General features: G+C 37.8%; 3 protein-coding genes, 2 non-coding genes and 2 pseudogenes across 8 annotated transcripts; 5 read left to right on the forward strand and 2 right to left on the reverse strand.

Moving 5' to 3' along the window:
- The first annotated feature begins 11,667 nt into the window (after nt 1-11,667).
- LOC117402389 (pleckstrin homology domain-containing family G member 1-like) lies at nt 11,668-64,442 on the forward strand. 2 transcript variants are annotated; one of them, XM_034003476.3, is made up of 18 exons: nt 11,668-11,827; nt 27,924-28,459; nt 40,801-40,901; nt 45,423-45,492; nt 51,122-51,168; nt 52,838-52,988; nt 53,306-53,437; nt 54,236-54,418; nt 54,657-54,752; nt 55,364-55,450; nt 56,269-56,302; nt 56,821-56,916; nt 57,085-57,123; nt 57,265-57,287; nt 57,653-57,859; nt 58,001-58,117; nt 58,567-60,187; nt 60,607-64,442. In XM_034003476.3, the coding sequence occupies exons 2-18, from the start codon at nt 28,058-28,060 to the stop codon at nt 61,692-61,694; spliced, it is 4,494 nt and encodes a 1,497-aa protein (XP_033859367.3). In that variant the 5' UTR covers nt 11,668-11,827; nt 27,924-28,057; the 3' UTR covers nt 61,695-64,442. The 2 variants fall into 2 exon arrangements, with proteins under 2 accessions (XP_033859367.3, XP_033859366.3); XM_034003475.3 differs by lacking the exon at nt 11,668-11,827 and adding an exon at nt 16,467-16,792.
- An 11,360-nt stretch (nt 64,443-75,802) lies between these two features.
- On the forward strand, nt 75,803-84,790 carry LOC117402322 (T-complex protein 1 subunit alpha). Its single transcript, XM_034003352.3, has 12 exons — nt 75,803-75,955; nt 77,478-77,563; nt 79,934-80,062; nt 80,340-80,437; nt 80,589-80,699; nt 81,372-81,553; nt 82,051-82,177; nt 82,677-82,852; nt 83,122-83,245; nt 83,567-83,759; nt 84,134-84,297; nt 84,415-84,790. Exons 1-12 carry the CDS (start codon nt 75,883-75,885, stop codon nt 84,626-84,628), a joined length of 1,677 nt encoding a protein of 558 aa, XP_033859243.3. The 5' UTR covers nt 75,803-75,882; the 3' UTR covers nt 84,629-84,790.
- On the forward strand, nt 77,045-77,183 carry LOC117403463 (small nucleolar RNA SNORA29). The gene has a single exon (XR_004544579.2). It is a non-coding gene; the product is annotated as a small nucleolar RNA SNORA29 (small nucleolar RNA).
- LOC117403462 (small nucleolar RNA SNORA29) lies at nt 80,743-80,881 on the forward strand. The gene has a single exon (XR_004544578.3). It is a non-coding gene; the product is annotated as a small nucleolar RNA SNORA29 (small nucleolar RNA).
- Nucleotides 84,791-85,577: 787 nt separating the features above from the next.
- On the reverse strand, nt 85,578-90,840 carry LOC117403168 (acetyl-CoA acetyltransferase, cytosolic-like; annotated as a pseudogene).
- Nucleotides 90,841-102,125: 11,285 nt separating this feature from the next.
- Nucleotides 102,126-113,633, reverse strand: LOC117402848 (pre-mRNA-splicing regulator WTAP-like). Of its 3 annotated transcripts, none has more exons than XM_034004428.3 (8): nt 113,447-113,633; nt 111,770-111,807; nt 111,621-111,676; nt 111,468-111,526; nt 109,006-109,139; nt 106,348-106,526; nt 103,636-103,790; nt 102,126-103,384 (listed from the first exon to the last, which is right to left on the reverse strand). In XM_034004428.3, the coding sequence occupies exons 2-8, from the start codon at nt 111,797-111,799 to the stop codon at nt 102,804-102,806; spliced, it is 1,194 nt and encodes a 397-aa protein (XP_033860319.2). In that variant the 5' UTR covers nt 111,800-111,807; nt 113,447-113,633; the 3' UTR covers nt 102,126-102,803. The 3 variants fall into 3 exon arrangements, with proteins under 3 accessions (XP_033860319.2, XP_033860318.2, XP_033860320.2); XM_034004427.3 differs by lacking the exon at nt 113,447-113,633 and adding an exon at nt 113,300-113,432; XM_034004429.3 differs by lacking the exon at nt 113,447-113,633 and adding an exon at nt 113,253-113,410.
- On the forward strand, nt 112,370-119,820 carry LOC117402850 (superoxide dismutase [Mn], mitochondrial-like; annotated as a pseudogene).
- Nucleotides 119,821-144,179: the final 24,359 nt, after the last annotated feature.

Genomic DNA, 144,179 nt, shown 5'->3' on the forward strand with positions numbered 1-144,179 from the left:
AAATTAAATAAACAAATATTTGAAAATAAATTTGTGTATATACAGGTATATCATATACATACAAAACTGTACAACTAAAACAATGTAAATAAGTATATATATTTTTTATAGACAGACATACTATAATCGAAATTACATGAGTAAATAAACATTTGTACAGAATGGGCCTCAGTCAAATGTGTGTATATAAATTTATATACAAAACTGTACAACTGAAACAATGTAAATAAGCATCACTCATTTTTGCAGCTATGCAATTCTTTCTTTGTCAGGGTAATTAGTAGATATATTTAGGAAAAAAGTCAGGAAAGTACAGCTCCTTATCTTAAACACACGCACAGCAATTTAAATTTAAATTCCAAAAACTGTCAAAATGACCTCCTTGGTCGTTCTAGTGTTAAGGAGTTGTGCCAGCAATATGGGTGTAGGAAGAATAGGACAACCTCTTGCCATCACCAAGGAAATGGAGCGTGTGAATGATTGAATTGGACTGTACATAGTTTATTGGGGGCCTTAGAGGAAGAACAACAGGGGAGGTGGGCAGCGTACTTCCAGGCTTAGTACATGCCTATAACAATAAGATGCATACATCTACAGGGTACGCCGCCTTTTATCTAATGTTTGGTCAGCATCTCATCTCCCAGTAGAGATGGTACTGGGGACGCCTGTCAATTACATGGGAAGTAATACAACAGTGGGTACAAGAACGTCATAAACACTTGGCTTGGGCCAATGAAGAAGCTGGGGCACGAGCAGGTGAGTGTAGAAAGAAAGAGAATGCCAGGTCTGATAAGACCGCTAAGGATGCGCCCCTATTGGCCTGTTGGTGTGGGACTTCAAGCGTAGAGCAAAAGGCAAGACAGCAAGAATAGCCGTGACCGAGGTAAGCCACCAAAAGGTGGGGGAGAGTGTTGCAGGGCTGGCCTGGTCCGTAACGCAGGCCTTCAGCCACAGACGGTTTTAGGGGATTGTTTTAATTTTTTTTGTATTGTTCCCTCCATTTTTTCTACTTTTTAGTGCACTGCTGTTCCAAACATTGTTTAAATAAAAATTTTAAACATGGTGTCTGTCCCCTTGTATGTTGCGGGTCCCGTTGCTGACAGTCCCCAGCCAAAATTATAGACAGTACTGAACCCCTAAGCTTGTTAAACCTAGGGTGACACAGCACAACTACAGCTGGGGTTTAATTGGTTCTGGCCCCCGTTACAATTTAATTGGTTTTGTGCCATGCATAGAATTGTTATGGTGTAATAATAATTTTGCATAGTGGGTTAACATCCAATGTAGGTCAAAGTGAGCCATTTGAATTACCTGTAGTCTTGTATTTGTGTCAGCTTTTGTTGCCAAACTGCATACTTGGAACCTTTGAATCAGATTACAAAATACTGGCAAATCTTAAGGTCGCTATCAGGTGCATGTGTAAATTTGTCATTTTTCTACTGAGCTAAAACAATGAATACCTGCATGTGGATAAAAAGGTAGATTGCATAATTGATTAATACTCCAGAACATGTGACATACCCAGTAAATGTTTTCACTTTAGGTCCTTACCCACATGATATTTTAAAAATGACTGCAGGTAAAGTGTTTTTTGTATTGAATGAATTACAGTATATCTGACATTTTCTGTACGAGAGCTTCAGTAATAACAGTGTTTGAGATTTTGACTATGTGTTCATTAAAAGGTGGGAGAAACATAACAAAAGATAAGCAATACAAATAAGAAGTTGCAATGCAACTACTTATTTGTATTGCTTGAATGCCTCAGTATTCTTTTTGTTTTATTTATTTTTTTAATTTAGAGTGACCAATTATTATTTGTATTTATTTTTTCCCCCAATTTGGAATGTCCAATTATGTTTTTTCTCCTCACCGCAGTGAGTCCCCGCACAGCACAGACGTTCTGAAGGCATGTGAACGTCCTCTGATCTCACAAGCCTAAAGCCAGAATGGCTTTTACGCCAAGCAATCCAGAGCAGAGGTGGGCAGGCTACTGATCCCAGAGAACAGAGCTCAGCCCTGCTTTTTATCCACTCTGAATGTGCTTGGTGTCTGGCCAGTAGGGTTCATTGTTGTGCGATGAGGAGAATGAGTCCCTGCCGGTTTCCCATCCCCACCCCGGGAGTGTCAGAGTCAATGTGACGCCCCCTTCGGAGTCCCCCAGCAAAGTTCGGCCTCTTTGCACAGCCAGGACACACCTGTCCAAGCTGTGTGACTCATCCTGCGCTTCCAGCGGCATTGCTTAACTGGATGAGCCACTCGGGGACCACTAGGCTTCAGTATTCGAACCAGATACTTCATCCATAACTATAAAACACTCCACAGTGGTACATTTAAAAATAATGAAAAACTGTGTAAGTTCAATGAAAACCTCCCTTAATGTCTTCAATGTTGAAATTAGTTTTGGTTTGCATCCATCGATAAAAACTAAAATTTATTCAAGTGGGAGATCACAGGAATAGCAGCTAATGCATTGAAATGTATATGAATTCACGGCCATTCAAGATTAACTAAGCAAAAGGCACAGGATTTTGCACATGTTGGACATTAAAATATGAGATACTATATGGCACCAATTTTTCTTTCTAATGCCCACTGCAGTGCATACTAATATGCTAATATGAAGTGAAATGGAGGGAAAAGCACATTTTAAAATCCAAGCTCAAAATGTTCCCCATGAAGAACAGTATTGATGCACCGACCCCGAGCCCCCCCCCCCCCCCCCCCCCGCAAAAAGCATCCTCTGTAATTATTCATGTCTAACCTGTAATTGTCATTCAGTGTCCAACAGTTCTAATGTTTATCATCAATAGAGGGCAGCTAGAAATGCATTGTAACATTGGGTATAGTTTTACAAACACAAGTTTTATATATAACTGCATGTTTAGTCTGACCTTTTTCTAAAAGTATTTTGTCTTTATATATTTGTAAATTATAATTTGGTTTTTTGCTACCATATTTGAGGGTGAAGTTTGAATTTATTTTTTTATGAATTTGGTATGCAGTTCAACAACTACTCATCTCCACTGTGAGTTTTCCTTAAGAAAATAATTTTAACTACAGAAAACTGTGAGTAGTTTCCAAATAAAGCCAGAGGGGGTGTTAAATAAGGCATGAATGATGGTAACTTTTTTTTTTTTCTTTTTTTCTGAAAGGTCAATGTGGTCTTTAACATCTGTGAAGTCAATTGATCTATCCAAATGACCAAACTCCCTTAAAGCACTCGGGCAGTGTAGGGTTAACAGTGCATCTTGCCTGGGCTCCCAAGCGTCCTGCTGAGGTGCTGCTGTTCGGTGGAACATGTCCATGTTGTTCCCAGGCTAGATTTGAACCGTGAGACCTTTTGTGAGTGTGTGTACCTGCTGAACCACTAGCCTGACCCCCTGGGTTATTGGATCTGTTGCACATAATCGGATTCAAGTTCATTTGCATTGTGTCGGGAATGTTTTCATGGCAAATCAAATGTGGAACCATTTAAAATGTATATATTTTTTATAAATTGAACACTATTATTTAAGAAGTATTTTTTAGTTTAATTTGTTTTTACAATAGAGTACATTTTTATAAGAAGTTGTGCTTTGTTTTATTTGTGTATTCAGCTACTCCAGTGTAAATATCATTTGTATTTTTTCATGTAGGGAATGATCATTTTATGGTTTGGAAAGCTTCATGCACATAACAGCTGCTTGGTTATGTAACATTTTCCTACTTATCTTTGAACAAGCCTGCTTTTGATTAAAACATCTTTGAAAGTGCCAGCTTATGGACTTCCAGGCCGTACATTCTCCAGGATGTGTTTTAACCCTTTCAAATACAGATTGTATGTGTTTAAAAATATTTTACATGGCTTTAGTGTAACTACAAACAGATTTGTTTAGAGTAATACCAAAGGTATTTTCTTTTAAAAACAAATCTGCTATACATCAGACTGGCGCTAATATCTTAACTAGCACATTTAAAGTACCACCTAACACGACAAACAAAAACTGATAAAGGTAATTGATGTTTTTGTCTTGATTTTTTTGTTTTACCTCATTGTTTTAAATCCAGTTTTTGTCATTTAATCTCGTAATCGAAACAACTAATGTGATTTTGTGATGTTTTTGAGTTCATATTTAATATGAGGCCCCATAAACTTGTCAAACTTAGTTTAAGAATGAAAACGCTTGTGTTAATGTAATTTGGTACTTTTATATACCATATTCTTTCGAATTTAAGACACAGCCCAAATTTCCCACCCTCAATTTCAGGAAAAAAATAAAAACATCACATAAATAGGCAGTTTGCGGCTGTCTGATATCACACAGAGCATTACAGTTATGCGCTGCTTCTCATTTCCAGTCGTGATTACTCACACCTGTTTTTCTCCCAATTTGTGAACTGTGGTATTGCTTGGCATGTCGAAAAATATGGAGGTCTGATCAGCATTTCCGATCTGTCCTAGCTGGTACTGTTTGTTAGAAATGCTGAAATTGTAAAATCTTCTCTTTTAATTCCTAAGGAAGTTAACGACACTTCTTTGAAAATGGCTGCCTGTATGTCATGGATAATTCGAGATCTGGCATTAACATTGCTGCTTGTGTATTGGGGCAGTGACGTCTTTGTTCGTGTTTTATTGGCAGTTAGTCACGTTGCTGTTTTTGTACTCGGGTAATCATCTTTTGTTGGCGATTTTAATACACGCATCACTATACTGTACTCGAATTTAAGACGCAGGATATTTTTGAGAAGCAAAAAATTGTTAAAAAAGTGTGTCTTAAATTCAAAGGAATATGGTATAAAAAAAATAAAGCAAACAAAACAAAAATCAAACATCTTGCCTCTCTGTTACTAGAGACAGGGTGAAGCCTGTCCAAACATGGAGATGAGTTTTATCTCCATTTGAACTTGTGAACTACAGTACAAGTAACTTTTGTCACCTGCTGTACAATATGTGCACATACCTTTTTATTTTTGTTTTTGCAGGACTCTCCCCTAAAGCAGTGGGATTAAAGCTTTAGCGCTGCCGTGTCAAGAGTGTGGCATGTTCATCTGTGTTAAAGCAGATCCGTCTGTTAGCAAAACCAGTTTACTCTTTGCCACTCACTTCAACTTCTCAAATACAGGTGCAATAATAAAGGCATTCAAATATGTTTTCTTATTACTTATTAGTGTGAGTAACCTTGGTCCCCCTTTAACTGTTTTGACACTTTTTAGTTCTTTGCTTGTTTTTCCATTTTTTTTAATTCTTTAACACAGAAAGTGATCTGGTACCAAGAAGCAGCTATAAAGTATTTTGCGTTTAAAGGAAATTGGTTTTAAAGGCTTAGTTGGCACACCTTTTACTGTATTAAAATCTATTAGCCCTATTTTATTTTGCTTTATCACAGGGTTATGAAGTGCCCCAAAATTGTGCCCTATAAATTATCTTACAGCAAATCTATATTTGTGGCCATTAAATAAGATTTTAGCAACATGAACTGCAGTCCCACTAAACCCCATGACACACTCTTGTTTCGGAGATTAGAATAAAGCAGCCAATTAACTGTATTTGCTCAATAGTCTTTAGCCTGATTGCTAAACTGATGATTTTTTTACAAATATACATGCAGTTGTGCACAAGTGTTCCAGCCATTGATTTGCAAATTGCAATGCCTTCACAAACTACAGTATACTGTGTTTATGAAAAGTAGTAGTGTTTCACTGGCAGGCTTTGCATAGCAAAAAAGTACCCAGAAGCAATTTAGGTCTGATTTACTCTGAGTAAATGTTCCCATGTTAAAATAGACTTAATTACTGCTGTTGCCACTGCTACTACAAATATCCCTTATCTTCAAACCTTCGTCTGATTTATCCCTGTTTACACAGAGTGCAGGAATTTCCCTTTAACTGTCTGATTGTAACCTTTTAATATTGCAAACCAGCCTGATGCTGTCACTGCTTAAAGAAACAGTGAGAATGCAATGCCTATGTCTATGTCTGTATAAAGATCTGCAGACCTCAGGGTGCAGTCATTCAGTATGAATAAAAATGACATATTCCCTTTAATACATTTGGGACTCCTACAGCAGACAACTGGAAACCAACTATAACTGTAAACTACTATATACATATGTTCAAACCTGACGAGTACACATCAGTGTTATAGAGATGCATCTATCTAGAGCTATGACCAAAAGTTTTGCATCGTCTAGAATTTTAGTATTGAGACGTAAGAAAATGAAAAACTATATGAACATAATTTAGATATTTTGTTTACATCATGTAATCAAATAAACTACAAAATAATATTGCAAGTGTCTATAAGAAGCCATAATAGTAGTACAGTATTTCATGTTAGATTTCAAAATGTCAATTTTTTAAAATAATTGTCAGTTTTTCGTTAAGTATATGGAAAACTAGAAAGCGGTATGTACCAGTAATTTAATATGGTAACATAACATTATTCAGCAGGTTTCATTCAACTTTTGAAGCAAAATGTGTTAATTCTATAGGGTGATGCAAAACGTTTGGTCATAGCTGTATATCTAAAAGGTTTTATCTGGTGGTAAATAGCTTTCATTTTGATAGAAAAGCCACATATCCACAGCAGTCACAACAACATTTCAAGACAAAACTGCAAAGCCTGTCTACAAGACTTTAACATTTTTTGACACAGAGCAAAATACATGTTCTGTAAAGTTCCAGTTATTCATATAAACCTTTTTGATTCTGTGGAGTAGATCTAATCTTTACCACCCAATATGTAATAGGTAAACTACAATACAGATCCTCAATACAAATGCCTGCTGATTTGTGACTTAAGTTCTGGTGCAAGGAAATTGTGGTTTGCCAAATTATTGGGTGGTGTTAGTGAAGTTGAAGTTGGCTTACATTAGGCACAGAATAATGTCTTATATCTAAAAATTAGGAACTCAGAAGTAGTCAAGGCAATCCAATATCTCTGATGAAAACAGAGTGCGTGGTGTTATATCCAGTCAACTAATTCTGAAATGGCAAACCTTATCACTAAGGGATAAACTGTTTTGATTTTTCACCTTGCATTGTGTTTTGCTTGTGGTGTTTACTTACATTTTTTAAACAAGGTGAATACTGTTGGTGCTCAAGTGCTCTATTGGAAAACCTTAACAGAGGAAGTATTTCTATCAGTTGAAAACACCTGAATGTCTGGGTTCTGTGTCTTAGTGCTCAGACAGGTACAGGAAGAGGCTGCAATGGAGCTAATAATGGCGAGGTCCCAAGGCTTGGGAGAGAACAAGCTGCTAAAATACAGGGCTTTCCTTTCATTTTCACGGAAGATCATATTTCCAGCTGTGTCCAAGTCTGTTGGCCAAATAACCTACGCAAGGTTACAGGCAGCCACTGGTTATTTTACTAACAGCAAGTGCACTGCTTATTGTATATCGGTTATCTTTTTTTGTTTTAGCACAGGTTAACACAGACTTAGGGTTCAAGTCAAAATACATTATTATCTGAGGTCTGCTGTGAGAGTGAAACACATTCTGTGTAGGACAAACCCATTTCAATATTTTCTCCACAGCAATAATTGTTTTCATTTTGATATCTGCAGACATCTATAGCGTCATGGTAGGTCATAGTGTTATCAGTAACGTATGCCAATATTATTGCTGAAACATATTTTTAGCTAATATTGACACATTTACCAATATGCTTGAAGAGTATGGCAGGGTCAGAAAAAAATTGTAATATTATTCTGAAATGTATATTTGTAGAAGTATATGTCCTATATTTTGTATATAGTCTGGGAAGTTAGTAGTTAAGTTGATAGTGTCCCAGATTCCATATTTAGACAAGTATTTTTTTAGAGGAAGACATAAGGACAGAATTTCCTAGAGAAAGGAGTCCAAGGTTAGATATATTTTATGTACATTTCACTGAAACACCATCCTATGTTTTGTAGCGTTTGATGCCTTACTTTTATACCAACATTGTTTAGGTGACCTCCTGTTTGGCTATGTAGTAGGGTGCATTATGAAGACGGCGCCTTCCCCCCCAACCCCCCCGGACTGAATACTGTGTTTGGCACAAAATGGCCTTGGGAAGACACAGCAGATAAGAGCTTTATTACTGCATAATAAACAGGAACCTCTATTTTATTTGGAATAAAAGTCCCAATGCTGAATGTTATTGTGTAGCCTCCCATAAGATTAGAGGACCCAAGACGAACAAATAGACTTTCTAATTTTAAATTCCAGGAAAACTAATTTCCAAAACATACTGAAAGATAAAGCTGTCTATTAAGATAAAAAAAAATCTAATCATCAGACTGGTATAAATTGTAAACAAAACGCCCACCAACATTGTTTGTATCACATTCTTAGTTTAACTGTGCATATCCCAGCTAACGGGGATATAGTGAAGATGATTTGTACTTAAGCTGCACATGCAGTTTTAGATTTTGAGCTCTTACTATTGTAAAGAAGCGTGGCATGATTATTCTTAAGCAGAAGTCCTGTAGGGTGTCACAGTGGTCTTATCATTCTTGGACTCGGAATAGTTAAGATAATGAAGGCTATTAAACTATGCATGGTCATCTGTTATGAGCTATTCGATGCTAAAACCCAATTGTCTGAGCTATGGCTATATCTTGGGGAAACGCTTGTACTAACAAATTTAATCTGGCATTTTATATCAGGTTAAATGCCCTGTTTGTGTTTTGTCATTAAATAAATTGTGGTATCAAAGCACATTGAGCACACAGCCCCTAGCATTGCAGGGATGGAAATAAGACTCCTATTACATAGCAGTTCAAGCCATTCCTCAGGTGTGTCTTATTAAACCAGGAATGGACAGTGTATAGGTAATAAGCTCAGGTGTGTCTTATTAAACCAGGAATGGATCAATCTGCTATGCAACTGGAGTCTTACTTCCATCCCTGCATGGCCACAGATTTGAGGGCTGTCACTCAAGCACTGTGATATTTTATCTACAGGAAGATAGGCTTTTGCTTACTGACAAATTTGTTTTCTTATTTTTTGGGTTCTGTACATACCTCTTTCCTTATTTGCCCACTGCAGATGCATATATCCAGCCACAGGGCTATACAGTAGTGGAGTTGACAATCCATCTGTCATTCCTCTCATTGTGATATAACCAATTTCCTTTAAGATAATGGATTCAGGTTGGCCTTAATTTACCACAAAGGTCCTGTATTTACTGGTCTGTGTCAAGAGAAAAACATGTGGGAAACTTTGACAGTGCAATTGGGGTGTTAAGTTACTTGGGAATTTTGTTTGCAAAACTTTTGATTTGTTCTTCTCCTGGCTAGGAAATTGCTGTAATTATTTTGTTTTCTGGTCAAATATATGGCCTCTGGTTGCAATAACCTCCTCTACCAGATTTCCCCAGCAGTGATATATTTCCATTGGTGTGTGAAAAATTCCAAGATTCCCAGTATAAACCCAGTATGTCATTTAGTTAGTCAGTACTTGCCTTCAGTTCAAATTTCTCATAAACCCAAGGTAAAATGGTTGCCCACAAAACCTTCTAACTGGCCTGGTCAAGGCAGTGCTTAGGTTATCAGTTAGTGATAACACTATAGCCCTGATTCGTCATAACACATTTGAAAATTACTTGTATAAAAGGAAACGGTGATCCAAAGCCACCATGGATGCACCTCCATAAAACATTCAAGTTAAATAACTTGTTTCCTTTTTGCACTGGTTCAAATACATAAGTGAAAACATGAGTAATACAGTTTTTGTTATTTTTTGTTGATATACTGTAACTATCACCATATATATGCTCTACGTAGAACTTGACAGCTTGGTAACTTGGAAAGGTTCTTCTTTGTTTTATAAGAAATAATTAAAAGTTTTGATTGTTTTTATGTTGCGTTCTTACTGTATAGATGTTATTGTGCTCTCAGCCTAGGTACAAACCATAAAGTATAATTGTCAGGTGTTGAACTAGTGTCTATGTTAGACAAAATGTATTCATTGAGGAACAAGTCGTGGATTTTGGAAGCCAGGAGAAACTAAGCATAACTTTTTAGTCGCCCATATTTAAAAAACAGGTAACCTGTGTGAAAAAATATGAATGGTGTACTTTGAATAGTAGTGTTGGCATATTCCTTTGTGTCCCTAACACCGAACCCCTCATCTGTGGTCTTTGATTGCAGTGATAAAGTTGAAGGCCTGACAATCTAACTTTCAGTTGGCATTACAACAGTGGATGATTTTTACACATTTTTGTTTCTTAATCCACCAAAAAAAAAGCTTTTTGATGGTTCTATTCCATTATTATCAGAGGGGTGAGGCTTTAAAAGTATGATGCTGTTTTTAATTTTTTTTTCTTTTTGTTTATAGGAGTGACGTTGCTACTGTTGACACAGCTCGTAATACATTTTCTACTAAGAATTACAAAGATAAGAAACTGTTCAGCTAACTTAGTTGGTTTCACATTCCTTTGATGGTTGTGTTGACATTTACTTAATTTAAATGGGTCACTTGCAATAAATCTACAATTCCAGAAGGAGTCACTCAGGAATTACATAATGGCTTAAAATAGGGGCTTTCATGTTGGCCTTTTACATTTGATTCCATCTTAAAAACAATGGCTAAATAGAGAGAGTCTGATTTGTTAGGTGTATGAGAGTACACTTTATATTTACTGACTAATATTATACATTTGTTATGTCATGTGAATATATGCACATTTACTCTTTATGAGAACTAAATTAGCTACAGTAACCCTCCTCATGAATGAAAAGCTACTGATGCAAAGGTTTGGCCTGTTTTTGTTTTATCGTCTTTCTTTTCTATTACAATTACTAGATTATATTGAAAGAAATGATAGCTGTTTCTTTAAAAGTCCACTTACACCAGAAGAGACTTTTGGGGTCTTAAACTAGCGTTTGTATATAACAGTAAATCTAATAAATAATAACAACCCTTCATATCAATTATCACAATTACCTTGATTAACACAGACAAATAATAATTTACTGTATGAACTTGGAGATATGTGACATAGCTGGACTAGTTACGTGGATATACTGTTGGGCATAGGTAATGTACATCTGGGATCCCCATGTAAATTCAGTTCCTGCCTGTATTTCAAACTGGGGTGTATAGGATGTACACTTTGTATAAAATAAAATTTAAGGGAAGAATAAAGTAATCTGCAAAATGTAGTTTGCACTTTGTTTTTGTAGCTGAAATATGATGTCAAGTCATTTACAGTTACTTATTGTCAATTTAAAAATCAAGGACGTCTTTCATTCTTTCTGGAAAAAATAAAGATTTGCCCTTTTGTTTTTATTTCAAAGTCTTGCTGTGCTGACGATGAAGAGCACTGGTGCTTGGCAACTCAAATCAAGTGCCATTTAAAAAGATGTGAGATGTTGCAGAGAGTGGAAGCGCTTGTGAAAGAGAAAATCGTTTTCCTCCGATATACTTTTGCTGTCTGCACTGCAGTGCTGGCAAAAACCCAGCTCCGTTATCAGCAGAAACTGCAGTATGAGTCTCCATTCAAAACTGAGTTGATAGTCCTTGGCTGATCGTTTGCTTTCTCACGAAAACTCAGCGCCGGTAATTAGTTATATGATGTGCTTAGTAGGTGCTGCCTTGCTCGCTCACTGCTTCTCCAATCCGATCCCATTCGTATGTGGACTTTGACAGGGGGAGCATCTTGCTAGTTGTCGTCCTCTTGAGTGCCTGAGAAAATCTGAGACCAATTAACGCGTTAGTGTGGGGAAACGGTGAATGGACTTTTGCAGCACGACGGAGTATCTGCCAGAGAGGGATATCCTTTTTAAAGCAGCGTCTTGAATTAACACCCTCAACAAATGAAGGCTCATTTTACTGGAGTGCAAATTGCCTACACGGTAAGTGTCATTTATTTGTTAACATCTCTACCTTCCCATCTAGTTTGTAGATGACGAAGAGTGTTCTAATTACTTGGTAGATAGATAGTGTTAAAGAAGAATGTGCTATCCACAAACATTTAATGTATTTAGTGTGTGAGTGTGTGTGTGTAGTGTGTTTTGAACCATGTGTATATGAACTTGCATTACAAATAAAATGATTATTCTCCTGATGGCATAGTTTTAACCCTCACATTTAGGTTGCTCAATTAAAGAGAAAATATGTAGCCCTTGGTTGTATGCTTCTGGCAGTCTAAATTTCTCTTTCAAGCAAATCACCCTGCCGGCGTCAATTACCTTGTTACCTTGTTACACGTTATAGATTCTTAATGTGCTATGATAAAACAAAAGTTAACTACAGTATATGAATTGCTAGTCTGTGCATGCAGTTTGAGATGGTGTGCGTTCCACAGTTCTTGCCAAATAAATTACGATAATAATAATAATAATAATAATAATAATAATAATAATAATAATAATAATAATAATAATAATAATAATTTAACAAAAATACTGTTTTACAATTGCTATACTTATAATTTGCGGTGAAATAGATTTATCTCATGGTTTGACACGTTTCTGCTACTGGCTATTTGCTTTGTGTTTCGGTAAGCTTTAAATAAGCTGGGTAGTTCTAGCACCCTTAGAAACGCCTGTTGAAATTCAAGTGGTTTATTTCTATAGTAACTGAAGCAGGTTTTTATTTTTCCGGTATTATTGTAGAGCTGGCAGAATTCAGAATTGTGGGATGAACCTTGTTTGCAATGGGATGTTTTTTATACTGTAAATCCCTGTTGGTTTCAAAAGTCATAAACAAGGCAAAACTTTCCTTGTGAACAATTAGTCACCGGCCATTAAGTAATAGCAGCTATGACTGAAGTTGTATCAGCTGTCTTTAAACTTGTGACAACCCATTTCTCAACACTGACGTTGCTGTTTTTTCAAGCTTCAGTGTTGTCAATGGGCCTTTAGTATACAAGCTTGAAATACACTCTAGGAATTTGTCAGTTTACACATTGTTTTATTTAATTAATTGCTGGTTATAGTCTTGCTGGAGTTTTGAGAAAGATCAACGCTCTTCCTGTCCATAAAACAAAAAGCTAAATGTGCAGTTTTTCTCTGTATCATGTGGCCGCCAAGTGGTTAGAAGAGGAATAACATGCATCTGCAAAAGCTGCATTTAGGAATCCGTTGTAAAACAAACAAAAAAAGGTATCTTTTATAAAGTTAGAACATCAGTAAGGAGACAGCATGTTCCTGTGTTGTTGTCTTGTTACTGAACCTGTTTCAAGTCATTTCTGATGACTTTATGATCTTCGTTTAACACATGTCTGCCACGTTAGGTTTTCAAGTTCATTTTTTTCCTTGCCTATTTATCTAGGGCATCTTTCTAACAGCAAATGAGTAACCAGAGTAGCTGCATTATGAGTTTCCCCATTGCTGAACAGTCTCTGCTGAGGGCAGGAACCAACATGAGGAATATATGAAGCTGTGGGTTTCCATTTGCCCAGGAAGCAGCTGCCTTTACCATAGCTGTTTAACCTGACAGCTGTCAAATGAAATCCAAAGCAGCGTTCACTATAAACAGGGGACCGTGGGATGACTGAGTGTACAGGAATGGACATACCTAGAGGGAGAATAAAGGCCTTTTGGAATATACTAAGAATACATTCAGTGAGTGGGTCATTTGCCTTCTATCTGTATTTGATGAGTGATTTAAGATGTATTACCTTGTAAGGTTAGTCTGCAGTATTACACAATTGGTACCGCTCCGTTTTATATGGGGGAGATGCCAGAAAGGTCAAAGTGGGGTTAATGCATATTGGAAGCAAAAACTATTTCTTTTTTTGGGTGTGCTTCATTATTGTACTATAAGTGTTTCCTTGCAGTTCCTGTCATTGAGAACTACATAAATGATTAACCTTAAAATGAACCAGTTTATTACTTTCCTTATTTTGTGTTGATTGGAATATATACTGATGCACAAAAGAAACACAGCACTCAGTTCTGATGGATTTAATCAAATATTTTAAACATAGATATCAAACAAAATCACAGAAAATGTGAACAAAAATACAGATCAAACAATCATAAGTTTTCAGTATGAAACATGACAAATGAAAACATTACAAAGTTAGTATTGGGTATATCCTCCCTGAGCATTTACACAGTCCTGGCAGCACTGATGCATAGACCTGATCAGCCTCTGGATAGACTGCTGTGGGATGTTCCGCTTACTCCTGTGCAGCTGCAGCCAGCTTGAACAATGCAACAGTCAGCATAACGCTCACCACGACGTCTCCACACACATTGTCTTCCGTCAGGTCTGTCAAGGGCAAAACGGCATTCATCGGTGAATAAAACACTCCACCACTCTCTCCGCCACCACCTCAGATGTTCTCTGGGCCACAGAAGACGGTGATTTCGTCTCTCAGCTGTCAACATGTTACCCCTGAACGGCCTCTGAGCTTGCAAATCATTTTCATGCAGACGGAGAGCTACAGTCTTTCTGCTGACGCATGGGATATTTCTTCCTGGCATTTCTCATGCTGTAGCCACTGCTGTCTGAAAACGATTATGCAGATGGATCAGTCGGATGTGACGGTCCTGGGCCGGTGTGATGACCCTCTGCCTTCCAGGATGTGGCCTGTCCCTCACAGAGCCGGTTTCCTGGTTTCTCTGGACTAGTCTGCTGATTGTTGAAGCAGAGCATCTCATTCTCCGGACAACTTCTCTAACAGACAAGCCGCCTTCAATCATGCTGATAGCAACAAGGCGATCTTCATTCCTCAATCTGGGCATGGACGTATCTTTCGCTGTTCTTGCGTTTAATTAAAATCATGTCTTTTCGAATGGCTATTTATACAGATTCTTAATCAACTAATTTTGCCAATTTGAACTCAACTCAAATACCAAACACTGAGCACCTGGCATTTTTATGAAATCACATGACTTGAGCTCAGTATTTTGTTATCCCAAGGAATAATACTACTCAAACAATCAACAAACCTATCTGCTCGCTATTTAAAATGTAAATAACATTATGTATGTGCCAAATTAGCTATTGATGTAAAACTTAGACACAGAACACTAATGTAAAGCAAACTGACTTCAATCATTCAAACTATACAGCTAATAATTAAAACTGTAATGGATACTTGATTGGCCCAATAAAAGAGGTAATCAATCTTAAAGTGGGACTTACCTGTATAAGTTGGTCATTTAAATGCAGATTAAAAGAAGTCATTCCCCAAGGGGGGTCCTATTGATTGCCCCCACGTGTGCTCCATCTGGGAATGCTGAAGATATCGGGCTGACTTCAGAGGTGATTGGTCTTCACACCACTGCAGTTTTTTTAAGCCAGCATTGTAGAATAATAAGAGGGTTCTGAGGTGAGGACATACGCTGGAGCTGGAATACTTTTTTTCCCGCTGTGCCTCTTTTCAAATGGTTTCAACGGAATGTCTGTGTTTTTAAACTCACTTGAGGAGAAAAATGGCATTGTGTGTGCTGGCCACAAATCTGTTTGCTCTTCCTCCTCGCTACAAGAAGAAATAGTACCTTATGCTGGCACTTTCAGTCTTTTTTTTTTCTCCAGTTTCTGGGCTCAGCTGTGGGGCTTCTGCAATGCTATCATCTTCCTGTTGCCACAGCAACCACAGCACTATGGCCCTGGTCATCTTGGCAACCCCTCCTTTGTTTAAGGCCCATTGTGTACTGTCCAGACGCAGTACTCAGAGCTTTGTTGTTATTATGCAGTGGCATATGGAGCTGGATGATTAAAAATGCACAGGGAAAGGGGCTTAAAGGACATGTGTTTTTTAAACTAACCTCATTTATTAAATCTTGGCCTAAATCAGTTTTTTTAAATGGGAAATAAAAGAATAACTTAATAAAACAGTACATTTTAAAGATATCAGTAAGATATTTGAAATCTTAAAAAAATATGGACAGTTACATCCAAATTTATTTTTAGTTTGCCATGTTAAGTAGCTTGAAAAAATCTTTGTTTACTGAAAATAAATTCTTAATCCTGACCTTTTGCAATTGTTGTTTTGCTTTTGTTTGTATTTTAAAATGTACATATAGTGGGTAGGCTGTTTGCCATATTGGAACCTTGTGTGTAATATTTATTATAGGCAGATATATATATTTAAAAAGAAAGGCTAGCTCAGACTGGAATTCAATTAAAACATTTTCTCAAAACAGAGCCTAAAAAGTAAAATTTTAAATGTAATTTTTGTTTTAAATATGAATCTTTTTCTAATAAAGTGATGGCAGCTGGGGTTTCCCCGAGAGATTTGGGTCTCAAAAGTGAGCATACTGACTAATGGCTGTGAGAACAGGGTCCTACTCACTGAAGTGGTACCAAGACAGTGGCCTCCTAGGGCTGTGCCGGGCCGCAGAGCTCAGTAGTGAATGTGTGGCATTGTCTTTTAATGAAACGTCTTTGGTAGCGATAAGTATGTCTGGACTGACTGAGAGAAACTTATTTTAAAATTGTAGCTTCTTATTAACTAGACCGGGAAAGAGGGTGGGGCAAAAGGAAAGTGAAGGGGGCTGGGGGAGGAGGTTTGGTTATTCAGCTCCAGAATGTGAAACAGGTTAGATGTGCTTTATCAATCCCCTGTAGTAGTGGCTGGTGGTACAACTCCGGGGAAGCTTTTTCTGCTTCATGCCCTTCCTACTGTAGTGCACAAGGGGAAAAGAAAGTGAGTGCAGGCTTTACCAGCTCATCGGCAGTGTGTGTGTGTGGTGGACACTGAACAGCTAGGTCTGTGAAAAGGAAATACTGGAGAGAATGTAAGGAAGTACAAGTGGCAGAAGGCAGAGGCAGTCTGAATTAGATTTGCACTTGGGACCTTTCAGTGGTTGGATGTATAGACGTTCTGGGCTGCTGCTTTATTTAAGGGACCATGCCAACTGGTAAGCAAATGCATTATTATTATTTATTTTAATTATTTATGAAGCTGCAACTTTTTTTTTTTTTTTTACTTTGTACAGTTTAGATAAATGTTGTACTCTGCAGTATTCTACTTGTCTCTATTATAATAATACAGCCTTTTATAGCTTTCATTTCTGGTGTTCATTTTATTTTATTTTTTAAAGTTGGTAAAGTCTTAGTGGTTGATTTATCTTTTTTAATAATTTGTAGTTTTCTAATAAACTGTTGGTGCCTGTGAAAGTAGCACCCTATCAGTTTTCACTGTTTATTCATTGTCGAATACTTTCCTTGCCTTGGTACTGCCTGAGCAATTTTTTTAGGGGCTGAGTGTTACCAATACCAGCCAGTTTCACAAATTAGTACCCCCAGAGGGCCATAATTACAGTTTAGGGCTGCTAGCATTTTGTTTTTTTTTGGGGTTGTTACAACTGCTGTAGGCTCAGATGTGAACTATCTGACATGGCTAAAAAATAACACCTTTTTGATTGTATTCAGAACATTTTTTTACTTTAGCTGCTTTAAACTCCTGTTTAGATGAGCAGGCAATGCGACTGAAACTCATAAACATTAAAATAACTATTTAGGGAATAGCTTTGATTTCTGTGCACTGCTTTGGGAAGTATAATCTAATCACTGTGGAAAGAAGCTACCCAGCAGGAAGGAGGTTGTATCCATTAGGACCTGTTTTAACAAACAAAAACATGTTCTTTGTTGACCAAGATCCTTCTTACCTTCTCATGAACTGAACATGAAACATTATGCCTGCCTGCTTGAACACCCCCCCCCCCCCCCCCCCCAACACACACACTGTATATATAGCTGTAGATATCTACTGCAGTATACATAATTCCATTAGCATTTTAGACTAATGACTTTGTACAGCTGAAGACCATATTTATTTAAATTTTTTACCCAAAATGTCCGAAGAGCTAACACTGTTTTCATAATGGAGCCAACAGGCAATATTTCTAATAAAGAATATTTTTTTTTTACTGATTACCACTCTGTATGCGGACAATATTTGTTTAAATATGTTTTAAAAAACACACTATTTTCAAAGTCAGTTGTAACAAGATAGCAAGACAAATCACTTTTTTTTCTTTTTTCTTTTTGCTTGCCAAACTAAATCTGTGGTGTAGGTAATGCAGCCAAATTGTGTTCAGTCAGTGCATTGAAAGCGGTACAGAGATTGTCCAGGGGAATCCTGTTTCATCAAGGCCTCTGAAAAAGGCATTGGTGCACCATCTGAAAGAAAAGCAGAATTCTTGCTTGGCAGTGATTTTAAAAACTGATTTTAAAGCCGTTTGTTATGGTGGCTACTTTCTGTAACAATCTAAGCTGCAAGCAGAGTTCAAAGAAATGCTTTTTTTATGGTAACATCTGTTATGCAGCTAGAATTTATTGCCTTTCCAGTGAGTTTAAGTTGAATGTTTGGCAGGGTATCAGAACTAACAGCCAATGGGCAAGATTATATAATGCAATGATCATTTTACCCTGTAAAAACAGAATCAAAAATCTTGCCAGTTCCAACTTTTTTATTTTACATGGTGCAAAAGAAATACAGTAAAGGGAAACCTGTTAAATACAAATACAAGAGAAACATCCAAACACACTATTGACAAAATGATGTCCAAGGAAACCTCTGTGGGGTATTTTGTAATGTGGAGCTCTCAGGAGTCATAAGTGTAGATCCAGTGCTTTCAAAAGTGATGATTTATATTATTATTTATTTCTTAGCAGACACCCTTATCCAGGTCGACTTACAATTGTTACAAGATATCACATTAAACATTATTTCACATTATACAGATATCACTTTTTATTTATTTTTTTACATACAATTACCCATTTATACAGTTGGGTTTTTACTGGAGCAATCTAGGTAAAGTACCTTGCTCAAGGGTACAGCAGCAGTGTCCCCCACCTGGGATTGAACCAACGACCCTCCGGTCAACAGTCCAGAGCCCTAACCACAACTCCACACTGCTTTATAGGTGCTATGCAGGTGATATCAAATACTATTACTATTCATCAAAATGATTGATGCGAGCTATAGTCATTTAGTTGTCTTTCCTTTTAAAAGGGTATGGGTTCAAACATTTCCTTTTTCCTTGACCGTCATAGTGACTTAGTACCTAATACACCGTAGCATGTTCCTTGAGGTCATAAGAGGTTGTCCTGTTTATAGTCCCTGCAGCGAGGCTCAAGTCTTGGCACATCAGAATATTCAGCAAAGGCATACACATGAGTCTGACATGCTCAGGTTTTGTAAATCAAGACTTTAAACCTACATAGTTTCTTATTTTAATCCCAGTACAGTGCCATGAGATGTCAGTTCTGATTGTCTTTATTGTGATTCATGGGGATTTACATCTAACCATTGAGGAGGCACAGAATAAAAATGTGAATACTGTTTTATGCTTGGAGGAGACAATTCTAACAATGTTGCCCTTAACTTCTTTTAGCATGCATGTATTTGTGGTTATCAAATCAAATCAAATTGTATTTATAAAGCGACATTCATGGCAAGCCATCCATCCCAAGGTGCTTTTAACAAAAAGAAAAGAACATTCGGAAGTACATTTAGTACAATAAAAACAATATAAACAATAAAAACAGCAAGAGAAAACAACATTTTAAAATTAAAGCAAATAAAAGCAACAGATGAGGAACTTAAACTAAATAAATAGGAATACAACTATATAGACTATACAACTATATAAAAGTCGTATTATAAAAGTATGTTTTAATTTATTTTTAAAAATTGCCAATGTAGGTGTGTCTCTCACTGTGCATGGTAGAGTATTCCAGGTGCCCCATGACTGAATGCTCTACCACCTGTCCTTTGCTTTAAAATCCTTGGGACAGATAGCAGCCCTGCATCTTGGGATCGGAGTGGCTGGCCAGGGGCATACGGGACTAAAAGATCTTTCAAATAGGCCAGAGCCAAACCGTTTAGGGCCTTATAGGCAATAAGAAAGACCTTAAAGTCATTCCTGGACAGCACCGGGAGCCAGTGGAGGGCTGTTAACACTGGGGTAATGTGCTCACTTTTTTAGTTTTGGTTAGCACCCTGGCTGCAAGCATTGTGTACAAGCTGCAATTGTGACAGAACACAGTTTGGAATTCCAGAGAACAGGACATTGCAGTAATCAATCCAATAAGATATGAAGGCATGCATCAGTCTCTCACCATAGTGCTGTGAAAGAAAGCGCCTCACCTTGGCAATATTTCTGAAAGATACTTGAAAGAAAGAAAGATACTTTAATTATATTCCGAATATGTGCCTCAAAGGAGAGATCAGGGTCAAAAATGACTCAGTTTTCTGAGAGTATGGGAAACTATCCCCTGTGAAGGCGAACAGATTTTTTATCTTTTGATCCCAAAATCATTATCTCTGTTTTATCTGAATTTAACATAAGGAAATTATTAGCTATCTATACCTTGATGTCAGCAAGACAGCGTATCACATTTTTTATAGAAGAGACACCACCTGGTTTTAGAGACAGATATAGCTGGGTGTCATCAGCATAGCAGTGAAAGTTGAACCCATGTCTATGGACAATGTCACCCAAGGGCTGCATATATAATGAAAATAAAATTGGCCCAAGAACAGAACCCTGAGGATCGCCACAAGTAACCTCAGATAGTAAGGAGATGTCATCCCCAATTTTAACATATTGTTGCCTATTTTAGAGATATGATTTAAACCAGGACAATACAGTGCCTGACAATCTCAAAAGATGCTTGAGGCGGTCGATCAGGGTGGCGTGGTCAATGGTGTCAAAAGCTGCTCTTAGATCTAAGAGAACAAGGACTGTAGGCGAACCCGTGTCCGTGGACATAAGGACATCATTCACCACTCTTACTAGAAACCCAACTGGAATTTCTCACATATGTCATGGGCTGCCAAAAAGGAATTTAATTGGTTACCTACCACTTTCTCTAAGACTTTAGATAGAAAGGGGAGATTTGAAATAGGTCTAAAATTGTTCAGTGTTTGTGGATCAAGGGTAGATTTTTTAAGCAGTGGTTATACTACAGCAACCTTGAAAGACAGTGCCAGATGAGAGCTATTAATTATATTTAAGACAGTGTTATTTATTTTAGAAAAAATATCTTTGAGCAATTTAGTAGGTATGGGGTCCAAATCACATGTGGTGGTTTTAGTCTTACCAATTAGGTCAATAAGATCTGGTTGATTAATTAAATTAAAATGAAAGAAGCAAAGGTGTGGTCTGATAAAGCAGGATGCAGGCAAATCACTGTGTCTTTATTGCTGAGCGGCCTGTTTAAGTTGTCAGTAGTATTAGAAATTTGATTTCTTATATCATTAGTTTTTTTGTTGAAATGGTTAATAAAATCATCGCTGCTAGCTGAAGGTAGTGCACCCAGAGAGAGTTATTTCTGTTGATTAGTTAGTTTGGCTATAGAATAGAATAGAAAACGGGAATTTTCTTTGTTTGTTTCTATTAGGTTTTAGTAATAAGCTGATCTTGCTGAAGACAAGGCTGCCTTGTATTTCAGAATATTATCTTTCCAAGCGAGAAGAAAGACTTGCAGTTTGGTATCTTTCCATTTACGTTCTAGTTTTCTGCATTTACGTTTAAGTGCACATGTAATTTCATTGAACCATGGAGAAAATCTTGTAACAGTAATTATTTTGTTTTTAATAGGGACTATAGTATCAAAAATAGTGCTCAAAGTGGTATTATAGTAATCCACCAGCATATCCACTGATTCTGCCTGGATGGGCGCTTGAGTAGGCAGTGCTTCCTGAAATCTGTAATTTGTGAGTTATGAGGGCGAACTTTAACAAAGCTAGGTAGTGATAATTTAAAAAGGATGGCTGAGTAAGGGCGAAAAAATGGTTTTCCATCCACTGCAAATTCTAGCGAGTCAAAGGGAATTCCCTGTGACGTTTCCTGATGTCATAGCCTAATTTGCATCTGTCGCTACGTTTTCAGGTTATTCGCAAGAAATATATTCGCTAGGTGATTTTCCATACATTTTTTTTACTCGCTAGTCTAGCGAGTATATTTCTTTAAATGTTCTGGGATCAATAAGCTACTAACAACCAAACGAGCAAGACGTTCTTATGTTCTTATGTTCTTATGTGTGAAAAGCTTAATTGGTTTCAAACCTGAGTTCTTTCAAGCAGAATGCATTTGTGTTTGTGTGAATGACAAACTGTCTGGACTCTCTTCAGTATGATTTACTGAAGTAATAACAATACATTCACTATTGATGTTTGGATGGCGCATAACCTTTGCACCATCAAAACCAACTACAGCCTCAAATCAAAGGCACAACTACTAGTTGTGCCTTTAATTTAATCAATGAATGTCTTTTAGGAAAAGCTGTGTGCAATTATCTTTATGGGAACACTGAGGCTTTTGATGTTGCCCCTCACCTGCACAGTAACGTTCATTCATGTGTTTATACTTAGCAAACTCTGTGTGTGTGTGTGTGTGTGTGTGTGTGTGTGTGTGTGTGTGTGTGTGTGTGTGTGTAGTAGTAGTAGTTACCGCATTGCAGGGAGTTATTAATACTGTTACATAGAACTGTGTCACCCCCATTTTCTCCAGTGAAACTTGAGCTGGGTTATTGAATTGCTTTTATTAAAAGCCATCCCTACTTAATGCCTCACAGTCTGTATATTCTGCCGTGTTAACACTTTAGATTACTGCCTTAAGTTGTCTGTCACACTTTGAGATTCCTCAGAGTGCTTGTTGAGGCTAATTTATAAATATACAGTAATAAACCTACAGTGTCATACTAACATAATAAACAAACACCTTTTATTTCAGGGACTGGAATTTAGTGTTTTACTATCATTTAGCCAAATCCTTAGTTAATGTCTCCATTTGACTATCACACCCTAATGAGCATTTGCCACTGCATTTTTTTATGACTTCTAGAAAATGCACTATACTTACACTATTATTAAAGCAATAGTGACCTTTTAAAGATTTCTTTTTTCAGAGGTTCACATTTAAAAGCTCTGCAAATGCAAAAGTGAATAAAGAAAAAAGGGTTGTGCAGCTCTTGTTGATTGAATAGCCTTAAGAGTGGGGATGGCTGGAATGTAAGGAACACAAGAAGCTTGTCAACTGCTTTGTTTCCTAATAGCAGAACAGAATAGACGTATCCAAGTGTATGTTCAATAGAGCTGCTGAAGCAGGAGTTGGCACTTCAGAAGACATGCTGCCTCTTTTTAATTCTGTGTAGTAAAGTCTTCTAATGCAATAATATATTCTGCTGTATTTGTTTAGATGAAGACCTACCTAGAAGACCTACCAAAACATGAAACAACAGCCCTTTTTTGTATATCTAAGTTTTTCACAGTAATAGATTGTATTTTTTTCTCTTTTAAAGCACATTAAGGAAGGGAGTTCTGAAAAATTTAAACAAAAGATAAATAGCAAGAACTAAAGCTATTTTTTATTATTTATAAGATGATATCTGTACAGTATTGCACATTGTGTTCGAGAGCCTGACGGGTACTATTTAATTAACTTTCTTACAGCTGATTTAAAATTAAAAAAAACACAAAAATAAAATCACTGAGTGCTTACAGATTACAAGATGACCTGACTAACCTATTTTAAGCTCTTAGTGCTAACACTCTAAATGTTAATCTTAAGAGGTTGACCTAAATTTCTGTAAACAGGTTTTGCAAAATCCTGAAAACCTTAAAGTGTAATTTCTGTACGATATTTGGGATTTTTGTTTTTTCCTCCATAGTGTGGTATTCGAAAGTGCTTCAGTTTAGCCGAGAGAAGCATGGGGAATGCTGTGAAAGTGTGGATTGCATTTGTTTGATGTCCTGCGGCCTTGTGCGAAAAAGAATAACGGTTGCAGGGTGTTGCTCAGTGAAGTGTATACGTTAAATTTACCCACAGAGGAGGCTGCTATTGTCCCTGGTTGAATTGAATGATGTCATGTTTTAGTTTGAGAGTCTCTCAGCAGCAGTGCTCAAGATGGGGGTCCTCTCTCTCTCTCTCTCTCTCTCTCTCTCTCTCTCTCTCTCTCTCTCTCTCTCTCTCTCTCTCTCTCTCTCTCTCTCTCTCTCTCTCTCTCTCTCTCTCTCTCCCCACAGGGAAAGGGAATGAGAGGACTGGAACAGTGAGAAAGTTGCAAATCAGGTTTCTTGACCATTGTGTTTAAGGGTTTTAATAGATAAAAGCTGACTCATGCAGTATTCTTGTGAAAAGAGCAGTGTTGACTGCTGGTGCATCTAAGATTTAAATACAAGCTGTTGCTGGACCTCTCTGTCCCTGAAATACCACTTTTAAATCCTTGAATGGATTTGTACACTTTTGGTCTAACAGGTAGGATTTAGGTTGTAAAATAAGTTTACTTTTATTTAAACCACTGAAATACAACATGACATGGCTTTTGTGCATTTCTAGGCTTGACCCGGGCTACAGCACTACTGCTGTCTTTAGTTTTTGGAAATAACCATAAACTAGTAAGTTTTGGACTGACTATTTTTATAAGATCTTGACAGTAAGTGTGGACTGCCAGGGGCAATCTTTGGAATGATGACAGGTTTAATCAGATTGCAAAGCAAGTCTTGGCCTATTCTTAAAGTAAAATGTCAGTGACAGTGTACCAGAAATGCTGCTAATTCATTGCTTGTATTGCTCACTTACCAAACTGTACAGACTGAAAAGCAATTTAATTTAAGCTTTTATTGACAAGTGTTTTCTTTCAGGCAACAAGAGTGTTTTGTTGTTTTTTTTTTAATTTTGTATTTTTTATTTTATTTTACTGTACCATGTCCCCATAAGTTGGTTTCCGGTGTAGACAAGGCTTTATTTATTAAATAAATTGTGTGTTGCCTAAAAATGTCAACTGGCAATATAGGGTTCATAGCATTTCTTGAGAAACCAGACCAATTTGAAAGTAAATTCCCACCATAGCAGATATCTTGTTTCTCTGTTCCTTGAGAAAACTACACAATTTCTGCATGTGAAGTAAGTTGTCTGTTTCATGTTGTTTTGTAAATGTGCAATGACTGGTGTAATGTGTCGCAAAAAAAAAAACAACTGTTGGTTAGCCCTTATGGAAAAACCATATATTTTTAATATATGGTAGAAAAGTATGATCCTTATTTTTTTCATATATAGAAATTGGCCCCTTTTATATATATTTAAAATATTTGGGATATATTTTAAACATATATTTAGTCTGTAATATATTTATTTTATATGTTGAAAATATATGGTGCATCATATATTTTCATTAGTCTGTAATCCATATGAAATAAATATATGGATACAGACTAAAATATCTATCTATCTATCTATCTATCTATCTATCTATCTATCTATCTATCTATATATATATATATATATATATATATATATATATATATATATATATATATATATATATATATATGAAAAATATAAGGATCATACTTTTCTACCATATATTAAAAATATGTTTGTTCCATAAGGGTTATATACTGTTAGACATGGCTGCTTAGGTTCTCCAAAATTGAAGGTTATGTGGATCAGATTGATTTGATCTTCCCATCTAAACTGGATATAAAACCCTCTTTTGTGTAGTATCTATTCTCTGTGTTTTATAGGTTGATCATTCTCTTGATGTAGAAATAAGCTATGTGTCCTGCCAGCTGCATTATAGCTCCTCTATTACCAGAACATGCTGAAGTAAGCATTAGTGAAGGGGTGTGCTGACAGATCTGTAATTGCATTGTGCTCAAGTTTAATTGGGCATATAAATATATTGCTCTTGCAGTAAACGCAGGCTTCTGCATACAGGATAGAGGCTTTATTTTTCAATAAGAGAGTATGCTATTATGAAGCTTCTCTTACAGTGCCCTCTAATAAGAGTTTGCTCTGAACAACAGGCCCTTTCACATTGAAGTCTGTTCTTTTAATAAAGTCGCACCCAAGCTGATTCCCAAGAAGGGCAGCTAACAGGATTATATTTGTCGGGAAACTTGTGTCTTAATGTTAGGCTTTTATTTTTTTATTTATTTTTTTTACTTGGCATTGGTGTCTAAGTGAACCTTTCAGAGATAACCTGATGTTTCGTGAAAATTGGTTTTATTTGATAATTGTTGAATACATTTATGTTTTGTAAGTTCTCAACCTTTTGATCAAGTTGTATGAATTGCAGGGGCATCAACCTTTCTTCGGTGTTGCATTCAGGACATCAATGTGAATGTGTTACCTTCTCTTGCTTTGTGTTCAGAAGTGTTCATTAGAATTCAGTGACATTCTGGAAGGTGGAGGCCTTATTTGCAGATGATTGGCATATTGTTCAGAACAGCTGACAAGAGAAAGACGGTAAAGTTGAGAGGTTTTTTTTATTGAAAATGTATAACTTTGTTTTGGTTGTACTGTAGTCACTGAGGATGAAATTAGGCGTGCATTGTGTAGATCGTTCAGTGGTTGATAGTTGTTTATTCTCTGACATTCTGTAGAACTAGAAATAGAAAAACTGTAAACCAGCGACCTTGTATGCTGAGAGAGCCAAGGAATGCTGTAGATTCAAACTGTAACTCAGCAGAGTGTAATCTTACAGAAGATTGGCATGATGGCTTGTTCTGAGCTATATGCTAATCATCTGCAAAATGGCTACGGTATTATAAAAAGCAGGTGTTTACCAATTTCTGCATGGCTAGTTTTACAGTCTTTTAGTTGTGGAAATTGTTTTTTTCTTTGCTGTTTGCGATGTACATAGATGTCAGTAAAAGGCAGTGGACTGAATATACAAATTCAGCTAAAGTGTATATATTCTGAAACTTATTTATACATTTTAAGTAAGTTCTTCATTTGTGAAAAGTGTGTGTGTGTGTGTGTGTGTGTGTGTGTGTATATATATATGTTTTGGTCCGATACATAACTTTATTTTTCCCTTATGTTTTCTTACAAGTAACTTCAAATACTGAAGAAGTTCAAAAAAATAAACCAACTTGAAATACGTTTATATGCTCAATGCAAACAACACTACTTGGCAACACACAATATGAAAAGTAAAATAATGTATACAACAGCCAGCATAAACTAAGTTATTGTAAGTTATTTTTATATATTTTATTACAAGTTACAAGTAACCCAGAATACTGTACAAGTTTAGAAAAATAAAACAACTTTACCCCAAATTAAACCTACGAAAAACACCCATGGGGCCCTCACTTGTGAATCAAGACCCCCATAACATACTATAGGCAGTCACCAACACAGTTACTATCCCAGACATACACATTGGTGTGTGTCTATGTAGAACCACCCTGGGAGCAGGTGGGTCCCTAAACCTTTTTACCCCAATGGGTGTGATAGCACGTAACAGTATATTCAAACTGGAAAGGTTACATGGTCAAGTCAACAGTTAAAATAAACCTTGCATTGAACTTGAAGTGTGATTCATACGCTGTAGCTAACAGAGGGATTGTGTTTAATAGGGTGGTGGGTAAATGGCTTAAAATCTGCGTAAGACCCCAGCAGTCACAAAACCTTTTTTTAACAGCCTGTTTCCTTGTGGGTGTCGATAAGCATGTGATAATCCCTTTTCTTATTGTGTCCAAACAAAAAGAAAAGCAAAACAATACATCTTACAATTAACATTTTATATTGTTTTACCTTGTTGATCCTGGAGTGTCCTTTTGGCTTTGGAGTTTTATAACTGCTGTTAACATTGCTAATTAGCCATGAAAGCTGCAAAAGAAACGTGGTGTTTTTTAATTCCTGTTGAAAGTCCTAAAGTAAAATTAGCTGAGCTAGTTTAACTGTTTAGCTAGTTAATCCAAATAGGTCAGGTGTGACACAGGACATACAGTATAACTAGAGGGTGAACTTGAAATTCCAAACCGAAATATGTTTTTGACACAATGTGGTGGCTGTGCTGGGTCTCCCAATTTAAAAATTCTTACCTTTATGTTATACTGTGTGTATATTGTTTATTATGTTACTCCTCTGGTGTATATTTTATTTTCTCAGGCAGATGTTAAGCCTCCTTTCTACTTATTCAAGTCCTTTATTCTGGCTTAGATTTTAAAAAACACCAACAACCATCCAAGTTAATAAATCCTTCCTTTTAAATATTATGCCTTTTATTTGTATTTTTTTGCAGACGATTACCATCTCCCTCCAGATGCCCTGCCCCCCTTACCAGAGATCCTGGATGGTCGGACAGCACTGAGCACTGTCCCTTTGGGGCGTATCCATTCAGATACGCGAGCTTTCCGATACTGCAGCGTTCGAAGCATGGACTCCTCAGACAGCGACCGGCCTGTGAGCTACAGCTCCACCTCCTCCTCGGCCTCCTCCCGTAATAGCCATTGCTCCCTGGGCAGCCGCACTACCCTGGTCTCCAACAGCCACCTGGGCCTGGTCCCTGCACTGCAGGACCGGGATGTGGGAGCAATCCGACTGGAGCTGGTCCCTGCCAGGCAGTTGGACTGTAGAGAGAGGCAGGGGAGCCAGGTTGAAGGGACTGAGCTGGAGGAGAAGCAGCGAACCGATGGCAAGGGATCCGGAAAACACAATGCAACATCGATGCCGGCCGTCAAGCCAGACAGTCCCAAGCTTCTTTACGTGGACAGGGTTGTCCAAGAAATCCTTGACACAGAAAGGACCTATGTACAAGACTTGCAGAGCATTGTGCAGGTAAGCATAAAGGCCTTCTCTGTCTATATTTTAGTTTAAAATGTATAATGTAACTATCTTTGTGAACCTTTTTATTGCCTTTCTTTTAAAAAAAACATCGTAATTTGCTTCAATGGTCGATTTTAAATTGGATCTGGATAGAACTCAACATTTTCTATTATTTTTGTCTGGAGATCATGTATACAGGAAAAAGGTTTGGATGACACCACAAACAACAACACATGCAGAAGTACTGTATGTCAGTTTTTAAATGCTGCCCCCCTTTTTTAGCATACATTTTGTCGCTAAAAACATTTTTAACAAATAAATCTGTGAAAAAATACATGTAACTTGTATTTTTTTTTTTTGTTTGTTTGTATAAACTTGGCGATTCAACATTTATCTGACAGATAAATCTGAAAAACATTGTATGCACACCAGGAACGAAGCGAACGACACGAATACAGGCAGCAAGAGTACAAAAAAAATGTAGCTAGTCATGAAAAGAAAAGACTGTCTCCGACTTAATGCTTTTTGAATAAGAAATTCTTGGGGACCGGTACCGTACTGTGAAAAAAACAGATTCTTCAAAGGACTTTTATCCCATCACAAGTGTTTGTTGCTTTTTTGGTTGTCTCGCTGTACATAAAATCTCTACTTTGCCTCCAACGACCAAACAAGATCAGCTTCCCTACCATCATTTATTTGTACAGCTGTAACACCCCTGATGTGTTGGTTGGTTTTTATTACATTTTGTAAAGCCTCATTCCCAACAGTGATATGGTTCTGGGAGTCAAGGTGCTTAATGATTCTCAAATGAGTAGATCATATATGGTTAAAAGGGCCAAGCCATTTGAAACACCTAGCTCTCTCTCTCATATGAGAACTAAACCTATTGACCCATAGCAGTGAAGTGCAAAGTTGTGAAGTAGTTTTAAGAAGCTGGGTAGGTGGTCTGTGAAGTGAGCATCATTACACAGCAAGACACAAAAAAAAACAAAAGAACTTAACGCATGGATGTGTTATAACACATTGCTGTAACTATAGAGCTACAGAGGAAATTAACAGCCCTAATCTATTAATAGTCAGTCGTTCCTCTTTTTGTGGGTGCCTTTCCCACAAACTAATACTAAAAGATTTATTAAGGTAAACTTATGCAAGAAACCTAACTGTACCAAAATATAATTCTCTCAGATTTCAGAATGTCTGCACCTTTTGCTTCGGGAGGGGGGAGTGGGAGGGGAGGGGGGAGTGGGGGGGTGGGGGGGTGGGGGGGGTATTTTTTGCAGGCTATACCGTGTTCTCATTGGAAGTGTTTTATTATTAGATGCATTATTGTGTATGTCCTTTGTTTATAAGTCTAGAGAAATGGCATGCAGAATATGTGTTAATGTATGACCAAGACTCATCTACACAATGATGTTATAAATAAGAGTGCTAATCCAACACTACTGTCTACCAAACAACCTTGATAATTAGTGCTGTCTCTGCTTTACTTGGATATTAAGTGTTATGCCTCTTCCCTACCAAATATTTGAAGATAAAGTCCAGGGATCTTTTGTCTGTTCTGTAAGCCTTTGACAGTAACCAGCAGTCTCTACTTGTCAATGTCAGAACTGTTCGTATAACCAGATATTACAATGTACCGGTTTACCACAGGGGATGCTCGTGGATAGGCTCACCTTGCAACGTGGTTAAGATATCCTTATTTGTCGAAGTCCTGCTGGCTGCTGTTTCAGCATACTGATCCTACTGCATAATAAGAGTCAACCTTGGTTGCTTATTTAATCACGGCCATAAGCCTGTTTTAAATCTTACCACTTTCAACTGCAAAGTACAGTAAGCAAGCTGCACTAATGTAAAAGCATCTAACTGGTACAGGACAAAATTTAGGGAGTTCTGTTTAACAAGCCTGCATCAGAGGAGAAGGATTCCCCTGGGTTATTGATCCACCTCAGGCATTTCCTGGGTATTAATTTTGGGTGTGATTTGCTAATTGTGCATTAAATTATTTAAACTTGCAAGAACAAGGGACTGACACATGCTATATAAAAAGGTGTTAATAAATAAAGAACTGGAATGTGGAACTAATAGCTAGTGCACGTTACCCAACAGATGTTGGTATAAAACAGAATTTTCCCATAAGCAGTTTAAACAGAAGATTGGAAAATAATGTCCATAACTAAATTAACTGTAAAAGAAAAAAAGAAGAAAAAAAAACATGATTTTTAAACTTGAGCCATACCACGCAAGTATTTATAGGCACACAGTAGATACTGGAAGTTTCATTTTGTGACATTTTCAATTCAAGTAATGTTCTTTCCTTAGATTTAGGTACTAACATGGTGCCTAAAACAGAAACAAGATGAAGCGGTGTGGTGGAGTGTCCCGCCCCTATGTATATGTGCACTGTTTTATTATTATTTGTATTATTGTTTACGGTTCAGATAAAAGCCACCGCCATTATCTGTTATTGTTTTTGTATTTTAAAAACCTTGTGAGGATGACTGATCAGCTACTGATTATTTAACTAGCTGACAGTCACGCATCCTTACTAAACTCGTGCAGACTGTGGCCGAGGGGTTAACTAGCTATTAAATTATCTTATTACCCCTCGGCCACAGTATATAAAAGCCTGCAGCTGTCCATGCTGAAGGAAGAGAGCGTCAGAGGCGAGACCTGTTTTGCAAAGTAAGAGAGAAAAACAATTGCTATATACAATCTACCTGTTAACGTTATTGTTTGTTCGTTTGTTTGTTTGGCCCTTGTGCCCTTTTGTTTGATGTTCTGTTTAAATCTTTTGTTTTATTATTTAATAAAATAGCTGAGCGCCGTAGCGCTCAGTTTCACCACCGCCATTTTGGTTTCGGTTTCTGGTCCGTGACGTCACCACCCACATGCCACTCAACAGCTCGGTCACAAGCCCTAATATGGAATAATGTCTGTGATGTTGTGCCAGTAGATGTTGGTCTACATTCCTGGCAATTACATGATTGCAAAGCCAGTTGAAAAGAGGGTTGCCAATAATGATACTCTAAGGCATATAACCTGAAGAAGGGGGTGTCCAAAGTTGGCCCTTCCATTCCTGGTCTTTGCTCCAACCCTGTTCTAAATTGTTTAATTGAACCAATTACATCTCCATCCAGACCCTGAAGTAGCTTGCGGTATAATTTTGCCTGTTAAACCGGGAGAGGAATAACGTTCCAGGACCATGATTGGACACCCCTGTCATAGAGCTTGTCCAGAAGGATAGCCAGATTGTACTCTCTGCTTAGTTAATGGCAGTTTTCAATAGAATATGTAATCCTTTTTAGGTCTGGTACATCACAATCAGCCCTCCAGTAAAATGGGAACCTCTACAAAAGTAGGCTTTTTTTTGTTTGTTTGCTCTGTCCGAACATGCCCGTGCCTTACCAAGGTTAGAAACGGTTAACATATAAATAAACCCCTTTATTTACACACGCACTTGTTTGGAGATGATTTAGATTAGGGAAATGAGAGTTCTTCGAAGGACAGGGCTTTCTGAGTTCCCTTGCTGGTGGGATGAAGTAGGGGGTTCCTTTGTAGGTTGTATATGCCCCTTTTAATATGCTTCCTGTTTCAGTTAACAACTGTTTTGACTTTTTCTGCTGACAGACAGACCACTGCAAGTGTGTTTTGAGTTTTAAACCTGTAAGCCAGTAACCTTACAGTTAGGGATTTACTTTACTTAACTGAGATGCGTTGGCTCCTGTTTGAAATTAACTGGCTCGTCTTTTATGTGGGTCTCTGTTAATGTTGAAAAAGGTTTCAGCATACATGACTATAGGACTAGGTCTAGTTTTGTTACAAAGGGTATGGCTTTTAAGAAAACACTGCCAAGCACTTGTAATAATAAATATAACTGGATGTATCTAGTCCTTGTATTTTAATGGATGTTGGGGATTTAAATTTATAAGTTTAATTTATATGTTGGTGTTTTTGTGATTTTTTTTCCCCATATACACATTAATATTGTTTACATGATACAAGTTATATCCCATTGAGAACACTTTCGTTTATTAAAATATGTATATGTTAGTGGATTAGAAAAAATATTGCTTCAGAATACTTTTATTGTCAGTACATTTCACTAAACCTCACTACAATGTACTAGTTTTTTCCCTTTTGTTGTGTTATGTGGAGCATTCACAGACACAAAACAAATTTACTTTGAACAAGATTAACTAAAAAACATAAATGGCCAAGTATTTGTGTGTGTGTGTGTGTGCATTTTTTCTGTTTGTTTCTGATACTTCTCAGGTTAAGGTAGAGGTTAAGTAAATCCGGTCAAGTTTACATTAGCAGGCTTGACATGAAACATAAACCCTGGACAACTGGAACCAGTTTCATAGATTGGACAGAGGCCCTGCTAATCTTGGATAACTTTTTGAAGTTTTGAAAAATAACAGATCAGTGTGAGATCTCCAGGAAACCCCACAAAGCCAGTTCCTGCCATGTGAATACCATTTAGCTCTCAAGCAGGTTACTGATAACTGGAATTTCTTAGAGGCAATGACTGAATAATCAGCTTGCTGTATTTTGTCTGAGCCCTGAAGATATTTTATAAAATTTCATTTAAATAAACATGCAATTATCAGTTAAGTGGGTGGGAAATTATTATTTGTTTTACTATTATATATCCTCATTTTGAATAAGTTTAAATGTATTACATTTAGGTTATTGTATGAAATTATATTGAAAATCTGATTTAGTTGGCAACAACAAACCAAAATAATAAAAAAAAAAAAGATGCACTAAGACCCCTATCCGGTTATTACGGGAACTATCAGCTGGATGAGCCCATTGAAAAAATTGCTCACCAGTTATATAATAATAATAAAGTTGACCAACCTCCATAAACTGTCTTACATTTTTACAAGAGTGGATGAAGGCAGTCGCCAAAACCTTTGTCTACTGGGCTTGGTTTTTAATGTCTCTAGAAATAAGCTATCGTGAGCAAACAACCTCATAAAACCTAATTACTTGTGTCAAACATGAATATATGTGCATCTCTGAATACATTTCTGGTTTGGTCTTGTCAACATTTATCTTAGGCTTGGCAACTCAATTTTGTGGCATAACATATATTATATGAACTGGAACCATTAAATACTTTTTTGTCTCATGTAAGATTGCTGAACATTGAATCATAATGACAATGTAGAAGAACATTTTACATGGAGATTTATTTTATGTGCTAAACAATAGTTATTCACTGTCACTGTACCTGGCTCACCCATACTTTCTGCCTTTTGAGCATCAAAAAAAACTGTAGCAGTCCTTGTTTTAAGTGTCACACCCATATATTACACATTGCTTACAATTCTTTGTGCATTGTGAGGTCATTTTGAAACCAGAATATGAGTGACAGCAAGAAGGGGGATTATTATTATTATTATTATTATTATTATTATTATTATTATTATTATTATTATTAAAGATGGCAACATTACATTGTCCTATTGAAATCTTTAAGTATTCTACGACCACATAACATTGAATTATTGCTTTAATGTAAGAGAGAATACTTTTGTGCAGAGATGAAATGTAGCTTTCAGATGGGATCTCAGAAACCTAACTTTATGGGACCTGACATTTGTCTTGCTCTAAATCTCATTCATTTTGGGCTGAAATCTTGGTTGTAATTTTGGATTGGGCCTAAATAATAAAACAGAAGTTAGCACAGTATTTTTCAGATTCAAATAAATTAACAAAATACCGGGAAGAAATTTTTCCAAATTATGGTTTAGTTGAGAAAACTGCAAAATCCTACAAAGGTAACTGGATATGTTTTAGATATAAATATGTAGCATACAAACTAGCAAATACTTTAACCCACTTTTTTTTTTTTTTAGCAACCTTAGCGAAATCTAGAGAAACAAGAGTGTTGTCACTGCTTCCCCCCCCCCCCCCCCCAAAACATTTAAATTATGTAATGTAAAAGGGTCCAGATACACTTTTCACAGCTGTAAAGATTATTTTGTTTTATTTCATCCACTGTTCCCTATGGCTGTCCTGCGTTGTAGTCGTAACCATGGGAACTTCAGTTAGGACTTGAGTTTGGTTTATTGACCAGTAAAGTATTACACACTACTAACAATAAGTGTGTTTTGTTGGGATGTTCCTTCTGTTTTCCTAATCACTAGCTAATAACTACAGTTGTTGTGATGACAGTGTGTCCCAGGCAAGTCTGACAGAGGGTGAATGTTGCAGCTTAATTAGCAATTACCTGATTGCAATGATGTGTTATATAAATGCAGTCAAGCAACATTAATGTAATGTACAGTGGTAGACACACCAGGCACAGTGGAGGCAAAGTTGTGTCTTTACCAACGTAAGAGAAAACCATTGTGAAAGCACGACTGTGTTGCTTGGTTTTCCACACTGTATGAATAACAAACTGACTTTAATAGCCTCAGAGTGCCTTTTAATGACAAGTTTATGGTACTGTTGAAAGTGTAAAACTGTTTTGACCAGAAGCAGCCAAAATATGTGGACTGCTTACGTGTGTGGTAGGCATATTCAATGAGCTGAATGTGCTAGGACTGTCCTGCTTTTGAAATGTCTCTCTTGAAGTGTGAGGTTAGGGTATTTTCCCCACAACAGGAAAACAGGGGGCTAGGAAGTGATGTGGTTAATGTTTTAGCCTTTCACCTCTGGAGTGCTGGGTTCAGATCCGGCTCATGTTCCCAACTTTGCCCCCGTTGGGCGGTATTTCAAATCCTAATAGATCTGCATAATTGGTAGTCTCTCGGAAGACATTGTATATTCATGAGGACTTTAGTTATTATTTAACATGATGTTTAAATTAATTTATTACAGCAATCTAACTAAAATGCTCATTTATAATACAAGTTATTTCTGCCATTTTAGCTCTGATGTGTGTACTCCTTATGAAAATGTTGAACTGTACTTTAACATCTAATCACTAAAGGCTCCAATAATTGGAGCCATATGACCAGAAGGTCACCTCTGTCACTTAGCAGATAAACCCTGCACCCATGATTGTGTAGCAAGTTTTACAATATAAAGAGAGAATATAATAGTCTGACTATGCCACAGTGGGAACACCACTCAATGAGTACAGGGGCAATTACCCACCTGAACAGGTTGTTTTATTTGGCACTGGAATGGGTTTATTAGCAACACTCATGCAAGAGAAACAGGACAACTGAATGGGCCGATTTCAATAATTTATGACAGACCGTTAACAACTCTAAATATACAAAGCACTATCATAAAATTGTTGAATAAAATCATAGTATAAGTAGTATAAAAACGGAAACTGTGCGTATTAAAATAATACAATAATTGACAATAAAACAACAAATACATACAGCAATAAACCATAGAGGGTACACAGATCAATAAGTGTTTTTAAAAAATCAAAGGCCCGAATAATAGTAAAATTCTACAGAGGGTGAATGTTGCAGCTTAATTAGCAATTACCTGATTGCAATGATGTGTTATATAAATGCAGTCAAGCAACATTAATGTAATGTACAGTGGTAGACACACCAGGCACAGTGGAGGCAAAGTTGTGTCTTTACCAACGTAAGAGAAAACCATTGTGAAAGCACGACTGTGTTGCTTGGTTTTCCACACTGTATGAATAACAAACTGACTTTAATAGCCTCAGAGTGCCTTTTAATGACAAGTTTATGGTACTTTGTCTCGTTAAAACTGTATCATACAATCTTTCTACCATACATAGAACTAAACCAAAGCGGCGAGGTTGAAGATAGTCCACATTCCAGATTCAAGCCGCTTCAGCGAGAGCAGAAGATTTACACAGGACTGGAACGCGAGTGCAGCTTTGTAGTTCTGGCAGTGATTCAGTGCCGTACCTTTAAAATAAAACAGAGAGCAGCAGCATCACTATCTATGTAGCACTGCAGTACAATTAAAGCAACCATAGCAAACGCTTAAATACATTACTAACTTAAAAATAAAACAGCACTGCTAGCTGCATCTACGAGTCCGACTTTTAAACCCGCCCCAAGATCGATTAACAGGTGAATCTCATTAATTAATAGATCTGCTTGTTAGTGAAGGGGGAGGAATGGCTGTGACAAACAGTGCAACAGCTTTAATTTACCAAATGTGAATTATATAGCTCAACAAGAAGTGCACAAAGCAAATGTTAATAAATAATACATATGGCATTTAAATAATAAAATAAAAGTAAAATATACAAGTGCTCAAAAGAAAACGTGATTAATTAAACAACGAGCCATCAACTATTACTAATACGGTGCAGTGTTACAATTGCTTAGCTGCAAAAAAAAAAAAAAAAAACAAGACATGGCTCTGGTTTAGTTTCATCTGGTTGAATTTGAGAAATACTTGAATTTAACAACAACAACAAAAAACGGAAACATGAGCTACATGTTTAACTATTTAAAAAGCTCTTTTTAAATTACTGTTTGCTTGGTCTGGAAACCTTTTTAAAAGAACATGTAGTTTTACTTCTTAATGGACCTCTTGTTGAAAATGTAGAGACCGTAATGGTGTTCAAAGAAAATAAAAAATAAAATAGTCAATAGGTTTCGAAGGTTGAGCTACGTGGATTTGGCTGTGCATAAATTTACAACTCATTCATGTAAAATTGCATATGTTTCCAATCATGCTGTTGTGATGCATACTGAAACTCTAATGTGGTAAATAAAACTACTTTTTTTACTTGACATCATGAGTTGCGCCTACAGTTCTGCAGACTCATAGTCTGATATTGGCCTGTACATCAATGTTGAAGATACTTCACATTTTGAAGGTTATAGTGCTTAATCAAGTGTCTATGACTCACTTTGTACCATTATACATTTAGTTTGTGTTGGGAAGCACCCTTTAGATTCAGAAGCTTTGCTTAAATACATTTTAAAACACATGTATATCCAACAGACATGAACTGGTGTTCCTGGCATTAAAGCCATCCTGTGAGTTCTGGGAATTCCAGGCCTGAATGGCAACATTGGGATTTCTGTGAAAAGAAAGTGTGGTTGTGCTTTTGGTGTCATGGCTTTTGTAGTGAGGGAAGGAGAAGTACATAATATGCTTTCGAGAATACTTTGGTTGGCATCAGGACTCTTTATTCAAACAAATTAGACTACCCTTTTTCCTTGGATAATTCACCACTATTTAGAAAAAAAAAAAAAAAAATCCCAGTCACAATCAAACCCTTCTTAACAACTCTCTTAAAAACAGAGCTTCAGCTTTTTAAAAGCTTAATTTGTGTGTTTTGTTTTTTTTTAAAACAACTAACTTCCTCTGCAGAGAAAAAAATCTTTTGAAAGCAGTGTTCTGTTCAGGCTCCAACTACACAGTTTTGCTGAGGTAGAATTTCCATACAAGGATGTCCCTGTTCTTATCTCTGCAGAGTTCTGTTACATATTGAAAAAGAAATGCAGTGCACAGATGTATCAAGGCAGGAGTCTATGTTAAACAAATCTCTTAACGGGTAGTCAAAATACATTGATAATCGCACCAACTACTGAGGATTGTTTCTTGTAGCCTGGCTGCTGACATGTTCACGTGTTGTATCTCGAGTGAGTAAAACAAGCATGATTTGTTACTTTGCTACCATCAGCACTCTGGGCCCTGATGGTATCAGCCATTCACTTAGCTTGTCTGTCAACAAGAGCATAGCTTCACCGCTTCCCAATTTGTGACAAGCCCTGTCAGTTATAAGAGCTTATCTGATTCTGGGCAAAGCACTAAAACACGGGCGTTCTACAGAGCCAACTCATAAACTGCTGAAAATGTCTAAAATGAACCAGCAGGGATTTTAGAAAATGAAATCTCAGGGTTTCTTTCTAATAAACAGGTAGGACTGTTTAAGTAAATGGAAGTAATACCAATAACAATAATATGAAAAAGCTCAGTTCCTTTATTGACAAAATAGATTTTTCTTAGATGACATATGAAAATCTTGGTTTGTTTTATTTAAGGTATTTTCAAAATATATTTTCCAAATACAATTGTATTTTCTATTGAAAATACAGTGTTTCCAAAGTAGTTTGTATTTTCTATTGAATATACATTTACCTAAATATTTTGCTCAAGTCTGGATACATGGCATGACTACATTTCTATCTACTCCATCTCAGTCTGTGCTGAGAATTAAAACCATTTGTAAGTAAATACACCCTATGAAAGACTGAAGTTTTACATGCAGAATATCTAGGTCTTTTTCATTTATATAATGGTCATGTTTGATGTACAGGTATGCACAAAAGCCATGATTTTCATGTTTTGCTTAATTTAGGGTGAATTAAAGGTAGTGATAACAATGGTAGTGGTAGGGCAGAGCATTGGTTCAGAACTGATTGTGTGTGTTTGTGTGATCTTGGTCTACAGTGATAACGGTGTGATAGCTGTGTGTTGGGTTAGTTGCAAGGATGTTGCACCCGGGTTGGGGTGTCATGTTAAAGAAATATTGATGCTGTGCAGAACATTGATTGCTGAAGTACAAGGTTAACAGGTTCTTTACAGTTTGAGATGCCAAGCATCAGTTAGGCCATAAAACAAAGACCTACATGGGGATTTTAAAACAACTCTGACCAATTATCAGGAAGGGGTAAGATAATTGACTTTGGTTTCCTGGGCAAAGACAACTAACAACAGATTTCAACCCCTGGGGGCTGGTATTTTACAGTGATTGCATAATGAAACAGTAGCAGCAAATTATAGTTCAAACTTATGTGAGATGTAGGAAGTTGTTTAAAGGAGGATGATTAGGATTAATGATTATGTTCTGAATGAACAGTTGTTTTCTGGTTTATTTCATTAGTTTTATTGGCTCATTTTTTACTCTTGGAAGTCAGATTTTGTATGTCCCTTGCTTCTAAGTTGTTAGGGTTGCTGCCAGTTTAATTTTACCTGTCTAAGCAAAAGGTTTGAAAACCTGTGAGGGAGCTAAGTGACACTTTAAATGGCCCATTTATTTTTTATGAAATAGCTGTATAATTAGTAATTATTTTAATGATTATTATTATTATTATTATTTATTTCTTAGCAGACGCCCTTATCCAGGGCGACTTACAATTGTTACAAGATATCACATTATTTTTTTTACATACAATTACCCATTTTACAGTTGGGTTTTTACTGGAGCAATCTAGGTAAAGTACCTTGCTCAAGGGTACAACAGCAGTGTCCCCCACTGGGGATTGAACCCACAACCCTCCGGTCAAGAGTCCAGAGCCCTAACCACTACTCCACACTGCATAATGTTTCCGCCAAATAACTAAGTATAGTTTCTGTACTTGTATTGAATTGTATTATTCCCTTTGAAAAATAAAACAAATTTGTGGACACCATATATACAGTATACCATCATATATGAGAATGCTTTCTGGGCTACTGGGCATATCTACAGTCCTATGGTTCTTTTGCTAAGTGAGTTTGCTATGATTTTGCCATTTTAATGAATTTTTTTTTTAAAGAAATGTCAGTTTTGTAAAAGTAGTGTTTTATTATGAGCAGTGAATTCCTCTGAATGGAATGGTTTCACTGTTAATGTTAAACAGCTTTGTTTGTTCTCTACCTAAAGCCTGTGAAATATCAGCTGAAAGACATGTCTGTCACACTGAGAAAGAGCAGACTTTACATTTTGTTCTTGCAAACGGTGTGTTAAGGTGATCAAAGGTTCACACACTAATGACTGTTAATATAGGTGCTGACAGCTGGAGAAGAAAATGCTGTGCCACCTCTTCATGCTTTTCACCATCAGCAAAACTACCTATTATAATAGTTTTCTGTAATGACATTTCTGTTTGTTATTGACAGTAGAACCTGTGTGTGCGTGAATTATTTTCTTGGTGTGTGTGGTAAGGTAGGGGGGAGGATGTGTGCAGAGTAGAGGCTTTGCACATGGGTGCACGTGTGTGTGGGTGTCTGGTGATGGAAACTGTGTTTAATTATTTAATTGACTGATTTGAGGTATGGTTGGAAAAGAGAACAAAGGATGAATGGATGGGCGTTGTGTAGGAGAGTGTGGAGCTCAGAAGGAGTGTAACAGAGTGAGAAAGGTACCGTGATAGCTAGGCATGGATGCTGTTTTGTTTATTTTGAAGAGTTCTGTGCGTAGGGTTTTGTTCACACTGTTATTTTGTTCCTGCGTTTTGTTTTGTGTTTATTAAAAGTGCGTGGAAAGCGCTGAACTGCAGTTCCTGTGTTTGTACTATTTTCCTCCATTGTCTGCCTTGGCCACAAGCCACACTACCACATTTGTTAAAACTGATATTCTTCTTGCTTAATCACAGATTAATTATTCCTTTACTTTTTAATGGAACGCCAAGATTGTTATTGTTTCTTACCATTACCTATCCCTTTGTCTCCAGGATTACCTTGACTGCATCACTGACCAATCCAGGCTTCCCCTTGGGACAGAGGAGAGGTCAGAACTCTTTGGCAACATTCGTGATATCTACCATTTCAACAGGTAAGGGGGCAGAGCTTTTCACAACTGCAAAATCACAACACAGCTTGATTTAGCACTTGCATGGCAGTCCTATGAGAGGAATGCAGTGGGAAGAGGCTAACAAAGCTTGACAGTGACAGCGGGATACAAAGCATGTGATCCCCCTGCAGGTCTTTCTGTACGTTTAAGCTACTGCTACAGGATCCAATGTCCAATGTGCTTTTGATGTGTGCAATAATTGTTTGTGTTTTATTGTGGCGTTTTGAATGTTCTCTTTGTTGTTTATGCACTTTTTTTCCAAAAACTCCTTAAGGAATGAGGTGATTATTTTTTAAGGGGTTTCCCTTGTGGAATAAACTTGACTGCCGCAGGTTAAATAACTTACTATATAATACTACGTGTAAGGAAAGACAGATATAAATAAGGATCTGGTTTTACTAGAAAGCCTTTTCATTTTGCATCAAAAGATGGAAGCCAGTAAGAAATGTTTTTCCACTGGTCATGTTGCAGTTGTTGCTGCAAACTATTGTGATATTATAGACCTATTTTAAACTGCCTTTTAGGTCATGAGAAATAATCATTATGAATCAAATAATTTTTATAAGCTTATACAGTGCAGACAGAAGCTGTGAGGCAAATCACATATTATCTTCTACCAACAGTTTACACACTTGGTACTCTGCAAGTACCTCTGATTTTTAGACAGCCAAATAAGGGGTCATTAGGCACCATCTGCAGTGATGTTAGCCCTTATCCACCAGGGTTTAGCTTTAGACCACTAGACATGTAGCCATTTGCCAAATGACAGAACCCTTGCCTCATGCAGTCCCCCACATGGGTAGTTGGTGAGTAGTTATGAGACCTTGAAGTCTTTTTTATTTGTTTTCATACTTTCTGTCATTGTTAAAGTCAAGACTTAAGTACAAAAAGTAATTAAAACAATGTATGTATAAACAGCTGCAATAAAATCAGAAAGCATATGTGTACAACCATTTTGCATCATTTTGCTTCTGTATTATACTTTTTTTATTTTTATTATTATTATAAGGATTTAGTTTTGTGTTTGAGGTGCACAACATTGTATTACACTGTGTGACAGTAAAAAAATCTTGAGTCTGTTTTTTTTTAGTTTTACAGACACTATGGGCAGGATTTTCAAAAGGTCGTAAATGATAACTCCAGTGTTAATCAAGAAATCTGTATGTAGCTTTGATTTTGGCATTTTCAAGCGGTTCGTCTTTCGTTATTAAATAATCGTCCTAATGTGATTTCAGAAATTATGTTGATTTACGAAATAATGTTAATATCTTAACGAGCAGTGCTTTTTGCGACTATTTCATTGTTTGCGTGGGAATTTAAAACCAAATCTGTGTCAATTGTCATAATTTATCAGGAGTTAATTTGCATTTGGAAAATGAGGGTTTTAATTAACAAAAGACTATAACTCACCTTGAAACAGACGCCGACGTTACAGAGACTACCTAGATAATTCAATATTTGTAGTTATGGAAATATTTTAGAATTTTATATACTTGTGGTTATGAATGAGATTTGTTCACTTGTTTTAACAATTTGTAACCTTAAGCCCGGAACACACTGCCCGATAACATAAACAATAAAAAGTTATTGGTACTTGTATGTCATTGGTCTGATCTGGGAGCCATTTCAGGTGTTAACGCATTTCTTGTTAAAAAGCTTTAATGTCACAGGTCACGTACATCACTTCATGTCTCAATGACTAAATAAGGGGAACTCAATCAAAATGCATGTTAACGAGATCAAGAAAAATGAATGGAAGCATAATTCGCTTTTATGAAAACTGAAATGGCTCTCAGATCAGACCAATGACATTGTGTCATTGTTTTTCCTTTCCAGTCATTCCTAAATATATCATCCATGAAACTACAATGACACAGTATAATGAGTGAATACCTTCTGATCCCATCAAGATCTCAGGCTAGTTTTTGGTACAAACTTAGAGGATGGTGTGAACATCAGTATCCATGTTGGGGCTGATGGACCAATTGAGGTCAAAGGTCAACAAATCAAAGGTTAAAATTCTGTTTGACGTTAAATATAAAAAATGGCATATTTTGGTTAGAGCACAAAGAGATCTTTCCAGCAATAGCTGTAGCATTACAAATACAAAAAGTTATTGGTACTTTAATGTCATTGGTCTGATCTGAGAGCCATTTCAGTTTCCATAACAGCAAATTATGCTTCCATTCATTTTTCTTGATGTCGTTAACATGCATTTTGATTGAGTTCCCCTAATTTAGTCATTGAGACACGAAGTGATGTACATGACCTGTGACAAAAAAGCTTTTTAACAAAAAAGCTTTTTAACAAAAAATGCGTTAATTAACGTTCTCATCGACTTAATTTCAAAGCATTGACGGATTGATTTAATTAGCACATTTATTTTGAAAATTAATATACCACGAGTTAGATACAATAACACTGTTTTTTGAAAACCCTGCGCTATAGATCTTAATATACATGTTAGGCTCACAAGGATTTTAAAACTCTGTCCCAAATAACATTTAATACACTGAAGATCTGAATATGTAAAGCTGAGAAAAAAGACATTCTGGAGTGAGGGTATTATTGACTCTCAGAACAGCTCGGATATAGAAATAAAGCACCAGAGGGCTTTATCAATGTCATTATCAATTATTGATTTTGGATTTAGAAGAAGATCTAATGGGCAAGTAAGTAGGTTAGAAAGTGTCATCCTTGAGTGTTTCAACCGATTTGCACTGCTTTTGTCCCTTTCGGAATTGTACACACCTGTCTGTGAAATTGTGTAGTAAAGTTTTACTGTACTCAAATTGGCTTAAGTATGTAATCCTAGGTCCATTATCATCCTCCTTGAATTGGCTTTATTTATTTTATTTTGGGGGCAGTCCATGTCAGTTCAATCACCCTCGAAAATGAAGGTTTATGGATTTTGATGCTGTTTGGCAGGGATGTTGGTGTCATAGAGATATAAGATTTCCCCAAGTTTCATGTCTCTAGCTCAAACATTTTACGTGAGAGGTCACCAGATATTTCACCTGAAATGGCTCCCAGATCAGACCAATGACATACAAGTACCAATAACTTTTTATTGTTAATGTTACAGTAAAAAGTAAACTGTTGCTTTGTGCTCTATCCAAATATGCCATTTAACGTCAAGCAGAATTTTGATCTTGAATTGTTGAACTTTGACCTCACTTGGACTGTCAGCACCAGCATGGATGACCAAAACCAAGGTTGAATACTGAATTTCACACCATCCACTAAGTTTGTACCAAAAATCAGTCTGGGATCTTAATGGGATCAGGAGGTATTCACTCATTACATTGTGTCATTGTTTTTCTTTTCCAGTCATTCCTAAATGTATCACCCATGAAACTACAATGACACAGTATAATGAGTGAATACCTTCTGATCCCATCAAGATCCCAGGCTGGTTTTTGGTACAAGCTTAGAGGATGGTGTGAACTTCAGTATCCATGTTGGGGCTGACGGGCCAATTGAGGTCAAAGGTCAACAAATCAAGTTCAAAGGTTAAAATTCTGTTTGACGTTAAATATAAAAAATGGCATATTTTGGTTAGAGCACAAAGAGAGCTTTCCAGCAATAGCTGTAGCATTACAAATACAAAAATGTTATTGGTACTTTAATGTCATTGGTCTGATCTGAGAGCCATTTCAGGTCAAATATTTGGTGACTTCTCACATAAAAACCGTTTGAACTAGAGACGTGAAACTTGGGGAAATCGTATGGCACCAACTCTATGGCACCAACATCCCTGCCAAGCAGCATCAAAATTAGAAGAGGTCAGGTCAGAAACCTTCCTCAAGTGATTGATTTGACATGGACTGACCTTTTTTTTTGGTACTCAAAGTGAAGTATCAAGTATTTTTTTTTGGCCACCTACAAAAAGGCACAGTATGACAACATTCAAGTCAATTATGTTGATCCCAATGTACACAGATATCTGAGTGTAGCCTCTATCCATCTGCTCCATTGCATTGCCTGTGCTAGAAGTATTTTTTTTTCTAATTCAATTACAGCTGTTGTGCTATCAATCTTCCTTAGAGAGGAATAATGTGTCTCATTAACAAGGTCATAAGGTACATCCTGGAGGTCGTGGCAGTGTATCAGATTCTGTGTTCTCTACTTTTCATAGGAGCAGAGTTCACTTCTAGCTATTCTTTGTAATTTTAACCTTGCTATCATATACGGTGTCAGACTTTCTACTGTATATGCAATTTAGGGGCCCCCATGCATGTTAAAACAAGAGGTATTAAATCCTAATTCTTTAGCAGTACCTGTCTGTACATTTCTCCTAAAGTTAGGTGGCATAACAATTTTATCATTAGAGAGAACTGATTTGAATTTCCCATCACAATTTTTTTTCACAAATGGCCTTTTGTGCAGTTAGGAGGTCTTCCATAGTTTTAACCCTGTGGATATCGTTTTCTTTTTTTAAATCCAAACACCTGTACATTTATTTATTTATTTATTTATTATTTATTTTTTGTTTCATTGCAGTGAGCTCCTTCAAGACCTGGAGAACTGCGACGCTGATCCTGTAGCCATAGCAGAGTGTTTTGTTGCGAAGGTAAGATTTAATACAATGTACAAGGGTTAGTTTAGAGTGAGTGTGTTTCTGATTGACACTCCTTCAAGCTGGTGGGTGTCTAGTTTGCCACCTCTGAGGTTAACAGCTGGTATCCTTCAAAAAAGGAACCCATAAAAAAACAATACAAAGTAACACACCTAGGGAGCTGCAGCACGGCAGAAAAATTACACTATGTAACACGATTTTTGTTCCTGGGTAGTAAGTGTTATTTCCTAATTGCTTATGCCTCAAAAGTATAGAAAATGGCTATTATTCCCCACAAACTTTGCTTTTGTGACCAGGACAGTGATATTTTGAAATTTACCTATTTCCAATGAGAAAACGGGCGAATTTGTGTCTTTTCGTTCACATAAAGTCAGAAAAAAACAACATATGAATCCAAATTAACATGTATTTATACTAAAGTAATACAAAAATGACTACAAAAGATTTAGAAGTGAGTAGTTTTTCAAGATTTACGATTATACTCTAAATCACTTTCACGAATCAGCCCCCAAATGTAGTCTCCCATCATGTTCTCGTTATACTGTCCTTGGTAGCGGCGTTCAAAGTCCAGTATATCCTGGTGGAAGCGCTCGCCTTGCTCCTCCGAGTACGCTCCCATGTTCTCCTTGAATTTATCAAGATGAGCATCAAGGATATGGACTTTGAGGGACATCCTACAGCCCATTGTGCCGTAGTTCTTCACCAGAGTCTCAACCAGCTCCACATAGTTTTTGGCCTTGTGATTGCCCAGGAAGCCCCGAACCACTGCGACAAAGCTGTTCCAAGCCGCTTTCTCCTTACTAGTGAGCTTCTTGGGGAATTCATTGCACTCCAGGATCTTCTTTATCTGTGGTCCGACGAAGACACCGGCTTTGACCTTTGCCTCAGACAGCTTAGGGAAGAAGTCTTGAAGGTACTTGAAGGCTGCTGACTCCTTATCTAGAGCTCTGACAAATTGTTTCATAAGGCCCAATTTGTTGTGCAGTGGTGGCATCAGCACCTTCCGGGGGTCCACCAGTGGCTCCCACTTGACGTTGTTCCTCCCCACAGAGAACTCGGTCCGCTTGGAAGGGTCCACCATGCAGAAGTAGCAGTTGCTTGAGTGGTCAGTGGGTTCCCGCCAAATTCTTGGGATAGCGAACTTCATGGCTCTCTTTTCCCCTCTGTACCATCTTACAAAAATACACTTATTTCACCCATGACTAATGTGTAAGAGATTCTCGCAACATTTTTCATATATGATATATTTTTTCAATAACATTGAAAATTGTAAAACATTTTAAAATTAAAAACTTTTACAATTTTAAAAATTTTAACAAATTTTATAACATAAAATTCCGAGCAACAATTGTCCATCTTACCTTCCAGAGTTTTTTTGCAGTGCTCGCAGGTGAAATGAGGTGCCCAGGGTTTGTCTTGATCCCCGACAGGCATGCCGAAATATGACTTGTAGGCCTCGCACATCTTAGCAGATGCTTCCACGGAGTACTTTTTCGCTCTTGTCTTGATAAATTGGCCGCAGACATAGCAAAATGCGTCTGCCAGATGCTTGCAGCCTCTTGATGCCATCTCAGAAAAATGCAGATATGTATCCACTTAGGCAGCTGGAACCAAACTGAACTGGTGGGCTTAAGGCCGCTGTATTTATACTACTATTTATATTACTGGAAAGTTCTAGAAAGTTCTAGAAGTTACTCCAAGTTTACTCAGCACTGAATCTATCTGGAATGTTCTGGAAAATAGGTAAATTTCAAAATATCACTGTCCTGGTCACAAAAGCAAAGTTTCTGGGGAATAATAGCCATTTTCTTTACTTTTGAGGCATAAGCAATTAGGAAATAACTACCCAGGAACCAAAAAAAAATAAAAAAATTAGTTACACTGTGTTATTGTTTTAAACAAAAGTTATATCTCCCTTCAAGGGTTCAGGAACAAAATACTGTATTTAATGTAATTGTTTTAAGAGGTGTTTTGCTTCTAGTATGAAAATGTTTTGCTGACCCGTACCGTAAGAAAACAGGAATGTACACTATAAACAACAACTTATACGGTTTCTCATGTGCATGTTAAGAGTTGAACAACTTTTCTCAAAACAAAACTTGTTCTAATGATATGAGAAAAAACTGTCTGAAAAAGTGAATTGCTTGGTTTGTTTTTGGCAACTAAGGCTTCCTGAGAACTGCTTAAATCAAATAACAGCACAGCTGGGAATCACAATGACTATCTCAAAATTCAGTAAACCACATTATAAACGTGCTAGGGAACACAAAGTAGTAGTTATAGGATAAACATTGGCCAGTTTAATTTTTCTGTTAAAATTAATACATAGAAACTAAACAAGATCATTAATGTTCACTTTAAAAAAAGGCACAGTTGGCTATAAAATCAATAAATAAAATATTGTTGTTTTTTTGTTTTTTTCTTTCCTGGAGTGTGTCCTTCTGGGCCCAAACACTGTAATTGATTGAAAGTGCTGAGTCAGTGGGCTTGACTGCTTTTGTATTTATCTTATCTTGTCATTGTTCTGTGTTAAACACTGTGTTCTCCTGTAGCATTGATAATAATGCCCAATGAACATTGATTTAATGTGAAATGCACTTCATCAGTTTGTCTTTCATAATTAATCTTTAGAAACAAGTCTGAGTCAGTGAAGCTGAACAGTGAGATTACCCTGGCTGCCTGCTAGGCTGCTTATATAGGTTATGGCAGATCACACACCTTCCTAGTATGAGGCCTGACAAGATAACATCTACAGGAAGTGATGATGAAGATACCAATGGTGCAAATAGGACTTTTTGGCAAGCAATACTTAAAGGCATAAAAACAGATATAAGCTTTTAAAATATCAGCCCAGCATTAATTTTCCATCTTCAGTAATATGCTTAGCGTCATGCTTTCAATCCTGTACATTCTTCCTTTTTGATGGGCAGTAATTGATGCTTAATTGCTTTTAACATTCCAAGGCAAATATGCATTGGCTAGCAATTAATTGTTGATTGTGTTTACCAATGATAGTAATGCGTGTCTTGTAGCACTTAAAAAAAAATACTTCAGGTTGTTGAGACATGATACTTTCCAATTAATATAAAATCATTATGTCATTCTGTCCATTGGGGAAGGGGTGTCATTCATTTCTATATGAAGAACTTTTTGAGCTTCCTTCAGTGACACAGTAGTAACTGGGTTTAGCAGCTGCAAATGAATTACAGTTGACCAACAGGCTTGGATTATCCTAATCTTTACACTAAAATGCAATTAGCATCATTTTTGTGAAATGTTACAAAACAAGTAACAAAGGACCAGAAAAGTACATTTAACTGTGCCTATGTATTTATTTTTTAAATATGAACAGTTTTAATTTCCTTTCATAACAAAAAGTTAGTTTATTGCATTTTTGTGATGAATCAAGTCAAATGTACTTTTCAAAAATTTAAAAAATAATAATTTGGGGTGTTTTCAGATTAATTTCCATGTAACATCACTGGGAAAGTAACACATCTTAATGTATAATTATTTTGACCTGCTGTGCCTACACACTTCCTGCTGTAACTAATACAGACAGCACTCGGATATCCGTTACCCAGATATACGTCAGTCGCGTTTTACCGCCCTTGTATTAAGAATAAAATCAAGTCCTGTTGTGTGTGTATATATATATATATATATATATATATATATATATATATATATATATATATATATATATATATATATATATAGATATATATATTATATATGACATTAGGCCAGGGCCTTATCGATCACTATATTCTGCAATATTGAATATTGACTTTGGATACTGTTTTAATTTTTTTAATCTTTTGCTAAATTGCATTGCCTTTTACGCTTTATGCAGTTCTGTGCATGGGTAACATTTTGATTTCATTTTGCTGTTGGGTTGTTAACGGTGCATTTTACATACTGCTGTAATACGTACCAGATTTAAAAGTATGTACTGTATTACAGTCCACGTGTCCACAGTCATCTCTTTTGGCAAGTTTTCAGAATCATGTCGTTCTGAATTAAAATATTGCTTTTGTTGAAAATATAGTACTGTACCAACAAAACCAACTACAGTATATCCAAATGGAAGCCTCCTTTTTTATAAAACACAGTCCTTTCAGTTATATATTTTTGACGTTGTATCTTTTTTGTATTCCCTGAAAAAGCGGCCAAGGGTTGAGGAGCAAACTAAACCACAATGCAAAGAACATAATTTAAATGCCAACACAAAATCATGGATGTGAAATTACCTTAATCTGTCATTTCCAACTGCAGTGTATGTAGGGGTTTTAATGAACTTCTTATATCATAAGATGTATGCCATACAGTGCCTTTTACTAGCAGCCATAAGTTCAGCACTAGCCATTTAAAAAGTAGTTTTAGTAAAATCAGCAATATTTAAATGCAGGACATCCCAAACATTTTAGTTCTAATGAAAGATGAGAGCCAGGCTCGAGTTCTTGTGCTGTAGTTTGTGGTGTGTTTGATTCTCGGGTGGGCCAACTTCTTCTCAGCTCAGTTCTTTGCCACTGTGTGCTGTTTTGAGTTGGTAAAATACCCTGTCTCATCATGTTCTGTTTTTAATACTGACATTTCATCAGAAATCGGTAAAAAAAAAAATAAAAAAAAAGCATACGGAAGTCTGTAAATGCATTTTACTACACACAAGACAGTTCATTTACAGTTTTTAATCCAACTCCACAATTAAAGTTAGCTGAATTGCTTTACCTAAACCGTTGACAACCCACTTTTAAATGTTATTATTATTATTATTATTATTATTATTATTATTATTATTGTGTGCTTTCAGCTGGTTTGATAAACACGCAGAGCTCTGAACAATTAACTTAACCTTTTAAAATATTTTTTGTTTGTTTTTGAATGATTACTTATTTGTTCTGGTTCATTTCATTCACGAAGAGGTGCATGCTTCACACAAAAAATACAGGTGTGTGATTTTTAAGAACCATTATATATATTTTTTTATTTTACACCTCCCAGCAATTACATAGTGATCTGCAATTGCATGTCTGCTTATATTTAAAACATAAAATGACCTGCTTCAGCAGGTAATTACTCAGTGTAATGTAAGCTGCTTTCCCTTGAGTTGTCATCAGCTTTTTCAGCTGTTAGACATGGGCATGACACACTCACCAGCCTAAGGTTAGAACACAGGGTGTGTGCAAACAGAAAATAAAATCTGTTAACATGGTAACAATCCGGGACAGTGAAGTTTGTTGTGTTTGTTCAGTGGGGTAATTACTTGACATGAATCGATTTCTCCATAAATAGAACAAGATAGCAAATTAGAGAAAAATCAAGTGTTCTGGTAGGCTATGGCCAATGTGCTAGCTGAAGTGGTAATGGAATAAGCATTTCACAATATGTATACTTGATCACTAGACATTAAGCTTATCCATAGATAAGATCACTAACCAATACAAATTTTAATTGTACAGTACCTATCCGTAATCATTTATTCAATAAGGATAGTTACAGAAGCTAACTACAGTAGCTGTATAAAATAGTGTAGTAGGATGCTGCTGTTGTAACAGACACCTATGAAATAGCAACAAATCACAAACGAATAATACAATCTGAGCTTTTTTTTCCCCCCCAGAGTGAAGAGTTCCACATTTATACCCAATACTGCACCAACTACCCAAGGTAACAAGAATGTTCTGTGAAAATGAAAATTTAAGCAAGCATTACAATTGTGCAAAATGGTGTGGACTGCAAAAAAAAAAAAAAAAAGTGTTATAGATTAGGTAAACCAGACCACTGCACCTTTATCAATAATACCACCATTAACTAAATAAATGAACAGAGATGTTTAAAAAAATGCATGGGATTATGTAGTGATTTTATATCAAGATAATTGGCTTTTTTAGAAGTGTAACCATTCTGGCTTTAAATAAACAAAGGCAGATCAGGATCTGATAACACTGTGGAGTGCATTCCTGAGATAAAGGAGTGTAATTGGTATGTGACTGTCTGCCTGCGCAAAACTGCACAGAGTTTTGAATAATCTCGGTAGAAGTCTCTCTCCAGTTAGTCTGTGGTGCATCGATATAATTGTAAGCAGGCAGTAGTTAACAGTTCCACGTTTCACAAATTGAGCAAAAATGTGGCCAGGCTTTGAGCCACGTCTAAATATGTTGGTCCTTGATTCATAGTGACGCTGACCTGTCTTGATAGTTTTGTAATTTAGGTTTGTACATGAAGCTAGGTATTGTACATGGAGGAGCCAAACTGTCTCTGCAGTGTCTATCTGTTTTCTAAAGTGTGTTCATTTCCATGTTTTTTTTTATTACTAGAGTTAAGAATTTTTTTGACATTTAGAAATTACAGTTATAATTCACGTCTATGTTTTTGATGTACAACCAAGCCTTTTTAAGATCAGGTTACATTTGCCATGATAAAACTTGATCTAAACCAGAATTTGATTAAAAGCGTTGAGTGAACGGAATGTGACTCAATGGCCTGTTTTATTGAGTATTTATATTAATACGTGAGACAAGCAAAAAAGTGTAAAAGTTAAAGGTACTGAATTTGACCTTGTAAGTTACAAGTGTAATGTTAATTTTACAACTCAAAAACCGAGGACAAAAATAGTCATAAAGACACAATAAAATGGTCCATCAAAAAAAATGTTGTAGTAACAAGATTATTTTAAGTGGGCTTCACTGTGTACTTTTATTCTATTATTACTTTTGAGTAGAAATTAAGTAGTAAAAAATACTATGCTTCTAAAATGATTATAATGTCTAGTATTCTTCCTAAATCCTGTAAACCTCCTACTTTTTTGTTTTGCTTTATTAAATAATACTCCACCTAACTATACAGTGTAAAAAGTTTAGGAACACATTCACTAGTCCATGTAACAAATGACACCCCTGTGCACTCCATAGTTGAAGAGGGAAAGCCCCAGGGTGGGAACCAGACACCAGAGAAATCTGATCCATATGGGGGAAATGAGTTGACAGACAGGAGAGGCACAAGCACAACATTGTAGGTAGTTCTCACCTTCCCTCGCAGCCTCGATCATATAGTGGGTTGATATCTTTTTAATATTATTTATATGTAGGTACAAAATGGCTTTTAATGGCCTAGGTTATGTTGCCTTGCTCAGAAATGTGGTATCTCTTTCTGTAGGCTATTTGTGTGTACAGAACCAATATTATTTATACATCTTTATGTAACCTCCTCTCCCCCCCAAAAAAAATGTAGCTATTTTGTTGTTTCTTGGTCACAGTTTGCATAACTATTTCTAACAATGTACTTTTTATGTTTTGATATTTGTAGGGCACAGTTGACCTTTTGAATTTGTTTCTAGATCAGTAGCTGTGCTGACAGAATGCATGAGGAACAAGGCACTGTCCAAGTTTTTCCGGGAGCGTCAAGAAGCTCTGCAGCACTCCCTCCCGCTCGGCTCCTACCTGCTCAAGCCGGTTCAGAGAATCCTCAAGTACCACCTCCTCTTGCATGTAAGCAAACTTAACATCCAAAGGGAGCAGCATGGCTGTACTTAAATCAGCCTCTTCTGTCTGGAACAGGGTTTCTGTAGACTTGTTTTATTTTGACAGGGTTGACACCATTGACAAGCCCAAACAAAGCAACATATGGTATATCAAAATGTATATATTGTTGTTCAAATGAAGGCTTTGTAGTTGGAATGATCCTCTGGATGCCTGTTTAGCACCTTTCTGCCTGATGGTAAACTGGGAGGAACGTATGTTACTTTAGATATATAAGGTGTCTTGATAGTACTGGTGTATATAACAGGGCTGTGTTGTTGTTGCAGGAAATAGCAAACCACCTGGACAAAGACACTGAGGCTTATGATGTAGTGCCTGATGCCATTGACACAATGCAAAGGGTTGCGTGGCACATAAATGATATGAAGAGAAAACATGAACATGCAGTGAGGCTACAGGTAAACACCTTGTAGTGTTTTATATAAAGTGTCTGCAGAAGAACCTACCAACCAACATAAAGTCTGTGGGGGGCAGGGGGCAGCTTTTTTTAAAGGCTCCAGAAACCAGAATTAGCTGCATAGTCCCATAGGTTTGTTGGGAGCTGCTTTAACATTCTGCTGAGCATCTACACTGCCAGGTGGCATAGGAACAGAGAGAGGCTGAAAGAGCTGTGGTTATAAATTACTCTAATTTCCCTGTTGGAATGTTATATACCCTTCAAAAGCTTCTCTCTTCTCTATTTATACTGTCTTTAAAGATGCAGTACAATGAACAGATGTACTACAAATGTCTTCTGCCATCTGGATTTTTTGCATACATCACAAATGCTAAGAACAAGGACGTAGCCAGCTATGAGGCACCCGAATGACCGTGTTTAAAATCATACTAGTAATTATTTATTTACGCTCTCTTACACGTTGCTTAACCGCAGTGCATGGGCAAGTGCCTAGATGATTTTTCATGGCTGGCTACTGCCCTGTAAGAATATTGAAGAGTTTTGTGTGGGCTATTAGCATTCATCACACCGCTATCAATTAATTGTAATTATGTAGTTAGTCAGACTGTTAGAGGAGGGTAATGCTTGCTTTACCTTGTTCTTGTGAATTTAATGACAACGTTGTTTGTACTAAAAAGCAGGTTTGATTATCTGACAGAGACTGTATAAAGCTACAAATTACAGTAAGAATGTACAAGCAGATAGCTCAATGCATTATTATACATATTAATGTCTATAAAGCACAATGTATTTTTTCCAGGAGATACAGAGTTTACTTACCAATTGGAAAGGTCCAGACTTGATTAGCTACGGGGAGCTGGTTTTAGAAGGAACATTCCGCATCCAGCGTGCCAAGAATGAACGCACTTTGTTTCTATTTGATAAACTTCTGCTTATTTCTAAGAAGAGAGAAGAATCCTATGCATACAAAGCCCACATTTTGGTAAGGACTGCATGCACATTGAGGTTAGGATTAATTAAACATGTAATGTTCGCTTTCTACATGTGTCGGCAAAACCTAATATTGTTTTTCCTTTGAGGCAGATTGGAAAAAGTCGTTGTGAGTGGTATTTGCAGTCAAAGCTTTTTGTATACATTTCAGTGTGGGGATTAAAGACTTTAGTTAGTACCTATGTTCCAAACATTGTCATCTTTACTCTCTTTTTGTCTCTTGTTGACAGTGTTGCAATTTAATGTTGGTGGAAGTCATACCAAAGGAACCACTTAGCTTTAGTGTTTTCCATTACAAGAACCCCAAACTTCAACACACTGTACAGGTACGGTAGTCACACAGCTGTTTTATGTTTCTTCCAAAAATGTCATGATATCCTTGAGGCATTTGAGTTGTCTTGTTTAAAACCCCTACTGTTTGGTATCATAAGTCTAATGGCTAAGTACACTGAAATGCAATCCTTTAAGCAACTTTTCCATTCTTGATAGTGGTGTTTGTTTCATTTTATGCACTTCCAGTTGTGGGTCAATTTCTACTGTCCAGATTACATATGGGAAATACATTAGTTGTGGCTTGAAGTGCACAGCCCTTGTTCACACTAGCGCTAGTGTGTGTGTTTCCTTACTCAAGGATATGGAGTTTGGTCTCTGTCCCTTAATGAAGGGGTGGGACTGCAACTCCAGATACCTGATTTGTAATATTTTACATAAACAAACACAGCTGAACCTGGTGCAGCCATTGATGAGTGGACTCTGATAGTGCACTGTGCGGAAAATGTTTGAATGGATTTCAGTATTCTAAAGTATTTGTCACAATGCATTTCCCATCAATGACTTAAGCTGTTTAATGCACCCCTGGTGCATGATTCTGGCCATTCTAGTGACCATCTGTGTCTCTGAGGGATTTTTCATCCTGAATTAACGAATTTCTCAACAGGCCAGATCCCAGCAGGACAAACGACTCTGGATTCTTTATTTAAAAAGACTAATACTTGAAAACCACCCTGCTAAGATACCAGCCAAGGTAAAAACAACCACATTAAGTTTAATTCTTGCCTTGTTTGAGAAGTATTGTAGCTCGGGGGAGACAACTTAACGGTAACTTGATTAAGAGGATTTTTGTCAAGTATTTCTCAAAGCCAGACAGTAATGTGCCTCTTAATGGGTATATTTCCAGTCTTTAAAATGGTCCTAAGAGGCCACCTAGTGAAACAAAATGGTATTATTCTAAAGATAGGTGAGAAACTCAGCAACTTAGTTAGATTGGAAAAGCTGAAAGCACAAACTATAACTATCAAAGTTATTTAAGATCATTAGGTACATCATTTTAGATATTTGCTATTTTTATTATTTCTTCAATTAATTTAGAAAAATAGTATAATTTTGCAGGGTTTCTTTATTTATTTTTATGATATACTTTTTATATACTATCACTTTTTTTCAAACTATTTAAAGAATAAAATCTACAGCAATTTAGGAATTTCATTTGAAATCAGGTTATCTGTGACAAGCAAGCTTTTCTTTGGCTTGGAGTCTTTGTTTCCAATGTAGAGGAGACTCCAATATGTTGTCTTTTCTAACAGACAAAGGGATCTCCAATTTGTTCCCCCCTTTATTCCCAAAACCCAGAGGGAAGCTTTAATGTCTTTCATTAACCAACTGGGTGGTCACCACAAAAGAGGCCCTGCATGGTGTCACACTATGTTCTCAATAAACACACCGATTCCTATTGTCGTAGAAGTGTAAGCACGTTTTACAATGAACTTGGAAAATTAGATAGCTCGAATTCAGTGTAAGAATTATAGTTAAATATATGTTTATTTTTTTCTCTCTAAACTGCAGGCTAAGCAAGCTATTCTGGAGATGGATGCTGCTCGTAAGTATATCTTTAATTAATAGAAACATGACAATGCACCAGAACCAAACTGCCAATAAATGAGACAAATGTTTTGACTTCATTAGTGTGACATTTAATTAATACAGCTATATTTTTGGATGTGCATTGCCTCTTACACATTACACCTTCTCTCTTAATAATCACAGTACTTCAGTTAAAGCTTCTTGGCTGGCATTTGCAGGGGGAAAAGAGAATCTCCTAGACCACCATTTTCTTTACGATTCAAGGCCCATTATTTGATGTCCACAGCTCTTGTTCCTTACAGGCCAGGAAGCTTTAAACAATTATATTACTATGATTATGTGGACGTAATACAGGGTTTATATATACATAAATTGTATTATATTATGCCATTTAAATTAAGCATTTTTAATCTACGTACTGTACAAGCCATTTTGGTGCATATTGCCTTATGGTAGTAAAACAGACCTAGTTCAGTACTATTGTAAAAACAGGTGGTTATTTTTTCTTTTTCCCTACCTTATTCCCTGCTGTAGATCACCCAGGTTTCCATTATAGCCCAGAGGGTGAAAAGAAAGCTGCTTTAAACTCTAAAGAAGGCGGCAATCCTCGGAGGGTGAGGAGGAAGTCAGGTAAGACATGATGAATGATGGAGAGATAAGATGTAAGAGAAACCTGATGCTGTTTTATTTTTAGATCCTTGTGGCTGTAACAATAAAGATGCCATACTCTTTGGTGCATGCAGGTCATTTTGTTTAGTCTTGTTACTCAACGTATGGGAACAATTTTGTCTCTTCCAGAACCGTCTGCTCGCTTACAGAGACTTTCAAAACAAAATGGTAAGTCTACCCTGTGAAAAGATTACCTTGTGTGATAATTGTAACATTGTTTTTTTATATATAAATTAAATCATGAAATCTAACATTTTATTTTTCTTTCTTTCTTTCTTTCTTTCTTTCTTTCTTTCTTTCTTTCTCCAGAAATTAGTTCTGATGTGCAAAAGGTAAGCCACAAAACCTTTTAATATTTTGGTCATTTTTCAATTGTTATAATTGTAAACCCACAGTTAGCACTGAATTGTGTGTTTGTAGCTAGTTCCCTTTATTGCTACAGTAAGAAGCACAGGATTGCACAGACACAAGTACATAAAAAAGTGTCAGTAAATATTTAATAGTTTGAAATAAACTATGATGACCAATGATTTTAAAATATGTGCACCTGTACAATGACCCCGCACTGCAGATGTTTACTGAGTGTTATTGATTCTGTCTCATTTTCTACCATACTTTAATATTTTGTTCTTTAGCCCTCTCTATTTTCTCATATGGAGTGATACATTTCTAAAGTTTTGTGATTTTGCTTTTTCAGCGGATCAGTGTGGAAGAGTCTCTCCTGTCTCAGGCTGCCAAGCTGGGCTCGAGTGATGATCCCCTGAACTCCAGTGGCAAAGAGGGCAGCCTAGTGAATCAGTCCCAGGAGTCGCTGGACCCCACCTACCCAAGCGACCCAGAAGAGAGTCTTCACGTGCAGGCTGTGGAGCAAGCCGATGCTGATGATGAGGACGAGACTGAGCAGGTAACAGCTATGATGGCGATTTCTTTTTTGACACTGCTTCAGTTAATGTCCATGTGTGCAGTGACAAAATACAATATATAAATAGCACAAGTTATTCTCTATTGATTTTGCTTAGATCATGTTGTGTCTTTCTGGCTACAGGGTGTTGAGTTGAACTCCAAAACTCAAACGAAAGGAGGCAGGAAAAGACTCAACAGCCAAGCTTCAGAGAATGTTGAAAAGAGAAGAAGTCTTAATGTCGGCACACGTGATTTGCAGGTAAAAACCCTTTCCTAAATCAGGGGCACTGCTGCACTACATGTATATGATCCTGGTATGGAATGGTATGCAGCTTTGTTTGTTACTGTAGATTTAAAGTGTAGTTTACATAAATGTTATAGGATAAAGTTATTTTCATCTAAAAAACAGTGTCCTAAAATTGATTTCCACCTGATCTTTTTCAGTGTATGTAGTTATGTTATTAAGTGGGTCAAATCACAACTGGGGAAAAAGCACTAGGAGGAATAATACATAGTTGAAGAGCTGTTTAGATAATTAAAATATACCTCATTGGATGCAATTATCTATCACTAGGCACCAAGTTGCAGTACAGACTTCAAACAGATTTATTAAAAAAAATTTAAATTATACTAAATGCATTAAGCATTGTCAAATGGCATATTCAGTTTTGATCTTGTTTTCATATATCATCATTTTCTATTCCACAGACATCTAAAGAATCCAATGACACTGGGCACTCAGGCATTAACAAAAGCACTACCAATTCTGTGCGCCACCCTGCCAAGCAGTCAGGCACCCAGAGCAACTCAGATTTGAACGTTGTTCTGGGAGGTCCTCAGGCCATCCGAAACATCTGGACAGATCATCAGATCAGGCAAGCGTTATTTCCAAGCCGACAACCCGCCCATCAAGCTGAAGAAGAGGAGGACCTGTTGTTTGTGCCTTCCGCCTCCACACCCAATCTCAACGTCACCAAAGCTAAAGAAGGGAACCGAGGTCCTGGAAGGCCATGCAGTTGGCATGTTGGACAACCTGAAGAAACTAACACTAAAGCCAACCGTAAGGTTATTAAAAGAGCAAGCAGCGTTGGGGAGCAAAACTCTGATTTCAAACCTTCGACCATAAGAGATGGTACCAAGCCAAAAGCACAAGACAATAGCCTGCAAGTGGATGAGCCCAGCAGAGTTTCTACTTCAGAGTCCTCAGAGCAGCTGACCATTGATGACATTGAGAATGTCTATGACAACATCAGTTACGAGGACATGAAATCAATGGGCCTCATTCGAAGAGAGCAGGGAGCAGTGGCAGAGAAAACGAATTCAGGTGTGACCTCTACAGAAAGGCCAGTCAGTCATGATGGGAACTCTGGGAGTAAGGACCTGTCTCGTCTATCTGATACCTATAAAGCCAAAGTTCAGGATTCTGTTTCTTTTGGTTCTTGCGAGCTAAAAATTGTTGAGGAGAACATATATGACACAATAGTGTTTTCGGACCTACTTTTGGAAACATACAAGAGTGACTCGAGCAAACGGCACAGTTTCTTTGGGGTTGAGGCAGACTTTGCTTGCTGCGATAGCCTGGGAGGGTTCATCTCTGAAGAGAGCCTGCAGTTCAGCGAGGACGAGACATCTGACCACCGGGTTCCTGAAGACAGAGACCTTTTGGGCTGGGTGGATAGCTCCTCCAATTCTGATTCTCTTTCCCACAGGTCGGTAGCAGATAAGCTGTCTGAAGAGGTTGATGAGATATGGAATGACCTGGAAAGCTACATCAAGAAAAATGAAAAGAAGCCAGACCGCCTCCCAGCCGCTTTCCCTGTTAGTAAGCATGACGTGCAGGAGAAGGCCCATGCTAAAAGTGTACCTGAGCTCCATAGAGAAGAGGTACATAGAGAAGCTGAGTACTCTGCATCTACTTTTTCTATTCCTGAGAACACTGGTTTCACCAAAACTGTTCAAAAGAAGTTAGCTAGGCTCAGTACTGGCAGCTTTAGGTTAGATGAATGTGACTCACACAAGGACAGGTCGAATTTCAGTAGATCTTCATTCATCAGTGAGGTAGGGAATCTGGAGAGCTCTCAAACCTCCACGAACAGCATTCTCTCCAACATCAGCTCAGAAAGTTCAGATCTGGGAGCAGACATTGTGGATAAAACAAAGAACAGGGTGTTCATGATGGCAAGACAGTACAGCCAGAAGATCAAAAAGGCCAATCAGATGTTGAAGATGAGAAGCCCAGATCAGGAGAATACACCCGGTAAGCCAATATTAAGGCAAAAGGATCTTGCAGCCATCCTGGAGGAGAAGAAACAAGGCGGTCCTGCAATAGGTATGGCAGATTTATATTTTGTTAGCCTCAATGATAATAAAAGGTTAGGTGACTAATTTTTTTTATTGATTTTGTATTTGACCCCTGGTCCTTATTTTTTAACTTTAAAGGCCCAGTATTGGAATGTATTCTGTAATTTCTAATGTAAATTTGCTTGCCCTGTATGATTTCAGTCTGGAGCAATGGTATACATAGAAAAAAAAAAAATCCTTAAAGAATACACAGCTTTCACCGCAATTGTCACATGTTGGAATAAACTCAATCCACATCATTAAAAAGTGGTGAGACTTGTTGTATGTTACTATAAATATTATAAAGAAAGCCCCTTTATTTAACCACTGGACCACCAAGCCTGCATCTGGAAGCTGTTTCTTTATAAAATATTTAATGTTAATGGATCTTTTTTTTTTTGTCTGCAGGTGCCAGAATTGCAGAATATTCTCAGCTATATGACCAGATTCTGTTTAGAGACACTCCCCCCAGAGCCCAGAAGACTGGGGGAGACAATACTAGTGAATCTTTGATCCAGAACACTCCGCAGTGGCAGCTGACATCTCGGTGCTATTCTCAGTTTGGTTCAGACGACCACTGTCTCGATGAGGATTGGCTGCATGCTACTTACAGTAATGGAGAGCTGTCTGATTTCATCTCCTGGCCTGACGAACCAGAACTCTCCCATGAGGACCGGTCAGATGCTGCCCAACGGAAATTGTCCCCGGCCTGCTCTGTCCCAGCCCTTAAGTCTGTTACATACCCACATGCCCCCACTCAACGGTGGAGCACCTTGATAAGCCAGCCTAATAAAGAAAACTTGAACCAGCAACATGTTTACAATTCTTTGGATAGGAGGCCAGACTCTGCCAAATCAAACCCTTACAACAGGTGTCAGTCCTCATTCTCTGTCATGGCAAACAGCAGAACACTGGAATCTACAGGTCACCAGAATCAAAGGGACATGATTCTGGTTACCTTAAATAGAAATTCAGAAGAGGACAGGCACCATGATTCGATGCTGAGCCACAAAAGTGAGCATATGGCCATCCATGAAGGACAGCAACACAGTGCTGCTGATAACCAAGCGGATATGATTCTTCAGGACTCCCAGAAGGTCCTGGTGGTGAGCAGAAACTCACCACTTAACGCACACATTGCCACTCAGAACTATTTTGCCAATTTCAAACACACAGACGATGGCGGTGATGATGAGGACTATGTGGAGATTAAGTCTGAGGATGAAGAGCAGGACCTGGCCTCAGAACAGAACTTGAATGGGGGATTGGCGTCCAGCCTGAAAGAGCCCTGCAGCAGGAGACTCTCACTCAGCACTCCCTGCTCACCTGTGAAGACTTTACACAGCAACGTCGGCCCCGGGGGCTCTTTGACTGACTTTACTGAACAAGATAAACTCAATGAATACCTATGGAGAGTACCCCCGGAAAACCAACAAAACATAGTGCAGTCTCTGCGAGAGAAATTTCACTGTCTGAGCTCCAGTAGTTTTGCTTGAGCCTCCTAATTACATTGCAAGCACATGTTATCTGCATATTTATGTACACACGTATTTATGCGATCCTAACTCCTTAACTTTTTTGTCTGCAGGTAGTACTGTAATTGGTGTTAGTCAGCAAGTGGCATTTACTTAAACTCCAGCAATAACTTAAATTGTGCTTCTGTACTTGTGTAAAAGTCCTTATATGTATATTTACGGAAACTAAAAACTAAGGGGCAAAGATCTTAATTAGAGCTGGTAAACAGGAAAGAAATAACCTTCTTTTTTTATTTTATTTTTTTTTTAAGATTATTCAGACAGTAAGATTTCACGGGCCTAGGTAGCTTCAACAATAACCCCAATCTTGAATTTTATTAACCTTATTTAGCATGTTAAAAACTGACCAGAATTTAAAGTGAGTTTACAATTACAATACATACTGTAACTGTTTTCCTTTTTTTCTGTAATGAAAACGTCCCATATAATTGATTCTTAGTAACATGGGCTAATGGAAATTAGTCCATGAAATCGAGAAATTACTCTTGACACCCCTCTGTACTATTCAAAGTACTTATGGCAGTTGTATCAATTCCCAGGTTTATTTAAAAGTTTTAATTATTTCTTAGCAATTTATACCAACAAAAATAATACTAAATGCAATAATAATAATTTTCTCAATGCTATATTAGTCATTTTTATTAAAATAAATAATAAAAACTGTCAAACAATTGGGAGGGACTCCTCAAGAGAATACTACTTTGATTTTTTTTTTTTAACAGATTTTGTATTATTGCTCAAACTTTTAGTACACATAGTAGTTACCTGCATATCAGAATCAAGAAAGATAACTAGTACAACAATGTTAGTATATATAAAAAATGGGTCTCATAGTACTGTAATTTAAATAGCATTAAAATAAACAGAAAACCCTGCATCTTAGTTTCATGCCATAATGTATTAGTCTCCAAATATTTACAAACAGTGGAGTTTCTTTGTGTGTTGCTGCCATGTAATTTAACTGCAATTTGATACCTTTTAAGGCCAGTGCATGCATATATTTGACCACATTTTAACATTGGCATTGTAGAGGTGCCTCAATAGTTTCCTGTTTCACAGACAAGCACAAGTCTTGCTTTAGCTTGAACACCAATTGGATTTTAAGGGATCATGCTTTATGAAGAATACACTTGCAAAGAAATGGTGTAAATGATTTATTCAGCAATGGTTCATATTTATTTCAAATCTTCCCTCTGTTTTTGAAATGTAAAAAACAGTTGTAACTGTATGTAACATACCATGTGTACGTAAAAAAAATAAGCTGCATACACTGTAATAGACTAAACTAATTTAAAGTAAGTGTCCTGTTTTATATTTGCAAATATAACCTTTCATATATTTCTGTAAGGGACCATGTATGACCAGACTAGGGTATAATGGTTGGTACTGTTCAACAATCAGAAATTGTAGTGCTTCAGGAATAGACTTCCCTTTTGGCCACCTTGTTATTGAAGGTGCAACTAAAACCAAGAATTCTCAGGAGCAATGGTTCTTAATGAAAGCAGGGTCAACTTTTATACCAACAGCAATAGTTAGCAATAATAATCCTTTGTGAGAAGAAAAAAACAAGGGACAGGGGGATTGGTACGGGACCGAATCTGTGTGTACAGTTGTACAGAACTCTGTAGCAAGAAAGCCACCTAGGATACATTTCAATACTGTTGACCTTCTGTTCCTTTCTCTAAAATGTAAATGGTAAGTTATTTTTGATTTTAAAGCACATTTTGTTCATTTGCTATATTTCAACAATCAGAACATTTGGAAGATTGCTCTTAACTTGAAATCACAAGAAGCATTTTTTTTTGTTCAGGTAGTGTTTGTTTCTAGTATCTGGCCATTTTTTTTGTTTCTTTTCTTGACATTTTTTATAAATGATGCTGTTTTCTTAATGATCCTTGCATCTACTGTGAATGTTTGTTTTTTAAAAAGTCAGTGAAAAACAAAAGGTTTCAAACACTATGTAGCAAGCTTATAGTTACAGAGAAGCAGAATGTTTTGGACTGTATCTAGGCTGTTAGGCAATACATTGCATTATATATGTGAATATAGTTGAAAAGGAATTGCATGTTTTATTTTCGTTTGTTGCTGTTAGATTTTTTTATTTTTTTTCTCTCCACAGGCTTGGATTGTAAAAGTCTTGTCTATGGATAAGAGTTGGAATTCATGTTGCACTTTTTTTAAATTTGTTTTGTACATACTTTATTTTGTAAAGATATATGTAAAGTTTAGGGAAATTATTATATTGTAATGCTTTATAGTTTGTTTGCTTTTACTGTGCTTTAAAGCTGTGGTTTAACTATGTTGCCAACAAAAGGACATTATTTGTTTTTGACTGGTAAGTTGTGTTGCTTAGGAAAAAAAAAAATGCTGTGCTATGTAAAACAAACCTAATAAAATGCAATACATTTTCAGAATAGGGAAGTTTATAGTCTGATTTTACTTAAACCGTTTGTTAGGTATTCTTTAGTGGTGATGCACCATTTTGAATGAAGCAAATATTACACTACCACAATTTCAGATACAAGGGAATCAACATACACACAATTAAAACACATGTGAGATTTATTTTTATTATTGTTATTATGTAATCATTTACTGGGGATACAGTGCAAGCAGCCATACTTGTGTAACAGTTTGGTAGTACATACAATTGTGATGCAACTTGTTTTATATTGTTTAGCACAGGTTATTGAGAGTCTATGCTCTAGGGGATACCAGGAAGTCCGTCGTTTTGTGTCATATATACATTTTTTCCTAGGTCATGGTGGTCTCATTTACATTTTGACCAAGGTCATGGTGGTCTCAATTTTTGTGATGGCAAAATCCACAAAAAATAGGCCAGAGGAAAAATATTCTGTAATTAAATTAACAGTGTAAAGGTTACATATACTTAGTGATTAACTTGCTATATGGTATTCAATCATCATTTAAAGCCAGGCTGGGCAACTGGAGGCCAGGTAACCTACTCCGGCCCACCAGACCATTTTATTTGTCCCTTCAACACTTACTCTCGGTGTCTTTTTCAATATGGAAGATGGATCCAGGGGCACTGAGTTTTACACTGCTAATAAATGGCTAATTGTACGATAACATTGGCTGCCTGCAACGTTATGCACTGTGCGTACCATTGGTTTGCAAAATTTCAGCTTCATAAGTGTGTACTCACATATAATCTTGTGCAATTGGTTGATGTGAAACAGACATTTTAAGCTTATAGGATTGTACTGTTTATTTAGTGGTAGTAATGAGCAAACGGAAGCACATAAGTTTGGTTGAAGCCTTGAAAAATAGCAAAAATCTTTCTTCTGATGACCCAGATGTCAGAGGGAAAAAATCAGTAAAAGCACAGAACTGTCTGTTTCTGATGGTGGTGGAGTTTTAAGCGCCGAAAATATGTTGGCAACATTGAATGTTAGTACTGCATTATCTGAATTCTGCTGCTCTTCCAGGATTGAGCAAGTGTCTTATACTAAAATGAGTAATACATTTCCTAATCATTAACACATGATTGCCAAGTTATGGTATTATTATTATTATTATTATTATTATTATTATTATTATTATTATTATTATTTTTGATTTATTTTTTTTAACTGCCTGTTTTGTCACAACGTGTAAGATAAAAAAAAAAGAGTTTTTTTTATATGCCTGTAAGGGGAGATCTGTGCTGACTATCTGGTGTGTCCGTGGTTCTGCAGGAAGAGGGCAGCAGTCTCGCAGGATCCGCCTGTCAGTCATGGCGATGACACGGAGAGGTGGCTGATTGGGGGATTGCTCGGCCCATAAGAACTGCGCTTGGTTGTGCATTTGGGTGGCCGGATAGAGGATACCCAGTGATGCTGGCAGAAGACGTCAGTGTAGACAAAGAACAGGCAAGCATGACTGAGTGAGATAGCCTGCCTTAAAAAAACTAAAAAGTAAAAGAAATAATTACGTACCCAAGGGGATGTGTGTAGTTGTACAGGGAACTCTGGCCACCCCAGTGTATAGGAATTAACTGAGCGTAGGTCGGAGGCCCGTACTGACCAGCTTAGCGGCAGTGGGGGCACTGCGTAAGCAGCACTTTTGTTTTGTAGTTTTATTACTGTGTTTTATTTTCCGTTTTTCTTTCGCCTTGTGTTTTCATTATTATTTCTGAGCACTTGTATGTGCACTGGACTGTATACCAGGATTGGTAAACCCGTGGTCCTGTTTACTGTTGCCAGTATTCAGGCCACGGACAACAGCACCCTCTGCGGGTAAAAATAAATCAGTGCGCCTGAGCAGCGTTACAAATAAAACTTCTGTCTCCCGTGTGTGTCAGTGAATTGCCCACCACCCTTCCACAATGCCATGCTTAGGGGGTGAGTAATGATTACATTAGTGCAGTGATTGTGAGAGTAATGATTAGAAATGGAACCAGCATAACAGATTTGTGAGCTAGTTTTTTTACCTTAGTTTTTAAGTCTGTATTTCAAATAGGTTTATTTGTACCTTTTATTGTTGTTGTGGACTATTTGTCTGTCACTGTAGTTGCTGTTCTGTCTTGATGGCAATGTGCTGTTTATTTATTTTTAGAAAGGGAAATGGTGATGCAATTTGATTGGAGTTTTCCAATGTGACAGTGTAGGTGCTACGAAACTCAGGAAAGAACAAAAATACAGCACTCTGATAGGCTGAAACACTTTACAGCATGTTGATGCAGAGTCGTTATCAGCATGAGATGAGATGTCTATGTGTGGTTCAGTTTTGCGTACCATGTGAAACATTTCTGAGGGCACTCCTGTATGTTAACATGCTTTATTGTAGCAAATTATGCATTAGGTAGCCTATTAAAAACAAATATATGGCCGCCAAACGTTTTTAGAGGATTTTGTGGCCCACTATTACCCAACTAAGTTGCCAATCCCTGATTTTAAAGCATTGGCTACTACAGTATGTTCCCATCAAAGGTTCATCTTAAAAAATATATCAAACCAATACTAACTTGAATCTTGACAAATTAGGCAAACTTGGATTCAAATTAATTATAATTGTTAAGTGTTTTGCAAATGTTATGGCATTATAAATAGTTCACAAAAAGAAGTTCTGTCAAGTGTGGTGGAGTTTAGCCTTGACGGTAATATTCACAAAAAAAATGTTGTTGCTGTGCATAAATAGTAGATAATCCGCTTTAAAGTTTAAACTGATTTTTCTCAAACACAAATTCCAAAACCATGCAGACATAGGTTTCCTTTTAAGTATGAAATGTTATCCATTAATGATTGGGATATATCTCTGTACAGTCCGAATTCCCTGAGTCGTATGTCTAAGCTGCTCGTAAGAGCCCCCTCTGCGCAAGCAAGAAGCCCCTGTCACCGAGGGGATAAAATGCTGAGCGCATGAGGTTCTCGGCACCATTTTCTCTTCAGCCTTGCCTGAGAATGAGCTGAACTCTCCCTCTTCCTTCTGTAAATATTTGCACACCTTTTGTATCTTTTCATACTTTCGCATGTTTCTGCACCTTTTAGCCCTCGGTTCTGGTTTCTTCCCACCACAGCCTTGTGCACCACTGGAAGCCAGCTGCTCTCTCTGCCCCTATCCCGGGATCCAGTTCCCTACTCTGGGCTAATTCCATGCTCTTCGCTCCTGGCTGCTGTGCTCCCCCTGGAGCCTTTTCTTCTTTCTTTCTTAGAAAGAAAACTAAATGTTATCACATTCTAGTGTCAAGTAAGAGAGAGTAATGTTGTATTGTTGTCATTAGAAAATTATTATTATTTTCCTTTTTCTTATTCTAGACTGTTATCGGTGTAGAAGTGGCCTTGTCTCTCTGTTGCCGGGCTACCAGACCAGTGTCTTATGCCACTTTAGAGAGTAGCTGGCAAAAGAAAGCAGCATCACCTTCAGCGAAGTTTACTAGTGGGTAACTAGTTAGCAGACAGATATAAGCCCCTACATCAAATCACTGGTACATGCTTATATTCTTCCCAAGTGGTCTCCACACAGCATTCACTGCGCACCACCACATTTCCCCGGCTCAGTACCGATTGGCTCTGGGTGATTGTATCTGGTTCCAAACCCGTACCAGTATACATAAGCAACAGAGATTACTCTTTATTTTAGTGCATCTCTGTGTGTGCTTTCAATGTGTTTTCCAGCACTGGGTGAGCTCTGCTGTTTACTGCGCACATGAGGCAAGTACTGTATATAATCCCATATATACATGCACTAAAAATGTTACCGCATTTTCTGAACTATTGTCCTGTATACAGCTGTCTGCACCATCCCGGGGTTTCACCCATGCATTTTATGCAAGAGCAGCATTCCAACGGAGGATAAGCTTGATAAGTGCATCTCCTGCTTGGGCATGGAGCATGGAAGGAGGCTTTGATGAACTGTGATTTTTGCGGCTCATGTGCCCTGTTTTCTATGTCGACACTGGAAAAAAGACTTGCCAGTCTGTATAAGTACCGTTCTACGTCCCTTACACTGGCACAGCAGCCTCATTCACCACCATCGCACCCTTGAGGCAGGAGCCGAACGAGGAGTCTGTCTTCATCACGATCCTCCTCTCCTCCTCCATGTCACGTTTCTTCCTCCCCTCTTGCCATGTCTCTTGCGTTGGCCCCCTCCATGTCAGAAGAGATCAACGCTCTGGTTAAGAGGGCAACTGCAGCCCTGCAGGTGCCCTGGCCACCGGAAATGTTACCCAGACATTTTTTGCAGGAGATGCAGTCCTCCTAGGGGCAAACCGGAACCCCCCCTGCTGTCTATCCAGCCTTTATAGGGTGTACAATTTGGCCTACATTATGCCTCCATTGCCTCATTAGTCCAGTTGCCCAACCTGGCGTTGCTTTCCAACTGTGTCAAACCGCTTCCCACCTCACCCTGCAGGGCATGGCAATAAGCAGCGTCATGCTCCCAAACAGGACAAAGGGGCATCGCCCCAAGCAAACCTAGGGCTTTGCTGCCACAGGTCACCAGTTTCACCAGGCCCATCTGAAATACTGATGATCATATACCACGGACACATTGGTGCTCGCCACCATTCAGAACGGTTACTCCATACAGTTCCGACATGGCCCTTCCCCCTTTTATGGTGTGAATCCACAAGACGCTATATTAGTGTCTCAGGAGGTGTCAACTCAGTTACAAAAACAGGCCTTCATCGTACACCCTCTAGACAAGAGAGAGGGTCTTTAATCCAGGTACGTCCTGGTGACGAAACAGGGTGGCAGTCTCAGACCGATCTTCAACCTCAGAAAGCTCAACCTGCTCTTTAAAGCGACGGAAATTCAAGATTCTGACAATACAACAGCTATGGCAGACAGTGAGGCCAGGTGACTGGTTCACCATGGTGGACCTCAAGGATGCCGATTTCCACATCCCTATAAGACCTGGACATGGGAAGTCAGTGGAGTTGGAGACTTTCAGACTACCTTTCCAATCTGATATCAAGAGGAAGCGCCTCACGCTCTGCCCAGTTAGGGCATTAAAGTTTTATGTTGACCGTACTCAGGGTTGGTGTCAAACTCTATCTGCTATGGGTCTAAGTTCCACGGATAAGCCCTGTCTAAACAGCGGCTATCTAAGTGGATTGCGTACACTATCCGGATTGCCTATGATCTAGCCAACCTGCCCCCACCAGAGAAGGTCACTGACCATTCCACAAGAGGCCTCGCAACCTCATGGGCATTATTCCAGGGTGCATCTGTCTTTGACAGATGCAATGCTGCTGTGTGGCTACCCCCCATAATTTCACAAGGTTGTATAGGCTGAGGGGTAGATGTACTAAGGTGGGCCAGTCATACCGCAATTTGCGTTTTAATTGCGACAATTCGTAAAATATACATTTTGTCATATGTACTAAGAAAAATATGTTAATCAAAAGAGCCTCAATGTACTATTTTAGCGATCTCTAGCATTGCAAGAGTCGTGCGACATTGTTCAAATAAATAGCAGGAGTTGAGTTGTGGTTTGCTGCAGCAGAGGGTGCCCAAAGGATAACGTCTATATATGCAAGAATCAAAATAGCATTGTTTTCTGTACAATGCATTCTGTTCTGTCTTCATTTTACCTATTTTAATACTGTTATATACAGTATATAAAAAAGAAATGAAAGGCAGTTTAATCCCATCAGATTCTATAGCGGGGCCCCCATCTTCACCTACAAAAAGCTTTTCATAATCATACAATAGCCCCTTGCTAAACCGGACATGTTTGTCCAACATAAAGGTGTCAGTTTAAAAACAATACAATAAAATCGCACACACATACGTTTATAGTGCTCAATGCAATTTAAATGTAAATCATTGTGCTGAAATAACACAAATGTGTTTTGGGTAGGCTACACATTACATTATATAAATCAGTACAGTAGTAAAATCAAATGAATACCTAGCGCACTTTTACTTTGGACTGTAGGCTACCGGTAACACAAAATAAACCATGCTGCTGCATTGTATACATTGGTGTACAATGCAAATAAAAGATCATTTTAAATTGAAACTAAATGATTTTAGCAGGGTTTTTATTGTTATTATTTTTAACTTGGCCTATTTAGTAGCCTAGACAATTAACACAACATAGCTCAATTAACACAATACAGATGCTCAGAATGAGCTGGAGGGGTTAGTGGCACATGTGTGCAATCTACTGCCCCCAACACACTGAGAAAACCAGAAATGTCATTGAAATTTGTTTTCAAGGCATGCAAGTACACCCCGCCTTTGGTGAAAATTAGGTACTTGGATGTTCGTCTCAAAAAATGCATTGCGCACAACTGGCAACGCAAGAGAAAGTGAACTGGGAAATGCCAGCAACAATTGTGACTGTTTAAAACTTTCAAAAGTTCTTAACAAATTGATGCAATTGTAACTGTTGCAATTGCCTGCAGCTGTGTACATCTCATTATAATATTTAAGAACCCTAATTTGCACTATTACCCTATTTTTGCGAATTTATGCAGGAACGCCCCAAGATTACATATTAATCTAAGGTTGAACCGCAAAGAAAATTTGCTGCCGCAAAGCTTTCCCTAAAAAGTCGCTAACAGCATTGTGCATGTTTAGTACATTTCACCCTAGACTTCCAACTCGTTTGCGATTATTGCGACAGCCGCAACACTTTAGTACATCTACCCCTCAATGTCTTAGATCCCCAACTCATGGTTTTGGGACCAGATTGCTAAGAGCAGCTACTCGGTCTACCCTTTGACACACATATACCATAGTGTGGGTTTACCCTACACTTTTGTATCTAGTTCTGTACACTAGATGTCATGGATTCCCCCAAAAACCCTGTATTCTTACTCCAGAGTGCTAAAGGTAGCTATTCAATCTACCTTTTACAGCATGCACACTCAGGTACGGGTTCTCCCCTCGCTTTTAAGTTTTGTGGACCATATGCCATGGGTTGTGTACAGGTGCAGGAGTGATGTAGTGCGCAATGAACAGACAGAGATTTGTAATCCAGTAAGAACAGTACTTTTATTTATACAATCCATGTCTGGTGACCAAATGATGATCCCCGGCAATACACAGCAATGTGTAGTGCACGGAGTAAATAATAACGGGTTTGCTGTCCCAAATAATAAACACAAGTATCCCTCCTACAATGTACAAACATGGTCACCAGTCCTGGGTGCGTGCTGTAGTGCTCGTGGTGGGCGATACAAGTTTATCAGTGCAGGTAGTGCAGTGCTGTTCCGGGTTTTGTGCTGGCCCTTGGTGACAGCTCCGGAACGTGTTAGCCGTCTAGTAACATACAACAAGCAACAATTAGACATGACAAAACAAACACTCACGATACATTATCACAATACTGCATGGGTCCTTCCGGGTTATTTCTCGTAACCAAAGCGAAGGAACAGATTGCTATTCTCCGTCCCCTTTTATGCTGTCACACATGACCCCTTGGTAAACGAGTGCAACCGCCTCTCCAATCTGCGGCTGCCACGTTGTTTCCCTTCCGGGTCAATGAGTTATTGCAACAGAGTCCCACCCCCTTTCTAGCTGGCCGACTTCCCTTGAACCCTGGGAATGAACTGTCAGACCAGCCCGTCCAGGGAACTCTGTTCTCGCTGCTTAGCGCCCTCACAGGTCGGGAGGAATATTTGCAACCAAGAATAATTTTATTTCTGTCACAGTTCTCAAAACCTGGGTGTTGGGACCAGAGTGCTAAGGGCAGCCTCCCGGTCTTCCCTTTTTATCACATCTGCCAATACTACAAGTGCTGCACGTGTGACGGATTGGGTATACTATCCCAATCAGTAATGAATAACATTTCACACATAAGAACATAAGAAAGTTTACAAACGAGAGGAGGCCATTCGACCCATCTTGCTCGTTTGGTTGTTAGTAGCTTATTGATCCCAGAATCTCATCAAGCAGCTTCTTGAAGAATCCCAGGGTGTCAGCGTCAACAACATTACTGGGGAGTTGGTTCCAGACCCTCACAATTCTCTGTGTAAAAAGGTGCCTCCTATTTTCTGTTCTGAATGCCCCTTTATCTAATCTCCATTTCTGACCCCTGGTCCTTGTTTCTTTTTTCAGGTTGAAAAAGTCCCCTGGGTCGACATTGTCAATACCTTTTAGAATTTTGAATGCTTGAATCACCACTTAGTCTTCTTTGTTCAAGAACAGGGGCAGCAGTGTGGAGTAGTGGTTAGGACTCTGGACTCTTGACTGGAGGGTCATGGGTTCAATCCCAGGTGGGGGACACTGCTGCTGTACCCTTGAGCAAGGTACTTTACCTAGATTGCTCCAGTAAATAAAACAACCCAACTGTATAAATGGGTAATTGTATGTAAAAAAATATCATAATTGTATGTAAAAATAATGTGATATCTTGTAACAATTATAAGTCACCCTGGATAAGGGTGTCTGCTAAGAAATAAATAATAAAAGTGATGGCTCAGCTCTTGAATACCATCAGGATCCACTCTGCTTTCCTAAAACTCTGTGTATATATATATATATATATATATATATATATATATATATATATATTACAGCATGTGTAGTCCTGCAGTGATATACTTTATGTAGACAATCATCCTATAGAATGATGTTTTTAATTACCAGTACACTATTGTAATTCACAAATATAAATTAGAAAGGGGTTAGACACAAATGCATGGGATAGTGATAGATGTGGCTATTATTGCCACTAGAGGGTGCTCTTGTATTTAAAAAAGGTATTCTGTCACTTGTATAAATAACTAATGTATGAATACTGATCCATCTTAAATTCACTGAAAAAAAAAAAAAAAAATCTACTGACTAGTGAATCAAGGACATTGCACAAACAAATTTAAAAACCTTCATTTATATCACTATGTAATTTACTTGTGTTGTGTGCGAGTTTTTTGACTGGGATTTTGATGTTTACTGCCACACAAATGCTACTGCTACACTATTATGTGGTGTGCACCTCAATTTGTTTAACCAATTTACTGTGTATATTGACAAGTGTTTTAAATGTTGGTTTTAAATGTTGTCAATACCCAATTCCTTGTTATGTGTTTCACATTTAAATTAAACAGATTGTTGAGAGATCTAGCATTCCTGTGATAACTAACTTCATGGTGTATGGATGCAATAACAGCATATGGGGCACACTACATTCAAAAGAAACTAAAGAAAACATTTAATTGTAACTTCTAGGATTTCCCTACCCAGGGACGTCCCTTTATATGCCTGCCAAATGTCTACAAGCAGTACAGTAACAATAGTACTGCTTGTAGTTCTTGTCAAATATTAGTTTGTAATTGTAAATGATTAAAACTAACAAAAAGCATACATGACATTTAAAACACTTCTGTTCCCTTTTCTGTCAACAACACTGATATCGATATTTATTTTTGCATATTGACAGTACATGCATGCAAATGAATTATGGTCCTGTGTCTGTGTAGCCTGTCTCTCCTGCTAGAAGAAGTGACAGCATGATATGAGGCGCCGTTTAAGACAAATGTCTGTCAATTACGGCGAGAGAGAGAGGATATGCTATGCTGAGATGAACGGGGTCATGTTAGGTTGCACAAAGGATCGGGTTGGCTCGGGAGGGGTCACGCTGTGTGCCAAGGGTTATAGGATATAGAGAGCTTGGGAGAATGTGTTTTTATTGAGAGTCAATGGAGCTGTGTCATATTTAGCAGATCTTTGCAGATTTTCACTATGTTAAAAAAATGCACCACGCTTTTGAAGTAAATTTCACTTTTACTCAAGGTCTCTTGGAAAAAAAAGCCATTTGAGACAAAGAGCATCTAGGCCAGAGGGCGACAAGGGAGAGCAGCAGGAGGGAGAGTGACGGTTCACAGAGTGCAGCCTTGACAGTCACCAGTGCTACGGCCCCCGATCCCAACCGCCTGTTCCTGCTGGATACTTACGCCAGCAACGAGGGTGCTATCACAGCAGGGGCCAGACAGGGAACGTGAGGTAGCTGGTCTCTGAGCAAAGCTGAGCGCCACTATTGTGTACAGCTGCTGCAGATCAGTGGCTTCTGGCGTTCCAGGAACCAGAGGGTCAGGTTGCGCACTGGATTGAGCCGTTACAACCCTTCAATTACCAGATATAGCACCGGGCTGGAGCTCGCCACGCCAATGCTGACGCACTGTCATGTCGCCCCTGTGTTGAGAAGGACTGCAACCACTGCCACAAGCAGGAGGTTCGGGATCAGGAGCTGATTGCAGAGGAGTAGAGAGGGGGTAAGGACCAGAAGCAACATCAGCCAGGGTGGGTAAGCCAACCTGCTTCTGTCATCTGCAGGGAGCTGTCACTGCAGTGGAGTGGAGGCGGCAGCAAGACCAGGATCCTGACTTGCAGCTGGTGCTACACGAGCTGGAGAGGCAATGAACGCCCTGGGAGGAGAACGCACTGCAGTCGTCAGCCATTTCTGTGATGAGTTTGTCTTAGTTGTCAGAGATTATTTTACAAAGTGGCCAGAAGCTTATACGCTGCCCGACCAGGAGGTGGAAGCACTGTTGGATGGATATATATATATATATATATATATATATATATATATATATATATATGTGTGTGTGTGTGTGTTACGATAAAAAAAAAAAATTTAAATAAATTCCTGCGGCTCCCCTAGTATTGTCTCCCTGTCACACAAGCTGACATGACAGTCGTGACAGACAGAAGACAGCTAATTCAAGAATATTTTGTACTGGGAACCACAGGTATTTTGTACTGGGAATCACAAGTATATATATGGTATAAAATATTGAAATTTTAAAACTTTAGTTAAGTTTATAATTTATTGATCAATACAGTATAACTTTAATAATGTTAATTTAATGTTCTATGTCTCAGACACTTTTTATTTAGAAAAACCTAAACTGTCTCAAATACTGTGTACCTTATACAGAAATTTAATATAAACATTTAATTATGTATTAAAATATATAACCCTAGTGAAAAAAAATATACAGGAAATTTTATAGGAATCCTTCAGAAATTGAAATTTATTTTTATTTATTTATAGCGCTTCTAATACAGAATTCTCAAAGCACTGTACGGTACATAGTAAAATAAATAAATGAAATAAATCCACAATACATTTGTAAAACATATTACTCATCTACCACAATCACACCATTTAAATAACAGATTCAAATCAAACAGTGACGTCACTAGGATTTTACCTGGCCCATATTATTATTATTATTATTATTATTATTATTATTATTATTATTATTTTAAGGCTATCAAATTTTAAAAGCTAGGAGCCAGATTCGAATAAGGATTTTGGCCAACTTTGAGCCCTACGTTATAACTATCATAGCTGGTGCAACCCGTGAAAAGTTCACAGTCAGTCGTTAGTAAAGAGTACGCTTTAACTAAGCTAAGTAACGCACAGCTGGTGCAACCTAGCCCTGGTATCTCTCTTCGACGTATTTTACATACTTTTGTCTAAAACAGCGTCTCATACGGCAGTGCCAGTACTTTGACTATAAAAAAAACTAGACATACTGTATTAAACATATTGCTTACAGGAGTGTGGTGCAAGAATGCACTACTACTGCTGTTTTTGTTTGAGTCAGCATTTTCTTGTTAGCTCCCCCGATTCATAGAATCTTCCAGAAAGTGCACCTCCCTTCCCAGAATGCAGTGGGAGAGAGCAGCGGTTACCCAGCGTGCCCTGGGACACTCATTCTGTCTCTCTCTGACTGTGGAGGAAGATGTCGCTTGTGGAAGGGCCTCTAAATGTGCTCGGCCAGAGGACCACTGGCGAGTCTGTCCGCACTCAGAATGGTAAGAAAACATATATTTTAGCGGTATGTTATATTTTATATTGTTAGGACTAATCTGTGAGCCGCTTTGTCTTTTGGAAAGTAGGTTATGATTAGTTTGATCCGAGTCATGAAGGCTAAGCATCACAGATATGCCCACTATCTACTACACGTGCTGCTATAGAAAACAGTCTGGACTGAAGTATTTGATCATACTTTAATAATAATAATAATAATAATGAGAAAAAATATGTCGAATTAATATGCAGGTTTCTTCGGGTGTTGTTGCTTTCCCTCGGTTTGACAACGGTTATTTGTCGTGGTTTCCCGTAACCCAACTCTCCGGTTCCCTTTGTGTGCACTGAGATTTACCAGTACAGCGTAATCCGTGCTGGTTTAATGACAAACAGGCCTACCTGAAACTATAAATGTTTATAATGTTTTATGGCGTCCTATTTCACCAAGACTGTTGCCACTTTTGGTGTTTTTTTTAAGGTTATCGTTAAAGTATTGAAAACAATACCGGTAATATAACTATACACTATTGTATTAATACACTGCTAACAGTGTTGGGCCTCGCTTTAATATCGGTAAAGTTATATCCTGAAATGTTAATATAACTTAATGAGTGATTCGATTGTTTGTTTGTCTGGATTTATAGAATTTGTAGTATATTAGTGCCGTAAGTGATCGTGTCAATGGAATTCCTTTTATGGGTACAAAAGACAGATGTGCCTCGCCCATGTTTCAGTTTTTGAAAATCTACTTTTTTAAATAAGTGCATTTCAGTTATTTAATACAATTAGCAATTACTTTTTTCTATATCACGACAAAGGAATAGATACCAGTTTAACTAGTTCGGCTCCGCTAAAGTGTTGACATTTACTTGGCGACATAAAAGATTACCATTGAGGTCCACTTTCTCTGTGCTGTATGTGTTGCCTGACAGTAAGGTGTGTGGTTGCTATGAAAGCACGTTGTTTAACAGATAGCAAACAATTGTATTCTTAAATAACTGACAGTTTTTTTTTATTAGTTTTATTGGCTTGTCAGAATATTACCAGAACTCCAGTTAATTATGATGTTCCATTGTTACTACTGTATTAGTCAAACTCCCATTTTAGTACCATTCCTTCAGTTCACCAGGATGAGTGGCTATGCTAATGGGAAAGAGAAAACTTGTCATTGTCTGAAGGAGAGCCTGGCCACATAAACCAGCTTTCCTATATGAAATGGCAGAACACTTAAAGACCTTCTGTACAATATCCTTCATTACAGTTGTTTTGTTGATATGACATTGATGAACCCCTATTGGTTTTGGACTGCATATATTGCATATCTTAATACTGACTAATCTCTGTCTATCTATAAAAAAAATCGTCCTGGTTAATTTAATTTGGCAGACATTTGAACTACAGATGAGAAAACGTGCTTGCTTAGAAGCTAATTTTTCTTTCAGGGCAGATTATTTTGAATCCTGTTTTAAAAGCTTTTGTAATTCACAGGGCCAGTTAAATAAACTTTTTTTTTTTTTTCTTGTATAGTTATGGCAGCATCCTCCATCGCCAACATTGTGAAGAGTTCCCTCGGTCCAGTTGGTCTGGATAAAATGTTGGTGGATGATATTGGTGTAAGTATTTTGTTTTGTCACTACACTACAACCAGAGGTGTGCAATATTTGAAAAAAAAAAAAAAAACTTGTCCAAGGGACAAAATGCTAGAAAAATCCACTTGTCCTTAAAAATCTACATGTCCCCTCGCCATCGCACAAAACACTTTAAGTAACATACTAAGAGTACAACTATAATAAGCAATACTTGGAGTTATTTGAATATAAAAATAGCTTTTGCCTGTTTTTTTCCCCCCACTCTTTCTCTAAGCTGAATCCAACTCCGACATTGCAATTTTCCCTTTCCAATCCAATGTCGGACCCTGTCCGACATCATCAAAAAGACGTAAAAAACAGGTCTCTAGTCGTTTTTTCTCCGGAAAAAGACGAAAAAATAAATTCAATGGCCGCGTGAGACTGACAGGAGCTGAGAGAAGCTGAAAAAAAAGGGGGCGTATCTGAGGAATACAGATAGCCCCGGCATCACACAGATAACACGGACATAAAGAAAGATAGCTGCTTCTGCATCCAGTGCTCAAAGAATATTGCAGACATTTGCAGAGCTTTTTTAGATGTTATAGCAATAACATAATGACTTGGATCGCATAATTGAGGAGTTTGGTGATAAAACGAGTGACCAGGAGATGATTTATCAGTATGCAGTACTATGAAGAGGTATGTGAAAAATACAGCGAACAAGGGGTGGGGGCGGGGCTGGAGATGCAGTACTGAGTGTCCTGTTGATATGCAGTGCCTTTTAAACCTGTTTTATGGTAAAAAAAATACTTTTAAACAGCGCGTTGTAAAATAAACTGCGCATGTGAAAATAAATTGGACCTGACGTGCCTGAAAAGTGCTGAATAAATGGACCGCTAAGGGTTAAACATATTTGTCAATCTTCATGTTTTAATAGTTTCACAAGTGCATGTCCAATAAATAACTAGTATCGCTTCAGTTCAAATCTAGTAAAAAAAAAAAAAAAAAAACTAATTCCGTATTACTTCAATTTGGCGCCGCTTCGTTTATTTTAAATGGATCAAAATGACAGCGGCCCTTAAACGAGGGCGGCCTTTATTAATAATACTGTGTTTTACAAACGCTGCAATGTTTTATTAAATGATTTAAGGCATTTTAGATGCGGCGCCATGAGAGGCTCCGATCTGCAGCAATATACTCTTGTGTGTTTTTGGGGCTTGAATACAGTACATTTACTGACAGTTAACAAGAGCCTATTAGGTGGGAGTTGGGAGGTCAGGGGAGTACTCTACCAGCGAATCAGGAGTGTGTATTGGTTGCTATGGGGCAGTACAAGAAGAGGAGAGAGAACGGTAGTTGAGTGTGATGCAGTTGTTTTTCTTAACGAAAAATATTACATCTGAATATTGGTTTTATATCTGTTAAAACTAAAATATATCCTACTCTATTTTTTTTCTCACTGTAATTTACCTGCTTGTTTGTAATTTCTCTAAGAGAAACCAAAACTAAATCTTCTCATAGATAGTAAGCAAGTCCAGGACTGAGAAATTTCCAATAGAATAAAAAACAAAACTAAATCCCCTACAAGAAGATATCTTCAGCCAGCTTTCGGATAGCGCTTACAGTGACTGGCAATGCTCTAAGTTCCTCTGAGTTTAAGTTTTCACCATCCAAGCTGAGGGCGAGGTAAACAGACAGCTCTTGTTTTATCCCCTGCTGTGTTGGAACTGAACTCTGCTGGGGGAAAAAGGGAAGTGAATGACTGCTGTGCTGCAAGTAGTTCATTTTGGGTTGTCTGTCGGGACTGTACAATAAAATAACATTTGCTTACTAAGGTGGGTGTACATTAGTTTGTATTACATTGAGGTTGCAGTCTCTTCGGGTGTGTCATGTACATAGGCAGAGTTCTTTATTGAGAGCGGCGTTTATTCGAGGGCGGCAGCTATTAAAGCTGATATCTGAGAAGTGTTAATTCGAAGTAATACGGTAATATATTTTTTTTTTAGGTTAGCAACACTGAAAGAAAAAAAAAAAGCATACCTGGGGTGTTTTTCTAGCAACAGAACGGACATAGGAAAAATATATAAATAAAAAACTAAAGCATAATTGCAAAACTTGTCCAGGTTGGACGATATGAATTGCACACCCGTGCTACAACACTTCATTCACAGATCATTTCAAATTAAGCACTATTTTGACTAAACAGTAAATCTTTTAAATTTTTACAGGATCTGTATGGTTTACAGGGTTACTTTTGAAACCGTATCAGTTGTTCTTGTTTTCTGAACATGCAAAGCCTGCTGGCAGTATTGACAATTTACCTATTTATTTCAGGCTCTGTTTACAATACCTGTGACTGCTGAACCTTATCTAGACCTATGTGCGCACATTTAATTTCCAATTGTTTGATTTTAGGATGTAACCATTACTAATGATGGAGCAACTATTCTCAAGCTCCTGGAGGTTGAGCACCCTGCTGCCAAGGTGCTGTGTGAGTTGGCTGATCTACAGGATAAGGAAGTGGGAGATGGAACCACTTCAGTGGTGAGTACACTCTCATGGGAACTCAGTTATTTAAAATTTCCACCCTTAATCTAAAGAAAACTGAATTATAGCATCCATTTTGTCATTGTCTGATGAAGAGGCAGTGACCCACATTTCCTATATAAAATGATGGGACTTTAACCAGTTAAAGGTTCTCTTGAGTGGGAGACTGTGTGCAATGCAAAATTGGTGCTAAATCTTATTAATGACCATAACATCTTGATATGTTTTCTTTTTACTGTACAATTATTTTTAAAAAAATCTATTTTTTGTACAGGTGATCATCGCTGCTGAGTTGTTAAAGAGTGCAGATGAACTTGTAAAACAGAAAATTCATCCCACTTCTGTAATTGGTGGATATCGTCTTGCATGCAAGTAAGTTGTGTGTTTATTTTATTTTTTTTTTCCAATTGTAACTGGAGTTTGTGGTCTTGAATGCTTTGGTCCAGAATATATTTAAAATATAGCATTTACAAGTCAAAGTATACGTTTAGACTACGTTTTATGTGTATGCTTGTGTTTACAGAGAAGCGGTACGATACATCAATGAAAACATGACCATTAACACAGATGAACTGGGAAGAGAGTGCCTCATCAATGCAGCTAAAACCTCTATGTCCTCCAAAATCATTGGCTGGTATCCTTTTGTATCATTTTGTAACAGAAAAAGAGAAATACATTTTCCCATTTTAGTACCATTCATTTAGTCCAAAAGAATGAGTGGCTATGCTAATGGGATAGAGAAACTCTGTCATTGTCTGAAGGAGAGGCTGGCAGTTGTACCCCGCTTTCCTATATGAAATGAAAGCACATCGAATATTTAAGTTCTGTTGACCTAGAGTGGCTCATCCAGTTAAAGCACGGGATGACTCCCACAGCTTGGACGGGGCCTGTTCGTGTCCGGGCCGTGCAAAGAGGCAGAACTTTGCTAGGGACTCTGAAGGGGACATCACATTGACTCTGATGCTCCTGGGGTGGGGGATGGGAAACTGACTGGGACTCGACAGACTTTTTGGTTTTGTTAATAAAAAGACAAGGTAATGGGTTAAATGAATATGTGAGATTATCTAGCCTTACAAAAAAAAACCCAGGAAGACTACTTGGTAGAGACATATATTTTAATTCTTAAAACTACAATGCAGTATGTTGTAAATTTAGGTGTTGGATGTTTCAAGAGGTTTTGTGGATATTTGCCAGGTTTAACATGTTGCTGTATTTCACTATTTTGCCGAAAGTACAACCAATCCTTTGTTGCTTCTTTTGCTTGTGCAGTTAAGTGCTGATATAAACCTTTACATACTTTGCCCAGCGATGCTGACTTTTTTGCCCGTATGGTGGTCGATGCTGCACTTGCGGTTAAATTCACAGATGGAAAAGGACTGGCTCGCTACCCTATCAACTCTGTCAATGTGTTGAAAGCTCATGGACGCAGCCAGAAAGAGAGTTTCCTTGTAAATGGATATGCACTTAATTGCACCGTTGGCTCACAAGGTGGGTTCATAATTAGTATTCCCTCTTACTTTTTTTAAAAAATTTAAACTTTGTTTTGAAATCTTCCCATTTTTCTTTTGCTGCTATGCTTTTATGGTAGTGTATGCAGTTATACGCATGGGATAAAATATGCTCCGTTTGAACTCTAAAATGTTTGCAGCACTGTGAGGTTGCTGTAGAACTAGTCTTCAGGCTGGATATATAGTTAATTCTTAAAGGAATTTAGATTTAAACCCTTTTAAAACTCGTTTCACAGACCCCGTTAAACATTAATCTTGGACTAACTAAGCCCAAGACTAGTGCTAATCCGGGTCTGTGAAACCAGCAACTATTGGCTTTATACTGATGAGTTTTCAGGCCATGTCAAGGAAACCAGTGATAATATTGCTAAAACTAACATGCCCTTTTAAGTGTTACTTTTTGTATTTAGAATTGTGTAAAACCATAGCAATGTTTAGGAGCTAACTGACACCTCCTTACTTTGCTTTGACATTTAGGAATGGTCAAGCGTGTAGCCAACGCAAAGATTGCCTGCTTGGATTTCAGCCTGCAGAAGACTAAAATGAAGCTAGGTGTCCAGGTAGTTATCAGTGACCCAGAAAAACTGGATCAGATCAGACAAAGGTATGCTACTGATGAGCAATGTTAAGATATTTGATATAAAATATGAACAACTTTCATTGTAGTCCAGTTAACAAATTATGAGGGTGTTTCATTTTACAGATTAGTTGTGTTGGATTTGGGTTGCATATCCTGATCAGGAGTTTTTTATTATTATTATTTTGGGTGGGGGGTTTGTCATGCACTTTATATTTGCCCATTTTTATTTTTCAATATTCCATTATTAAATGAGCACATTCTGTTTATTTTGTTAAGTTGTTTTGAGTTCCCATTTTTTTGCTGCCTTGCTGATGCCAGTAGCGTGAGCAGTTATACGCATGGGATACAGCATGCTCAGCCTGAAGTCTTTTAACGAAAAACAAACTGTTTTTTTTATATGTACTTTGGGCTGGACAGTATTTCTCAAGTTAGTGTAATCTGAAGTAAGTAAATTACTATCTTTGACTTATTAAATTGCAGCTTCTATGCAAATAGTAATAAAATGTGCTTCCCCCAATTGTAGGGAGTCTGATATTACAAAGGAGAGAGTCCAAAAGATTCTGGCCACTGGCGCCAATGTTATCCTGACCACTGGTGGCATCGATGACATGTGCCTTAAGTACTTTGTCGATGCAGGGGCCATGGCTGTGCGAAGAGTTGTGAAGAGGGACCTGAAGCGCATTGCTAAAGCATCTGGAGGTAAGACCGTGGATATCTGTTTTTTCGTTTCTCGTGTTGTCGTCCGCCCCCCCCCCCCCCCCCCCCCCCCCGTATAGACTGTACTTAATGGAGACTATTATGTAGATAAAGATGCCTGTTATTTAAATCCTTGCTGTATATTTCTCAAGTGGTTTAGCCTCTGCTTATTTGCTTGCAGTTGTGGGAGTTTGCTGTTGGGATAGGGTTTGTATAGTAGTAAAATGTACATTTGTTTCAATTTTTAATTTGTGTCTTTTGTTGATCTCCAGCCACTATATGCTCTACACTGTGTAACCTTGAGGCAGAGGAGAGTTTTGAAGCAACTTTGTTGGGACAAGCGGAGGAGGTTGTTCAGGAAAGAATATGTGATGATGAACTCATACTTATCAAGAAGTAAGCCTTTGTATTGTAATGTTCCTTTTAAAACAAAAAGTAGACAACTTGAACAGAAATGTCATTTAATCTGATGAAATAGATAATTGGTGTAAATGTGTGGTTTTTTTCCCATTTTTGTTGCTGCATTGCTGGGTTAATTTTAATTTAAGCACTTACACGTGTGGGATACACTATAGATAGATTTTTTAACTTCATAAGACTGATTTTGTTTCATCAGGTGTTAAGTCCTTGACAATATTAGTTTATAATTGGTGTTTCTGTGAAGCTTTCTTTCAATTTGAATATCAATTAAACATTTTTTGCTTTTAACCATTTCAGCACCAAGGCTCGTACATCTGCTTCCATTATCCTGCGTGGAGCCAATGACTTCATGTGTGATGAAATGGAGCGCTCTCTGCATGATGCTCTCTGTGTTGTTAAGAGAGTGCTAGAGTCCAAGTCTGTGGTTCCAGGGGGTGGTGCAGTGGAAGCTGCACTCTCAATCTACCTTGAGAACTATGCAACTAGCATGGTAAAAAAAATAAAAATGTAAACTTTAGTAAAGCTTGAACTACTATTAAGTAGAGACCATCTATAAAGTAATCCATGTAAAATATTGCAATTGCCTTGTTTGACAACTATTTATTCTTTATTTACATTTTTATTACTGAGAAAACTTGAAGTTTTGTACTAAAATGTCCCTAAAACCAATTCCTGCATTAGTTCAACAAAATAGCTTCTTTATGGGCAGAACATAAAAGGCCAATTGTAACCCTTGATTTAATTACTGGAGAAGAAAAAACATGATGCATACCAAATACATACTTGTATTATGAATAAAAAGCAATGTACTTTTCTCTGCTTGATGGTAGCAATAAGTCTTGTCTGTTTTGTGGTTTGTTCCAGGGTTCCCGTGAGCAGCTGGCAATAGCTGAGTTTGCCAGGTCTCTGTTGGTTATTCCCAAGACATTGGCAGTTAATGCTGCTCAGGATTCTACTGATCTAGTTGCTAAGTTGCGTGCTTTCCACAATGAAGCCCAGGTCAACCCAGAACGTAAAAATCTGAAATGGTGCGTCACAAAAAAGAAAAAAGAGTTGTATTGGCTGTATTTTGTTGTTCATGTAAGTACAGAATATGAGCTCTCTATAATCCTCAATTATTTATTTTTTTTCATTTATAAAAACAGGATTGGTCTGGACTTGGTCAATGGAAAACCCAGAGACAACAAGCAAGCTGGTGTCTATGAACCAACTATGGTGAAAACCAAAAGTCTCAAGTTTGCAACAGAGGCTGCAATTACTATTCTGAGAATCGATGACCTTATCAAGTTGTTCCCAGAACAAAAGGATGATGGAAAGTCTTACCAGGAAGCAGTTCAGAGTGGGTCGCTTGCAGGCTGAGGTGGACCAACACTAGGCTAGTCAACTATTAGTACTATAATTTATACAAATGTTAACATGTGTTTGTAGTTCATTTGATATTTCTTACACTTTTACTTGATCAGGTGCTTTATGTGTCTGAAGGGTAAAATATTGGACATTCAAATAAAAACACAACATTAACTTGTTTAATCGTTATTTCCATACAATTTGGTATCGCATTTATCGTAATCTTTATTGGTCATGATTTTTCATACCATTTTTGGGAAATTGTGCCGGAAACAAAGTTACAGAAAGCATGGTGGTGTGGCAATTCCCAGTTAACTAGCCAGAATCTTATTGATTTGGTAATAATAATAAAGTGAAGCTGTGTAATACAGGGAATTACTTCTAGGCATACAATCTGACAGTAGACATTACTTGTTGAGGCCTTATTTATTCTAAATTGCCAGTGAAAATCTTGTCTCATTGGACCCATTGCCCTTTATAAAGTAACCTAGTTTTACGTAAATGCAATTTATTGGCACAACACAGCACTGTTTTATTAACCTTTTCCGGTCCGAAAAAGATGTCAAGAACATGTCTCTAGTTTTTTTTCTCCGGAGAAAGCCGAGAACCTTTCAATGGCCGAGTGAAACCGATAAGAGCCGAGAGAAGCCAGAAAAAAGAGGGAGGAGGGGTCCGGATCCGAGTATACATAGTCCCTGCAGTGATATGCAGTGCCTTTTTAAACCTGTTTTACTTTTAATAAAATTACTTTTAAACTGTGTGTGAAAATAAATTGGACCTGACAGGTTTAAAGGGTTAAACAACTGAAATTGTTTTTTAAAATAATTTCAGTTCACAGTTATTGCCTCTATGTTGGAGCATGGTTTTAGGAATGACAAAGGACTACAATAAGGTCTACCTCCATAATCTTTAAATACATTCCCAAAGCTGCATTTTTTTTTTTCCTTCAAGACAGTTCCTTTCATAACTCTTCTACACAGAGTGCAATTCCCATGCCACCACCTATACAAAGGCTAGCTACCCCTCGTTTTCTAATGCATGCAGAAATGTAACCAGGATACGACAACCAGACATTCCTAAAGGATGACCAAGAGCGATTGCTCCGTCGTGGATATTAACCTACAGGAAAGAAAAATATTAATTTAAATTACTGGTAGATATCAGGGAGGGGTATTTAATATGTCTATACCCATGCTTTATTCAAATGATGACATTACGCAAACATTAAAAAATATAAAGATTTGAGTTATGGAAGTGGCCTGTCAAGTAAATTACCTCACATAGTAAAGCCTAGTATATTTCCCTGAAATGTAGACATCTCCTGTATCTATCAAGTCCACTGTTTCTGTCTGTTTACTATGAACAAGTGGTATAACAAAGGAAAGAAATGCAATCACTTTCAAGATTCAATGTTCATTTAAACAAACAAAAAAAAGCCTTTCAAAGTAATCCCAAGTAATAAATAAAAATGTAAGACAACATAAATATTCAGGTTTCCTCTTGGTAATGGTTACTTTATTTCCAATATTTTACAAACAGGAATTCACTGATCAATTTCTTGCCAAAATAAGACAACAGGAGGTTTAGTATTACAGCACAGATTAAAAATGATGCGTGTACCTTTTCTGGGTTTAGGCCAAGTTCTTTCATGACTGCAATAGATTGTTCTGCAAAGGCTTCATTAATTTCAAAGAGATCAACTTGATCCAGCAGCCACCCAGCTTTTTCCACCTAATGAAGAAACATGTGTTCATCAGGAATAAAGCACTTTAGTACTTAAATAAAAAGTAAAACAGCAATGCAGAAGAAAGCTTAACTGAAATCAGTGATTGTAAATAACTAATGCAACATAATTACATCCCGTATAAATTGGAGACTCACAGCTTTCGTTACTGCTGGAATAGGCCCAGTCCCCACGATGGCAGGATCTAAACCTCCTTGAACCCAGGAAACTATCTGCCAGTGGTTTCAGACCCCTTCTGCTGGCTTTGGATTTCTTCATTAGAACAGTGGCTGTAGCCCCATCATTTACTCCTGCCCAAGAATGATTAGAGTCACTGAAACATACAGTATCATGATACTGCATTAACAGACAGCACTTTACACCACAGTACATTTGTTATCTCATTTTTGGGCATTCTTACCATGTCATTGGTATACTCCACAGTTGCTGTTACCCGAGGGCTGACCTGGCTGAATGTGTTTACATGAAATGCACTACAAAAAAAAAAAAAAAAAACTACTAAGACTTAAAATTCAGCTGTACATTTTGCAACTCTAGATATGGGCAACTATTAATAAAATACGTATAACAACATTTAAAAACATTACAGTAGGATGCAGGCTACAAGGGCAAGGACCTAATGTACACACACACTGCACTCAGATATCCATTACCCAGATACTCGTCAGTCGCGTTTTACCGTCCTTGTATTAAGAATAAAAATCAATCCCCATTATATATATGTAACAAATTAATGCATTTACCCGTCGCACGCGATTTTTCTGATACTAAGCCCATCTCTTCAATGTTACAATGTACTTGTTTATAAGTCACAGCCCACGTTTCTTTTTTTTTCCCCCTCGCATGCCAAATCAGTTGATTGTGCAGTTACACAGCGCTCCAATTTCACATGGCGAAAATGTTGCAAAAACAAAGCGAACTAGACAAGCTACGGTAATGTAGAAGTTAATCGTTAAACAGTTTTAGATACTGTGGTGCTTTTTTTAAAATCCGATCTTTAGTTGCTTTTGTGCATTTTCATTTGCATACTTTGGATACTGTTTTAATTCGGGAAACTGGTGTTGTTTTAAATTTGCTAAATTGCATAGCCTTTTACACAGTTCTGTGCATGGGTAACATTTTGATTTAATTTTGCTGTTGGGTCGTTAATGGGGAATTTTACATACTGCTACAATACGTACCGGATTTAAAAGTATGTACTGTATTACAGTCCACTTGTCCACAGTCGTTTCTTTTGGCAAGTGTTATTTTCAGAATCATATTTTCGGAATTAAAATACTACTATCTGCTGAAAATATAGTACTGCACCAACAAAATAAACTACAGTACATCTAAACGGAAGCCTTCTTATTTTAAAACACAGTCATTCCAGCTGTGTATTTTTGACATTGTATCTTTTTTGTGGACAAGGGTTGAAATGGGCCAAAATGAAATACTCAGATATGCGTCACAGTTGTTTAACCGTCACTGAAGTCAAAATTGTATAGGGTCAGATATGTGAGTGCTGACTGTACAAATTATATATAGGAATGTGCTTTTGTTACATGTTTATTAACGTTTAAATGCTATGCAGGTGTCAGTGTTTAAACGATTAAACCATATCTACATACACACACGATCTCTTTATATTACATTCTGATGTATACTGACAGCCCTGGTTAGTATGTTCCACGCAAAAAAAAAAAAAACCCTAATTAAGAAAATAACGTTTTAACATCGCAAAGACTGAACTACAGTTAAACATACATACATAAATAAATAAATAAAACAAAAAAATACCTACACCCCGAATTATATATTGAAATTAGTGCTGTCACTCGATTCAAATTTTTGATCCGTTAATTTATGGGCATAGTTGATTAACCTGTAGTGTAAATCGGTAGATTCATCCGTGCACATTTTTAATAAAGGTAACGATCTTATAGCGACTGTCCTGCATGCAATACAAAAAAATCAATTGTATCTAAAAAATAAATAAATAAATAATAGCAATGGGAATGTGGTCTTTTTAAAAGCATTTGTTTTATTATTTTTCTTAGTAAATGTCTCTTTGTATTTGTAGTGCGCTATTGAGATGTACCTGGCACTGTGGGCACAAAGTGAATAAACTAAACCTTTTTATTTTATTTATTTATTTGACACATTATATTATATTCAAATAACAAAACAAAACCAATAATTACAATTAAAAAAACACAGCTTACATATGTTACAGAATCTTATCAATGCACGGATTCCAATACATTGTTACATTAACTCTACTGTTCAGGGATCGGTGCTGCAAACGGGAAGTACATTTATTAGTATTATTTATTACAGATTACATAGATATCAAGGAGTTTTTTTTCTACAAAATGATTTGCATAAAAGTGTACTGGTAAATTAAAGCCTATACATCATGCATTTACACTTACGCGTTCTCTGAATTAATATTGAAAACAAAATAACTTTGTGTTAGACGTATTCAGTCGCAATCTAGCGCGTTCTGTTTATTATGGATGTTTGCTTTTTACTGCATTCAGTAACTCCATCCACAGTAATTCTGAATGTTTTTATTTCAAATGATGAAACATTGAACTTGTGTTTTTATGGTATAGCAATTTTGTTTGGCATAATTATTTACATACCACGGTTTTCTCGTCCGGTTCCTCAGAATAATTCCAAACATGACTTTGCCTCGTTCCTTTGTTTAGAGATGCAATTTTATTAAAAATATATAACAAACGTTAGAGAAAAACACCTTTCCTTACCCCGTGTGGACTAAACCATACCAAGCCCACTACAGCATGAACACACAGTGTAACAATGAAGCGCCAGATCAACCAAGAATAAAACTCGCCCCCGTGTCAATCTTTATGTTGCACCAATTAGAAAAAAATACTTGAAGGCAATTGCCAAACCCTTTCCCTTTTTATATATGTATATACACGCACGCACGCACACATCTCTCATTGTCTCTTCACCAACCTGAGGCATTAGCAGGTGTCACAGTTCCATTTTCATCTTTGAGGAAGCAGGGCTTCAGTTTAGACATTGTATCAAGGTTGCTTCCATGGGGTGGGAACTGATCAGCCATAACTTCAACCGGGCCTAGAAAGTAACAATTGCATCCAAAGATCATTTATTAACTCTTTATAGACAGCTGATTTAAAATAAGAATGGTCACTTTGAAAAAGTAGTCCTTCTATAATACTCTAAACATTGTCATATCTTAATACTGAAAATGCAGAATTTGTAATAATGTGTCACACAATGAGCAAAGAAATCAGAGACTATGAGAGAGCATTGCTCTGCTGAGCCATTGTCATTTTCCTGAGCTTTTCTTTTCAAGTAACTACTTATTATTTTGTCTGACTTGCACATAAAAAAAACAACTGAATTTTGAAAACTGTGAATTAATTGGTGAAGGGCCCTACACAGTATACATACAGTACAATTAACTGTTGACATGGCCTAACTTTGAATTAAAAGAATTCATGAATTACTGAATCCTGAAGTATCAAGGCAGCACTGTAGTACACTGCAATGTAACAAAAAGGCCTCAACTCTAATGTATGTATGTTATAAGAACCCAAAGGTGCATCATAGAGCAGCAATATCCTTTTTGTAACAAGGTGTAACGAGGATAAATTAGTACAGCAAACACTGAGACCTGCTTGGCCTTTACTCAATGTATGCCTATATGAATAAAAAAGTCCTTTAATAAACATGTTTCAAAGCATCATATATTGAGAGATAATAGAAAGCATTGAAAGTTAGGTGACCCGAATCGAAGGAGAGGTCTGTTGTAGCAGATCATGACCAGGGATCATATCAATTGGTTCAGCTGTACAACATAGTTTATAGCATATAACTTCTCAGCCAATCACAGCACAGGTCACTGAACAAGAAACAAAAAAATTGTATAAAACATATACAAACTTGAATATAATGTGGAGTAACCAAGTATCATCAGATGGACATGAAAAATGTTTAATATAATTCAGGTAAACGGTTCCTAAAGCATAGCCTTCAATTGCTCAGTACCGTGGAAAACATTCAGAGTATGGAATAATAACTTATAACAAATGCACATTTTCAAATTTGGTTGATCGGTTTAAATATGCAATAGCTCAGCCAATCAAATTGTTATCCCTTTAAAGTAGAAGATAATAAGAATACAGCTATATGTCCAATTTCAATTCAATGACTGAAAGCATTTGGACTCTACGATCCAAAAACAACGTTTTATAACCGTGCAAATGCTTTCTGAGATATGAAGTGTTAAATGCATGGAGGCACCTAAAAATACTTTATGACATCAATACATTTAGGTAAGGCTACTACTGTACATAGGGTCAGGTAAAAAGAACTGAACTGTAGAATTCTTACTGCACAGTCACATGTTCTGCTATACAGCGTACTTACCTGTTATACCCATATGGTAGTTGTGGAAAGCATCGCTCAGGCCATCAGAAATAAGTGTCCTGAAGGGAAGCATCTCCCATTTTAAAGCTCATACGTGTACTGCATGAGGTGTCTGCAAGATTGAAGACATTTTAAAAGGTACAATCTCTTCTATGAGTTAATGAGGAGGTGGGAGGGTAATGACTTTAGCTCCAGACAGGGAGGATATTCTGTCACTTTCCTACAACACAATCCTAATCTAACACTGAGATGTGTACAAAAATTAAGAGGCGTTTGAAGGATAATACCCCAAAATACCTTTAGAAGTATACACTGTGTTAAGCACAAATATCACTTACAGATGGACAATCAACACATAGGGCACAAAAAAAAAATATCAAAAGGAAAAGTCTGTTTACATGTAGGCTCAATTGATTGTAAATTATAACTCCACAGACCCAGACACAAGCCAGCTCTCCTTACCCTGCTCATGCTTTCCATTCCTCCTGCAACAACAACACTAGACTCTCCTGTCAGGATTGACTGGGCTTCAAGGCAAACAGCTTTCAAGCCAGAGTGTCAGACCATCTGACTGCTCCATGCAGGTAATGGGTACGGGATGCCGGCTGGGACGCTGGCCTGGCAAGCAGGATTCTGAACATGACCTGGAAAGTCGTGAAGAGAAAACGAGCATCAGAACAGATTCAGGTGATAAAACACGGAAAAAAAAAAAGTTTTCCAAAAATTGCTGCTGGTCATTTAGTGGATCTCTGCCTGGCAGCCCAGATTTATTTATCTATGTCTAACTCATAGCACCATATAAAAATTCCCTGGTGTTTTATCTTCTAAGCATCAGGCGATAAAAGGAGATCATATTTAGGCACCCGGGCAGTCTACAGGGGTCGCTGGTGCGCGGTGAGCCAAGGACACCCTGGCCGACCTGCTAAATGACATTTAACTCAGTTTGTTTTTTCCTGAGCTCTCGTTTCTTCTTCCGGCTCCTGTTAAAAGCTTGAACCAGACATGGACAAACTCTTACAGCTGAATCTAGACTCTTTATTTTTAGTTATTTTCCGATAGTCAGGTTCAAATTGTGTCCAAAGCAGGAAAACCGCAGTACAGCCAACTCCTCCTAGAAAGCTTTTTTTCACGTTGCTTGCGTTGTCTGTGGTCACACATGTAAGTAGTTTCTTGTTAGGTTTCCACTCATCCAATAATCCCAGAAAAGTCTCAGAAATTTGCCACTTGTGTGATCATGTGGCATGAACACAGTTTCCAAGCATTTTGACTCCAACTGCCATGACTGAGAAATGTAATGAACTGTAAGAGTGATGTAAGGCTCTCCTTTTCCATCTCCACTGGGCCACATGTCAGTTGTAGCAGAATACCATGAAGCTGCTTGAACAGATGCCTCAACTCCATATAGCAATGGAATTTATTTTCCTGAGAAATACACTCTAGATGGCTAGGTATACCTTGGGTTAAGCTTCTGGACTAGCTGTTTGAATCCAGGGTTCTCAACAGTTTGAAAAGGAAGCATGGCTTCTACCAAAAACATTGCTACTGCTTTGTTTATTTCATTTGATGGTTTTGAATTTGGGTCATACTTTTGTACACGATCAAAAACATCTGCAATTGTAGATTGGTGTGCTGGAAGTGATAATTCATTAGCAGCAGTACTGTTATCCTGCCCCTAAAACAGAATGTAAAAAATAAAAACAGATACAATTTGCCACTCCCCCTTTTGTTGATAAACTATTAATAGCACACAGGTGGAAGAAAAATTAATCTAATGACATTTTCCCTATACACAGTTTTACCATTATTAATATTTACAGAAAGTTTAGACCTTGATTTAAATGGGAATGCAAGCTTATTTTTCCTCCTTGTGCTTACACACGTTATTTATTTAAATGTATTTAGAAACAACCCAAAAATACAAAATATACAGCATGTGTCTTTCTTTCAATACATTTAAACTACTTGCTTTCTGTAAGACACACACCATAGTAAAAAACTGCAACTAACTGTTCTCAATTCTCTTTTAAATAGTCTGCAAATAAAACCACCACCACAAAAGTAAAATTAAAAAGCATAACGATATATATATATATATATATATATATATATATATATATATATATTTTTTTTTTTAAAGGCAAAAAGGATTCACTAAAATTACTTTCTAGGTTTATTAAGTTTTAAAAAGGTTGAACCTTTGAAATTGTGATTCTCTACTAACAAATAGAAGTAAAAAAAAACGTATTATTCTATACAAGCTGTGAATATGGAACTAGAGGGATTTGGGTATATGGCGTTCTTTATGTATATAAAGTTTCCACCGATGCATAAGCAGTGCAATTGTATGCTAGTTTAAATCCATACTTACATAACTTAAAACTGTTTAGTTTGCATTTTTGCTGCATCACAAGGTAAACTACTGCAGCCATTTTAAGCAAAATGCGAGGGAATAAAAAATAAATAAACCTTGCTTGTGCAGGGAGTAAAGTATGGGACCAATAAAAGTATAATGGGAGAAGTAAAATGGCAATCTGTTCCAGGTACAATTGTGGCGATAAGTGAGGGTGGGTCATTCTACCAATAGAGTGCCTTTTGCAACTTGTAAAAATTTTGAAAATCATTGTGTATTAAAAAAAAAAAAGGTTTTAGCATAAAAATAATATTTAAAATGTACCAAAAAACACTTTTGCCGAGCATAACAAAAAAAACCTGTAAATTAAAAGCCATAAATTGCTGTTTAAACTATATTTTGCATCAACTCTGTTGTCATGGACACATAAATAACTCCCTGACAAAGTATTTAAGCTATATACATCTGAAATCAATCGTTTTTAGACAAATGCCATGTCCCTAAATGCAATTATTGAATTGTAAAATAATAATTATCAAATAATTCCCTTTTTAGTTTAAATAATATTACGGAATCTATGAACTGACATTTTTACATAAAAGTGTTAGATACCAACAAAATATTCAGGATGGATCATTTTCTTCCCTTTTGCCAATCAATAAATCAAGTTAGTTTATTAAAAAAAACACAAAATTAAATATTTTGGAGAAATATAATTGCAAGTAACATAGTTGACAACAGAGTAACAGTGTTGACCAAAGTAACAATTGACAGGACAATAAGTGCAGCAGTTATTTTGTTTATTTTTTAACATGTTCACACATATATAGAAGTCACAGATGTCATTGTAATACAATTCTACAAATATTAGCGTTTATAAGCTGGAATAGACAGAATGTTGAACATTAGTGCACACTGAATTTTGGAAACTAAGCCAAGAGCTGTTTAACAATGCAACTGCAATACAAGAAGATAATTAACAATGTTGTTTTTTTGTTTTTGTTTTTTAAACTATGCAACTGCAATGTTTTTAAACATGTACATCTTAACTGTGAGGGGCTGTATGTATTATCAATGTTGATGTAGAAGACAAACTTTATAATGTTAACAATACACATACTGTAACAGCACTGTTACACATGCAAATTGAAAACGTAACATTTGGAATGTAAACAAGTTCAAAATCAATATTTAGATGGATAGAAAATAAAATATGTTCAATGCATAAAATGGAGACATCTGTATTACAAATTATCATCATCATCATCATCATCATCATGAATATTGCCAATATCCAACCCATCAGCAAATTCATAACAAAATTATTTTAACAGTGCATTCAGCAATGCAAATTCTGTCAGTAAATGACATCAATGAATAAGAGAAGCCAGGCCCTAGCAAAGGTAAGCACGATGTAACATATCACACTGTACACATCAGCAATATGTTACTGTTATCAAAGTGGAAGAGCGCAACAATGTCTATGGCCCAAAAAAAAATGTTGGTACCCTAGTCCTGGGGATCCCATGTGTCTGCTGTTTTTTGTTCCAGCTGGGCTCTCAATTACTTAATTGAACCCTTAATTGAACTAATAATTAGCTTAATTCGACTAACTGTTTAGCTTATAAAAAGTTGGAGATTTCAAGTTCCTTATACAATTTTATATGTAACTTGAAATCTCCATTGAAGAAACAATTTAAATGCTCTGATTAGGCAAATTATTAGTTAAATTACAGGTTTGATTAAGTAATTCTGGATCTGCATCACTGCGTCACGGTAGCAGGGTTGACAATGGATTTAGGGACAGTACTAAATATTTTAATTTATATTAATAAATATACATTGATTGTACAAATTTATAGTTGAAAAACAATGTACTAATAATTTGTGTTTTATGATAATGGTGAGATTTTAAAAATACATTAGGATTTAGTGAGTGATATTCTTAAAGGACTTAGTAAAAAGATGAATAGGGACATTGCAGAATGCAGATTTTTCCTTTAAAAATAAGATGTTTTTTTCACTTTAAATGCTATCTAGTGTGTTTTTACTAGTGATTGTGTATAGGAACTACTTAATATTGTATGATGTATTAATTACTTTGAGTAGAATCAGTTATTTTATCCACAATATGGCATTGGGACACAAAAGACACTATTGGTAGAATGACCAGGGTGGTGTACAATGAGGGACAGTACAGAGAGGCATCGTACCGAAAAAAATCTCAAGGGAAAATCTTAAACCAAAAAAAAAATACAACATTGAAGCCCTACATATGTTGTTATTAAAGTTAGCTTGCTTGTTGATTGCTGTGACTGAGATTCACTGACATCTTTGAACTCCACTCGGTGGTAAGCACGTGCCACATCATGTTTGAAGTTGTTCCTGCTTTCGTTGTTGTGATTTTGCCACATATTCTGCAAATTGGATGTTTATCTTCTATGCTATTTCTTTCTACATCTTTTTTTGTAGCCAAAGTACAGCCACACCAATGATTTTACCCACTTATTTGGAGAGAAAAGAGCCTGTTCTGCTTATTTGTTTATTTAGCAGACACCTTTATCCAAGGCGACTTACAGAGACTAGGGTGTGTGAACTATGTATGCATCAGCTGCAGAGTCACTTACAATTACGTTTCACCCGAAAGACGGAGCAGAAGGAGGTTAAGTGACTTGCTCAGGCTCACACAATGAGTCAGTGGTTGAGGTGGGATTTGAACCGGGGACCTCCTGGTTACAAGCCCTTTTCTTTAACCACTGGACCACACAGCCGCCTGCTTCAGCCATGTTGAGTGAGTCATGTGACTATCGTTTTCTACGATTATCGAATAATTAAAAAATGTCCACGGCAGGATTATCATGAATATTCATACTCATAATATATCGTACTATCGAAAAATCGTTTCATCCCTACTTTGCATACTGCGCATGCCCAGACTGTTCTCCCCTCGCACTGTGCATACCCAGAATTTTTTTCTTTGGCTAGGAAATACTTGATTTGTAAACTTTTTATTCCACATGTAACTAATCAGTTTTATATTGAATTCAGACAGCTGCTGTTAACGATCGTTAAAGTGTACTACAGCAAATGAAAAAATGCACCTGTCCGCTGACTGCAAATGTTTTATATTGAAGCACAACATTTTCTCAACACTATAATATTAGTAACCTCAAGTACATGTAAAATTGTTTTGCAAAGGCAGCATACTTATTATTATTATTATTATTATTATTATTATTATTATTATTATTATTATTATTATTATTATTATTATTATTATTGGTATTTAAATATTATCATTGTATACTGTATATGTGTTTTACAATAGGTCTGTGATCCATCCTTCGGATGAGACGAAAATCGAGGTCCAATTGTAAGTGACTCTATGGCAGCAATTGTAGATACATAATTCACTCCCTAGTCCCTAAGTCGCTTTGGATAAAAGCGACTGCTAAATTACTAATTATTAATAATAATAATAATAATAATAATAATAATAATAATAATAATAATACCGATAAATCGTCTGAACACACACACATATATAGTTTTTTTTTTTTTACCTTTTCTTTGGGATCATTTTAAAAAGTATCAGATACGATGGATAGAAAAGGTATAATAGTTTGACATCTTAGAAGCACCCATCAGATGTTGCTACCTTCAATAGAGAATTGCCAAGGTATTATATTTTGACAGTGCACACACACACACACACATCAAATGTTGCTACCTTCAATAAAGAACTTTATCAAAGTATGATATATTTTAGCCATCTATCAATTGGTAGACTTAGAACAAAACATACTGTATTACATTTTCACAACATGCAGGATTTGGTATATATGGGAACTTTATGGATTATTATTATTATTATTATTATTATTATTATTATTATTATTATTATTATTATTATTATTATTATTATTATTAGGCTTCCAAGCTGGCTTGGGAAGCCTATTGTTATTGTAAAGATTTTTTTTATTTGTATTATTATTTTTTTTTTTTATTATTATCGTTTTTCCTCCCAAAACTTTAAACTGCTCTTGTTCGCTTGCGGTGTAACCAATCAACATGAAACTTGGCAGGTATCATCCTGTGTAGATTACAGTTTAGATGCAAAAAAAAAAAGCGCTCCTGCGTCAACCAAGATGACGGCCTGACGCATTTTTTGGAAAAATCTTTCAAAATCTTCTTCTTAGGAAGTGGTGAACTGATTGACCTGAAACTTCACACCATCAGCAACCAAACCTACTTCAAGTTTGACCTTTCAAAATCTTCGGTCAAATGTAAAACTAGCTTATAACTCCTTACAAAGTGCAGATAGGTTAATGGTTACTATGGAACACAGATAGGAGCCCATACATGCTCTATCCAAAAATCGCCTTGCCTGTGACCTTTGACCTCTTAAGGTTAAATGTAAAATTAGCTTATAACTCCTTACAATGTGTAGATAGGTCATTCATGGGGTTTCCATGTGGGGCAAGTTACAAGTGAACTAGCGATACGTGCAGTGTGGACTAGTGGTTAGAGCTCTGGACTCTTGACCGGAAGGTCGTGGGTTCAATCCCTGGTAGAGGACACTGCTGCTGTACCCTTGAGCAAGGTTCTTTACCTAGATTGCGCCAGTAAAAACCCAACTGTATAAATAGGTAATTGTATGTAAAAAATAATGTGATGTAACAATTGTAAGTCTCCCTGGATAAGGGCGCCTGCTAAATAAATAAATACGAATAATAATAGGGATTGGGTAAATCTTATTTACTTGTGTAAATGACGAAACACACAAGAAAACCCACGCCTAGTTTCGCATGGAAACCCGCATTTCACGTCTAAATGTTAATGACCATGTTTATCCTTAACTATAAATATTGCAAAGGAGCAGGTCAGTTGTTACTGTGGATTCCAAAACACCAGAAAGCAAGAGGCTATTTTTATGGTTAGCACTGATGTAGTTCACCTTAATGATAATGCGGGTGGCTTTTTTTATTGTTGTTTTTGCTGTGTCTGGCCTGTCATGTTGTATATCTCTTGTAGGTTTACAATTCTGTATAAAACCACTTATCATGAACTGCGTTATGCCTGTGTTATAGTATTAAAGCAGCTGTTTGTGACCAGACGTCCCGACAAAATCTAGATCATCCCGATACTAGGGGCTTTGTCCTCCGTCCCAATTTTTAGAGTAAACGTTGAAAACCCAGCAGTAAAACGTGAATTTCTTATTTTCTCGTTAGGAAATTTCGTATATGTGGCTGCTGTACTGTCTCGCGGTGCAACAGCATATTCTACTGGTTTAGGGCGTGTTGTTTGAGTGAGTTGTTTGCATTACATCTATGCGGCTATCCAATCACGTTAACCTGCAGTCATATGATGTGGTATGCATCATGTGTTTTTTTTGGTGCGTGCGCCTGTGCGTCCGGTTTTACTGGCAAGTGTCATGGTGGCTGGTGTTGTTGACGAGACTCTCACTAAAATCCAAAAAAGTGCAAGTACCGAACACAATGGGGAAAAAAATTGATTCAATCATATGCCCATGGTCAAGTCATCCAATTAGGATTAGGGTTATAATTAGGATTTCACAGAAATTTCGTGGACCTGTTTAAACATTAAGGGGAGTTGGAATTGAGGGTTGAGGTGGCAGCTGGAGCTGAACGAACATATGAAATCAACTGCTGGGGAAGCTCAGCACCCTTTGCGCCCCATTTTCTGGAAACAAGGGCAGCAAGATGAGATGTCGACCAGCCTATGTGTTAGTTAATACGGGATCGATCAGCGGTTTGCTACTATCATGTCTGCTTGGAATGGAAAAGGTGAACTCACATTCAGAGATCTGAGTTTCACAACTCCAGTCATTCTCCTAGTAGTGGAACTCCTTAACTCATAATCAAGACAGATTTCCAGACTTGTACCACGTCTCTCACCATGTATTAATGCTGTAATATTTGAGAGGATGAGCGGATGTATGAATAGATTGCTGAGGAAGTCAAGCGCCCCGTATTTTGATTAGATGAGGATTAGCCTAAGCCTCGATTGTGGAAATGCTGCCACAATCTTCGTATTGGAGGAAAGCTGGAGCGTTGGAAGCTCTGGAGAAGTGCAGTTACAGATTTAAACAGTAAAATCAAGCAACCTCAGTCATTTTCCATCCATCCATTATCACTAATCGCTTACTCATTTTCAGGGTCGCAGTGAGCCAGGAGAACATACAAACTCCACAGTTTTGAACATGCGCAATGCGTTTTGAACATGCGCATTGTTATCAAAGAACATACTATGCCCTCATACTAAACAAATATTTATATTTTTCTGTGGGTGGAATCTGGCTTCAAGACTTGCTTCAAGATAGAAACATCACTAGATAGAGAAATGGCCGCTGTAGTATTAATGGTAAAATTACTGAAACAGCATACCCAGGTGTTGTGGAAGCTGGATGATAAAGTTAATACCTTCTACCTGAAAAATAAACCAGTGTGCTTATAGGAGTTAATGGGTGATCAATGCACTTAGTATATACAGTGCCTATAGAAAGTCTACACCCCCCTTTCAAAATTTTCACCTTTTGTTGCCTTATAGCCTGGAATTAAAATGCATTAATATATATATATATATATATATATATATATATATATATATATATATATATATATATATATATATATATATATATATATATATATATATTCATTTATCTACACATCATACCCCACAACTTCCAAGTGAAAAAATATTCTAGAAATTTGTAGAAAATTAATAAAAAATAAAAACTGAAATAGCTTGGTTGGATAAGTGTCCACCCCCCTTGTAATAGCAATCCTAAATTAGCTCATGTGTAACCAATCGCCTTCAAAATCACACACCAAGTTAAGTGTGGTGATTCACATGATTTCAAGATAAATTCAGCAGTTCCTGTAGGTTCCCTCTGCTGGATAGTGCATTTCAAAGCCAAGACTCAACCATGAGAACCAAGGTGCTTTCAAAAGAACTCCGAGACAAAGTTGTTGAAAGGCACAGATCAGGGGATGGGTATAAAAAAATATCAAAGACCTTGAATATCCCTTGGAGCACGGTCAAGACGATTATTAAGAAGTGGAAGGTGTATGGCACTACCAAGACCCTGTCGAGATCAGGCCGTCCCTCCAAACTGGATGACCGAGCAAGAAGGAGACTGATCAGAGAGGCTACCAAGAGGCCAATGGCAACTTTGCTACAGGCTTTTATGGCCAAGACTGGTCAAAGTGTGCATGTGACAACAATATCCCAAGCACTCCACAAATCTGGCCTGTATGGTAGGGTGGCAAGAAGGAAGCCATTACTCAAAAAAGCCCTACCTTGAATCCCGTTTGAAGTATGCAAAAAAACACTCAGGAGATTCTGTAGCCATGTGGCAAAAAGTTTTGTGGTCTGACAAAACGAAAATTGAACTTTTTGGCCTAAATGCAAAGCGTTATGTTAGGTGCAAACCTAACACAGCTCATCACCCAAAGAACACCATCCCTACTGCGAAGCATAGTGGTGGCAGCATCATGTTATTATGGGGATGTTTCTCATCGGCAGGGACTGGGGCACTTGTCAGGATAGAAGGGAAAATGAATGGAGCAAAGTACAGAGAAGTCCTTGAGGAAAACCTGCTGCTCCTCTGCAAGAAAGCTGAAACTGGGAAGGAAGTTCACCTTTCAGCATGACGACCCAAAGCACACAGCCAAAGCTACACTGGAGTGGCTAAGGAACAAAAAGGTAAATGTCCTTGAGTGGCAGTCAAAGCCCTGACCTAAATCCAATCGAAAATTTGTGGGATGACTTGAAGATTGCTGTCCATCAACGCTCCCCAAGGAACTTAACAGAGCTTGAATAGTTTTGTAAAGAAGAATGGTCAAATATTGCCAAATCTAGGTGTGCAAAGTTGGTAGAGACCTATCCCAACAGACTCACAGCTGTAATTGCTGCCAAAGGTGCTTCCACCAAGAATGAACTCAGGGGGTTGGAGACTTATCCAATTATGTTCTTTCAGTTTTGTTTATTTTTAATATATAACTTTTTTCCCCTTAGCAGTGTGGAGTATGGTGTGTAGATAAGTGGAAAAAAATCCTCATTTAAATGCATGAAACGCTGAGGCACTGACACAACAAAATGTGAAAAAAGTTCAAGGGGGTGTAGACTTTCTATAAGCACTGTAGGAGTTGAAGCACAAATCAGATGAACTTCTAAATTATTCAAGGTTTTTACATCAATTCAATTTCCCAGTGACTTAAAAAGTAACTTCTTAGTAACCTCTAATTTCACTGGAAGTTTAGTCTTTATTCTATTCAGAAATGGTGTTGTTTCTTTAACATAGCTAGGTAAACTTTCAACATGTGGCTGTAGTTGGTTCTCAGATATTTCAAAAATGTTTGGTGTGTATTTGTGCTAACAATCATTCACACTGGGTATTTAAAACAGTTGTCACCAGTGTACCTCACAAGTAATGAAAGATGGTTGGATGAAAATGAATTCACCCATTTTGTATGACTCCATACAAATGTAATAGGGATGGGGGCAGGATATTTCTACTATTTGAAAGATGTCTTTTCAGCTGGGGGTGGGAGAAAGAGATATACACTAAAAGTTTGGTTATGTTCATCCGCTAGTTCAAATTGCATATTTACAAAACATTGTTGCTAGCTTAACAAATGTATAAAGGTAGTACCACCACAAACAAACTTTATTTGCAGTTGTTAGAGTAAGGCATGGAAATCATCTGCATAAGCAGGAGTCTTGTGTGCCTGCTGCAGAATTTACTTTTAGGGAATATAAAGCATGTAATCATATATGGCCTGCTGTCAGATGTAGAATATTACAGTAGGTAAATACAGTAAACAGGAACACGGTCGTTGTACTGCAAGTGTGAACACAACTGGGCTACTGCAGATATAAACCTTCAAATATCAATACATTCCCCAGCAGTCTCTGATCACTTTTTTATTCAGTCCCATATATGTATATATAACACTACAAAAGCCAAAAAAGACCACAAATAATATTAAAAATCTTTATTTATGTTTGGTCAGTACAGGGGAAAGGGGTTAATGGAGGAGTCTGGGTAATATGCATTATCATGTACAACAATTACTAGAAACTGTAAAACAACACACACAATTCTTACAGTGTTTCACCTAGAGGGGGGAAAAAAATACAGACACACACAAAACAGAGTTGCAAAAAAACAATATTGTATTTAACAATGAAACTACAGACATCCGGAACATGGCAACACAAAAAAATAACTTTTGTGGTATATTATTGTACAGGCATCTTGCAGCATTAGACCAAAAGCATGGAAAAGGTAAAGTCCTTATGAACACCACTGTAAATGTGACTGGGAATAAAAGTTAAGAATGCCCATACAGGACCAATTTGGGATATGCAAAATTACATAGACATTATGGTTTGTTTTTCTCTTTACATTAAATCATATAAAAATAACTCAAATCTACAAGTATCCATTTTGTTTAGCAACGTTCAACGTAATTATTAATTTAACTGTGGCCGGAGGTATCACATGAAGCGAAAAATAAATAAATGAAAGCAGAATTGTACTTATTTTTTTCCCTTGTTTTTAAAACATCCTAGTCCATACACTTCAGGACAGTATCCTCAGCCAAACTCAATGACACTGTATATTTTTATAAAAAAAAGTTGCAGTGTAAAGAATGTTACAAAACTGAACTGTGTGCATTTATAGTGGAGGCCAAACCATTCTGAACGTGGCGAGAACCCGCAGTTCTGTTACCTTTCCCACTCACTGGCTCGTCAGGGTCATGGTTGGAGTCTGTGTCATTTGAGTGGTGAGCGAGAGAGTTCTCACTGCCTGTAGGAGAGTCTACACTTTCGTAACCAGCACTAAGCTGATTCATGTACCCGCTCCCCTCCCTGCTTATTCTCTCTTCAGAGTGGTTGGTGAGTTTATTCCCATTTCCAGGGGAAGAGGGGAAATCCTCTTCAGTGCTACTAACTTCTCTGTAGAGGCCAGACCCAGAAGTCCTCTGGGAGGGGTTGCCATTGCTTGGTCCGTTTGCCACCCTCCCTCTGTCTTTGCAAGCTGCATCAGCCTGGCCAGGCTCAGAAGAGGAAGGCCTGCTTGTGCCTGGAGCACAGGACTGCTGCTGCTGCTGCTGCTGCTGCCCTTGCTGAGCCATCTGCTGGCGAGTCTCTTTCAGTTGCTGCTGGAGGATCAAGATTGTACTCTGCATTCCCTCCACCTCCTCATCCAGCTGAATGATGAAGTCATTCAGTTCTGGAAAGAGGTGAGAAAATACATAAATACATCAATTTTCCAAAATATCACATACAGATAATAAATAACTTAATTTCTTTATAGACCATGCAGAAACAGAAATCTCATGTTGCAAGAACTGCCTAAAATGTACAATCAACTTTAGTTACTGTAATTCAATTAATATTAAGACAGCCATTCATAAAAGCTACCATGTAAAGGACATCAGCTTTAAGAATCTTTTTTTTTTTTTCCCCCAATGAGTATCTTACCATCTTGACTGCTTTTAAGCTCTTCACTATACTTTTTCTGCAAAGCCAACTCGGCCTCCAACTGGGCAATACGTCCCTGGGACAGCTGTCTCCCCAACTCTTGATTCTCCTGAATAAGCATCCGACATTTGGCCATCAACTTTTTGCCTGTTTGGCTGTAAAGGAAAGGAACCTATTATCACAGAATGAACTTTAAAAAAAAAAAAACAAACACACACACACACACAACACTAAAAAGAAAGCAATGCAGATTAAATCCAATGCTTAACTACTGGCTTATTATGAAGGACATCTGCAGGAAGTAAGTTATCTGACCCACCTTTCAAGTTCCTTTGTGTATATTTTGTAATGTAAATAATTTTGCCCTGAAGAGCCAGACATATAAAAAGGAATTACTCTGACATTCCAATTTAGAGTCAATTGTCATAAAATAGAAGCACCTTCCACTTACAATACCATTAATGTTGCTTCTGGTTGGAACTGTAAAAACCATTCTGAAGACACAGATGACTTAACATTACTTAACAAAACAAGTTACCTTTTATTCTGCAGCTTAATGTCTTTGAAGGTTATTGTAATGCTTACAAGCCAAGCTTTGAAAGGACTTAAACTTGTTAAAGGTTGGAATACATGCACTTAAACTGGTCGAATATGAATTTTACAGATGTATGCAATGAAAAGAACTTGCTTAAAATGTTTTTTTTTTCCCCCCATTTAACATTGTACATGGCTCCCATTCATCATATTTAAATTAAAGGGAGTCACATGACAATAGCCTACCAGAACAAACTATATTGAACCTTTTGTTAACATATTCAGTTGCACCCTAATAAGCCGAAATATATGCACATTAAAACATTTAAAGCTGCATTCAACATTTAAGTTCTGATTTTAGATCACAATTCTGAATTCCTGTTTAAGATTAAGTGTGGAATTGTACATTGTGGTTCCAGTCATCAACTGGGATCATATTGCTGGGTTCTTCTTAACTCAGCTAACGGGCAACCAAAATTGAAAAAGGAAGTGCTTGTCCCTGCATTCATGATCAAGCATTCATAAGAAAGTTCAACATTAAGCACCATTCAAAAGGGGCATTTAAAGTTTAAAACAGAACAATGATTGAATTTGATCTTTAAATTAAAACTATTCCTAAAGGTAGTTTGTAAAAATGTGTGAGTTTAATTGCATTAGTGAACAAACATTAACAATAAATAAATAAATAAATAAATAAATAAATAAATAAATAAACCCATTATTCAAGAGTTTACTTTAAGTCATCTACTCATATAGAACCTTTTCTCCAAGTAGAACTTTTAGGTCTTCTCAGAACAGTTATATCCAACCAAATCATTATGCGTTTAACAAGCAATCTATTGTAAAGCATTACAATTAAGAGTTCAAAATGTACTAATGTCTGATGGAACTCAATTGAGAAACTAAATATGGTTGGAATATTTTCAGTTTGTGTAACAGGAAACCCAATCAAGCAATACCCAACCTTCAACAATTCCAGTTTCTCCAGTGTCAGTGTCCCACTCACAGAATAGTTACCACTGAAGGGAATTTTATACAGAATGCTTAATTGAGCTAATGCATCACAAAATACCGCAATTCTGCCCAATCCCCTCATGTCCCTATTCTTTACTAGAAACTAGTAAAATGAACTTAACATACAAGATAACCTTGACACAGAAACAAAACAAAACAATGAAAGGCACTTGTATGCGTATCTTTGCAACATAAACATCTTGATTTCACAACCCTGACATAAAATGATGCACATTTTAAAAATTGCAATACAGAATCCACAAAATTTACAGTATTACCTTTTTACCAATCTTTTTGGATTCTTACGGTTTCATTATTCCCTATACTAAATGCAACCCCCCCCCCCCCCCCAAAGAAAAAACATTTCACATTTACAATACTTTGATACACCCACAACAGCATGTGTACTCAGTAACTTAATCTCACAGCATGAATGTCTTTGCAGAAAGAAAAAAGTCTGGTTTACAACAAACTTCCACCTTCAAGCGCTTTTAAACTTGTTAGTCTTACAAAGTTAATTAAAATATCCCAAATTCACACTGCTGTTGATGTAACTTAAAAAATAAATAAATAGAAAAATCTAACCATGGCTGGATGACGAGCCCTCTATAAAATAAAGTCACTTCTTAGGTTTTGACTCGTCAGTTCGCAATGAGCAAGCCAGAAGCCAACAGTCTTATTACCAAACTGGCTTCCGGTGTGTCTTATGAGTTACTAGCGCTGTATTTAGAGCACAGGATATTCCAGAGTTACATTTTACTGGAATTGTATATGTTCAATTCATGATTAAGCTAGTTTCTTTCCTCCATACTCAGTCTGCAGACACAGATTTGACTCGCTCCTCCCTCAATTTCCTCCGTACACCACAAGCCAGGTGTCTAAACATTATAGGAGGGGAAGAAATTTGAATTCAGATTTGACCGCCTCTTCGGAACAGTCCGATTCCTTCAGGCCTCTGAAGCAAGGGGAGAGAAAGCTGAAACAGAAGGTTCATCTGACAAAAGTTTATATTAAGTATTACAAGCTGGACAGTACAAAAATCTGGCTTTTTCGCTTAAAAGTTGGAGTCTTGTTGTGAATAGAGCATTTTTGCCATCCCACCATAGCATTCTTGCTGTGGGAGTGTGAGGAAAGTCTTGACTGGGGAGTATTTGGTTTGTTTACCTATCAGGTGTAAATTTCCAGGCACTCAGTTCATTTTGGGCTTGCTCCAGTTTGTCTTTAGTCTGTTCCAGTTCGCCCTTCATTTTAAGGAAAAACAAGTTGATGGCTGGGTCCACCATAGAAGATCTCAGCTGGGCAGCATTGGGTTGCTGAACTTGCTTGAGGTACTGAATCTGGGTCTGTGCAAAAGTAAAAGAAAAAAATATTACCAAAAAGTGAAACATTTATCACATTTATAATTTATGGTGCTAGTGAGATATCCCCCAAGCTCACTATAGCAATCACTTGTTTGTACAATACAGTAGAAATTATCTTTTAAAAAGGCAACAGTTTTGTATCATCTAAGTTAATACTATAGTACAAGCCAGGAGCAGCTGGGAATCATGTACTGTTTAAAAAAGTGTCATAGGCAGTGCATAGCCTTATTTAGTTGCATATAGGACTGCAAGTCTTGTATTTTGAAAACAGAAACGCCATTCGCTTTGCACCCAGTACCAAGTTACTAATTTATTTTTTTCAATTATTGGTTTGTACTGTAGCTTAATGCATTCAATGGGGTATACATTCATAATCGGATACCCTTTATATGATTTGTCTCTCAAAGACTAGCTTATGATGATGTAATGTAATCAGTTCAATCTTAATGATGTATTTAAGCACCCCCCTCCCTCCTCTTTCCATTTTTACTACTCACTTCATTCTTGTCATTTTGGATAACTTAAATGTTCTATGAGCCACTCCAACTCAAGAAACTCTTAGATCTGTATAAAGCGTATGTACCAAAACACCACAAGAAAGCCTCCAATTCTGAGCCCTGCCAAAGTAAGCAGATGCAACCCAAAAGAAAACATATCTGTACATTCTTGTCCCAGCACCATAAAAATCAGTGAGACACCACAGATGATCACTACATCTTGGTTACCTCCGCTTACAATGTTTTAGGGGCGGGGTAGGGGATCCTGCATACAGTATTAAAGTGCAGTACCCCCACAATGCCCCAGCTTTTAGCAGAAAACCCAGGCATGTACAGTATTTTATCCCTTCAAACCACAAAATATCTGAAAGGGGATGGGCTGCTTTAAAAAAGAAACAAAAAAAACTGCTGACTTAAATACCCTAGTACAAAGACTTTAATTTCAAAGACGGCAATACATTAACTACAATTAAACTGACCCTTCTACAGTAAAGCCAAGGGGACACTAGTTCACATGTTGCCAAAAACTGTAGAATGAAATCTGTTGTCTACAATGTTGCTTCTACTTTCACGGAACACCTGTCTACAACTTATAGGAACTGTAGAAAGAAATATTGAAGTCAGCCAAGGAGATTGCGTGTATTTTTCTAATCAATTGTGTATTTATGTATCTGAACTCCCAGTCAAAATCATGTAAACCCAGATATTTGAGCCCCCAAAACACCATACTACCCAATATTGAAACTGCTTGCCATAAAAAAAAATAATAATTTGACCCATTTCGTAACGCTACAAGGAAGGAAAAAGGGCGGGGGGAAAAATAAAAAACACCTATCAAAACGGAAGCCTTTATTAAATTTAACTCAAAACATAGTTTAGTTAAATTTCACTCAAACATAGTTATGACGCAGCATGTCAAGCTGCAGATACCTATATTTTCCATCTGTTAGTTTTTACTGATTTCTACTGGAACAAACATTTATTCTCTCTCTCTCAAAACTTGTAGTTTGCACAACTGTTTGTAGAAAGTGACTTCTGACCCCTCGGCTTAAGCGGCAAGGCTACAGTTCTCAGAGAAAAGCTTTGTGCTTCCAGTTCTGTACCTCATTCCTTCTATTCCTGGTTACTGCAATCTTTTAAACTTTCTATTAATAGAGTTCATCTAAACATTTTCACATGGTAGGTTTATAAATAATTCAATGTATAGTTTAAATACACTGCAGTACCAATGTCCTCATTAGATTTATACAATACAATGAAATGGTCCATTACTTCAATTAGCTTGAAAATACATCACTATAACTGTTTAACCAGTCAAATGGTATACATAGAAGATACCCCATGTTCATGGACGTATTATAGCTATTTATACGAGCAAGATATGTTAGTTGTTAGTTCAGTCAAACTACATTGGTTTTACATTAAAACTAATCATAAGACAGGGGTTCCCAAGTGGCGCATCCGGTAAAGGCACTCTGCGTGGAGTGCAGGATGTGCCCTTAAGCCGGAGGTCGCCAGTTTGAGTCCAGGCTATTCCACTGCCGACCGTGGATGGGAGTTCCCAGGGTGGCGGCGCATAATTTGCAGAGCGCACCCAGGTGGGGGGGGGCTTTGTTCAGCCTGGGTGTCCTCGGCTCACCGCACACCAGCGACCCCTGTAGACTGGCTGGGCGCCTGCAGACCTGCCTGCCTGTAAGCTGCCCAGAGCTGCATGGTCCTCCGACACTGCAACTCTGAGGTGGATGCATGGCGGGTCAGCAGAGTGAAAAGCAGCAGACGGCTGATGGCACACGTTTCGGAGGATGCGCAAGTCTTTCTTCGTCTCTCCCGAGTCAGCGCGGGTGTTGCAGTGGTGAGCCAGGTTGAAAAAAATAAATATTGGGCTTTCCAAATTGGGGAGAAAACAATAAATAATTGGCGATTCCAAATTTTAAAAAAATTAAATCATAAGATCAAGCACTTACAGTACACTCTTGCATTTCCTGTTCCTTCGTGGCAAGCCTCATGACAAGGATGTTCTCTCTCCGTGCAGATTCTTGTTGTTGCTGTTTCAGCTTCTCTTCAGACTCCTTCAAGCCAGTCACATCATTTGCTGGGGCTTTATGCAAAACCAAAAAAAAAATAAAGCAAGATTTGATTTCCATTACACGAGAGTAGATGTTAAAACTTCATGCTGATTTGAACTCGGCTCTCGCCAAGATAAGCACCAACTAAGACGTAGCTTTACAGTAAACTAATGTGATCCATCTGTGTCTCCATCCATTTGCGCTTCCTTCCATATGATGATGTAGATATCCTTCTGTGTGGTGTTGATGGCTGAAGTGTAATGCTGGCTCCAGGGATCAGCTTATTGCCTCCCTAGCGCATCAGCACACACAACGGCTGCGATGCTGGCTCCGGGGATCAACCACAGTGCGGTCTCCCCAGCGCATCAGCATGACAACTGTCTGGATGGAGCTAAGTAGGGTACATCTCTGGGGTCTTCAAGTGGGCACCTTCCATCCTCTGTGTTTCATCAACTAGCCTACAACACCTCAAGAGAGCTCGGCGGTGATTCTGGCGTCCCACCCCCCTCCATCCCCCACTCAACTCAGCCCAGCTTACTTACCCGTACATTAGCGTTTCTTTCTTTCTATTGTGCTGTGCTCACTGAGCATGATAAAGCAATCATATTTTGGTTACTTCCACATACTGTTAGTTGTTCACATTGGAGTCTAGGTTATGACGCAAAAAAAAGGTCAGATCAAAATACTACCACTTAACTACAAGTTCAAACTTTACATCTGATTACTTTGTGCAATCCCACAAACACTCAACACAATATATTACAGTACAGGTTAGACCAGGGGTGGGCAATTCCAGTCCTGGAGGGCCGGTGTCCCTCCTGGCTTTGGTTGCAACTTTGCCCTAAATTACTTAATTGGACCAATTATTGGTCTAATTAAGTAATTTAGATCACAGTTGGAATAAAAGCCAGGAGGGCCACCAGCCCTCCAGGACCGGAATTGCCCACCCCTGGGTTAGACAGAAGCATGCTTTATTATTTTGAAAGAACTACATAGAGTTTTAACCAATCTGCTGCACAAATGTTTATGTATGAAGACATATTGCTGATGTCCTTTTATGTTACATAGGCTTTAAGGCTGCTTAATTTATTTTACTGTTTAAAAAGTTTCAAAATTCCAAAGTCCAGTTAACTTTTTCAGGCCACCTGCTCTACATCTTCATTGTCCGAGACAATTTGTGAGGTTCACACGTGAGTCTGGTCCTATGGTTTAGTAGCCACAATAATACATTTGCCATAATTAGGCTTGCTACTTTGATATTAATCAGTAAAGCTTGTTAAACGTCAAATTCCCCAAAAATACGATAAACGTCGGTAAAACCACTCGTATTTTTTATTTTCTTACCAAAAAATAATCATTTAGAAATCATCTCTAGTTTGTGTAGTTTTTATACTTGTCCCGTCTCTGAATGCCTGGGGGTCACTGTCAGTCATCTCAGTGGTCCGTTAGTATTGTAGTTTCACCCTGTTCTGACAGATCTCGTTGACCGAAGCAGTGCTAGAATGCTATCATTTGCCAGCTACAGCGCCTGTCATTCAAAGCGCCTACTTTGAAATTAGCGGGTTAAGGTGTACGTAAGCTTTTGCTTTAGGTATACGGTGACAGTTACTAGTTTGATTTGAAAATGGAGCGCAAGAGAAAAACATTTAATGAATATTGTGCAGAATACCCTGTCCGACGGCTGACGTTTCCGCGGCAGGACCAAGCGGGCCCGTCTGCCTTGCCTGCGACTGTGTCCGGCTGTGCTAAAGCAGGAGAGGGGGAGCTCAGACACCGAATAATAAGTTAGTTAGTTCTGTTCAGCTATCTAAGGTTTTGTTTTGTGCATATTATTTTTACTTGTAAATTTATGCTATAAAAGGTCTGTGTAATACAGTTTTATATGCTGCGTTTACTACGGTTTATTTGAGACAATCTTTAAATGTATAGCTCCGCTGTGACCAAACCTTATTTCAAATAGAATGTTGGTAACCATGGTTTTGTTGCATGTTGAATATGATAAAGGGTTTCGCTAAATGAAACATTTTTCAATGGCATAAAAAAGTCTTTTTAAGCCTAAAGGTCGAATTCACCCATTCTCTGCTTGAATTGAAAAATAAAGATCGAAAAAAACAGTAAATTCTTTCTAAAATAAACGTCGATTTAGCAAAAAAATAAAAATCGAATAGTTGCAAGCCTACCCACAATCAAGTCAAAGGTTAAAGTCTGTGACAAATTTAAATCTCAGGTGTAAGTCTGTGTAAATGTGTGTCCCAGTTTCTGGAATATGATCGGTGTTAAGTGTGTGGGCAGATGTACAAACAAATATCAAAACCTACTAGGGGGATTCTAAAAACCTTAGCAAACATGGTTAAACTTACAGTTGAGCTCTGTGTATTTTGCCTCCAGAACTTGAACATATGCTTCATGTTGTTTCCACCTAAAGTCAATAATAGACAAAGATTAACATTCTTTATAATTACATTATTAGACTGTCCTCATAAAAACTGTATCCATAAGAAACCGGTCTTTACCTTGCACACAGATCTTCTCTGGACAGGGTCTTCAAGTCAGATTCACTAAGGCGAACCTAACCAAATACAAGAAAATGTTTATTATTTATTTTGTTTCCCCAATGATTTAACAAATGATGCAATATGTTCCTTAGTGTTTCTGTACTCACCTTCTTCGGCAGAGGTTCTTCATTAGTCATTCTGAACTCTGTAGAAGAAGCAAAGTCCATGAGAAACAGCAAAACTAAAACAGGCTTTTGTAGATTAAGATAAACAACTTTGTTGGCAGAAAATGTACTTATAATATCAAGCTAAATAATTTATAAACATAGAATTTGCCTCAACTGTAAAAACATGACAATTTTGCCAAAACAATTCTCCATACTGATCTCACAATGTAGGACAAGTAAACTCCCATAGGTAATATAAGGGATGTGTTCTATATGTGGGATATGTGTACTGTAAGAGGCCTTAACCTCCATGCTAATTCTATATTCCTATTTTGTTAAATTTTTGAAGTTTTATACAAACTTTTTAGCCTAATAAGACCTTTGTACTTGTTTTCAGCTTTTGAAACAGTTGCAGATATCAAGTTAGCTATAACATTTTATAAGTAACTTCAACTCTGCAACTGTTTAAGAGCTGAAAACAATTAAAGGTCTAATTAAGCAAATTAGTTCAATTAAGGGTAGTTAAGTGATTGAGGGCTCAGTTGAAATTAAAACCATAAGACACTGGGGGTCCCCAGGACCGAGAACCCCTGCTTTAGATAGAAGCTAGTGCGCGAGTCATTACAGCACACACTGCATTTTTTGAAGTATAAAACGAGTAAGTTACAACCCGATTTGAAAGTTATTTTGTACAATATTTGTAAACTTTGAGCAGATGCTATGACCAAAATATCTTCTTTCCTAGATGTTGTCTGTGTGGAACATGGCTCCGGATATTACAGAAAACACGATTCTATATCTGTTTTTGTCGTGTTCGTTATGGGACAACTTACTGAAACGGCAGTTTATTCCCTGTGCAAGATAGACATTACTTTATATAGAAATACTGCTTTTTGCTGCGGATCAGTGCCTATCGGCTGGAGAACTTTTCCCAACATTTCAACAAGTTCGCCATAATTGATATACAACAGATCAGGACATGATTGGTGACGCGATTAAACCAAACCTCTTGACAAAATTACACGGTTATATTAACTAATAACACTAACGTGTGTGGCGCTTTTTCGAAGGGCCTCTCTCGATTAGAAAAAAAACACATTAATTCCGTTCCGTCGGTAAACTACTCTCTTAATCGATGCACACTAAAACAGTATTTCTTTTCGTAATATGTCAATCCTACACACTATGGCACCAATATGTCTAACCTAGAATTAGTATGTTTCAACGTGTTGAAAGAATGAGATCTTTGATTGCTGTTAGCCCTCCTTTTTAATCGTTCAGAATTAAAAATGAAGCAACTTGAGGTATCCGCCCTCCATGCCTTCTCTAGTCCCTCAATCATTGTTAGCATCTAAATCGCGCCGTCTGTATTTACCAGCTTCCCACTTAATATGCAGCAAAACAACAATACCGGTATTGAAAATGCGTACTTGTTTTTACAGGGCTGTGGATAACATTTCACTTGTATGCATAGTCTACGCACCTTAACAATTTAATACGTTTTTGAGGCCTTCTTTATTTCTGCGTTACCTGCCGGTTTCATATGTTTGCAGCTTCTTGTTGCCACAAAATGGCGCTGAAAGAAGAGCTCCAGACTCTCCCACAACCGACTGCAGAGAAACACACACAAATACTTCCCCTTCTGCTTGTGTTGGTCATAAAAATATAATTACTTACCGAACCCGTCTCGGTATTTCCTAAAAACGCTCTCTGACCGATACACTACAGCGTGTGACAAAACAAAACTAAAATGAGAGTATGAATTGTACGTCTTTCTCTAAATGTTATTTGCTTGTTCCTGTCGTCGCCGCCATGAATGAGAGGAGGAGACTACGCCGCAAAGCATGATAACGACGAACACACTTCGTCTGCTTTAAACGCAGGGTTTGGGAAGGGGTGGAGTAGGGAAACCTCTGTGATGAGAGTTTAACGAAGACACTGGTAACGCTTTAGATATCTTGGCCTGTCGGTATATTGTTGTACCACCTAATTATTATAAAACATTGCAAATATATATATATATATATATATATATATATATATATATATATATATATATATATATATATATATATATATAATGTCATAACCCTGTAAAATGTAGTAACGCACGACAAACGTTATGGAAAACGTAAGGCCTAACTATGACACGCTATCTAGACGTTTGCTTTTTTTCAATGTATTATTTACAGCTTTTAAAGCTTCCTAAAATAGTTTAAAGCTACCGAAATTATAAAACCTAGCTTCTTTAAATAGTAAACTGTTATTTTGAGTTAAAGGAGTAATTACAGTATATGGAGGCTTAAAATACATTCAGCATAACACATCCCTTATGATTTTTATGTAGGTTGTTTGGTTTTTGATACTTTATTTTCACTTTGAATTAGGTGAGCTCAAGAAAGGCCAAGTTGCTATGCTAACGAGAGGTAAGAAAATATTTGCGAGATGGATTGTTGTACACAGTATAACACTGTACTAAAATGCATTTACAGTAAAATAAGGCTACCTCAGTAAAAGGCCATTCCACAATTAAGGACACTTTGTAAACAAGAAAAATGTGTTAACACATAGTAGTAACCCCCCCCCCCTTATAATTTTTACACATTTTAACAAACATAACGGTTTAATGTATTTGTTGTACTTTAGGGATTCCAGTGAATTTAATACCAAATTGTATTTTACAGCTGACACACTGTTTATATTTCACTCAGAAAAGGGCATAGAAAAGGAAACCATAGTACACAATAAGAACTTGAGAAAAGTATGCCTCATTTGTTTTATATGTATTATTTATTTATTTATTTATTTATTTATTTATTTATTTTAAGATAAGCTTGATCACTTTGTAATTTCGTATTTCACATGCAGGCAAATAAATAAATACAAACATACATAAATAAAAATTAAAGTGTAGTGTTTGTTTGCCCTCCATTATTTCATTCGTAAGGGATATGCATCCCCAGTGTGGGACAAGATAAATAAAACCTATTGTTGGTTACACAGTGATGCTAAAAATAGCGAGCTGCAGGACCAGCGGCGCCGGATTATGGTGGTTTAGCAGTTTACAAGGATCAATTTGCACAGCAATTTTGCAGTTTACTACATGATCTTCCTAGCTACCCTTTTACCGTGCTTACCATAACTCATGCTTTGTCTGTTCAGTGCCTTTGCTGTAGTATCGCCATTGTAAATGTGTTTTTAAAAATATATTAAATGCAATTTATATTTCAGATCTACAAATGATATAAACTATATAAGGTATTTATTATTGTAAAAGTATTTTCTTTAAAAATATATCGTTGCAATTACTTGTGACAAATATTATATAGTACGACTGCAGCCTGAAGAGGTGGGCTTATCTACAATGACAATTCTTTTAAAAAAAAAAAAAAATTTTTTACTACGACCTAGGTTATACTGTGAATATAGTTCATTGAACAACCGCGGAAGACAAAATAGTGGGAGCAACCATTTTAACAAGGGGTGGATAGTGGTTAAACAGTTGAGAAAATGCACAGTAAATAAGCAAATGTTTTCTTAAGAATATGGTTAAGTAATGGGATTTGTGTTGCAAACAGCCTTCTCATGGTTAATATAACTTTGTTTTTATTGTTATTATTTCGGTACTTGTAAATAAATTGACCTTACCTGAAGTTAACGTTGAAAGTTAAAGGGCAGCTTGTGTTGTCACTACACTGCGACAGAGGCAGGAGTATCAAATTACCGCATATTTAAATATCCGTTTTGTTTTAACAAAATAAGTTGAACTATGTTGTTCAGAGTCGGTATTTTGGGCAGGTAAGAGTGTAGTACAGAGGCATGACATTCAATTTTTTAATTATTGGGGGCAAAATCATTTTTCTGAAACCTCAGGTGTTTAACATTTATAGCCTATTTGTTGAAACCAGATAACATTTCCAGTTTTAACTTTAGATGAAACGCTACCGGTACATGTGGGGCAGATTAGCTTTTGTTTATTCCAGGTGTTTAGACAATAAGGCTGACTAGCGACTATTTTGTTCGAATACTTGGAATGTTCCATAAAGTTGCTCATACCGAGGGGTTAACTAGCTGTTAATTATCTTATTACCCCTCGACCACAGTCTGCATGAGTTTAGTAAGGGTGCGTGACTGACAGCTAGTTAAATAAATCAGTAGCTGATCAGCCACGCATCCTCACGAGATTTGTAAAATATAAAAACAATAACAAATACGCGGCGCTTTTATCCGCGCCGCAAACAATAATACAAATAATAATAATAAACAGTGCACATATAAATATAGGGGCGGGACACTCCGCCACAGATACGGAATCAGTTTGGGGGGTGGAGTCCTCAAGAGAAAAAAAAATGCTACCAATATGGGAGCCTTACTGTATTACAGTGAAGGAGCAGTTTTGGCAACTTTTAAAGGTATGATTACCCTTTTGTAATTAAGCAACCTAGTGAGGGGAGCTTGTAAGTTTTTGTAAACTTGCTGATGCCACTTCAGCTGCTAACATATCAACATTCTACCAGCAGCAAACATTTTAAAACAGCTGAGATACTGACTTAATATTTTCAGGAGCAAAATCCAGTGGTATACTTTAGTTTGACCTGTGACCCAAGATGGCTGGGGTCATGTGACTTTATGTCTTCCGGATGGTAAAGACCTGACATGTTTTGACATTGGCTTCATATTCTATACACAATTGTCTTCTGTGTTTCTATAGCTCAAGTTCAATCTTGGATATCACACCAAAATAAAAAAATGGTGTCAATAATTATACAATAATTACACTGTCACCACAGTGTAAAAGCCTCAATAACTGTTGAAGTAGTTTATTACCCTAAATGCTAAAGTCCTGGTGACATGGACTTTGACATCTGACCCAATACAGCTGCCATAATGAGGCCATATGACTATGTTTCCTGACTACAGTGACAGTATTGTAATAATTCTATGATTTCTCAGTTAAGTTCCATACCCCATGTCCAAGGCATGCTACCATTTCTAGTTACAACTGTTATTATTATAATTATTTATTTCTTAGCAGACACCCTTATCCAGGGCGACTTACAATTGTTACAAGATATCACATTATACAGTATTTCACATTATACAAATATTACATTATTTTACATACAATTACCCATTTATACAGTTGGGTTTTTTACTAGAGCAATCTAGGTAAAGTACCTTGCTCAAGGGTACAACAGCAGTGTCCCCCACTGGGGCTTGAACCCACAACCCTCTGGTCAAGAGTCCAGAGCCCTAACCACTACTCCACACTGCTGCCCCCTACTCCAAACTGTTTCATAGTTTCCTTAATTAAGGGCCATTTTCAACTTAAGTGACAAACTGTCCCATTTGCAATATAGGTGATGTTACAGCACAGATAGCTTTGCAGCCTGCTTTGAAATTTAATGGTGGTGGTAACATCAATCACTTTGGAGTAACCTTTCCCCCAATGGTGGTGGAGAACCACAAGGTAAGTAAAAGGTTGTAGCAAACAAAGGGCCTGATTTAAAGATACGTGCAAAGTTGCTGCCAAAAAACGTGTTTATCTGGCGTAAAGTGGGACTTTAGCGGCCACTAAAAATGCTGCGTATGTAAAGAATGGTTTTCACCAGACCCGCTATCAAATTAGCACTCCACCCGCTATCAAATTAGCACTTTGCCATCATGTGGCTAGATGGCTTGGTGGTGACATCAGACCTGGAAAAAGCACACAGTACTGTGAGTCAATGAATGCGCTGGTGCGCCGATTTATTGCAAAATCAAGGATTTAACAAAACAAAAGTCATGTTGTCCAAACAAAACAGACAAAACAAACACAGGCCTGCAGCAGTTCAGCACAAGAGCTCCGTCTCTCGCCATACAGGCTGTCAAACAATAACAATAACACACTAAACCATACCTTTTAAATAATAATACAACAAATACAAAATAACACAAAACATAAAATACGCACAGGGGCGGGGAGTACCCCATCACACATCATTAATCCATTTAAATGATATTGAAATGTATTTAAGTGAAGAAAAGAGCTCGGAATTGGTCAGGGATCTGGAATACTAAGCAGGCGTAAACATTTCCTCTTGTTGAGGACAGGCAGAAAAACCTTCGGAGGAGGGCAAGACGGAGAAGACCCTGCATATTCAAACCCAGGGTCACTTTGTTTGAGATTGATCGTCCTCTCCGCTTGCCTCCCCTGTGTCAGCTGTGATGTGGATGGTGGCCCTCCTCCTGTTCCTGCTGCATGCCTGTGCTGTTTGCGAGTTTCGCTTTTGTTCGCCAAAGCAGGTTCTGCCACCTTTATCACTGGCTGACTGTCCTCCTGGTAACATCGACAGCATTGACTTTCTCCACTATAGAGGACCATATGGCCTCTTTGGTAGCATAACTGATGTTGGCTTAGGCTTTTCCAAATAACTAAATTCCATACTGTGACCTCAGCCGTAAGGACTCTCAGCTCCTCCTCAGACTTTTCTTTTCCGTGCGCCAAGCGGACTTTGCTGCCCTTCCTCTGTCTTATTATTTCGTTCTCCACAAATCTCATACAGCGCCTACTGCTCTCTGTACTCCTAACTCACCTCAACTCTGGGCTGTAAGTGCAGCCGCTAAATACCCCGATGCACAGGCGGTGCTCAATGCGACCCTCATTATCATGATTGAAGCTCATTATTTGTGGGTGTTGAGTAATTTGCATTGCGCTTAAGCTGAATTTGGATTTTGCCGCTGCAATTGTTTGCACTGCGCCTATCCTTACATCAGCCCCAAAATGTTGAATACATGTAAACATATAAAGGTTCCATTAAACAATATTGGCTAGACCACAGGTGTGTGGGTCAGTGGCAGAACAATGATGTCTGGGCCAAGTTTTAGCATAGCTGAGAGGATTCTACATGGAAGAGCTTCGATTGTGTTTGTGTCTACTTAGTCAAATTTTTAGCCAGCTTAAATAATTAGTTCATAATAGAATACATCCCTAGAGCTCTTTTCATTGCATCAAGAGGACTACTGAATGAATCAGACAGTTGTGTGGCAGATATGAGTAATTTGACTTTACTTTCCTATTATGCGAGTCAACTACACCACTGATGCCTATAGAAAATAGTACCGGGACAGTATTCCAGTATTCCGGCTCAACTGGACCTCCTGCCAGCAAGGTTTCTGTAACAAGAAATATACCAATGGCAGGTGCATTCCTGTTTTTTTATTTTTTAGATTGGACCTTTTTTTAAAGAAACTGGGATATTTGTGTTTCAGAAGGGTAAAACGATTCTACTATTAATTTTCCTTTCTATGTGATGAACAGGGGAGCTTATGGAAGCTATCAAGTGTGATTTTGGTTCCTTTGAGAAGATGAAGGAGAAGATAGCAGCAGTGTCTGTTGGTGTCCAGGGATCAGGCTGGGGCTGGCTAGGGTTTAACAAGGAAAGTGGACGACTAAACATTGCTGCCTGCCCTAATCAGGACCCCCTAGAAGGAACAACCGGTTAGTCTTATCTTGCATAATTAGACGTCATTTTTGCTGACCCTTTATTTTAACTTGGATGTGTTCAGAAAAGTGTGGTTTTATGCTGGGCTTTTTTGTGCATTGTTTTGCTTTATTATGATTCTGCTTTACTCCAGATTTCACTTGTAAGTCCTTACTCAGCCCTGATTTTTATATTTATTCATTTTTACAGGACTCACGCCTCTGCTTGGAATTGATGTTTGTGAGCATGCCTATTACTTGCAGTATAAAAATGTGAGGCCTGATTATGTAAAAGCGATCTGGAATGTGGTCAACTGGGAAAATGTAGCTGAAAGATTCCAGGCTGCAAAGAAGTAAATTAGTCCAATTGTCCATTGCTATGTTGCTTTAAAACTTTTTGCTAGAACTCAAATTCAAACGCACAAATCATTACTTGTTTGCCCAGCTAAAGAATTAATTACTTGGTTAATGAAAGCACTTTGCAAAAGAGTTTAACTAGCATGAATGTATGATTACAGCTAGATTTTGAAATGTTGATACTCTATTATGTGATGTTAAACTGTTTCAATAAAAGTAATTTCAAAATGTTGTTGGATTCCTTATGCATCATTTTTGTAGTTGAATTGTCATTAATAAAATAAAAGGGGATGATCTGATCTCTTTTGAATGAAAAAGTTATGTGCTTTTATTTAAAAAAATATTGGGTGTCCCAATAAAACATCACTAATAGATCATCATAGTTAATACCTAGCTTTTAAGGTGACTTAATGCTTTCTGATAATACCACTGGATGCTCTTTTCTGTTAACGTTTTAATATAGTTTTCAAGCAGTTTAAATTAAGGGGGTCCTAGGAGTGTACAATTGAGTTACGCTAAACAAATAAATCAAGTACACCAGGATGGAGAAGGGATGCCAAAGTAGGTCCACTACAACAAAATGCAGAGCGTGCTCCTGAAATTCAGGGGTGGAATAAGATGTTTATCATGTTGTATTGTAACTTGACAGTAGGTGGTGCTATTGGTTTACAGTTTACTCTACTGGCAATTGGAATGAAATGCTAGTAGTCCTGGCCAATACAGAGATATCTCCTATAGGTTCAAGTCACGTAAAGGACAGAAATTGACACAGGACCTTGGTCCACAAAAAAGGATTGTTCTTTAAAGTGTATTTTTCAAAAATACAGACATTAAAGGAGAACTATATTCAAGACGCCCAATATATCTGTATTTCTATGATCAGCAATGGTATTCATCCAATCTGCTTTAGCTCAGGCAATGGTGAGATCAGGGCTACAGTTGTGCTTATTGACACACACACACAAATGTGAACTAGTGCAGTTGGATAAACGAGCTTGCAAAAGTTTGACTTGCATTGTGAGAAATTAATATCTCTGGTTTATTTCAACAAGTGTTATTATAGCCCTGGTCTTCTGTTCCATCAGCCTACTGAGATTATGAAATATTAACTGATGATTCGTCTGGTAAGTACAACTTTTTAAGAATGCATATATGCTTATTGATAACATTATTCTTAAACAGGTTAAGTGTGAATGTTCTGTTCCTGACCTGTTGGTATCACTATTTATCTGCAGGTAACATGCATTGGTCTGTTCTGTACATACACTATTCAGATCTCATGATGATTCCAGATATTACAGTGCTTGTGTCAGAAATCCTAATAGTTAACTGTATTGTTTTCTTTTAATATGGTATAGCATCATTGTGCAAAAATTGTTGATTTGTTATAAACATCTGTTATATATTAAGAGTGGGGGCGGGAGGGGGGGTCAGCCAAAATGTCAAAGCTCAACATAATTGGTTGAGCAGCATTGTGCGTCTACTTTTTATTTTTAACACCAGTCTTGCAATTCAATTCTGTTTATGGCAGCTGACTCAAGTGCTCTTTCCATTTTGGTTCTAGACCTCAGTGTTGCATTTGACACTGTTAATCCTACTATTCTTATAAACCGTTTGGAATCATGTTTGGGCATCTCTGGCACTGCTCTACAGTGGTTTAGATCTTATTTGTCAGATAGAAAGCAATGCTTTTCAACAGGTGGTTATTCATCCAGCCCTAGTCTGGTATCCACAGGTGTGTGCCTCAGGGTTCTGTACTGGGACCCCTTCTATTTAACATCTGTGTGCTGCCACTTGGACAGATAATACGTCGTCATGACGTGAGTTTCCATTCTTATGCGGATGACACACAAATATATTTACAGACTACACCTTTATACAAATGTCGCTGTTTCTGTTCTTACTGACTGCTTGACAGAGATTAAATTATGGATGCGGCAACATTTTCTGCAGTTAAACTGTGGTAAAACAGAGGTAATGCTGCTTGGCTCTCCCTGACAACTGAGCAATCTCGAGTGTTTCAGTAGGGTGATTGATGGGCTTGAAGTTAAATCTAGCTCTGAGGTCAGGAATCTAGGTGTGGTTTTCGACCCTAGTTTAACCTTTGAGTCTCATGTCTGTAATGTCACTGGTTTGTTAAGAATTCCCAGAACTAAGCTTCGTTCTATGGCTGATGGGGCATTTTGCTATTATGAACCCAAGCTCTGGAATGATCTCTCACAGGCAATCAAGGACTCTAAAACCATAGATATTTTTAAGAAACAACTAAAAACGCATTTTTATCTATTGGCATTCCATCAGAGTTAGTTTTTTTTATGTAATTTGGATCGCTTTGTTTTATATTATGAGCTAAAAATAAGTATTGTCTGTGTACCTGCTGTGTTTTGCTGTTTTTTTTTATTGTTACTGTTTTATATTGTAAAGCGTGTTGAGATGATCTGCATTTAGGTGCTATATAAATTTAAAGAATATTATTCTTAGCCTGCTGTGTAGAAATTGCTGAATATTTCATTTTTTTAAAACATCACAGCAATGCAATTAACAAAGGTGAATAAACTGGGGCAATGTTGTATAACTGATAAAAAAAAGGGGTTTGGTTTTGTGGACTACACACTGTTCTTTTAAAAATTACAGCCTTTTAACATCTGGGGGGACAGGACTGCTAAACGGATTTAGAACTATTTCACACTCACTGTCTGACTGATTTTGGGTTAAGATATTGCGCTTCTGCAGCATAAGCTGGTATCAATTACTTTTTATCAGTTTTATTTTCATCAGACTTCAAAGATAGAATATAATGCTCTTTGATCCTGTATATAGATTAGTTTCATGCTAATCTATAAACCACAGGTAATATAATGTATTGTGCAGACTTCTGCAGGAGAATTACTTTCTTTGTAGATTTACTCTATTGTAGCTAATGTAGCTGGTACTGGAAAAAAGGCATCACATGTTCTGCTTTGTATTGGGAATGGCCTCAAACATGCCTTGACTTGGAATCAAATTTAATATCAATCATTCCGGTTTGCCAGGTGACCAGCAGTACTTTCTCCAAAGTGTGATCTGTCAGTATGATCCCATACATGTTTTATGGGACTCAGGTTCTGGACAGGGCAGTGGTTGTGTTCTACTTTGTAATTTTACAAATTGTCTTAGAGGCGTTGCCTTTGTTTACCCAGGGTGTCAGCCGGTCAAATCAACAGAGCAGCCAATGTATAGAAGTCCAGCAGCACTAGATTTATAAAAAGGCAATACATAAAATGTACAGATATAACACGTAATATAAATCAAAATATTAAAATGTCAGTTTAATATATTTACCCATTAAAATCTACGTCTGGTTTACACCGTATAGAAAGCACTTAGAATTCAGTAAATGCAAGTCGTGAGGAATAAAGACTTTTTGATCAATTCAACTTCATTGGTAATTTAACCTAGTGTAAAATATTCTCTTTGCCACAACTGTGATGAAGTTATTCTGGTGAATTTCAATAACATGAATTATTTGAATCCAACATGCAGAGAGGGACTTGCTGTTATGTTATTTTGTTAACCTCTGGTGTAAGTGAAGGCAAATACTTCAGACCATACACTGCACTGTTTCCACAGTGCAATGGTTATTGTTTTCACCTCATGCAGACAGAGTGCTGGCCTTTCCTGGGCCAACATCTGTCCTGAATTTTCAAACTCTTGAACTGTTCCTAGTTTGCCTGTTTATATGTGACCAAGATACAAAGTGCCTTATACTGTAGACAGATAAAACATTAACACCATGTGTAACTTTTCCTATTTCAATAAATGTTGATATTGCATTTGGTCAATTTATTTTAGTTTGAAACTGATATTTTATGCAGACATTTCTGGTATTACTTAATTTTAATCCATAAAATATTAAGACATTTAAACCATGTTCAATTTACAACAAAATATCATTTCTTGTTTTCTTTTCTTGCATTCTTCCATAGTTTAATTGGTGCACTCCACATTATAAAGCATAACTTGTTAATAATTCAGATTGTTTAAATTCCCCACAAGGGTGTTGTAATTTCAGCCACTGGGACACAAATCTGTGCCCAGAAGCCTTTCTTCCTTTAAAACAGTGTATAATTCAGATGCTCAGTGTCCTCTGTAATTGTGTCTCCATGCTGTGTGTCAATTGATGGAAACTGATCAATTACTTCCTGTCAAATAGACACTTATTAGACCTGCTGTGGACATATAAGGGACAGCTGGGACAACTTTATAAGGAGGTCTCCTAGGCTTTATAGAAAGGCAGAAAGAAGGTGGTTAAGGCGACAGGATTATAGTATGGTTTAAAGCAGGTCTCCAACCCTGATCCCAGAGAGCTACTGTGGCTGCTGGTTTTCGTTTCAACCAATCTCTCAGTTACTTAATTGAACCAATTATTGGCTTAATTAGTCAAGATTAACAGGTGTTCCAGATCTTTAACCACTGATGATGTAAAGACACCTATAAAACCTGCTGGATAGGGGCTCTCCAAGACCAGGGTTGGAGACTCCTGTAAACTAGATGGCCCGTCTGAAATGTGAGTTCTGCTACCAGAACAATATCGTAAATAAAGAAAAGTGGGACAGCCTGCCCTTTTGATTGTTTGGCTGATTGGCCAAGTTTTTTTTGTTTGTTTTTTATTCTTTTTGCTTTGCTGCAATAATAAAAGTGAACAACTGCGTTAAACCCATCTTGTGACTGTCAGGAGGTGAGTGGTGTAGGAAATAAGGGAATGTCCAAACAGTCGTCGTATTCCAAAAAGTGACCGTCTTTTTATTTTATAAAGGTCAACCCTGCTACCAATGGTGGTATTAGGGGAAGAGAGACGATGGGTTGCAATCCCAAACAAATGAAAAGTTTCTTAAATAACAAACAATAATCACACAGTCCATTCCACAAGTGCAGGCACGGGGTGAAGTGCTGGGGAAGTGTAGGTACTCCAGGGGAAAGTCCAAGTTGGTGTGCTGTGGCAGTGCAGATGCTCCGGGGGTCGTGCTGGCTCAGTAGTGTCAGCTCCCGGATTCATACCCGTCTGCAAAATACAAAAACAAACAAACACGCAGCGCTCCGGCTTGTTAGCATGTCAGCGTAAGGGGGCCCCTACTCACGTAGCTGCATCCCCTTTGTACTGCCAAACTCCTCCCTGTGATCAGTGCGGCTCTATCCAATCGCCGCACGCAACACACAGCTGATCACAATGGAGTTGTTCCGCAGTCATACAGCTACGCCCTTTCCCCAAGATGACAAGCTTCCGGTTCTGTCCTACCATTGAGCCAGCCCATCTCTGTGAAAGCGTACCAACCAACCTTACTTTGCGCCCTTCCAGGTTGGGAGGTAGATTTACAGCTCATTCCTTATCTCCCCGTCACAGTGATCCTCGGGATCCTGACCATTTACAGACTCACATTCGTATTTATGGTTCTGTGTTTTTACTAGAGTCCATTTAAAATGTGTTGGCAATAACCTGCTACTTTTGATGGAAACTTCTGAAAATATTTGCATCTGAAGGCACTTAAAATTCCAGTTTAAAATGACTCCAGCCCAGACTTTTCCAGTTGTTTTTGTAACCTAAAAGTGTTGCATATATTTTTATGATAAATCTTAGGGAAGACTAATGAGCAGTAAAATTTAGAACTTTACAGAATAAAAAAAATAGGTAAATGCTTGTTGTTTTTGGAAAGCTTCACTATATTGCCTTTCAGTAAAAACATACTGTTCCTCCAAAACCAAATTGTCGGTTTACTGTACATATGTCAGTAATTATATTGCTTGATATTAATAAATAGCCTGGGTTCTTAAACACTCCTGTCTGCTATAAGTTTGTATGTTTCTAGTGTTGGATGTGCTGAGAATCATGTCTTGCACATTCGGAAACTCTTCCTTCTCTCTCTGCTCTGATTAAGCACGGTCTAGGGATGTAATTAGGTTTGACAGTTTCTCCCTCATTGTATTTTCTACCCTCAGCTCTCCTAGTAGCCTGCCAAGTTCAGCTACACTGAGACTGCAGCAGCCACTCTGGTGGTCCCAGACACTACTGAAGCTGGAAACGGAAATGTTCAAAGATACCTAGATTGACAGCTGACAGGTACATTAGTTTGGATATATAATTAATATTTATTTTCTCTTTTCCGTCTGGTCAGCTGGGAGGTGGTCCTGATTTTGGGCAGTACTGTATCATCTGAAATTGTGTCAATTGGTAAAATAATATTTCACTATAGATGTGGGCAGCTTTATACATAGCATAATATATACATTCGTGTGTACCTTTTAGGGTATAAGGTTGTCGAACTGGCAAGAGGACCGCAAATTGATGGCCACCCCTAACGTGCTTAAAACCTTAAATGTAACACAGTAGCACAAGTTTGAGCTCTTCATAATGTGGCAGATGTATTGACATTACAATGTTATGTCTTTAAAAACAGTCAGTCTAAAGCCAAAAACTTGGTGGTTGATTTGTTGATCTGTTTTATTTCAAGCTGACTACAAAAATAGGTTAGACCGTTTTTGCTGAAGTATTTATTAATTCAAGAATCAATGCAAAGGTTTTGGTTAATAAATCGCATTAGTTATAGACAAATTGTTACTCAGAGTGGCCCTGGATCTTGATTCTGGAGTAGCGGAAACCATCATAAATTGAGTGACATCCATGGATCCATGACTGTACTTTACAGTCTCCAAGGCAAAAACATAAGAATAGAGAGAAAACAAAAACTGTTGGAAAACAACCTCTGGTGGTCCTGACCTAGAATAAATCTAATCCAGTTTTATATTTACATAGAATAGTGATGCAAAATATTTCAAGGCAACAATGGAGAGGTGTGAACCGGGTGGCTGCAGGGGTGATGTCAGACCAGTGAAATGAAACCAAAACAAGGAATGGTGGGGAAAAACTGAGTCGCTGTGCCGCTCAGTGTTTATTAAACAAACAAACAAACAAACAAAAGATTCACACAAAACACAACTACACAAAAGACCAGGATCCTTGGGATCTAGAAGAAGGGATTCATTTAGGGGATTTTAATCCCAGAAAAGTATAGTTGAGTTGTGTCAGGGAGAAGGTTCCTGGAAAAGGACCTCCCTTTCAGGGGGAGCAGTGTGCGGCCCGTGTTTGGACAACTTGTTTTAAGCTGTTTTTTCCACCGTGTTTGGTTTTAACTTTTTGTATTTATTTACATATACATTTTTGTATATATCCTCCCACATTAGGACTACCTTTGTTGGTACCCTAGTGGTGGCCACCAACCACTGCAACTGCCAGTTAATAGTCAATAAAACCTGCATACCTGACATTGTTTCAACGTGAATCTCTGTGTCTCTCGTCTATCAGCGGATAGCCACACAGTAAAAGAACACCCCTGCTACAAGGGAAAACAACCTCTGGTGGTCAAGATCTTTAAATACCTCCATTACATGTTATTTCAATATCACCTTGTAGCAATGTGCCCCGCCCCTATGTGCATTTCTGTGTTATCTGTTGCGTGTGGTGTGTTAATGTTGGTGTATAGATATTGCTGCACGGGATATAAATGGGTGTGTGTAGCACGAGTTATTTAAAATGTATAATTGTATTTAGGCACAGGGATTGCGCTTTACTTCACGTGCATTTAAAGTATGTAATAGTATGTGAGCACGGGGTTGCACAGAATTAGTTCACGTGCTGGGATTCAAGTGAATAATTAATTGGTATTTGAATCCCAGCACAATTGTATATATAGATTCACGTTTCATTCACTCGGGGTTGGGTGTTCGGTGAGTAGAGAATGGGAGAGAGAAGGAGAGTAAAATAAAGTTAAATAATAATAATTCATAACAATTGCTATTTACGATACTTGTTTGTTTTTTACTCATCGTGTTTGTTTGTCTGTTAGTCCACTGTTTGAGTGTTCGTCCATTTTGTTTGTCTATTTATTTTGGCGTGAAGTGCCTTGTCCTGTGTTTTGTTCAACCTTTTATTTTCTGTGTATCATTAAACACACTTAGCGCGGCAGCGTCTCAGTTTCACTCACCAGAGTACTGCCTGTCTGTGTGTGTTTCTTTCTTGCCTGACGTCACCCCTACAGTTAGCCTGTTCACACACCTCCATTTGTTGTTTTGGTTCGAGTGACTAAACCTGTTCAAACACATTTCAACATACATTATATTAATATTAATGTTATTATTCTAAAGCGCCATTAAAATCAACTAAACGTACAGTTACCATACTTGTAGGGAGATTTTACACAGTCTCGAAAAAAGAAAATTGTCCAACAAAAGAGTCTCACAGTCGGTAATTTCGTTTTGAAGGACTAATTAATCCATTCTTTTTCCAAGAGCTTGAGGATTCCATAGTTAGTAAAGGCAGTGTTTACTTTACACAGAGTACAAAACTATTTCTCTTGTATCAGGGCGTTAGGAACAAGTAACCTTCTTTTAGACAAAGGTTTGGCGTGTGCAGACTGGCTTCTGTTTTGTGACTATGAAACAGGAATGTCAGCAGTTCTTCAGTAACTTCGTTTTAGCTTTTAAAAGCGCAGTCTTGTTCTTTGTACCGTTTTTCAACAGTTTTGGAATGAAAGTTTTTTAAATAACTGTAGGCGTGGCAAGATGCTGTCTTTAGCGACAGTTACAGGAACGCAGTGGTTGTTTTTACTATTATTATTTGTTTATTTAGCAGACGCCTTTATCCAAGGCAACTTACAGAGACTAGGGTGTGTGAACTATGCATCAGCTGCAGAGTCACTTACAACTACGTCTCACCCAAAAGACGGAGCACAAGGAGGTTAAGTAACTTGCTCAGGGTCACACAATGAGTACACAATTTTAAAGGAGTGCAAGAGAGCAATCGATTTAAGCTGAGTCAGTGTTGCCAACTCTTCAGATCTGAAAGGTTAACTGCTCAGCTTCACATTTAAAGTTGGTTTGAAAAGTCTAGGTGATATGGTTGTGAATATTAAATGAATATCGAACATCAAACCAACTTTACCACTGGTGACGCCATGTTGCTGGTTAGTTTAGAATCTGATTCGTGGTTGTTAAGCCCATTGCTGAGGAAATGACGCATTGACTTTCCTTGCATATTCAAATGGGACAGGGCATTATTGGATTTTATTTTAATTACCCTGACAATGATTCTAAAAGGACTGAAAAGGACTTTGCTAATACAGGATAATCGAAATGTTTTGGTGATTTTATATCTCTGAAATTCTCCAGTGACTGTCCTGGAAATCACTAGATATGTAGCTTGTTGCTTTTGACAAAAGTTTTCGCCGTCAGCCCTTAGTCGCTAGATTTAGTGACAAATACGCCAAGTTGGCAACACTACTCAGAGTTTCAATTACTCAGCGAAAAATAGGCAGGTACAACTCATTGTCCAATCACTTATGCAATATCTGAGAGCCACATGAATGATTGGTTCGTTGAATCCTGGGAGTATTCAAAGAGTCATGTAGTACAACCCCCCCATTTCAGCATCTTACCTATTGGTCTGTTTGCAACAAATGGTATTTACCCTTTTACCTGGTCACGCCCCCTTCTACAGAGAAACAATCACATTAAACATTATACATTATATATATATATATATATATATATATATATATATATATATATATATATATATATATTATAACATTTGCCTAGTTATTTATAGCTTAGTGAGAATTTTAATTTCATTATCCTGAAGAAATTTGACACAAGTTGATATCAAAAACATAATAGAGCAATTTAAACTTACTGTTTAAATAATATTTTTTCTTTTTAGAGCACAAAAACAAATATACTGAGCATCAAAAGAAACCTATCACTTATATTTGAGCATCAAAAGAAACCTATCACTTATATTTGAGCATCAATATTTTATATTTGGATAAAATTCACTAGATGTGATCAAAAAATGAAAAACTCTGCTTTAGAGCAGGTGCAGTGACTTTTTATTGTGCTGATTAACAACTGACATCACGAAGATGCTGCAAAATAATCTGTCAATCTTGGGCAGGTGTTGTGACTCTTGGTCTCCCAGTTCGTGGCCTGTCATTGACAGAGTGTGTCTGGTTATACCATCTTGCCAGGTTTGAAATTGCTGGCTGTGAGCACCCAAGGTGGTGAGCCACAGTATGCTGCCCATATTCTTAATTTACTTTAAAATTTATTTTTGAAATAATTTTCTTTAATCTTAATATTTTAATAAAAATAAGATTCTGAGTTTGTTAATATTTTAATAAAAATAAGATTCTGAGTTTGTTAGTAAATATTTACACTTTCCACATTAGTATGAAAAAGTACTTATTTTTGAGTATATTATTAGCCTTATTTCAAAAAGTGTTTAGTTTGAAAAATATATTATGTAATTCCCTTACCAGCAGAGGACGCATGTTACTTACATTTCTTTAATTATTAAAAACCAGATGTCCTTCCTGCAATGTATCTGTCCTGTGTTCACTCCTTTGAAGTTCTAAAAGTGGGACCATTTAACAGGTTATTGGTGATAAGCAATGGTTCTGGCTTTCGCACAGCTTGAGATCGAGCTAAATCGACAGAACTGGTTTAAGTGTCAACATTTCTCCAGATAATTCTTGTTTACAAAGGATTGTAAAATAGTGCCTGTTCTGCTGATGGTGTTAAAAAGCACCTGGCTGTCAATCTGGCTGTCATCTGAAAAGGGATTTTCCAGTAATCAACATTTTAAAACCAACTTTGTTCTGTTTTCCAGTCCTTATGCCTGTTTGAGAAGGAGTTACTGTATATTATTTATGTATTATTCTTAAACTCTAATATATTTAAAATAATTTTCCTTTACAGTAAGAAAATGTAAATACTGTGGTGAACACCTTGTGTTTACCTTTTCACTGTAAGACCTATACGTGATAGTCAGATAAGTTATCTTATCAGACAGCAAAGATCACCAAAGCTTACCAAAAATGGCCAATTAGAAAACCCATTTGCTGTAATAGAAAGGAAACATTTAGGCGGTCTATGAGTGGCTCACCTGGTAGAAGCACAGCCACATGGTATGCAGGGTGAGACGTACAGTCTGGGGAGCGCAGGTTCGTGTTCTAGCTGAGCAAAATCGGCAGTCCTCGCTGGTGATTCCGGAGGGAGACTCGCACTGGCTCTTGCGGGACAGAGAGGCAAAACCGTCAGGGACTGTTTCTCCTCATTGTGCTACAGCAGACCCCATCTGCCAGGCGCCTGCTAAGCTTAAGCGGACACCTGCAAGGCTGGCCTTGTACTCCAGAGTTCCTGAGTGTAAGAAAGAAAGCTGGCTCGGTCGTGAGGATGCCCATTTAACCTTTGGTTCTCCATAACTGTGTGGGGAATTGCTGTGATGGGGCAACATACAGTAACTGCACATTCTGAATTGGGGAGAAAATCAGGGGTAAAATAATTGGGCACTGTAGCAGGACCTGGCACGTCCAAAAAAAAAAAAAACTCGCTCATTGCTGCCTAACCTACCAAGTATGTCCTAATTAAAAACATGTTATAAAAAATTTCAATTTTTCCTATAAACTAAGTTGTGTGTCTAGCAGCTAGGAATATCACAAGGTATTATCACATTAATATTAAATAATGGTAGCTAAGTTTTGCTAGTTTTTTGGGATTTCAAACAAAAAATACAATTCTGTTTATTTTTGTATACTTTAAAACTAAATAAACAAGCCTGCTGGGTAATTTTAACTTTTCTTACATTTCAACAAAATACGTACCAACAGAAGTGTTTTTTTGTTTCTTTTTAAACAGCTTTTTTAAACAATTCACTGCTGCAAGTCATTTTTTTTAACCTTGAGAAAGCTAAGGCAAAATATGTAACTGCCTCAAGAGAACTAATTTTACAGAATCGGCATCTTTCTGCTGTTCATACCAGGAAATTAATCCTCCCATCTGTAGTGCTGCTGCGTCTGCTACACAGGGTTTAGACTGACGCATGCGTCTACATTGGCAATAATGTACTGTATTTCAAAGATAGTACTCGTCAGGGAGCTGCGGATAATTGAAGCCACGGATGAACGGGGTGTGGATAAATGAGGTTCTACTGTATTTGTATAATTGAAAAACGTTTATTCATAATTATATATTTTATCTGATTGTTCCTGTTCTACATTTTAAAAAATAAATATGATTTTGATTAGTTATTGATTTCATTTTTTTTTTTTTTTTGGTCTCCTCGTCCATTTAAAAACATTTCTAAAATTCCAGTCAGCACCGCCCAATCAGAATACTGAGAATCAGGATTTCTGCTTAAATGTGATACAACTCTGGGAGACGATTCTTCCCAATGCTATTTATGTTGTTTAATTGGGATGTCACTTGGTTTAATTGGGATACAGTATTTTCAAATGATGAACGGAGATCGCTTTTCAGAGCAAGACAGGTCGCGTAGCAAAGTGCAGTGAGTACAGGATTACGTTGTGACTTGCGTAAATTGTGTAAACCAAGTTGAACCAAGGAGTCTCCTGTTTCTCAGTTGCAAATAAAGTTGCTGTGTCAACATCACAGGTGCTTCGCTTTGTGATGAGAAGTGCTTTAATTGTTTTTCATTTCATGTAGAAATAAAAAAACAGCAATCAATATTATTTAGGAATAAAAAAAAAACATTGATTTGTATTTTAAATTATGTATTTAACAATCATAATGTGATGTGATTTCATTATTTTTCTTTTCATTAAGAAACAAAAAAGTGTGACTAAGGTCATCTCAACTGCCTCTCATTTAATTGGGACTCCTTAGCTTTCATATTCAGTTTAGTTTTTGTACTGAATTATCACCTCCTCCCTCACAGCACACATTGTAATTGTATAGGATCTAATTTTATTATTGCATTTTTTTTAAATTCATTTATTTGAACTGGGCAGTGGAGGGTATTCTGGGGAGAAAATGGCAAGAAGGCACCTTAGTGCAGTCTGTTGCTAACCTCTTAATGGAGTCTGGCTCAGAGAGTGATTGTGTGGCAAATGACTCTGGCAGTGAATATGAGCCAAGTGACACTTCCTCCAGTGAGGAGATCAACAGTCCTATTTAAACATCCGTTAAACAGGACTTGGCGCCCTCAAAAAGAGGTTGCTAACAAGGACAGATATTTAACTAATTTGAAAATAAAAAAAAGATTGACAAGAACTGAAATCAAAAGAAATAGTACAGAACACACCATTTAGAGACCACTGGCTGACAAAGGCCATCATGTCGCCAGCAGACTCCACATAGACGAGCTCTAAAAGAACACACGACTGGACCAGGGCCCTGAACATGGCTCCATAGTCAAAGTGGTCAGGAAGAAGAGCCTATGAAAACTGCCTGAGCTCCTGCCTGGACCAAGGACAGTAGGTGAACCTAGACGAGGCGGGGGGGGAGAAGGTACACAAACCATTGTGTACCTTCTCACCACCATCCACGATGAGGCTACTGCGACAGTATTACATGGGGCTCCAGAAGGATTATGGGTAACAAACCATTGATGGGAGATGTTATGTTACATTTTCCTAAAGTCCGTATTTTGTGCAGATTAAAAAAATGTATACTTATGCCACAGTATCGCATTCTTTTGGTGGCGTACTGGGCACATGAAATGTTAAATATTGATCATTCAAACTGTGTATTTCTTGCTGATTTGCGATCCACTAACTTGGAGACACACTTGGTTGCACACTGTAAATCTCTGATTTAAAAAATATTTTATTAAACAGACATTATTTTCAAAACAAAAAAACAAAAAAAGAACCACGGCGCATTCCGTCAGGTAGTTAATTATTATGACTATTTAAGGCAGTGATACTCAACTCTGGCCCTCAAGATCTATTCCAGTCCTGGTCTTTATTCCAACCAGGTCCTAAATTAGTTAACTGCCTCTTAGCAGCTTCAATTAACTACATTAGAACCTGTTTGGAGTAAAAACCTGGACTGGATTGGATCTCGAGGGCCAGAGTTGAGTTCCACTGATTTAAGGGAACCACACTAGCTTATATACAGATATGATACAATCATTCAATTAACTGCACTTATCTATATCAATTAATTCACACTAAACATGACATCACTATTCTCACATGATTAAGACTATATTAGTTTATACACACACCAATAGTATAATGATCACATTTAAGTTAGAATTTGACATCCAATGTTTAAGATCTAATTAATTAATTCTTAGTCAATCGAAATGGTATCAATTAAATATCTCAATTACATACATCTATTAAGAATAATTCATTAAGCATAAAAACAGGTCATAATTCATTTTCAATTAATCACATTAGCTTCTCATTTTGATTTATCTCAATCAGTAGTGGAAGCAACCGAAGTATATTCACTGAGTCCTTAATATTTTTACCACGTCTAAAACAAAATCTCGGTGGAGTAGTGACAAATGTACCAAGCTGAGGATTGCATTAAAAAATGTTCCAATGTTTCAAAATTATTGTTTTAATATCATTGGAGGTATGGTTAAATTCAGTAATCCGGTTGCTTATCTTTAGTGGTTTCAATCAAGGTCTCATGTTGTAATTTCTCAGTTCTATTATAGGCAGTTTTAATAATTGTGCTGTTATAACCTCTTGTGAGAAAACGATTCTGCATATCTAGAGCTTTCATTTCATAATCAGATATTTTATTACATATACATTTTAAACGTAAAAACTGCCTTTATGGTATATTTTTGATCATGTGTTTTGCAAAATCGTGTTCCTATCTGTTAATTTTTGAAATATTGATGTATCAAATGTACCCCTAACATTAATTGATATAAGTAAATCTAAAAAATGTATTTCGGATTGGCTATATTCCATTGTAAATGTTAAATTAGGATTGGTATTATTTATATACTCTTTAAACAGGAACAAATCAATTTCAGAGCCAGTCCAAACCATTAATACATCATCAATGTATGACTTCCAGAACAACACATTTTGTAGGAGAGGATTAGAGGCCTTGTCATTAATGAATAAACTTTCCTAATGGCCCTTGTACAAGTTAGCATAATTCGGGGCATGTATATATATATATATATATATATATATATATATATATATATATATATATATATATATATATATATACTGTATATATATATATATATATATATATATATATATATATATATATATATATAATTTTTAACTTGACCCACTTAGTAGCCTAGACAAATAACACAAAATAGACCACGGTGCTGCATTGACAAGTTATGATACTTATAGGAGGACAGTCAATTCTCAATAATACGAATGCATACTGTCAGTTTTTATTTAAGTTAGTCAGGGGTGCAGTGCTAAATTGTGCATAATTACAAACCACCTGCCCATTAATAGAATAGGTGTGTTTCCTATTCCTATACAGATGCTCAGAATGAGCTGGAGGGGTTAGTGGCACATGTGTGCAGTTTATTGCTCCCAACCCATTGGGGAAACCAGAAATGTCATAGAAATGTGTTTTCAAGGCTTGGAAGTACACCCTGCTTTTAGAGAAAAATAAGTATTTGGGTGTTCACCTCAAAATGCATTGAGCACAACTGGCAACGCACGAGAAAAAGAGGACTGGGAAATGCCAGCAACAGTTGCCACAGTCCCCTGAGAGGACCCACAGGCAAGTTAATGCAGGGTGGACAATAGTTTGACCACTGCATGGATAGCATGGCTTCTCTGGGTGACAGACTCCTGGTCATCTTTTAAATCAGACAGCAGCTCAAGAATTATGTGGCTGCCGAGCCTGTACCTGTGCTTAATTTGGTCTTCATTTAAATCGAAGCAGATAATGTGGGTACAAAATACCCTTTCTCTTCTCATCCTACAACTCACTCGTTCTTGCTGAAGACAATGTCTTTTAAATATTTTGGGGGGCTTTCAGAACTTCCAGAACAGAAGCTTTTCTATGTCTGTAATAGGCATATGTGGAAATGGGAGGAGAACTCTAATAGGCTGTGGTAAGTATATCTCAAGAGTAATTGTGAATAACTAAATTAAATCCACATTTACACTATAAGTGCATTAAGTCATTGTAAAATGGGTTCAGGGTTTGTGCCGTTCACACATGTGTTAACCAGGAATGATAAATTGGCATAACAGTTTTTAACATTCCATATTGAGATCAGCCTGAACTGCTGAGCTGAGGAAACCATAAGTTGTATAGCAAAGGTGCTCTTCCTTTCATGTTATATTGAAGAGACTGGGTGGTTGAATGAAACACGGGAAGCAGTTCTCAGAAAGTGGATGTACTGTACATAGTACTTTTATTGGGAATAGGTGGCCTACACAACCTTGCACTTTCTCCCTCTAAAGCCTGGGACACACATGAGCGGCAAGGGGCGATACAGCAAAATTGGTGGACACACAACAGCATATGCATCAGCGGTTTCCAATGTAAATGATGCCCCTACCAATACAGCCAAACTGGTCACAAATTATGGACTGGAGTTCCAGTGATGATGAGATGGAAGAGGAAGAATTTCAAACTAAATTATATGCTGTTTAGCAGTATAAGTCCTTGTAAATGTCTTAATTTGTCTGTCTGCTTTATGGTTTATGATCATCAGTGGCTTGCGTTCATCTCATGGTGTGTAAACAGCAGCCACACAAAATCTGAGCTTCATCACTGTCCCATTCTGCACGTCCTCACAGCATGCAGCCACAATAAACATGAATACTGAGAGTCATATTTGGCATTTGTATTCAGGAACACTTGTTTGGTAAGTCTAGATGCTGACGTCAGTCAGTCCCCACAGGTGTCAGACAGGACAAGAAAGCATTTTTATATTACACTTGTGGTTGGTTAAAATCATCTTCTTCACAAAAAAGGTCATATAAAGCAGATGTTAGTGGTTATAGAAAATAAAATGTTTTAAAAAAAACTAGGATCAATAGGGGAAAAGGAAGGTGGATGCTATGTGGTAAATCTGACTGATAAAAAGATCAAAGAATCAGAGGTGATGTTTCTACATAAGTGAAATTTGAAAGGGAATTGGATAAACTTGCATATGAGCAACCATCTCAGTTAATCTCAAGCAATTCCTAATTTAATTCATGTACTTCAAGAGATTTTTAAAGATACTTTCTATAAGAATACTGTGAATACCCTGGGAACCTCAAAATGTGTGGTCAAATATAATACTTTCTGAATACTAATGGGCACCCAGAACCCAAGATCTAAAGTGTGTACATTTGAGGCATTACAATAAAAATCACTGTGAGTCTCCAAAACAACATTTGTTCTATTTACAGAACCATGCCACAAACCAATGTTTTACTGATTGTTTCCATGACATCATTTCTTTCTGGAATTGCAAGGAGCAAAGCAAACTAGGGCCATCAGGCTACTCTCCATATGCAAAGACAAATATATTAAGATCCAATCATATCAACAAGTACACTGATAAAAACAATGTACTATAGTCGGTGCTGCTTTATCGGGACGCCTCGGTAGAAGTAAAAATATCCTGAATAAGCGTCTGTCCCAAATAAACGAGAGGCATTTGAGACGACATTAGTCACACTTTTTTTGTTTCTAAATGAAAAGAAAAATAATAAAATCACATCACATTGTGATTAAATGTTAAATACATCATTCAAAATATGAGTCAATTGTTTTTTTTATATTCCTAAACAAAATGTATCGCGTTTTTTTATTTCTACATGAAATGAAAAATAATGAAATCGCATCCTATCACAAGGTGAAGCACCTGCGATGTTGACACACCAACTTTATTTGCAACAGCAGCCTGAGAGACCACAAAGACTCCAACTCCTTCAAGAGCTCAATGTGGTTTACGCAATTTACGCAAGTCACAGCATAATCCCGTACTCACTGCACTGTGCTACATGTACGTGTCTTGCTCTGAAAAGTGATCTCCGTTCATCATTTGATAATACTGTATCCCAATTGTGTATGTCCTCCCGCACTAGGACTACCAATGCTGGTACCCTGGGGATTGCCACCTGCCAGTGCAACAACTTGTAAATATGGCAATAAAACCTGAATGCCTGGGCGCCGTTTCATATTGAACCTCTGTATCTATATCAGCGGATACTCACACACGTAACACCTGTTACATGACTTGATTAGGAAACGTTCATGGATCACGCATTCATTTCAAAACAGAAACTGAAAGACCATAGGCTATATTTTACACAGAAACAAAAAAATGACACTAATAATTCATAGATAGTAAAAAAAAAACAAAAAAAAAACACCCATCACCCCAGCTTTACAAGAGTCTATTGACAGCACAACAACAGCCTGTCACCAAGCCAAATGACAGATCCATTGTTGTGTTATTTGTCTCATCTGTGACATTTGTTCAAGTAAAGAGCAAAACCTTTATAAGTGCCATGTGTCAAACAATTATTTCTATATACAAAATCCAATTTGTTTCATTCTAACCAGATGAGTTTTGCTCAAGCAGAATAAGAATAAACCCAAAATACTTAAAAAGTTGACTGTTAAAGCTCATATGCCATAAAAATGTAATTTAAAAGAAAAAAAAAATCACAGTATGGGTTCTGGACATGTATTAAGTTTCTGAGTGCAAATCTCAGCAAGTTTTCAGAGGGAAAACAAAATAAATCTGCCGACCAGTACTGACAGTGGAAAAATACAGACAAAAAAAGAAAAATAAGGATGGATCATTTTGCTGTTGAGGCTATTTTCCTTTGCAATTGGCTGAAACTTCATATCTTAATGCTAGATTACAGTATATCAAGTCTTTATTATGTACTAAGAAACCAACTGTATCTCTCTTGGGCTTTAAAAGGGCACAATGCCTTCAATAATCATACGTAGCCAGCGTGTAAAAGACCCTGGGTTTTGATCTAACTGACTTAGATGCTTTGTCTAACTGAGACCATGCCTTGTGAAATGATAGGAAAAAACTAATCAGTGTTAGGGAGACACATGCAGTGAGATGATGATTCTCGGTTGGTTTGCTGTTTACAGACTAAATCATCCCACAATAACCATGAAAATCAATCAATAGCCATAATAGCACTGAAGCTGACAGGTAAGTGCCAAAAAGTACAGTTAAAAAACACTGGAGGCAAGGGGCTCGCTATCCTAGCAGTTGTGCGGTTGTGTGAGGAAGTCTCAGCAGCTGCCAGGGCATTTTCCATGACCAGCTCTCTAGCCAGAAACAGATGCTGTGGTGGCATCGCAGCCAGCAGACTAATGTATAAAGCATTAAAAATAAACCTTCAAAGCATTCCTTTCTTTACTCTCAGAGTTCCTATAGCTATTTTTCCTTTTAGGTGGAGAGAGTAAAGAAACACTGTAAAGTGCCTGCAATTCACTTGTCTGTGGAGAATATTCATATGATTCATTTTTATCAGGCTTTCCATATTATAAAGGTAACCTAAGCAACCAAGACGAATATAGCTCAGACATAAATCCTCATTGAGTCCACGACTGGGGTACACTCTGTCTTTCCTGGCTTCCAAGTCCTAGTTCTGATGTACTGATCTAAAATGACTAAGCTGGAGGAATTCAAAATGTCTTCCAATGAGAACCTTTATGATTTAAATATGGTCCCCATGGCACCAATACATCCATAGGGAAAAACTTACCGTAACCCTGGTTCCCTGAAAGAGAAGACGACCACCAACATTAAGTATGGGATATTCCCTGCCCTTGAGGTAGGTAATACTGAGCTCTCTATATCAGAGCTGCCGAAGGCACCTTCCTGTGATGACACACTCGGTCCCGCCTACCGAGGGTATAAAACCATCACTCACCGGAAGATCTCCCTCTTTTTCCGCCGAACCCTTGAGGGCGACCGGAGCGACCTCATGGTTGGTGGTCGTCTTCTCTTTCAGGGAACCAGGGTTACGGTAAGTAACCTAACGTTCCCTTTCAAGTCGAAGACGACCACCAACATTAAGTATGGGATAATGTATACCAGAGCCGTCGCGAGGGAGAAGGAACGGCAGCATATGAGGGACACACAAGCGCTGTCTAACCCAGAGGTTAGCGGTGTGAACTTACACCCTCAAGGACCCTTGTGCCCACAGATGGCACAGCAAGATCTACCACATTAATGCGGTAGAATCTGGTGAAAGTATGCGGCGTAGCCCAGCTAGCCGCAGTACAAATCTCAGACATCGAAGCACCTTAAAAAGGGCCCACGATGTAGCCAACCCTCTAGTAGAATGCACAGCTACTCTACCAGGTGGGGGTAACCCAGCACCAGTAGCCAAAAAATGTGCACCCGAAGACCTAGAATCTACGGGGGTATGACAAGCAGATATAGCTGCCAGATACACTTTCAGCGTGGAAGGGGACCTTCCAGCGTCAAACAGTTCCTGCAGGAACTGCAATATAACTGGCATCGGGCAAGTAACGGGGTCATGGCTTCTAGTCAGACACCAGGCTTGAAAACACTTCCACTTGTAGGTAAAAACTGACCTAGTGGAGTCTGCCCTAGCATTCTGCATAGTGCTCACAACCACGTCCGACAGCCCCAGGGCTAGCCAGCGGTCCCTTTCAGGGGCCAGGTCCACAACTGGAACCTGCCTGGATCCGGGTGCCAAAGAGAGCCCTGTGCCTGAGTGAGGAGATCCAGGCGAAGCGGGATCTCCCAAGGCTGGCCGTCCAGCAGCTGGCACAGGGTCGCAAACCATATCCTCCTGGGCCACCTGGGGGCCACTAGAAGAACTGAAGCTAGAGACATTGGGTCTCTAGCGAGCCCCCCCACCGGCGGGGCCCTAACAGGGCTGCGATAGTGGAGTCTACTGGCGGAAACCCCGCCAGGCCAAGCTTATCCGCGCCCTCCAAGGAAGAGAGAGCGGTGTAGCCTGCTTGGAGACACTAGGGGCCGAAGCTGGTCTATTCCAGGAGGAGCACACTTCATCCACAAAGTCTGGGAAGGCTGGGAAACACGCGGGCGGGGAGCCAGCACCTGCATCCGGAACACGGAGCGGTGCGGCTGTGCCGCCGGTGTCCAGAGAACCTGCAGGAACGCTGCAGCACGTTCCATAAGAGCTGAGACCGAGCTAGGCAACGGGGTGGAATTGGCTTCCGACACACACTCAGAGCCGGGTTCCTCCTCTGTAAGGGTGTCCCCCACCTGCATATCAGAGGAGAATGAAGCTGCCTCACCGGAGGCGGCTATGGACAGCGCGTCCTCCTGTGCCAGTTGGGGTGAGCCTTCCCACCCTCCTTGCGCACCCTGCGGGGAGGTGGGATATGGTGCTTGGGGCTGCAGCGGAGCCTGGGCAGGGGCCGATGCTGTGGCCTGTTTAGACAATAGCTCCAGAACCTGGGCCATCTGGGCCTTCAGGTCCATAATATCCCTTGCCTGCCTGGAGCGTTTTACCCGCTTTGTGGCTGGAGACGGGGAGCGGTTACGCTGTGCACTCGGGATGTCAGGCAGGGAGTCCAGGGGCTGGTCGTTGGGGGACCCAAAGGCCGCCGACGACCCCGCCGCGTAGGACGCAGAGCTCTCCTTTCTGGCTCTTTCCAGACGAGCCTCTTTCACTCTAGGCTGAAAAGCCTTGCAGACGCTGCAAGCCACATCCCTCTCGAGGGCCATGATGGCATGCGGGACACCCAAGCACCGCACACAGAGGGTATGGTTATCCTCTTGTGGGATACTGGCGTTACAAGCCATACAGGCATGGAACCCCGGCGTGGGTCTGTTTATATTTAGCATAGTTCCCCCTTTTTTTTAGGGGGACTGATGCACAACAGACTAGGCCGGCACCACGAGGTATGCACTAGCAGCTCAGTGCGTACGCAATGCGAGCAACGTGCACAGCACTGCTCGTCCTCGAATGTTCCAGACGCCTTGCGCAGCGGGAGCATAGCTCCGTACTCTGCGCTCTGTGCGTAACTTTTGGAAAGGAGCAATGAACACCTGCGCGTTGTATGCGCTGTGAATATTGTTCTGCGTACACTGCGTACTGGGACCAAGTACCGTGTGCGTTAAGCTCCTATGCTGGTGTCGGATAATACGCAGCCTGTGCCAAGAGAATCAGGCTATGCGTGCGCTGCAGTGCCGCAGCACCGGAGAGGACGCTACGCAAAGTGCATACCCAGACCGCGTGGTCAACACACACCTGGTCAGCGCGAAGCGTGTACCAGGGGGGGACAGAGGCCGAAGCCGCGGTGGGTGAAGTTTTTGTCAAGCAAAAATTACAGTTTATAAGAAGGAAGGAAAGAGAGAGAGAGTACACCGACCGCACATGAACCGACTCACCGCAGCGGTCAGGTTTGGCCGGCGGCTCCGCTCGTACAGGGATACGGTAGTACCTAGCCCCGAGGAAGGGAGCGCGGCTGGGTCACTCGACAGCGGGGATACGGCAGGCCTAGCCCTGAGGAGGATACTTGTGTAGCTCTCTTTAGGAAAAGACAACTCACTCGCGGGTGGCTGCACAGACAGCCGCTCACATACAACAGACAACAAAGAGAGAGCGGCCCGCCCAGGGGGGGGGCCGCTGAAAGACAGAAAGACAAAAAACTTGGTCTTTTTCAAGAGTCGTTGATTCCAGGAAAGCGGCAAGCCAGCTTTCAGCACGAATGCTAGGAACTACAACAGACCCGAATGGACTCGAGGGCTCTTCCTATCAACACGCTCAGTTCTAGACACAGAGGTCCTACCTTACCGTCTTGAGAAGGAAAAGGAGGGAGATCTTCCGGTGAGTGACGGTTTTATACCCTCGGTAGGCGGGACCGAGTGCGTCATCTCAGGAAGGGGCCTTCGGCAGCTCTGATATAGAGAGCTCAGTATTACCTATCTCAAGGGCAGGGAATATCCCATACTTAATGTTGGTGGTCGTCTTCGACCTAGTGTGGGCCAATGGACATCACATTAAAATTGTTTCATTACTTTGAGATGTCCTGTTTCTTGGAAATCCTGACCCTTAAGAGGACTTCAGTTGCTTGAACCATTTTATGGAGTATCTTCACAAGCTGGCTTGCTATTACAAATGAAATATTAAGAATATTACCAGTTGCTGCCTCAGCAGTTCCACCAAAGCTGTTTTTTATGACTTGTGGCGCCAGTTATCTTGTTGGTGCCAAATTTGTGGTCCTGGCCAAATAGGAGATTTGCCTCATTGTTTAATTTAGAAGCCATTTAGCTCCAGAATACACTATGTTAAATATACTGCGTATATGAATAATAAACCATGTAAACCTATATGTATTGCGATAATAATAAAACATGTAAACCTACAGTATTCCATTTCCAAATAAGCATGTATGGTAATGTGCCTGGGTAACATTTTCTAATATTTTTAAAAAGTCCACATACAAATTAAATAAAAAAAACCAGAATATAAATAGAATAGAATATAAATAAAGTTGCACCCTCTATTCCTCAAACAGAAAAACCACATTCATATTGTTTTACCAGTAGTGCAAATGAAGTGCAAGGGGAAAAATACTGTGAACAAGCCATATTCCCTTGGTCCAGAAAGATAAGTTACATGTAGATAAAACTGGATGATGTACAATTTACCTCTTTACGACTTTTGAATATGCGCTACATGCACAAGTTTAGGAACAGTGTGTACCACACTCACTACCTATTCTTCCTCATTTTAACATATCATTCTAATGAGTCAAAAGCATTACATTAGAAAAATGCACTAGTTACAAACCAAAAGCAATTACTAAATGTTTTTACCATTTTGTAGCTGGCAATGTTGCTTTCAATTATATTCAGCTGAACAAGCAAGTAAAGTTTGGCTCAGTTCATTATTTTTGGCTTTCTTAACTTTTACTTTCCCATGTGAACCTTGATTCTTTCAAGTAAATGCCCATGAAATGGCATTGTTTTGCCTAAAGACTATTATCTAGTTGGTTCTGATAAAGAGAACGAACATGCCTTCTACAGTTTAGAAATGTATGTAAAAGTATAAAAGACTAGCTCACAACATAAAATTCACAAAGCATACAAATGTAATTGTAACGTAGTGGCAGACAAAAGGCTTGTCAGCAGCAGAAATAGCAAACCCAGACAAAGAACTTCAATTTAAAGTGCCTTGGCGCACTTTAATCACAAATAACACAAAACACAGAAACACAAAAACCCTACAAACTCCTCAAAACAAACAAAATAACACAAAATCTTTGCCTATCCCGGTGTTCTCTTTCTTTCCACTCCTAGTCTTCGGTCGCACACACTCTCTTGCAGGCCCTCTTTCTCTCTGTAATTAACCCAGCTCTGTGCATTCATCTGTTCACCACTTGAACCTGTGACTCTCTCTCACATTCCCGCGCAGGCGGTATTTATACCCCTTTCACTGCTCCTGCCCACTCCACTCAGACTGACCAACCGGGTCTATCCCTGCTCCTTTTCCCATTCTAGGTGGCGTGGTTGAACCCTTACAATACATGTAACACATACACAGGACAAGACAGACCAGACAAACAAACGGGACAACATAAAAGTCCAGCAGACACTGAACTGTGCCTGGGTCGCTACAACACATTTTTTTCCAATGGCAGCATTATATAAGTATAAATAACATAATTTTGGTTTTACAATTGCAGCATTATAACACTGCTGCAAAAAGTAATTTGCAGTCATATCACCTTTTAGAAATCATTTTTTGTGTGATAGATTTCAAAGCAGACGCCCTTCAAACTCTCATCAATGCTAACGTCTTTATCTAGCACATATACATCAGAAAA

The sequence above is a fragment of the Acipenser ruthenus genome, chromosome 5 (genome assembly GCF_902713425.1).
Source record: "Acipenser ruthenus chromosome 5, fAciRut3.2 maternal haplotype, whole genome shotgun sequence".
NCBI lineage: Eukaryota > Metazoa > Chordata > Actinopteri > Acipenseriformes > Acipenseridae > Acipenser > Acipenser ruthenus.

Bases quoted from the DNA above. Each gene is read 5' to 3' on its own strand.
- LOC117402322 (XM_034003352.3), top strand. From the start codon at position 75,883: ATGTCGCTTGTGGAAGGGCCTCTAAATGTGCTCGGCCAGAGGACCACT. The intron at 80,063-80,339 runs GTGAGTACACTC...TTTTTTGTACAG, and splicing joins GAGATGGAACCACTTCAGTG to GTGATCATCGCTGCTGAGTT. The intron at 81,554-82,050 runs GTGGGTTCATAA...TTTGACATTTAG, and splicing joins TTGCACCGTTGGCTCACAAG to GAATGGTCAAGCGTGTAGCC.
- LOC117402389 (XM_034003475.3), top strand. The intron at 56,303-56,820 runs GTAAGTATATCT...TCCCTGCTGTAG, and splicing joins TCTGGAGATGGATGCTGCTC to ATCACCCAGGTTTCCATTAT. The intron at 56,917-57,084 runs GTAAGACATGAT...TGTCTCTTCCAG, and splicing joins GAGGGTGAGGAGGAAGTCAG to AACCGTCTGCTCGCTTACAG.
- LOC117402848 (XM_034004427.3), bottom strand. The intron at 109,140-111,467 runs GTAAGTTTAACC...TTTTGCATAAAG, and splicing joins AAAATACACAGAGCTCAACT to CCCCAGCAAATGATGTGACT. The intron at 106,527-109,005 runs GTAAGTGCTTGA...ACTTTTGCACAG, and splicing joins AGGAAATGCAAGAGTGTACT to ACCCAGATTCAGTACCTCAA.